At 40.2% G+C, this 141,596-nt stretch overlaps 11 protein-coding genes across 14 annotated transcripts; 2 read left to right on the forward strand and 9 right to left on the reverse strand.

Annotated features, from left to right (window-relative positions):
* Positions 1-5,197: 5,197 nt before the first annotated feature.
* On the forward strand, positions 5,198-11,871 carry acy3.2 (aspartoacylase (aminocyclase) 3, tandem duplicate 2). Of its 2 annotated transcripts, XM_080880541.1 has the most exons (9): positions 5,198-5,332; positions 5,718-5,920; positions 5,993-6,094; positions 6,961-7,187; positions 7,340-7,532; positions 8,668-8,761; positions 8,840-8,947; positions 9,764-9,876; positions 10,252-11,871. In XM_080880541.1, the coding sequence occupies exons 4-9, from the start codon at positions 6,961-6,963 to the stop codon at positions 10,441-10,443; spliced, it is 927 nt and encodes a 308-aa protein (XP_080736667.1). In that variant the 5' UTR covers positions 5,198-5,332; positions 5,718-5,920; positions 5,993-6,094; the 3' UTR covers positions 10,444-11,871. The 2 variants fall into 2 exon arrangements, with proteins under 2 accessions (XP_080736667.1, XP_080736666.1); XM_080880540.1 differs by having other exon boundaries at positions 5,718-6,094.
* Positions 11,872-12,014: 143 nt separating this feature from the next.
* On the reverse strand, positions 12,015-16,833 carry cldnd1b (claudin domain containing 1b). Its single transcript, XM_080880542.1, has 5 exons — positions 16,537-16,833; positions 15,769-16,223; positions 15,355-15,456; positions 14,992-15,129; positions 12,015-13,400 (listed from the first exon to the last, which is right to left on the reverse strand). Exons 2-5 carry the CDS (start codon positions 15,992-15,994, stop codon positions 13,180-13,182), a joined length of 687 nt encoding a protein of 228 aa, XP_080736668.1. The 5' UTR covers positions 15,995-16,223; positions 16,537-16,833; the 3' UTR covers positions 12,015-13,179.
* A 4,056-nt stretch (positions 16,834-20,889) lies between these two features.
* LOC308395268 (ecto-ADP-ribosyltransferase 5-like) lies at positions 20,890-22,419 on the reverse strand (the record flags this gene model as incomplete). The annotated part of the gene is made up of 4 exons (XM_080880058.1): positions 20,890-21,147; positions 21,385-22,103; positions 22,192-22,287; positions 22,390-22,419. 4 exons carry the CDS (start codon positions 22,417-22,419, stop codon positions 21,078-21,080), a joined length of 915 nt encoding a protein of 304 aa, XP_080736184.1. The 3' UTR covers positions 20,890-21,077.
* Positions 22,420-22,951: 532 nt separating this feature from the next.
* LOC308395269 (ecto-ADP-ribosyltransferase 4-like) lies at positions 22,952-25,724 on the reverse strand. Its single transcript, XM_080880059.1, has 5 exons — positions 25,573-25,724; positions 25,324-25,409; positions 24,511-25,229; positions 23,912-23,959; positions 22,952-23,796 (listed from the first exon to the last, which is right to left on the reverse strand). The coding sequence occupies exons 2-5, from the start codon at positions 25,381-25,383 to the stop codon at positions 23,718-23,720; spliced, it is 906 nt and encodes a 301-aa protein (XP_080736185.1). The 5' UTR covers positions 25,384-25,409; positions 25,573-25,724; the 3' UTR covers positions 22,952-23,717.
* A 1,122-nt stretch (positions 25,725-26,846) lies between these two features.
* On the reverse strand, positions 26,847-31,072 carry LOC308395817 (ecto-ADP-ribosyltransferase 5-like). Its single transcript, XM_080880809.1, has 4 exons — positions 30,979-31,072; positions 29,736-29,821; positions 28,918-29,642; positions 26,847-28,640 (listed from the first exon to the last, which is right to left on the reverse strand). The coding sequence occupies exons 2-4, from the start codon at positions 29,793-29,795 to the stop codon at positions 28,559-28,561; spliced, it is 867 nt and encodes a 288-aa protein (XP_080736935.1). The 5' UTR covers positions 29,796-29,821; positions 30,979-31,072; the 3' UTR covers positions 26,847-28,558.
* Positions 31,073-34,080: 3,008 nt separating this feature from the next.
* Positions 34,081-37,609, reverse strand: LOC308395666 (ecto-ADP-ribosyltransferase 5-like). The gene is made up of 7 exons (XM_080880578.1): positions 37,533-37,609; positions 36,660-36,736; positions 35,848-36,566; positions 35,524-35,571; positions 35,219-35,266; positions 34,911-34,958; positions 34,081-34,791 (listed from the first exon to the last, which is right to left on the reverse strand). Exons 2-7 carry the CDS (start codon positions 36,717-36,719, stop codon positions 34,713-34,715), a joined length of 1,002 nt encoding a protein of 333 aa, XP_080736704.1. The 5' UTR covers positions 36,720-36,736; positions 37,533-37,609; the 3' UTR covers positions 34,081-34,712.
* Positions 37,610-38,827: 1,218 nt separating this feature from the next.
* On the reverse strand, positions 38,828-55,095 carry LOC308395293 (ecto-ADP-ribosyltransferase 5-like). Of its 2 annotated transcripts, none has more exons than XM_080880082.1 (5): positions 54,730-54,825; positions 53,914-54,632; positions 40,149-40,196; positions 40,023-40,052; positions 38,828-39,909 (listed from the first exon to the last, which is right to left on the reverse strand). In XM_080880082.1, the coding sequence occupies exons 1-5, from the start codon at positions 54,787-54,789 to the stop codon at positions 39,831-39,833; spliced, it is 936 nt and encodes a 311-aa protein (XP_080736208.1). In that variant the 5' UTR covers positions 54,790-54,825; the 3' UTR covers positions 38,828-39,830. The 2 variants fall into 2 exon arrangements, with proteins under 2 accessions (XP_080736208.1, XP_080736209.1); XM_080880083.1 differs by lacking the exons at positions 38,828-39,909; positions 40,023-40,052; positions 40,149-40,196 and adding exons at positions 52,228-53,303; positions 53,403-53,450; positions 54,983-55,095.
* On the reverse strand, positions 40,254-42,258 carry LOC308395294 (ecto-ADP-ribosyltransferase 5-like). 2 transcript variants are annotated; one of them, XM_080880085.1, is made up of 3 exons: positions 42,110-42,189; positions 41,897-41,982; positions 40,254-41,773 (listed from the first exon to the last, which is right to left on the reverse strand). In XM_080880085.1, exons 2-3 carry the CDS (start codon positions 41,957-41,959, stop codon positions 41,051-41,053), a joined length of 786 nt encoding a protein of 261 aa, XP_080736211.1. In that variant the 5' UTR covers positions 41,960-41,982; positions 42,110-42,189; the 3' UTR covers positions 40,254-41,050. The 2 variants fall into 2 exon arrangements, with proteins under 2 accessions (XP_080736211.1, XP_080736210.1); XM_080880084.1 differs by having other exon boundaries at positions 40,261-41,773; positions 41,897-41,995; positions 42,110-42,258.
* A 2,827-nt stretch (positions 55,096-57,922) lies between the features above and the next one.
* glb1 (galactosidase, beta 1) lies at positions 57,923-72,923 on the reverse strand. The gene is made up of 16 exons (XM_080880298.1): positions 72,708-72,923; positions 69,187-69,356; positions 68,695-68,845; positions 66,750-66,810; positions 66,570-66,664; positions 66,298-66,478; positions 66,078-66,136; positions 65,876-65,997; positions 64,980-65,020; positions 64,766-64,878; positions 64,513-64,587; positions 62,394-62,483; positions 62,196-62,309; positions 59,201-59,332; positions 58,656-58,895; positions 57,923-58,293 (listed from the first exon to the last, which is right to left on the reverse strand). The coding sequence occupies exons 1-16, from the start codon at positions 72,762-72,764 to the stop codon at positions 58,063-58,065; spliced, it is 1,932 nt and encodes a 643-aa protein (XP_080736424.1). The 5' UTR covers positions 72,765-72,923; the 3' UTR covers positions 57,923-58,062.
* A 3,182-nt stretch (positions 72,924-76,105) lies between these two features.
* ccdc86 (coiled-coil domain containing 86) lies at positions 76,106-77,545 on the forward strand. The gene is made up of 4 exons (XM_080881405.1): positions 76,106-76,742; positions 76,931-77,060; positions 77,161-77,235; positions 77,368-77,545. Exons 1-4 carry the CDS (start codon positions 76,213-76,215, stop codon positions 77,515-77,517), a joined length of 885 nt encoding a protein of 294 aa, XP_080737531.1. The 5' UTR covers positions 76,106-76,212; the 3' UTR covers positions 77,518-77,545.
* Positions 77,546-85,455: 7,910 nt separating this feature from the next.
* Positions 85,456-114,441, reverse strand: rnf24 (ring finger protein 24). The gene is made up of 6 exons (XM_080879971.1): positions 113,972-114,441; positions 101,088-101,237; positions 94,687-94,729; positions 94,077-94,118; positions 88,875-88,954; positions 85,456-86,188 (listed from the first exon to the last, which is right to left on the reverse strand). Exons 2-6 carry the CDS (start codon positions 101,228-101,230, stop codon positions 86,047-86,049), a joined length of 450 nt encoding a protein of 149 aa, XP_080736097.1. The 5' UTR covers positions 101,231-101,237; positions 113,972-114,441; the 3' UTR covers positions 85,456-86,046.
* Between the last annotated feature and the right edge of the window lie 27,155 nt (positions 114,442-141,596).

Raw genomic sequence — 141,596 nt, forward strand, 5'->3', positions numbered from 1 at the left:
TGTCTCTTACGGTGAAAGAATGATATCGATACTCCAAATAGATTTCGAGTTAGAAAGCGTTGTTTGAGGGCAAGTCAAGGCAGTTTTTGCTTCGCTCTACTCCGTTATGGTGCATTACAAGTCAAATATCTTTAATAATTCATATTTTAATGATAAATTGTAAACACTGGAAGATCCCCCCATCTCTTCTGAACAAAACGGTGTAAGAATGACCGCTCTAGCCCCTACGGTTTGGAAATTATGGTCATTTGTTTGAGGGGAGTCCTCACTATGAGAAATAGGCTGCAATAATCCTGTGCCTCTCTGTGCTGCGTGTGTAAAAAGAGGCACATGTTTTGGCGGGAAAAAGTACACAGGCTCTCTGATTGGTGGATTCAAATTCAGCAGCTCCCAGGCTGACCTAGAAACTTACTTCTCTCTCCCTGTGCATTTTTTTGCTGATTTTTTCATTTAACAAGTATATTTGAGGGACCCTCAGCATGTTCAGCATTTTTTCAGCTGTCCATTTTGCTTTTCCAATTTTTCTGTTTAACTTATTACTATTGTGCTAAATAATACTATTTCTGCTATTTTATAAGATTTGTGCCTAATATAGTATTTCTGCTAAATTACAATATTTCTGCTTTTTATACTATTTGTGCTAAAACATAGTATTTCTACTAAATGTAGTATTTATGCTTAATCATACTATTTCTGCTTTTTATGGGATTTGTGCCTAATATAGTATTTCTGCTTTTTATAGGATTTTTGCTCAAACATAGTATTTCTACTAAATGTAGTGTTTATGCTTAATCATCCTATTTCTGCTTTTTATAGGATTTGTGCTTAATATAGTATTTCTGCTAAATTATAGTATTTCTGCTTTTTATAGTATTTGTGCTAAAACATAGTATTTCTACTAAATGTAGTATTTATGCTTAATCATAGTATTTCTATATATTTCTGCCAGGTCCCCAGGCAGCCAATCCTCTGTGAGGACTGAGAAATTCAAATTTTCAAATCAGGGCCTGCACGGCTTCCCAGCCAATCATATATGTGTCCTGAGGCATTCAAATTTGCATATTGGGGCCTTCATGGCTTCTAAGCCAGCCAATCATATCTGAGGGCTGAAGAATTCAAATCCACAAATCAGGAACTGCACAGCTTCCCAGCCAGCCAATCATGTATGTGGGCTCCAGGTATTCAAATTTGCATATTGGGGAATTCGTGGTTTCTAAGTCAACAAGTCATCCATGTCATATATCTCTAAAAATTCATATTTTAATGATAAATTGTCAACACTTGAAGATTCCCCCATCTCTTCTGAACAAAACGGTGTAAGAATGACCGCTCTAGCCCCTATGGTTAGGAAATTATGGTCATTTGTTTGAGGGGAATCCTCACTATGTGAAATAAACTGAAAGAAGCAGGTCTATGTCTCTGTGCTGCGTGTGTAAAAAGAGGCACCTGTTTTGGCGGGAAAACGTAAACAGCCTCTCTGATTGGTGGATTCAAATTCAGCAGCTCCCAGGCTGACCTAGAAACTTAGTCCTCTCTCCCTGTGTGTGTGTGTGTGTGTGTGTGTGTGTGTGTGTGTGTGTGTGTGTGTGTGTGTGTTTAGTGGGAGAGAGAGGATCCTGCCCTTATTTGACAGCATGTCATTGTAGGATTTAAATTGAACATAGTTAGACTGGTTGACTGGATTAGAGCCTGTGTTTGTGTGTCCCTCTGTGCATTTGTGTTTCAATAAGTTATTACTATTCTGCTAAATCATAGTATTTCTGGTACTTTTCGGTACTTGTGCTAAATACAGTATTTCTGCTAAATCATACTATTTCTGCTTTTCATAGGATTTATGCCTAATATAGTATTTCTGCTAAATTATAGTATTTCTGCTTTTTATAGGATTTGTGCCTAACATAGTATTTCTGCTAAATTATAGTATTTCTGCTTTTTATACTATTTGTTATAAATTATAGTATTTCTGCTTTTTATAGGATTTGTGCTTAATATAGTATTTCTGCTAAATTATAGTTTTTCTTCTTTTTATAATATTTGTGCTAAAACATAGTATTTCTACTAAATGTAGTATTTATGCTTAATAATAGTATTTCTATATATTTCTGCCAGGTCCCCAGGCAGCCAATCCTCTGTGAGGACTGAGACATTCAAATTTTCAAATCAGGGCCTGCACAGTTTCCCAGCCAATCAAATAAGTGTCCTGAGGCATTCAAATTTGCATATTGGGGCCTTCGTGGCTTCTAAGCCAGCCAATCATATCTGAGGGCTGAGGAATTCAAATCCACAAATCAGGGCCTGCACGGCTTCCCAGCCAGCCAATCACATATGTGGTCTCAGGCATTCAAATTTGCATATTGGGGAATTCGTGGCTTCTAAGTCAACAAGTCATCCATGTCATATATCTCTAAAAATTCATATTTTAATATTAAATTGTCAACACTTGAAGATTCCCCCATCTCTTCTGAACAAAACGGTGTAAGAATGACCGTTCTAGCCCCTACGGTTAGGAAATTACGGTCATTTGTTTGAGGGGAGTCGTCACTATGAGAAATAGACTGCAAAAATCCTGTGTCTCTCTGTGCTGCTGCGTGTGTAAACAGATGCACCTGTTTTGGTGGGGAAAAGTGCACAGCCTCTCTGATTGGTGGATTCAAATTCACCAGCTCCCAGGCTGACCTAGAAACTTACTTCTCTCTCCCTGTGTGTGTGTGTGTGTGTGTGTGTGTGTGTGTGTGTGTGTGTGTGTGTGTGTGTGTGTGTGTGTGTGTGTGTGTGACAGAGAGAGAGAGAGAGAGAGAGAGAAAGGCTTTTAATGGGATGATCTCATTCTAAGATTTAAATTCAATATATTTAGACTGGTTGACTGAATTGGATCTTGTGTGTGGGTCTCTCTGTGCATGTGTGTTTCCTCATGTGTACATATTTGTGATTGTGTGGCTGTAATAAATTTTTTTGCAGATTTTTGTCATTTAACAAGTATATTTGAGGGACCCTCAGCATGTTCAGCATTTTTTCAGCTGTCCATTTTGCTTTTCCAATTTTTCTGTTTAACTTATTACTATTGTGCTAAATCATACTATTTCTGCTATTTTATAAGATTTGTGCTTAATATACTATTTCTGCTTTTATAGGATTTGTGCTTAATATAGTATTTCTGCTAAATGTAGTATTTATGCTTAATCATACTATTTCTGCTTTTCATAGTATTTGTGCTTAATATAGTATTTCTGCTAAATTTAGTATTTCTGATTAATTATAGTTTTTCTACTAAATCATAGTACAGTATTTCTGCTTTTTATGGGATTTGTGCTTAATATAGTATTTCTGCTAAATTATAGTATTTCTGCCAAATTATAATATTTGTGCTAAAACATAGTCTCAATTTAAAATTACAATATTCATAGTTCATCACAGTGTCTCTGGTAAATCACAATATTTCTGCTCTGTTGTACTATTTTTCTAAATCATAGTGTTTCTGTAATGTTTAAGTATTTTTGGCTAAATATATTCTTTCTGTTATCTTATACTATTTCTCCTAAATTCTTGTATTTTTGAGAAGTTATCATGTTTCTGGTAAGTTACAATATTTCTGCTAAATTCTGCTATGCTATTGTATTTCTGCCAAGTATTATGTTTCCTCTAAGATATTGCAGTTCTGCTAAGTTATTCCATTTTAGCAAACTTCTTTTGCTTCTGCAAAGTTTTTACAATTTCTGCAACTTTTCAGCTTTTTCAGCTACTTTTTGCATACAGCTTCAGCTTTAAGCATCCACACTGCATTTTCGCAGGAAATGCAAATTTTTCTAGTTTACTTTAAGTTAAGAGAAAAAACTTTTAGTGTTCTTGGAAAGTAATATTGTTAATTTTTATTCTGACCTCGTTCATCAGAGATTAACTTTTGCCCTTTGGACCAAATCTGAAGTGTCTCCTTTTTCAGAGACACTGACACAGCATGAATTTGGCCTATATCTCCTTTACTTTAAAACAGCAAACACACTGTACAACATTTGAAAAGCTTTTGCTTTAATATCTATGCATATCTACACAATGCCTGGTTTATTATTGTTGAAGCATTGTCAGCATGCACTTCACAGAGGCTAGAGCTCAAAGGACCTGCACCATACACAGGGTCCTAAAGGGCAAGGCCTCATTGGTAGCAACAAGAGCAACATTACTATTTATTCACTTAGCTGATTTAAATATACATTTTGTACTTCTGGCAACACTTCCAGCCATGTTTAGATCACTCCCATATTGACTTGCATTTGCTCATCTACATGTAGGGTGACTCTCCAGCTTTAGTTTTAGTTTGCGTCTCCACAAAATGTCATGTGATGGGACAGTTGCAGACACCAAAGTACAGGTTGTGTTTGCCAGATTTCACAGTATACACAGATGCACAGTTTTACCACAGAACATACCTTAATATGGTGTGTCTAATTCAGACATATAGATCTTCTTTCAGCTGTTTTCTTATCAACAAGACAGGTAGTTCTGCATATTTTATTTATTTATTTATTTGTTTTCCAGATGCCCTTCCTGACCCAAAGAGACTTGTGTCTGCTCCTGGAATCAAACCAGGGATCTTTCACTTATTAAATGTATTTGTATACATATATGTACAGTATTTGTATAGCGCTTTTCTAGTCCCTAAGGACCCCAAAGCGCTTCACATCCAGTCATCCACCCATTCACACACTGGTGATGGCAAGCTACATTGTAGCCACAGCCACCCTGGGGCGCACTGACAGAGGCGAGGCTGCCGGACACTGGGCCCTCTGACCACCACCAGTAGGCAACGGGTGAAGCGTCTTGCCCAAGGACACAACGACCGAGACTGTCCAAGCCGGGGCTCGAACCGTCAACCTTCCGATTACAAGGCGAACTCCCAACTCTTGAGCCACAATATTAGAAAAATGAGTAAACCACTATTCAATGGAGCCACTTTGTGAGCTACTTCCTGACAAATAGATATAAAAATTAAAAAAGAAAGCACACATTCACACAACCAAAAACAACCAACAACATAAAAACAAGGAAAAAAGGAAGAAATATCTTCATAAATACAGGAAATCAGAGCACCATTAGCCAGCAAAGCCTGCGGGGTAAAAGCAAAAGATAAAATCAAGTGAATTGAATTGAACTGACAGACAGAGGCGGAGAACGAGAAAGAGAGAGCGACAGAGTGAACGAGTGAGAGGAAGCAGCTTATCATCAAGCGACGGATCAAAGAGGATTACATGTCTAAATGGAGCTTAGGTCTTCTTTCGAGAGTTGCAGGGTGTGAGAAAACGTACGGTGGTATGGAGAAGAAAGATTGCAAAGTTGTGAGGTAATTAACATTTTTAGACTACAGATTCATCAACTAGATTCATTCATTTGAATGATTCGTATGATATTGATGAAATAGATGTCCAAGAACTGCTGCTGCTAGAAAACTACTGTAATTAAATCCTACCTATATCACTTTAGACTGCTTCACCTTTCTTTAGGCAATAAACTAAAAAATTAAGCAGACTTTTTCCCAAAAGCACCCATGCTTTTACTGTTTGTTTACTAATAAATTATCAGATATATATATTTATTTATAGTTAGCAGTGGTGGTGGAAATGCTTGGAGTGTTTTGATACAGCTGCAATAAAGCATCTGCCGAGGTTTGGGTTCCTCTGAAGTGAAACATCTTATGTGCCATTTACTTGTTGTTGTTGTTGTTGCAGCACCTCAAAGTTGCACCACAGGCCAAAGAGCAATGAGAGCGGCTCCTGCTGGTTTAGCAGAAAACAACCGAGTGACTTCCTGTTACATCACAAAAATGAAATTTGAGCTGAAGAAACAGATAGAGGAGGGCAGCTGTAAGAAGGTACAAACATAAGGAAGCTTGAAGGCGGGCGCAGTCAATCGAAGCAGTCTCTACTTGCATGTGGGTTGGTTTGTACTGTGTGAATTGTGAATAGCTAAGCAGCTGCTGTGGGCTGAAAAGTGTTTTTTTTAGGTTATGAAATAGCACACTTCTGCCCCGACACAACTTCCCCTCTGGGTTCAAAGGTTGATGAATCCAGTGAATGCTAAACAAGGTTGAATTTTGACGTGAAAGGTAAGACGTGGAGTCAATTTAATGTAGTTTTATGCTTATTTTATTGGCTGTATTGACAGAGGCAAGCTGCCAAAGTCTTAAAAACCAGTTTCTCAGATTTTACTACTTTATTTTTCTCATTTACTGCTGCTGCTGTTGTAGTAGATGTAACTATGCACTTACTAGTGCTTACAGTCACATTGTAATATGATTGTATGACAGCACAGTGTGCTCCTATTTATATTTCTGCCATCACTTACATTGTAAATAGCAGATCCAGTTCTTCAGCTGGGATCATATCTGTGATCCAAAACCTGGAGTATAATGAGTATAATGACACTGCAGCATTGAGATGGCATAAATATCATAAAGAGTAGGTGTGGCCTTGTGCTATATCCCCACTTACTATAGCAACAGATGCCAGGATCTCTAAAACTAATATAGATAATGATGTGAAAGTAAAACTGTAGTTTCCTATGAACTGAGTGTTGTCACCTATTTATCACTTATGCTGCTAAATATTTTATTTTTTTTATTATTATAAACTGATTTACCTATAAATGGTAAAGGAGAGAGCCATCAATTGGAAAACTGTCTTTTGGAGAGTTGCCTCTCCAGCGCACCTATTGTCTGCTTTCCCCCCCAAAGCAGTAAAACTGGATTCATGGTGGTTCATTCTTCTTAAAGGGGTAGCTGCATATTCCTGAAGTTTGTTTTACACTGTAAGAATTAAGTGTTTGCCCTAATTTTATGAGAAGTGTATTTAGTCAATGAATGACTGCCAGGACATCATCGGTACTTTTTTTTGGTTTGTTTGTTTGTTTATACAACAGAAAAAGAGAATCCAACATTAACCTAGCACCCTCTTTTTTTTCTCGTGGAAACAGATGGAGTCTGTGTCTTTCCCACCGCTGTCCAGTGTTGCCGTTTGTGGTGGCACTCATGGAAATGAGATGACAGGGGTTTACATGGTGAGACATTTGCAGAAAGAGAAGATAGATAAAATTGGATCTGTTTCTGTCTCCACTGTCCTGACAAACCCACGGGCTGTGGAGATTTGCAGGAGATACGTAGAAACCGACCTTAACCGCTGTTTCACAGAAGCCTTGCTAAAGTAAGTTCAAAAACGAAACTGATGCCAAAGCTTTATGTAGGTAATGAAGTTTTAAAGGTTTTGGCTAACTGCGCTACACTGTGAGAGCAAAGTAAAACTTTTCAAATCTGCCATGTGTGAGAGACGTCTTTGTTTTATTTTCCCGATTCTAGTTCCCCTGTAACAGATTCATCACCCTATGAACTGAGGCGAGCTCAGGAGCTGAACGCTCAAATTGGGCCCAAAGGAAGCAAAGAGGCCATGGACCTGATCATAGACATCCACAACACCACTTCCAACATGGGCCTCTGCTTCATCTTTTACTCCATAGACTGGTTCACCCTGCACATTCTCAAGTACCTACAGGTACAAGAGTACTACAAACAGATATTTCGAGTCATGCACTTGGAATTTGCACCTATAATGTTTCTGATAAAGAAAATATGCATAAACTGTGAACTACTAGAGGTCTCATATCTTCAAGTTCAAATAACTTAAATTTTGCTAAAAGTCAGGTTAATCTTCGCAGTGATGGTATGGTGAGATAGCAGCAGCTGTTTTCAAAAGCAAGAATGCACAAGGCAAGGTGGATCCATGCCTTTATGTTGTTTGAACCAAAGTCTGACCCTACTATCAATATGTTGCATCAGAAATCAAGACTCATCAGACCAGACAACATTTTTTTAAATCTTCTGTTGTGCAATTTTGGTAAACCCATATGAATTGTAGCCGCAGTTTTCCAGTCTTAGCTGATGGCAGCAGAAGACCACACTGCAGAGATGCTGTTCTGCATACCTTGGTTGTAACACATAGTTATTTGGGTAACTGTAGCCATCTTGTCAAATTGAAGAAGTCTGGTTATTCTCTGCTGACCTCTAGCATCAACAAGACATTTCCATCCAGTAAAATGCTGCTCACTGGATATTTTCTCTCATTCAGGCCATTCTCTGTAAACCTTAGAGATGACTGTATGAGAAATTCTCACTAGATCAGCAGTTTCTGAAATATTCAGATAAGCCTGTCTGGCGCCAACAACCATAATATATTCAAAGTCATTACCCTATTCTGATGCTCAATTTGAACTTGACATCTCTACGTGCCTAAATGTGTATTGTTGCCATGTGTTATCATGTCATTAATAGCACAGACAATAACAGATACAAATACAATCCTGTCAGTAATCCTCCCAAACACCAAAGTTAACCCCATTAAGCTGTATAATGTGTTGTCTTCAAGCACCAATTTTAACTAAACTGTCTGAGGAATTTTTCTTAGTCTTTGTTTTAATGTTTCTACTGGGTAGTAGTATTTTCCAATCAAAAAAATTAAAAGTATGTCTGTGTTGCTTGTACATCACTCATGCAATTATGTTCTTAACTCAATAAAATCAGGTTATAAAGCTATAATCAAAATCCGGGATAAACATGTAGTTTATTTTAAAGCTCAGCCTATCGTACCTAAGCACAGTGTGCAGTCGACAGTAAACATATTTGATTTTCAGAGTAAAATGGCTTCTGTGGAAGTTAGAGCAATCCAGCTGGACATACCGATCGCTGAGGCTTATTCTTTAGAATCGGTCGGCAAGCATGGCTTTGGTAAGTGTGTCTGTGTGCATCTTTTGCAAAGCTGAGCTTATTAAATATTTAGATGATTGTTCCCCTTGTTCTTTGCAGCAATAGAGGCCGGCCCACAGCCCAATGGTGTGGTCAGAGCAGATATCCATAACATGGTGAAAGAGGCAGTGGATCATATATTCAGTTGGCTTCAGGAATTTAATTCTGGTAAGATGCTACCGCTTTTAAAATGCCCCTTCTTATAAGCTTTGGTTGAAATATTTATTTAAATAATTTTGTAGTCTGCAGTTGTTCAGTTAGCTGCATTTTTTTACAATTGCCATGGCAATATCTTCAGCTGTGGCCAAGCTTTTAATTGCTGCATGCAGGAGAGCTATCACGTATCACACAGAGATTCATATAGTCAGCAGATAACATAGTTGAGCAGGCTACACCAGGTCACAAATCTAAATATGAGAATAAACAAGAATGTTTCCCATTACACAAACAAACAAAATAACGAGGTGAAACATATCGGATGCATATGCTTCCCCACATGTGTAATGTACTGTGTAATTAACCAATTAATTATAGAATACATCCTGTGGCTGGAGCTTCACCTCACCTGATGTTTCAATGGGAGCAGGGCCTAAAGTGGCCTCTGCAATTTGCTATATATAAATATTTGGTTAATGGCACATGTTTTTTGTCATTTTGCTGCTGTATGCTACAACAGTTGGTTCAAACAGTCATCACATGAATAAAGTGCAGACTTTTTACTTTTATTGAAGAAGTTTATCAAAAGCATTGCATTAACTTTTGAGGTATTACAGTCGTTTTTCAACACAGTTCCCTCATTTTCAGAGGGGTAGCTTCACTGGAGAAGCTTTAAGTCATCACAAATCAGTAAATCAGACAGTGGGGTTAACCGTGAACAATTATGCAATGGCAAACAACAACATCAGGTGGACCTACAGTGGCAAAATCAAACCATAGCTCTTTGTGAAATGACTCCATTAACTCTGCAACTTTTATCCTCATCAGGAAGCACATTTGAAGGGGGTGAAGTGGAAGCATACACCTTGGTGAAAAGCATAGATTACCCGAGGAATCCAGTTACTGGGGAAATCACTGCTGCCATACACTCCCAGTTACAGGTACAGTACAAGATGGGTGCACGTTTTATAGTCTAAGCTTTCACACTTTTCATTATCTGAGTCTAGGTCACAGTTGCAGCAGTTTTAGAAGCACCTAGGTGCTTCCAAGCTAGCTGAGAGACTTAAAACCTCTCCAGTCTATCCGTCTAGCTTATCCTTATCCTCGGGTCTCCTGCCCATTAGACATGTCCAGTGTCCACAAAATAAATACTGAGTCCTTTGGCAGAATCCCTCACACCCTCAAGTATCCTTGAGAGGTTGTCTAAAGGTTTGGCCTTAAACAAGCCTTCCTAACCTGGTTTCATCTGAACATTTACATTCATGAATTCAAAGACTGTCAAGCAGTAAATGTCGTATTTGCATGTCTTTCTCCAGGATAATGACTTCAAGCTTCTGCAGCGGGGCAATCCGATATTCATGTCATTTTCCGGGGAGACAGTGAAGTATGATGGCGAGGACCTCTACCCTTTCTTTGTCAATGAGTGCGCCTACTACGAGAAGAAGATCGCTTTTCATTTAGCTCGAAAGATAAAGTTGACACTCCCACCCATAAAAGTGACAGGCTGAGAGTGCTAAATTTAAATATCCCAATTTTAAATTATAATAAAGTAGGAAATGAGAATTATTCTGATCATTTGAAATATGCAAATGAACAAACGTGATGTCATGACTGACAAATATAAGGTGTCTAAAACATAACTCCATCCTCCAGTGCAGTACAGGAGCTCTGCTAGTCCCTCTGTTAATATGTAAAATGAAGCTTATTCGAGCTTTATCTGAGTGGTGTGTTGCACAGGCTCTAGAGTTGGAGTCCACGCATTTTATGTTTTTTAAAGCTAAATTTAACGTGCAGAAATCCTTTTTGAATGAATGACTGAATAAATGAACATGAATGAATTTTAACTATAATCTTCTTAGCATTGTGTATTTGATTTGGGTTTACATAAAATAAATGGATCAGCTCAATTATCAGCAGGAATATGCTCATCGGTCAGAGCAACTACATGCTCCAGTGTGTTTATCAAGTACACTTTACAACATTGGTTTGTCCTAACGTTACACTGTGAGTGATGAAATGATCAATGAAAGATGCAAAAGAAATCTATCATATTTATCTACTGTGCTTAAAAAAGACTTTGATGATTTCAGTTGTCTCTGTATACCTTACACACGTTTTTAAATCTTTCAACAGACACTTTATAACTGTGTTAATGAAAATTTGTTATAAATAAAGTTAATTGTATAATACAAGCATGTAGTAAGTGGTTCTTAACACAGTGCACAGCTGCAATTGAGAAGCCTTTGTTTTAAAGTAATGATCAAAAAAGCCCATAAAACAAAGAATTTTACTTTGACCTTGAGCACAGTTCAGATGAAGACCCATTAAGTGGTCACGGTGTACAACTTTGAGTGAAATCTTACTAAAACTCTGGGATGAGAAGTGATTCTTGTCAACTGTGGACGAAACAGATGACCGACACCTCTCAGATCATCAGCAATATCTTAAATATTTCTACAATCAGTTCCAAATGTGCAAACACTTTTTTAACTACTTACACTAAAATCTGACACTGCAGGATTAGCTGTAGGTCCTGTTCTTTGGAGCAAGCTGCCTGCTGACCTGAGATCAATTGGATCTTGAACAACCCTTCTTTTTCACACTCTATAGGAGTGCATTTTTCTTTTTCAAATTTTCTTTTGTTGTTTTCACAAAATATATCAAATTGCCATTGTTCTTCCTGAAGATGTGTAAGACAAGACAAGACATTGTAAGCTTGTAAGTAAGAACTCATCATCTTTACTCGTCTCCTTTAACCTCCTAAGACCCAAACTCTTTCATGGCATGCATTTTTAATTTCTGTTTGCTGATTGGGATCTGATGAATGTAAAAACAGAATTACCTGATCTTTTTTTTTTTCTTTTACCTGATTTTTGTTTGAGAAAAATTAGATCCACATAAGAGGTCATTCATTTTAAATTTCGATAGAACAGTGGCAGTATGTCCTCGTAAGTGGATATCAGGCCCTTGTAGAGCAAAATTTAGTATTTTGGTCTAGACAACCCAAAATGTGATGACCACATATGTGAACGCCAGGTCCTAGGAGGTTAAAAGGGATTACATGAAACAAAGATAAAAGTCAGCAAATGCCAAATTTATTAAGACATAATCAGTACAGTGTGCTTCTGGATACATAAAAACATTTACAAAAAGCCAGAGTGTATACACGTCAGACATGTAACAAATCATTCTGACACAAAACATTACAGTTTGTTTTGTTCAGTGCTGACATATTACTCATTTTGGACTTTTGTACACACAAAAATGTGTAAGTGGTCACAGATTCAAGAGGATTTGAACTTTTTGGAAAATATGATTTTTTATTTTAAAAAGTCACACTGAAACGCTGACATACTGTATCAACAGTAAACATCTGAAAGCTTACCAAAGCCGTCAGACAAGTAACTGTTTGAAAGGATGGGAGAACCGACTTAAACTCCAGCCTGCAAACATTTAGGTGGTGTTGAGCAGCAAACCCTGTGTAAAATGGCAGTATAGCAGATCATTTGGGGCTTAAGGTCACAGGTTTGTGTGGCATCACTTTAGCTTTTTTGTTTGTCTTTTTAAATATTCAAACTAACTAAATTAATACATCTACAAACACAGGCGACAGATGAGTGGTCACATTTGTGATGACACTTAGAAAATACCACAGGCTGAAATGAACAATCACCACAGACGATGATGAAAAGGCATGCACAGGCTGGATATTTTAAATTATGTAAAAACAGAACTGCAGAAAAAAAAAAAAAGTAAAACAAATAAAATAAAATAAACTCTTGTTTAATATTTTTTCATGCACAGAGAAAGCTACCATGTCCTGGATAACTCCAGGTGTGAAGTTAAGGGCAATGTGGTGAGCAGCTTCAGAAGAAAATGGCAACCAAAAAGAAGGCAATAAAATAATGCACAAAAAAACATGGTTTACACCAGAAATAGTAAGTGATCTGCAACCCTTAAAGATTAAAACCATTAAGAACATGCTTTGGGTAAAACACAGGTTAGAAATGCAAGAAAAAGCACTGGTTAAATAACTCAAATGGTATTAAACCAACACTCCTTTCTACAGGTCTGAGATACTGTAAAAAAAATTTTTTCCTTTTTTTAAGTATGAAAATTCTGTTACAGATGAAGTGAAAAGCACCCTTTATCCTAGTTACATCCTCTCCTAACAGGAAACCATTTTCTGAGGATGTAATGAAACCCGTAAGCTGTCTTAAACTGTATGATTGTCAGTCTCTCTTTTACGCTACCCTGTAAGCGGTCATGCGAGTGTAATTTTTGCGGTGACTTTTGGCCGCCCACAGGAACAGAGCAGCTGCCATCATCTGCAGAGGGAAGGATATGAGGGCAAGGTAAAGAGACCAGCCCAAAGTGCCCTCCACCCCATCAGGCAGAGGGAAATTCTGGTGGACCAAATCCACCCCGGCCAGGAAACAGCAGACGGTGCCCAGAGAACACAGACCTGAGGAGTCAAAAGCAGTGATGAAGGAACGGGATGAGATCATGTAAACGTTTATGTTTGTGGTCATTTGGAAAAAGGACTAAGCTTCTAATGCAAAGCAGAAACAAATCTAGCAGATGAACTCCACCTTCGTTGTACTCTGGCTAAGACCAAAGTAAATGAATGAAAGCAGAGGGAAGTTTTTTGTTGAACAAATGTTCTGTGCAGTGGTTTTCAAAGTGGGTTCTGGGGACCCTCAAAGGTCGTCAGTCTCAAAGCCTCAGGAATAAGCACCGCTGGTTTTGGATGATTTGCATACATTTTGACTTCTGTTGTGAATCTTTGTAGAGACTGCGATGTAACCTGGCTGACATTGGTGCTGACATTTATCTCGGGGCAAGTGCATTATTTGTTAATTGCCGTGTGGTCGTGTCCGAGGGTTTTACACGCACTGCCAGCCAAGAGCAAAACAAACAGAATTCTGAGACTTTTTTTCCCCTCCTGGGTCCCCACTCGTTGTTATGGTCAGTTTTTTATGGGGCAAACATATTTGTCCCTCAACTTTTTCCACTTCTCCCCTCATGTCAATTCCAATAGTTTCAACAAACTCCCTCCAGGAACTTGGTGACAATCATACCGATGCTATGATTGTTTTCTCTCACTGATAAATTAAGTAAATAAGTAGCTGGAAATTCACAGGAGGAATCGATGGCACTAAACAGGACAATCACAGTGGTTGCAGGCTGTGTGAACCAGGCGTGTAGTTACATTTCTAGGAAGGTGCACATCAGGTTAAGCTGTACGTTATGGTGTAGGATTTTATAGGGTTCTGGGTATCTATAGCCCTGGTAAGCCATGCACAGCTGAAGCCGAAAGTCACTACAGAGGGGTGTACTACCAAGTATGTTCATAGCCAGGATTACTTTGTGTAAGCTAGCTTCACAAAAGTTAAAGGTCCACTCAGAGATAATAGGTATCACACTGGTGGGCATTGACCATCTTTGTTCAACCGGGCTTTGTGCTTCAGGTTCTCACATAAAAAAGGTCATTTGACACATCATTGGACTCCTCTTCAAAATGGATTGGCTGAATCAATCGGAGATGTTATCAGAGAAACGGGTAACAGGGACGTAAATGTAACAATATGGTGGGGAAAAGAGGATATTAACACTTGCTGCTCTGTGTTTATTTCTACCTTATAGCTCCAACTCTAAAACTTTAAACTGGATGCAGTGAAACATTAAAGGTTTCTCACTATGGTCAGTTAAAACACTGTCTCAAAGTCATGTGGAGTCATGTGTATAAAGGGCATTTGGAAATCACCTTTTAATCACTTTTTGTTGCCTGATCAAAGAGACACTAATTGTATTGAATGCACCTGTAACTTGTAAGTTCAAAACTGCATGCCAGTAGCTGCAAGTCCAGCTGTGTAAATGACATTCAGCAGCAGATAAGGACCAACCATTCAGTCTGCTTGACCTAGAACTGATTGTGCCACTCGTTTTTGTCAACATTACTCATGCAGTAAAAATAGTAAGAAATTAAACTGTCAGTTCAGAAAAATGCAAGATATTATAGTTTTTATGCTCATAAATGTGTGTGTTTCTTTCACCTGCAAGAAGATGGAGCACTCCCACACAGAAGGTCGGGGTAAAGCTGCGGCACAAGCAGGCACAGACCCCAACGAGGACACTGAGGAACACCAGTGCCAGAGACACCAAGGGCAGCAGAAACTGGCACCTCCACAAGTCTGCACAACAATCATTGCAGGTTAAACTCAAACTCTGTCAATAATTTCTAATGTTTAACAAATGATGTGCGAGTAAAGACAGTGAAGGGAGCAGATGTGACCAAGATGGGTTAAAAAAAATGTAAGAATCGTTTAGTAAAATGAAAAAACAAAAACAAAACAAAACATATTTTATGAACTACAGGTCTCCCTGGATAGATTGAGGGAGAGTAAGGATACACTCACATGTTCTTAGCAGGTCTTCTTCTTCCTCATTTCCAGGTTTATACTTTGTACCTAACTGATCAGAAAGACTAAAGCTTGAACAGCGGGTTTCCATCTTTCGATCTAAAGCCAAAAAAGTCAGAGAACACAAATCCAACTAAGTCTTCTCATTAATTAACAATGTAAAGCATTTAACATGGGACTGGGCATTATAACAATCAAGTGCACTGGTTAAACCAATGCTGAGTGCAGAACAGTCAGTGACGTAAATCAATGTGCAGAATTAATCTAAATAAAATTCCTTAAAGTTAAAAATAGAGTTTAACAGACAAATCTTGTTCCAGATTTTCTTCTTAAATTTAGAAGGCAGCACTATCATCAAACAAAGTATTGGTCAGTGAGGACGCTGAACAGGTGTGCCACTGTGAGTAATACCTGGAGATTTGAACCAGTATGAGGGGCTGGCTACCAGGATACACCTCCACCATAGTGCCCGAGTGCCGTTGGGGTATACGGGTTCGCTGTGCGTTGTATTATTAACTTCTGGGGTATTGTACTCATACCAGTGCTGAGTCCCCACAGCCACGGAGAGGTACACTGTGGCCAGCAGGCTCAGCACGGAGCCGATAACCAGAGCTGTGGCGTACCGGTTATCCACCATGGTAGAGAAGAAGACAGCTCCTTAGGAGAACAAACACAGTCTGCAGTGTCAAATGAGGTTTGGCTTCCTGAGATGGAAGGCTAACAATTAGTTGTCGGCTTGTTGCTTTGGCTCCACGGCATGTGGTCAGTAGGCACTGGAAGTGTCACAGTATCCGAGCATTGTGCTTTCTTCAGTTAAGCTGCATGTTTGCTGCAGTTTCGATTAGGTCCACAGAAGCGTTCACAGCCTGCCGAGGAATCCAACATAAAAAATACATAAGCAACAAGTACGCAATACGAGGTGGTTAGCGTCGTTTGTAGCTTAATTAGCCAGTAATTAGTGATCATAACTGCTTTGTACCCATAATTAATGTTATTAACGTTAACTCTGCTTCACATTGCTAACAATAACAAAGTGTTATTGTCAGGAAGTTAGCATCCTACTTGCCAGCTAACGCTAAACATAGCTTCTTGCAGCAGAGTGCGACATTATCGAGTTATTTAACAGACACCTGAACGTTACAGATTTCACTCGAGCTCTTTTTTTTTTTTTTTTTTTACCTCATTATTGGCCAAAACTAGTGATGGCCCGCTTGAAGCTGACGCTCCGGAGCGTGTGTCGAAAAAAACAACACACTGGTTCAGAAGCACTGTGTCGAGGCTTGCTTCGTTTGGCAAAAGTCACGTGACCAGTGACGTCCGAAGCTTCATTACGCACGTAACTGCTTCGGTACCTGATTCAAACGGATATAAGGAAGTGAATCATCCACGGGATTCGTGGAGTGTGTTGATGGTGACAGAGAGCGAAGAGGTGATCATTCCACTGACAGATATGGAGCCAGCGAGGAAGAGAGGACGTTCTGGCATGTGGAGATATTTTGAGTTGATTTTGCTCAATTCATTTTATCTGCCGAAGTGAAAAACTTGAAATGTCCAAAATCATGTTTTCATAATGTAAATATCATTACAGCATATGACTTTAGGAACACTTCCATGTGAATTAAAGCTGATGAAGACTACAAAAATGTATTTGACACTATACGTACATTACATTGCTACACAGTTTAGAAAATCATTTTGTTTATTGTTTTTAGGTGATAGTCTGCAGGACCCAGGAATACCTGCATATCTACCAGCTTGCAGTGTGGTTCCTGCACTCCACAGCCTCTTCTGTTCCATGCAAGTGGATTTTCTCCAGGGCAGGAGAAACTATTTCTAAGAAAAGAAACAGACTCAGCCAGCGCACAGTAACACTAATCCTCTTTTTAAATGTAAATAACAAAAGGGCTACCTTACATAGATCATGTTTTTACTTTGCAAGTTCTTGATTAGGTTTGATTATCGCTTTTCTGATTACAATCCATGCTAAATTGAATAAAGTGATATTGATTCATTACAATCCTGTGTCGATTTGTAAATTAACGTTATTATGCCTGAAACGCCAGCATATCAGGTTAAACCTCACAACATGTCGTCAAACACCATACAGCTAAAACAGTAACTGGGAGCAGGTTTACGGATTCTGCATACAAACGTGAACACAGAGCGCGGACCCGACGCGTCAGAGTCAGATTTTGGTGTGTCGTCGGGTCCGCGCTGTGTTTGCCTCTGTTTTTGCGCTGGCTTCTGCAGCTGCAGGTTTCATAACTCTCTGTTTACATCTCTAATTAAGTCTCACATGTGTCAGCTTTCTTTTAATAGATACGAAATTATGGATATATACTGATACATGACCAGAATTGTAATATTTCTGACTGAGGCAAAACTTTCCAGATTCCAATCAAATTGAATCGGATCCTGTATCGAATCACAATGATTCTACAAATCAGTAACGATGCAGCCGTACTCAGCCCCCTAAGCATTTTCCCTTTCCAGTTCACAATCAATCCCACCCCTAGGTCAAAAATATGTATAGGACAATTGGCCTCATCTAATATTTTGTATGAACCTGTCCAGCTGTCCAGTGATTAAATGACAAGTAGATGGAGGCAGGACTCCACAGCAGGGGCATACTCCATAATGTGCTGTGCATTCTCATATGTATATTATATATATTGCTCACTTATTGTATTTACCAACATCAAGGAGTTATGAGCAGAGAAAGGCCACACCATAGTGCATGTTTAAATAGGGAAAGTTTATTGATCAAAATGTATTACGCAAATACGCATTACATTTTTTCAGCCCCCCAATCGAGAAAACAAAACCAATTACATGTTCAAAGCAACGGAACGGTGGCCCAATATCGGAGAGAACTCCACTCTTGAGTGAGCAGCGATGATTGAGCAGTCCGTTTTATTTTGCAGATTCAAGCTGCTCTTCAAAATATTCGCCACCAGATGTCACCGGAGAGGACTGTGTTGAAAAGCTTCGAGTAATGAACCATTTTTCAATACAAGCTTCAGTGCTTTGGAAAGCTTCATTTGGCCATCACTAGCCAAAACCTTCCAGTTATAGCCTTATCTTATCTTCTCTGCTCTATCAATTTGTAGCTGACCACCGCCTTCTTCTTCGCCTGTTTTTTCTTCTTCGTTTGATGGAATGAGTTTGTGCATTATGGCCACCTTCTGCTTCGGAGGAGAGGTGTCGCGAAATCTGATGATAATCCCAGGTAAGAGAGTTCGCAATAACAGTATTGTCGCGATATCTGTGGAAAGGGTGACGCTTTAATAGTAATCAGCCAGATTCCGTCATAATTTAAAAAAAAAAATCATAATTCATAGTATAAAATATGTTTTAATTATGAATGAATCTGACTAACGCAAGATAGAGCGTTGGAAACTGAATGTAGAAACCATAACCAAGCGAAGTGCCTACAAACTATAACAATTATAAATATTACATAATACATTTGAAACTACACTTATTTATAAATGTAATCTTTTAATTGTCGTGGTTATGGTAGATATTGCATCACATATAGGAGACCAGACATTATTCAATTTATGCTTAGTTCAATTAAATGTGATTTGTATGGCACCAAGTCACAAGAACAGTCATCTCAAGGTGCTCCCAACCAACACTGCCTTGACACAAACTGTTTAGGTTCAGGAATAGTCACAGATATGTATGCAGTTGGTAAAACCTCAATTTTACTCCTAAAAAACTTTAACACACACACAAAACCTTTTCTAGTCTTGCTTCAACATGCTGAACAGAAAATAGTGTGTTTGTGTGTTATTTAACCCAACATGTAACTGGTGCTGGCAGACCCTTTGTACATATGAATAGTAAATCACTTTTTCCTCCATCATCTGACCTGCTGCCAGACCAAACCACTGGCTCAGTCTTAGCTGTTCCTAATCCCATAGTCCTGACATGAGCCAGCCCCACTGATACCTAAAGTAGGGGAGTTGTCTTTTGTAATAATAATACATTGTCATTATAAGCCACATAAAAAGAGCAGTGTAAGTGCAACTGCATATATTTTGCACACTGTGACTGTTGCAGGTGGTGAGATCTTTCAGTAAGCTAAATCAGTTTAAAAGCTATTTGAGCTTCACTAGGTCTCAAATCAGAAACATATTTTATTTTGCTAGACTTTGTTAGAAAATTAATATCCAAATGATTATTTAAGTTATATTTGCCAATACTTTATATAAAAATACAAGTTTTTCTTTTCTTTTACACCATTTAATAGATGAGAATTTAAATTTACTTACCAAAAAGTATACACATATGTACCAGTCAATGTAAAAAGAAAATCTAATAACACTATAAATGGATAACACATATCTCATCAATCTTCTAAACATCTTCTCATCTTCTTTCTAAACAGAAAATTGATCCATGTTTGCAGTATTAAAGTGGCGGGGTCGAAAGTGATATATTTTTCATGGGACTCCAGATCCCTGGTGGCAAAAGAGGTAAAATCAGTCGAAAAGTCCAAGGTGCTTGTCTCAAGGAGGGCTATCATTTAAAACAGGCTACATCAAAACACATGCGTGCAGCCTGGGACAAGCGGCCTGATAACAAGCAAGGAGCCTCATGGGAGATATTTTTCCTGCTTTACCAAACTGCTTTAAGTTACCTGGTTGAAGATTAAGTTTGCACTCTAACATGTAGTGGTGGTGTCTTTATGAACTTCTAACAGGAATGACGCATAATGCCTTCTCCTAAAGATTAAACGTGACCCTTCACATCAAGCTGCACAGAGACCCAATAAAAGGCATCATTTTTTATCGGGTTATATCTAACACATTATATTTTTACATTAATGCTTTCTGAGAGTTTTAAATGTTTTCTTAAAACACCAAAAGTCTGAATATTTGCAACAAATTGTACAAAGTTTATATCCTAGTTGTTTTGTTTAGTAACTTGAAACTAGTGAGCTTATTTGTGTAAACAAAAAAACGATGTGATCCTGTGAGAGGTTTGAACTAAAAATTATTTCAACTAACCAGTGAGAGCAGATTCTTTAATACTCAGTATATGTGGAACTTTACCAATGGTATTTATTTTACTGATATTTGGGCACAATTACATGCAAAAACAAATAAGCCACCTTTAGCAGTAATAACTTGAAGTAATTATTTTCTGTATGATGTTATCTGTCTGTCACATCATTGTGTTGATCTGTGGAACCCAGTACTTAAAATCTGGACTGGCTCTCTGTTTAAAAAGTCTAGTCTCTGATCCCATCGATACTACCCAGAAGGCAGTGCAGAGCTAGGATGGAGCCAAAGGGTGAAAGTATTCACCCAGTTCTGCCTATCTATCCTGCCTACTCTGATAAAGTATCTGGCGCTAGGTAGCCTTGCAGGTCTGGTATCCTACTTTACTTATCTTTACTTTAAAAAAAAAAAAAAAAGAATGTCCACAATTTAGACTTTTTGAATGCTGGATATTTTATTAGAGCAATTTAACAGGAGAAAAGCTCGCTTTTCATACTCATTTACCCATTTGCATCTCCCCTCTTTCACTTTTATCTTTAGACATCCAATCACCATTGTTGACATACAATCACATGACTTCATAATACAACAGAACCAGGAAACAATATTTGATTATATTTCACAGATACCACATTCTGCCATATAAACTATGCAAAACAATTACACAAATAAGCAAAGCAGTATTGTAGAAAACAATAACTGTTTTTACTAAACAGATAAGGATAAGGCTGCAAACACTAATACAAGCCACAAGGTGGAGACAACAGCTTGAGGAGACCTGAAGACATGGAAGCAAAGCAGAGAGACAGATTACTACTACTACTAATAATAATAATTTACTTTTTTGTGTGTGAAGTATTTTTATTATATTTTTATTATATCGAATTGGCACATGTGACATGTTTGTATCTCCTTTAAATATTTAAATACTAGTTGAACTAACAGTTCTAAGCTTAATATTTGAAGAATGAATATACAAAAAAACTCACTTTAATTGAGAGAATATGAATCTTACCGTGAAAACATGTAACAGTTGTGTGAGCTGTTCAGTCCTGAGTGGTTTAAAACAATCTCAAGGTATTCGTCATCATCCCATGTAGTTTTTGTCTCTACTCGTTGCACAGTGAAAACTTCTGCTGGAGATAAGAGTATTTCATCCTGTTCTTGACCGCACACATAGTCTTTCAGGTTGACAAAGAAACAAGAAGTGAGATGTAAAATAGTATTCTCATTGACATCTTCAAGTCTCTTTAGCTCTTCATAGTTTGAATAAGCTAAAGTGAAACTTGGAAATCTCACTGTGGAGCCTTTCTGTGGTTTGTTTTTACCATCTTGAAAAACATAAAAGTTCTTGCACTCCTTTGGCTTCAGCAGCCTCATGGAGTCCATCAGCAGGAAATGAAGAGACTTGAAGTGGAAGCGGTTTTCATAGATGCTAACATTTCCACCCATTGTCTCTATTGCTTTGTTCAGTGTTAGTATGAAAGGCCGGTCTCCTTTAAGATAGACTGAAAGTGCAGCAGTATGCTCTTTTCTTCCTCCAGGGATCTGCTTTGAACACTCGTTACTTTTATTCCACGCTTTCTGAAATCCTTCACTGTTGCTTAGTTCTTGTTTTAACACGTCTGACTCGATGAACTTCTTCATGGCCTCTTCACGACATCCTTTGTACTGATCATCTACAACATCTGTGGTCTCTTGGACATCCAGTAATCTTGTATCCTTTGCGGCCACCTTTAATTGATATATCACATTTAAAAACCCATTTTTAAATTTATAATTTTTCTTACTTTCTAATATTTGTTTGAATCATGATTCTTACTTTGCTGCAGGCAGCTGTGAAAATTATTGCAGCAAGCACTTTTCTTCTGTTCTCCATTTTTTGGCCTCTTTGTCTTCTACAGAGTGCAAGAAAGCCCTGAAACATCAAATATGGATAGAGAAAGTTCGGTAACACTTTACATGGTCCAGAAACTTGGAAGTGACAAAATCTAAAAGACTGAAAAGACTAAAAACTTACCTGAAGCAGGGAGAACAGCAAGGGGCCCATCAAACTGCAGGAAAGCGAAAGCGAGGGTTTGAGGAACTGGAACAAGTTATCATACAGCGCAGCCCTTTAGTCTTTCCTGTGTAAGAAAGTAACTTTTTCTGCTTTCTGCTTTAGTGAGGAACATTACTGTGTTCCTGTAAGCTGGTTCAGGTTTAGCCCCTTTAAGCTCGACCATAAATTACCTTTATAGCTCTGATCTAGCATGGCTTCAGTATAGCTCATGGGGGCAAATACCTCAGTACCTCTTCAATGCAGACTTTATAAAAAATGAACTGGAGCCTCACAGATGAATATAAATAACATTTAGCCTTTACAGCGAATGTGTGTGTGTACGCAATCAGCTTTTATTTCATTGATGTGTAGCTTAATGATGAGTCTTACATTTAGACAGTAGTTATCGCCCTGCTGCTGGACCAACGATGTAATATGTTTTCAAATGTAACATAAGAAAAAAAACTTACTGATGTCTGAAATGTCTGTGTGATAAGATTAAATTCATTGCAAAGCATTTTACATTTTATATGCTCTTTATTTGTCAGAGAAATGGAAAGATACATCAAGGTGTGGTTTCTTTAGAAGCAGGAAGATAATCACTAACTCAGGAAACACACTGACGGCATGTTTATCGTAAAAATCCGCTCCCTGAAAAATCGTCACTGAGGAAAATGTAAAAAGTGAAGAAGTTCACTAATGTTGAGAGAAAGTTCAATAAAGAAATTGATGTTGAATTTAGTTTTATGGATAGAAAATTTCAGTTTTTCTATCACAGTCACAGTTCATTGATAGGCGGCATTGGCTATGCTCAGGAGCCTGAAAATTGAACCCAGTGTATTTTATGCCAATTTTCTGCACCCCTTTATAAATTTTTAATAAACGTTCTGATTTTCTATGTGCCACTCTGCCTTGTTCTTGGTCTTCTAGTGCCAGCCCATTGACAAAATCCTGGAAACACTCCGGCTGTGGGAGTTAAAGGTGCCACCATAAACTCCAGAATACCCAGTCTGAATCCAGCTGGGAAAAGCTGCAAGTTATTCCCATCTCTCGTTTCTTATCATCCTTTTAAAGGCACACAATGCTTAACAAGAATCATTGAAATTATAACGCATATTATCCATGAATTCAGCCTATAATTTTAACATATGACAGAAAAAGAAAACAATATTTGATTATATTTTGGTAGCCTAATGCAACACCTTATTTGGCAGATAGCACAATCTGCCAGACAAAGTACCAACAAACTGGAAGAATAAACCAAGCAGCATTGTAGATGATAAAATTCTGAATGATAACTGTTTTTGCTAAACAGTTAAAGAAAACAAAGATAAGGCCGCAAGCACTGACGCAAGCCACAGGGTGGAGACAACAGCTGGAGGAGACCTGAAGACATGGAAACAAAGTAGAGAAAGAGATTATTGTAACAGCCATCCATCCATTTTCTGCCACTTGTCCGGCCTGTAGATATGGAAATAAAACTGTAATAATAATAATTTACCTATCTCTCTCTGTGACAGTTATGAAAGGTTCCAGTTCTCCTGAGACCCTGAATTATAAGCAGAATATAATACTTTAAGCGATGTGCTGATGTGTGCGTTCGTTTACTAATGCTGTCAGCATTATCAGGCCAAACTATTCAAACCACATCCAAAACCCTACCAGGGTTTCATAATCCTGTTTGGGTTTTTTCACTTTTTATGTCACCTCATGCTTTCCAGCTGGGAAATCTTTAAGTTTATCAAAACCTCGAGTATAATCCAGTCATTTCTTTGTATTTCCAGCATTTGTTACATCCTGTAACGGAGCAACAGGCTGTTTTATACAACACCAATTATTTTCCCCGCTTGTTAGAAGTGTTCAGCTACATTTAAAAAAAAAAAAAATTAAATACCTATTGAGACAAATAGGTATATTTTACAATTTTCTTGTGTGTCTTGTGAAGTATTTTTCTTATATGTACTTTGGACAAGTTAAATGTTTGTATCTCCTTTGTGTGTTTAACACCACAATGAAAATTATTTAAGCGCTTCAAAGTTTAATGTTTGGGAAATGAACCTACAAAATATTTCACTTTAATTGAGATAATATGTGTCTTACCTCGGAAAGATAAAACAGTTGTGTGAGCTTTTCAGTCCTGAATGTTTCAAAACAATCTCAACATATTCTTCACCATCCTCCACAGTTTTGCTATTTACACCATCCACAGTGAAAACCTCTGCTGGAGATAAGAGAAATGTATCCCCTGCTTTAGTGCAAGTGTGTTCTTCCAGACTGACAAAGAAACAAGATTTGATATTTAAAATGATGTCCTCAAACAGATCATAATAATTGTTTGGCTCTTCATAGTTTGAATGAGCTAAGGTGAAACTTGGAAATCTCACTGTGGAGCCTTTCTGTGGTTGGTTTTGACCACTTAGCAGAACATAAAAGTTCTTGCACTCCTTTGGCTTCAGCAGCCTCATGGAGTCCATCAGCAGGAAATGAAGAGACTTGAAGTGGAAGTGGTTTTCATAGATGCTAACATTTCCACCCATTGTCTCTATTGCTTTGTTCAGTGTGTTTATGAAAGGCCGATCTCCTTTAAGATAGACTGAAAGTGCAGCACTATGCTCTTTTCTTCCTCCTGGAATCGGTTTTGAACACTCAATACTTTTATTCCACGCTTTCTGAAATCCTTCACTGTTGTTTAGTTCTTGTTTTAACACGTCTGACTCAATGAACTTCTTCATGGCCTCATCACGGCATCCTTTGTACTGGTCATCCACAACATCTATGGTCTTTTGGACATCCAGTACTCTTGTATCCTGTGCGGTCACCTTTAATTGAGGTGTATCACATTAAAAACTCATTATTTAGTGAATAATTTTTCTAACCTTCTAAAAAAAAATTTGTATGAAACACATTTCTTACTTTGTAGCAGACAGCTCTGAAAATTATTGTAGCAAGAAGCACTTTTCTTCTGTACTCCATTTTTTATCCACTTCTTTTTCTAGAGACTAAAAGAAAGCATTGCAGGATCAAATGTGGGTAGAAAAGAGTTCAACACTTTTCACAGTCAACTTGGATTTGGAAAGATGTAAATAATCTAATATTTGTTTGGTTTTCTTGGAATATGTCAACTTAAAAATGTAAATGTTGAAAAGACAGAAAATCACATACCTGGAGCAAGAACCAAAAAAAAAAAAACTTGTCTTAGCAACTCACAGAAAAGAGTCTATCCAATTTCTGAGCAGCGATGAGCACAACACACTCTGGGGAGTAAAATAAGTTATCCTACAATGCAGCTCTACAGTTTTTCCTGTAGAAGATTGTAACTTGTCACTGTGGGAAATGGTGTCCCCTTATTGGCTCTGCCTCAGATACTGAGTTCCTGTAAGCTCCTTTTTTTTTTTTTTTTTGGCGTAACTGGTGAGGCCAAGTCCCACAGTACTTCTTCAATGTAGACTTTTTCTAAAATTGAAAAAAAAAAACTCAAGCAGTTCCATGCCCACTTTTAAATTTTGTACTTTTTCCCAAAGAAAGGGGTTAACTACAAAATTGCATTTGTTACTGTTTGCTAAAGCTAAAGCTCAGGTCGGCAGAGCACTTTGACAGCACTTTTTATTACTAAACTCTACAATTTGGGCTACTATTAGGTAGATTCACGCAATGTCAGGTTTAGAAGACAGTCAGTGAATGGTAATTTTGTTGAATAATAGTATTAGTAATGATGAAAAGATGATAACTAAATTAAAACTAATTCACGAGGACAAAAACTATGATGAAATGTAATGACACTTAAAAATTAAATAAAATTGTTCTGGAGAGATAAGATCCTATTATAACTAATGAAGTTGTGTAGAAAGGCAGGATGAGTTTGGAAGTCCTTGTGTAGTAAATTTAGACAAAAACATTTTGATCCACCCAGGGTGGGGAGGGAGGTTCAGCTGACTAAACCTACTGTAATCTTAGTAAACTAAAATTAGACTAAAGCTAAAAAAAAAAAAAAAAAAAAAAGCTGTTTCTATAGCTATAATAAAACAAAGTAAAGTGATTTCAGGATTGGTGGTCCAGACAGGACTTCAATTCAGATGTTTAAAGTTGTGAATAAGCAAACAAAGACATGTTTGGTGTACTCGATTTAACATGCCTCCAGAGCTTTTAAAAAGGTCCCAACAAGTGATAATCAAACAGTTGCTCCCCGCATGAGGTGGAAACCTGTGTCTGTCTCTGTGTGTTGTGTGTCTGTGAGAGAGAGGCTTTTGTATCACTTAATTATAAGTGTTACATTTAGGCAGTCATTACTGCCCTGCTACAAACCTGTTGGACTTTGTAAATGTAACACAAGGAAAAACAAATGTATTTGTCTATTTGTGTGATCAGATTATATTAATTGCAAAGCTATTTCAATTTTCCATGTTGTTTATTTGACCGGGAAACAGAAATTCCTGGTGTCTTTAGAAGCAGGAACATTTGCTGCAAGTTATTCCCATCTCTCATTTCTTATCATCCTTTTAAAGGCGCACAATACTTGACAAGAAATAAAGTTTGCAATATATTTTTCTAACATGCATAAAAACAAGATGTAAATTGAGTCTATAATTCATAACATATGATAGAAGCAAAAAACAAAATTGCACAATACTTTGGCAGCCTGTTGTAACACCATATTTGGCACATACCACAATTTGGCAAATAAAGTGCCAAACAATTATATGAATAATCAAAGTAGAATTGTAAATACACTCAACAAAAATATAAACGCAACACCTTTGTTACTGCTCCCATTCCCCATGGGATGGACGTAGAGACCTAAAATTCATTCCAGATACACAATATAACCATCCCTCCCAAACAGTGGTCACAAATCAGTCCAAATGTGTGGTAGTGGGCACATCTGCTATATTGAGATAATCCATCCCACCTCACAGGTGTGCCACATCAGGATGCTGATCTGACATCATGAGTAGTGCACAGGTGTACCTCAGACTGCCCACAACAAAAGGCCACCCTGGAATGTGCAGTTTTGTCTCACAGCAAAATGCCACAAGCAATGAGGGAGCGTGCAATTGGCATGCTGACAGCAGGAATGTCAACCAGATCTGTCGCCCGTGCATTGAATGTTCATTTCTCAACCATAAGCCGTCTCCACAGGCGTTTCAGAGAATATGGCAGCACATCCAACCGGCCTCACAACCGCAGACCTCGTGTAACCACACCAGCCCAGGACCTCCACATCCAGTCTCTGACCTGATGACCTTAGAGATCGGGAACCGGAATGTGGTTTCAGCAGGTCAAATATGTACTGGGGCTCTTGAACATGTAGGGCCCTAAAGGTTAGAACTAAAATTTTTAAAAGAAATGTAAACCTTACAGGCAATCAGTGAAGGGAGGCTAAAACTGGAGTAATATGAGATCTTTTGTTGGTGCCTGTTAAGAGTCTTCCTGCAGCATTCTTCACAGTCTGAAGACTATTTAAAGCTGATTTCTTAAAACAAGTAAAAAGACCACTGCAATAATCCAAATGGGAAGGGGGAAAAAAGCATGAATAATCATCTCAAGTTCAGCCTTTGACACCATTAGTCTGAGTTTTGAAACATTCCTTGGATGATAAAAACAGTTCTGGACCCGCTGTTTGGAATGTTGCTCAAGGGAAATGGAGCTGTCAAATATGGCACCAAGGTTTCTAAGGCTCAATTTAGCAGAAGGCTCTAAGCTGATATGCTGCCTAATTTCTGAAATCATATTGTTTGGAGCAATAATTAAAGTTTGTTTTATCACAGTTTAGCCGGAGTAAGTTGTCGTTTAACCATTGCTTGATTTCTGTCAGGCAATTACTTAAACTAGACAAATTATAAAGCTCAGAGACTTTAAAAGAACAGTATAACTGAATGTAATCTGCGTAGAGATGATAGGACATATTATTGCAGCTCCAATTTAATTTGGCCTAGGTGGAATAGATATAAAGCAAAAAGAGAATTGGACCCAGGACAGATCCCTGAGGCACCCCACAAAACAAAACTGTTGATTTGGATCACTTGATTCATACAAACAGTAAAAGATCTTTCAGATAAGTATGACGTGAATCATTTTGACATTGTATGAATAATTGCAGCAATATTATAGATGATAAAACCCAGAAAACTCTGAATGATAACTGTTTTTGCTAAACAGCTAAAAAACAAAACAAAGATAAGGCCAAAAGCACTGATACAAGCCACAGGGTGGAGACAACAGCCGGAGGAGACCTAAGGACATGGAAACAAAGCAGAGAGGGGAATTATTGTAATATTCATACATGCACACATTTTCTGTGTGTACGTATGAATATTACAAGCACAAGTTATAACAGATGCGACAAACATTTTATTATATGCACTTACATCTAAAATTAAATTTTTTTTAAATATTTATATCTTTAAAAATATTTTGGAGTTTGACTTTGCATTTCGATACTAAACATTTGTAAAACTAACATGGAAATTGTCAAACTTTTTCCACTTTAATTGAGAGACTGACTCTTACCGTGAAAAGATGTAGCAGTTGTGAGAGCTTTTAAGCCCCGAATGTTTCAAAACAATTTCTACATATTGAGAATCATCATCTGCCTCCACAACTTTGCTATTTATGTCCTCCACAGTGAAAACTTCTGCTGGAGATAAGAGTATTTCATCCTGTTCTAGACCGCACACATAGTCTTTCAGGTTGACAAAGAAGCAAGAAGTGAGATTTAAAACGACCTCCTCATACAGATCAGTTTCACTTTTTAGCTCTTCATAATCTGAATAAGCTGAGGTGAAACTTGGAAATCTCACTGTGGAGCCTTTCTGTGGTTGGTTTTGACCACTTAGCAGAACATAAAAGTTCTTGCACTCCTTTGGCTTCAGCAGCCTCATGGAGTCCATCAGCAGGAAATGAAGAGACTTGAAGTGGAAGTGGTTTTCATAGATGCTAACATTTCCACCCATTGTCTCTATTGCTTTGTTCAGTCTTTGTAATAAATTGTGATCCTCATTAACATAGAGTGAAAGTGCAGCACTATGCTCTTTTCTTCCTCCAGGAATCCTCTTTGAACACTCGATACTTTTATTCCACGCTTTCTGAAATCCTTCACTGTTATTTAGCTCTCGTTTTAACACATCTGACTCGATGAACCTCTTCATGGCCTCTTCACCACATCCTTTGTACTGGTCATCTACAACATCTGTGCTATTTAGAAAATCCAGTAGCCTTGTTTCCTGTGCGGTCACCTTTAATTGAGATTTATCACATTTAAAAACACATTTTTAAGTGAAGAATGTTTTAACCTTCTAATATTTGTTTGTACAAAACTTAATTCTTACTTTGTTGCAGGCAACTGTGAAAATTATTGCAACAACAAGCACTTTTCTTCTGTTCTCCATTTTTTGTCTTCTTGTTCTTCTACCAACTGAAAGAAAGCACTGCAGGATCAAATGTGGTCAAAAAACAGCTCTGTGACATTTTACATACGAAGGACATACACCAAGTCTGGACTGGATACTACAGTTCTCTGTATTTGGGTCTTGAACACTCATCTCTCCATTGCATTCAAAATTCAAAATGTTGCTGCAAGTCATTTAACAGGTATTAAAGGGACGATTACGTCACTCATGTACGTAGTCTTGATTACATAGCTTAATTTTTTACCTTGGCTTTTAAGTTCAGTTTGAGTCCCATCGGGGGTTATTTTATGTTGTGATGCCTTAGTTTTACTTTGTTTTGAGTTTTAATTCATTGTCTTCATTTTATTGGTTTTACTATTGAAATGTGCCATCCAAATAATATTAAAATTGACATTGACACAGTCCAGTAAATTTGAATCTGGCAAGATTTAAATTAACAATTTCTTTTCTACCTCCTGGAATTCAGCAAGTTAAAAAATTTAAATGTTGAAAAGACTGGGTACATACTTGAAGCAAGGAGATTGAACTCATATTAGCAACTGCTGGGAACCAATAAGAACAACAGCCTGGGAAGTGAGACATGTTATTTTACAATGAATTCCTTAGTCTCAGTCTAGTTCCCAAAAGCTTGTTCAGATTTGTTGCACAATGATTTATAACCAGAGTAACACTTAGATAATTTAGCCACTTTAAGCCCAGCCCAGTGATAGCATATCTTTGTATCTCTGTTCTAACATGATTTTAAATACCTCAGTGCTTCTTCAGTGCAGTTTTTGCCTAAAGTAAACAGGAGGCACCAGCAATCATAGTTGGAAAATCTGGGTATCTTGAAATTGAAGGAATGAAAATGCACCAAACAATGTGAATAATCTGGTCTCACAGAACTGTTCACCCCACTGGGCAGTAACAAATTAACTTAACTGAAAACACTCTGATGTTGAAATATCTGTCCACTTCTACATTTTTCTGTTTTGCCCACCTGAAGAGCTAAACTAGAAACTTGGAAATGTTGAAACATGCCCTGATTCAGCTTGGATGAAACATGCCCACTGACACTTTTTCAGTGCACTTTATATTTCACCCTGCTCCACCCTGACCTTGAAAAATGACTGACAGTCAAGCACCAAATCTTGATTTAATTTCTTTAGTGGAGAGTACTCACAGACATCCAGCAGAGGTCTATACTCCGATTGCAGCTGATTTTCTGGAACTACCAGTTGTTTCACACTTCTGTCTGTAGCATTACAAAGGCTGGTACACATTCAAATCCTACTCTGCCTCTCCACTCACTCTCCGGTGTCTCCCAGTGTCTCTCATCCCGCCCACTAAACCCTTTTTAGTCCTCTGGCTGATAGACGTCTGTCCTGATTGGTTGATGCCAGTGTCCTTCAAGGCCATGAGCTCACACAGGTGTGAGCACTAAAAAATCAACAAATTTGCAATGAAAGCATGCAATAAAATTCACAACAGTTAAAGATGAACTCATGCAATACAAAAAACAAACAAACAATAAATCAATAAGAAGACTTCCCCGACAGTGCTGTTGTTGGCAATATCATCATCTGCTGGCTCAGCTACAGGTTACAAACCAGTCTATCCTACAGCCTTACCAACACATTTGAAGACATTTGATACTTTATATTTAGACATTAAATGCTATTTTGTAGAGTTTTATTTGTTTATCATTAGATCAAGATAAGGATGTTTCTGGTCATAAGTCTGAATATTTGTAAGAAATTGTGCAAGCGTTATAAGTTGTCTTTTTTTAGTAGCACATAGGTAGTGGGCTTTTATTACGCAGCATATATGGTGCTTTAAAATGGGACTTTGTTAAAGACTTCATTACAATAGTCACAGTCTAATGGAAAAAATGTCTTTGCATAAATGTTTTTAAAGGTGTTTACTGTATTTTATAGGAGAATTGTTGCACATTGTCAGGTGTGTCTGTCTGTCACAAAAGTATCCTATAAACATTCATTATTATTTTTACTTTAACCATAAGGAATAAAACCTTGAAGTCATATGCAAGCTCGTATGCTGACAGCATTTAGCTCTACTGTTAAACTTTTCGAACTGTGGACTCGTAGCTTCTTTTTAAACTGTAATAAACTGTGTTTTTGTCTTTTGGATGCTCACCTGTCCTTCATCTTTCCTCATGTTTGGTGTCTCACTCTTAATTCTAGTCTGCACTATTAATCTCCTGTGCTCTCTCCCATCTTGGTAGTAAAAAGAAAGCAGTTGTTTTGTGAAGACTGTCTTTTCCCAACTGTTGTGAGTACAATAGATTTTTCAGAATTGTATATAAAAGATTATACACATATTTGCAGTATTGAATAAAGTAAACAGGCAGCTCTTGCACAAAGCATCAGGGATATTAAATTTCATCAGTTTATTCTGGCTCTACTTGTAAATTTTGTAGTGCTGTCAAAATGAATGCGTTAACGCAAATTAAGCCACCATCGCAGTAAACGCGATTAAGATTTTTAACGCAATTAACGCATCTGGAGTGAAGAATGACTCAAAATCCCTGAAATTTCTCTTTCAACGCATTTCGGGCAGTTTGTCCAAGTAGAGTTACCTTCGCACATGCGCAAATGGGCAGTTGATCTGGTAGTGACGGGCAGCTGAACAAATCAACTCAATATGGAAGATGATAAACGCACATTGGCCCTCTTGATGGGAAATTTGTGTGTTAAAAACAATAACAAGGCGGAACAGTCGACAGACAAAGTATTATGCACATTGTGCAAGAAGGATTTTCCTTTTCACTGAAGCACTTTCAGCTGAAAATATCACATTGCCGCGAAGCATACGTTAGTCGGGGATGCTGCAACACGTTGACTGACACAATTGTCAAGTGGATTGCAACAAACTGCAATGCTATTAATATCGTTGAGAACACGCGCTTGACGCAGCTTTGGTTCCTCTTTTCAAGGACTTGAAGTGCCTCCCCAAGAATGACAGAGAGAGAGTCGATAAATGTTTCAGTTTTTTTGTTAACATGAATGTTCAAGATGTTCAATAAACATGTTAAGTGTGTATATTTTCCCTTTTTCTCGAGTCTGTTTGCTCATGCAAAATGAAATGCGATTAATGTAGAATAGAAATTAATGGTATTTAATCGTGATTAATCAAAATTAATCCACAGTAACCCTGTGATGAACCTGATTAAACACTTTAATTGTTTGACAGCACTAATATATATGATATACTTACCTATTAGTATATAGGTTTTTTTTATGTTTTATTTCACTGGAAAGAACCTGTGTTAAAAGACTGAAGAAAACTATTCAAATTCTCTTTGAATGTAAGCATACATTCTTTGTGTTTATTCTGCATTTACTCCATTATATTGCATGAATGTCAGTTACAAGCTTAAATATAAAGTTGAAAAAAAAAGTAATTGCAACCAGGATATTGATCAAGTAATTGTGATTAATCAAAATTAATTACAGAAAATTGTGCGATTAATTAGTTATTCTTTTAATCTATTGACAGGACTAAAATGTTCATGTCTTTGTTTACTCACACAAACACGCTCTATATGTAGTGAGGTTCACTGTTTCTCAGGGGCTGTGATTAACTTCAGTGTCAAAAGTAATTTACTGATTTTAATGTCTTTAAATGACATTTTAGTGACACTGTTGTTGAAGGTGTTAATATGTTACCTGTGTTTCATGTTTGTACATGTAAATTCAAGTGTGCTTGCTGATGTAGTTACTGTTAGCTGCATGTACCGTGTGAACTGTGTGATTTTTTTTCTGTATATTTGTGTATTAACAGTATTTAGGTATTATATTTAAAAAATTTGTTGCTGTCTCGCAGACAAATACAAATGTCATTTAGCCTTTACAGTGAATGTTGGTGTGTGTGTGTGTGTGTGTGTGTGTGTGTGTGTGTGTGTGTGTGTGTGTGTGTGTGTGTGTGTGTGTGTGTGTGAGATCATCTTTAATACCAATAATGTGAAGTCTAGTGATGAGTGTTAGTAATTATCGCCCTGCTACGGGACCAGTGATGTATTCTGTTATTTAGTTTGGAGAATCTGTTGGAATTTTTAAATGTAACATTAGAAAAAGGAAAAAAAAAACATATTTGTGGGTAAAATGTTTGTGTGATCAGATTAAATTCATTGCAAAGCCTTTTATATTTTGCATGTTTTTTATTTGACAGGGAAACAGAAGCAGTTTGGCAGGAAGAGCATCAGCGACTGTTTAGGACAGAGCGCTGTTGTAGGTCCTTCAAATCAGTCAAACTGTCAGTCAAGTGTAGTTTACTGTAGCAACATATATAGTAAAAAAAAAACAGGCAAAATAAAAACCATATATAGTAAAAAATACTTTTCTATAGTATTTTCGTTTTTGAATTGTACACTAAAGACTGTAGCTGCACGTGAGCCTGAAACGCAGTGTATTTCACACTAACCGGCTCGGACAGTCTCAGTCGTTGTGTCCGTGGGCAAGACACTTCACCCGTTGCCTACTGGTGGTGGTTAGAGGGCCCGGTGGCGCCAGTGTTCGGCAGCCTCGCCTCTGTCAGTGCGCCCCAGGGCGCAGGGCGGCTTTGGCTACAATGTAGCTTGCCATCACCAGTGTGTGAATGTTTGTGTGGATGGGTGGATTACTAAACGTGTAAAGCGCTTTGGGGTCCTTAGGGACTAGAAAAAGTGCTATACAAATACAGGCCATTTACTAACATTCTGCATCCCTTTAAAATCTTTATCAAATATTCTGAAGTCATGGAGTCTATAATTCATAACATATGACAGAAGCAGAAAATTGCTGCTAAGACAACTAATTCAACACAGTGTGTCAGATAACATGTAAAACAATTGTATGAAGAATCACAGCAATATTGTAGATGATAAAACTCTGAAACTCTGAATGAAAACTGTTTTTGCTAAACAGCTAAAGAAAACAAAGATAAGGCCGCAAGCACTGATACAAGCCACAGGGTGGAGACAACAGCTGGAGGAGACCTGAAGACATGGAAACAACGCAGAGAGACAGGAAGAGATTACTGTTGTTGTTGTTGTTGTTGTTGTTGTTGTTTGTTGTAATAATAATAATAATAATAATAATAATAATAATAATTTACCTGTTTCGGTCTGTGACAACTGTGGTAGTCTCATGCACTCCTGGAACACTGAATTAGAAAAGACGAAATAAATCAACTGATGATGATGATAATAATAATAATAATAATAATAATAATAATAATAATAATAATAATAATAATAATAATAATAATAATAATAATAATAATAATAATTTACCTGTTTCGGTCTGTGGCAACTGTGGTAGTCTCATGCACTCCTGGAACACTGAATTAGAAAAGACGAAATAAATCAACTGATGATGATGATAATAATAATAATAATAATAATAATAATAATAATAATTTACCTGTTTCGGTCTGTGACAACTGTGGTAGTCTCATGCACTCCTGGAACACTGAATTAGAAAAGACGAAATAAATCAACTGATGATAATAATAATAATAATAATAATAATAATAATAATAATAATAATAATAATAATAATAATAATAATAATAATAATAATAATAATAATAATTTACCTGACTTGCTGTGTGACAGTTGTGGTAGTTTTCTGCCCTCCTGGAAGACTACATTGGAAAAGAAGAAATAAATCAACGGATAATAACAGCAATCATAATAATAACAACAACAATAATAATAGTAGTTTACCTGAATTGCTCTGTGACAGCTGTGGTAGTCTCTTGCCCTCCTGACCTCCTGAATTGGATAAGCAGAAGAAAATACTTTAAGTAAAATGTGCTGACACATTATCAGGCCAAACTATTCAAACCACACCCAACTCCACTGGAGAAGTATCGTCCCTGTTTTTGCCACTTTTCCCCCAGTTATTACTGTGTACTTACTCCATAAAAACCAACATAAAAAACATATTTATATATTTAACATTACATTGAAAGTTAACTTTGCAGTTTCAAGTTTAATATTTGTAAGATAAAAAAAATTTCACTTTAATTGAGACAATATGAATCTTACCGTGGAAAGATGTAACAGTTGTGTGAGCTGTTCAGTCCCGAGTGGCTTAAATCAATCTCAAGGTATTCGTCACCATCCGATGTAGTTTTTGTTTTCACTCGTTGCACAGTGAAAACTTCTGCTGGAGATAAGAGTATTTCATCCTGTTCTTGACCGCACACGTAGTCTTTCAGGTTGACAAAGAAACAAGAAGTGAGATGTAAAATAGTATTCTCATTGACATCTTCAAGACTCTTTAGCTCTTCATAGTCTGAATAAGCTAAAGTGAAACTTGTAAATCTCACTGTGGAGCCTTTCTGTGGTTGGTTTTGACCATCTTGAAAAACATAAAAGTTCTTGCACTCCTTTGGCTTCAGCAGCCTCATGGAGTCCATCAGCAGGAAATGAAGAGACTTGAAGTTGAAGTGGTTTTCATAGATGCTAACATTTCCACCCATTGTCTCTATTGCTTTGTTCAGTGTTTGTATGAAAGGCCGGTCTCCTCTAAAATAGGCTGAAAGTGCAGCACTATGCTCTTTTCTTCCTCCAGGAATCTTCTTTGAACACTCGATACTTTTATTCCACGCTTTCTGAAATCCTTCACTGTTATTTAGCTCTCGTTTTAACACATCTGACTCGATGAACCTCTTCATGGCCTCTTCACCACATCCTTTGTACTGGTCATCTACAACATCTGTGCTATTTAGAAAATCCAGTAGCCTTGTTTCCTGTGCGGTCACCTTTAATTGAGATTTATCACATTTAAAAACACATTTTTAAGTGAAGAATGTTTTAACCTTCTAATATTTGTTTGTACAAAACTTAATTCTTACTTTGTTGCAGGCAACTGTGAAAATTATTGCAGCAAGAAGGACTTTTCTTCTGCACTCCATTTTTTGTCTTCTACAGGCTGAAAGAAAGCAGTGCAGAATCAAATGTAGTCAAAAAACAGCTCTGTGACATTTTACATACGAAGGACATACACTAAGTCTGGACTGGATACTACAGTTCTCTGTATTTGGGTCTTGAACACTCATCTCTCCATTGCATTCAAAATTCAAAATGTTGCTGCAAGTCATTTAACCGATATTAAAGGGACGATTACGTCACTCCAGTTTTTAGCAAGTTTACATTGGATGCTTGTCCATTTTTATATTGATTTGAAGATTCTTTTACTTGCTTTCAAATCTTCAAATGTTATGGTGCCAACTTTTAAACCAAACTGCTAAACTTACATGATCCGAGAAGAGCACCAAGATCATCTGCCCAGATGTTTTAGTGCAGCCGAGATCTCGATTTAAGCATAGAGAGTTGAATCCACTAGACTCTCATATAACAGGTCATTTGATATTCCTACTGCAGAGTCTATGTAGTCTTTAAATCCTGTCTTAAAACCACATTTTTTTTACCTTGGCTTTGAATCTAAGTTCATGTTGAGTCTTATCAAGGGTTTTTTATGTTGTGGTCTCTTTATTTCAGTTTGTTTTTAGTCACATAATATTGTAATTGTTTGCATATATAATATATTGTATTGTCTTTATTGATTTTGCTATAGAAATATGCCATATAAATAACATTAAAATTAACATTGACATTGAAATTGAAATTTGAATCTGGCAAGATTTAAAATAACAATTATCTTTTCTACTTCTTGGAATTTGGCAAGTTAAAAAATTTAAATGTTGAAAAGACCAAAAGGTACATACCTGAAGCAAGGAGATTGAACTTGTATTAACAACTTAGCGAAAAGAGTCAATTAAACTGCTGGGAAGCAATGAGAACAACAGTCTCTGGGAAGTGAAACAAGATATTTTACAATGAACTCCTTAGTCTTAGTCTAGTTCTCGAAAGCTTGCTCAGATTTGTTGCACAATGATGAGTAATACTTACATCATTAAGCCCATTTTAAGCCCAGCCCAGAGATAACTTATCCTTGTATCTCTGTTCTAACATGATTTATGTATGTATTTATTTAGTATGATCGTGGCTCAAGAGTTGGGAGTCAGAAGGTTGCCGGTTCGAGCCCCAGCTTGGACAGTATCAGTCGTTGTGTCCTTGGCAAGACACTTCACCTACCGCCTGGTGTTGGCCAGAAGGGCCGATGGTGCGATATGGCAGCCTCGCTTCTGTCAGTCTGCCCCAGGGCAGCTCTGGCTACAACTGTAGCTGCCTCCACCAGTGTGTGAATGTGTGTGTGAATGGGTGGATGACTAGATGTGTAAAGCGCTTTGGGGTCTCTAGGGGGGACTAGTAAAAGCGCTATACAAATATAGGCCATTTACCATTTCAAATACCTCAGTGCTTCTCTTTACTAAAGTTAACCGGATGCATCGTAGTTGGAAAATCTGGGTATCTTAAAATTTAAGGAATGAAAAGTCACCAAACAATGTGAATAATCTGGTCTCACAGAACAGTTCACCACACTAGGCAGTAACAAATTAACTCAGCTGACAACACTTTCATATTGAGAGATGTCATGATCTATCCACTTTTGAAGTTCTCATTTTTGGGAAACTTGGAAATGTTGAATCATGCCCTGATTCAGCTTGGAGGAAACGTGCCTCCTAACGTAGGTTTCCAGTGAACTTGTGTGACGGTACTTTTTATTTCAAAACTTTTCAGCTTGAGTATGAGGAAGTGGGTACTACTGGGAAGATTCAAGGCATTCGTAAAAAATCATATACTTATATTTCTGTGGAAACAACATCCTTCATATTTCCATGAAGCCTGTTCTTTAAAGTGTTTTGAGTGCTCATGTACAGTAGAAACACACCACTCTACTTGCCACCTCGCCAAGTGCTGCACCCCCAACCTTGGAAAACAACTGACAGTCACTTGATTTACTTTAGTGGAGCAGTACTCGCTGGAACTGCCAGCTGTTTCACACTTCCGTCTATAGCATTACAAAGGCTGGGACACAGGCATAGCCTGCCCTGCCTCTCCACTCTCTCTCCAGCAGCTCCCTTTGTCTCTCATCCCTCCCACCAAACCCCTTTTAGTCCTCTGGCTGAAAGAGGCCTGTCCTAATTGTCTGATGCCAGTGTCCTTCATGGCCATAAACTCCACAGGTGTGAGCACTAAAAAAACATACAAATGTAACAATAAAAATCAAACAATACAAAAAAGAAATAAATCAATAAATCAATAAAAAGAAAAACAATATTCCCCGGGATGACTGAGCAGATGAAATGACATGATGTAAGAAGGGGAAAAAAACATATTTGTGGGTAAAATGTTTGTGTGATCAGGCTAAATTCATTGCAAAGCCTTTTATATTTTGCATGTTGTTTATTTGACAGGGAAACAGAAGCAGTTTGGCAGGAAGAGCATCAGCGACTGTTTAGGACAGAGCGCTGTCGTAAGTCCTTCAAATCAGTCAGACAGTACAATGCGCACACATCACAGATACCTACTAAAATACATACGTGTATATGTTATCGGTCCCACTGCACTTTATATACATATAACATAATCTCTGTGACATGTCTTGCAGTGTATTTTACTACAGTAACATACACTTTTCTATAGTATTTTGTTGTTTTTTTAATCTGTATACATTTTTTCTTATTTCTTTTCTAATCTATATCAAATTCACCTTTTTTCTTGCTGACCCCTGTGCCGCTAGAACAAATGAACTGTGCAGGCTTAATAAAGTCTATAAAACCTATCAATATATATCTATCGATCTATGTGACCATAAGAACAAATAAAAGCATCTCATGATTGCAGATTATTTCTAGTTGGTCTTGACAGCAGCTGCACATGAGCCTGAAATTTGAACCCACTGTGTTTTACACCAATTTTCTGCATCCCTTTAAAATCTTTATCAAATATTCTGAAGTCATGAAGTCTATAATTCATAACATATGACAGAAACAGAAAATTGCTGCTAAGACAACTAATTCAACACAATCAGTCAGATAACATGTAAAACAATTGTATGAAGAATCACAGCAATACTGTAGATGATAAAACTCTGAAACTCTGAATGAAAACTGTTTTTGCTAAACAGCTAAAGAAAACAAAGATAAGGCCGCAAGCACTGATACAAGCCACAGGGTGGAGACAACAGCTGGAGGAGACCTGAAGACATGGAAACAAAGCAGAGAGACAGGAAGAGATTACTGTTGTTGTTGTTGTTGTTGTTGTTGTTGTTGTTTGTTGTAATAATAATAATAATAATAATAATAATTTACCTGTTTCGGTCTGTGACAACTCCTGGAACACTGAATTAGAAAAGACGAAATAAATTAACGGATAATAATAATAATAATAATAATAATAATAGTAATGATAACAATAAAAATAGCAATAATAGTCACCTGGATCGCTCTATGACAGCTGTGGTAGTCTCATGCCCTCTTGAAGTGCTGAATTGGATAAGCCAAAAACAGTAATTGAAGTAAATGTGCTGACACATTTTCAAACCACACCCAACCTCAACACTGGACATGTGGAGAGATAAACCTCACTTTTAAAATCCCGTTTTTGCCACTTTTCATGCCACTTCCACTCACTTCATGCTTTCCTGACAACACCTATGATTTTTCTTAGTAGTTTTCATTGTTTAGGTGTATGCACATTTATTGAGATAAATAAATATGTGTTACTAATATTTTTGTTATATTATATATATATATATTAGGGGTGCAACGATACACAAAGTTCACGGTTCAGTTCACTTCACATGAAAACCAAGATAGTTCCAAACGCCAGATCTGAATGAGGGTGGGGGAGGTTCAATTTCGGGTAGCATTGAGGAAGTTGCCATGTTGCAACGAGCTTAGCTTCTGTCTTGCTAGCTTGCGCTGCGCTCAGTGGATCTGCGCTCGACAGTGCAGCCTAGGCGGAGTAGTCGAACGCAGATCCACTGAGCGCTCAACACAGACAGCATCGTCAGAAGAAAAGTTGATGAAATAAATAAAAAATGTTGTATTGTTCGATACATATGCGCACTGAACCGAAAGCACTGTATCGAACGGTTCAATATCGATAGGAGTATCGTTGCGCCCCTAATATATATATGTTATATAGAAATACAGAATGTATGGGGCTTATGAAGTATTTTTATCATATTTTTATTATATGCACTTAGACTACGTAAAATGTTTGTATCTCCTTCGAATATGTTAACACTCACATGATAAACATCACATTAAAAGTTAACTTTGCAGTTCCAAGTTTAATAGAAAAATATTTCACTTTAATTGAGAGAATATGAATCTTACCGTGAAAACATGTAACAGTTGTGTGAGCTGTTCAGTCCTGAGTGGTTTAAAACAATCTCAAGGTATTTGTCATCATCCGATGTAGTTTTTGTTTCCACTTGTTCCACAGTGAAAACTTCTGCTGGAGATAAGAGTATTTCATCCTGTTCTTGACCGCACACATAGTCTTTCAGGTTGACAAAGAAGCATGAAGTGAGATTTAAAATAGTATTCTCATTGACATCTTCAAGTCTCTTTAGCTCTTCATAGTCTGAATAAGCTAAAGTGAAACTTGTAAATCTCACTCTGGAGCCTTTCTGTGGTTGGTTTTGACCATCTTGAAAAACATAAACGTTCTTGCACTCCTTTGGCTTCAGCAGCCTCATGGAGTCCATCAGCAGGAAATGAAGAGACTTGAAGTTGAAGTGGTTTTCATAGATGCTAACATTTCCACCCATTGTCTCTATTTCTTTGTTCAGTGTTTGTATGAACGATTTATCCGCTTTAAGATAGACTGAAAGTGCAGCAGTGTGCTCTTTTCGTCCTTGAGGGATCTGCTTTGAACACTCGTTACTTTTATTCCACGCTTTCTGAAATCCTTCACTGTTATTTAGTTCTCGTTTTAACACATCTGACTCGATGAACTTCTTCATGGCCTCTTCACGACATCCTTTGTACTGGTCATCTACAACATTTGTGCTATTTAGAAAATCCAGTAGCCTTGTTTCCTGTGCGGTCACCTTTAATTGAGATTTATCACATTTAAAAACACATTAATAGAGATATATCATTTTTAAAAGCATTTTTAGGAGGATAATTTTTCAAATCTTCTTATATTTGTTTGTATGAAACATAATTCTTACTTTGTAGCAGACAGCTGTGAAAAAAAATATTGTAGCAAGAAGCACTCTTTTTTTGTACTCCATTTTTTTTCCTCTTCTTCTACAGACTGAAAGAAAGCACTGCAGGATCACATGTGGATAGAAAAAAGTTCTTTAACACTTTACATGGTCCAGAAACTTTGATGTGGAAAAAATATATAAGTAGAAGACTAAAAAAAACTAAAAGGCACTTACCAGAAGCAAGGAAAGTAAACTTGTGCTAGCAACTCACAGCAAAGGGTCCATCAAACAGCCGGGACACCCAATAGGGTCTGGAGAAGTGAAGCAAGTTATCTTACCATAGAACTTCTTAGTCTTTCCTGTGGAGGAAGTAACATGGCACCGGGGGATTTGTTTTCCACTGATTTTTCCTGTTATTTGTCCTTCTGGAGCTACTGAGTTTCTGTAACCTTGTTTAGATTTGTCAAGTAATGTCTACATAACTTAGCTCTTTTAAGCCCAACCAAAGCACCAAATTGCCTTTACATCCCTGTTCTCACATTATTTCAGTATAACTGATGGGACCAAATACCACAGTCCTTGTTCCATGCAGATTTTATCTAAAGTAAACAAGAGACTCTAGCAGCCCTACTTGGACAAATGAGGGCATATTAAAGTTACAGGAATGAAACTGTATGAAAACAAGCTGTTGTATAACAGAACTGCTGTCCACACTGGGGTGCACCTTAACTTTATGTACGTAATGTAGGAAGGAGTAAGAGCAGCACATTTAAAAAAAAGTTCATTTTGAGATTAAAGTTGAAATGGGCAGATTACAGTTATTGTTTCAATTCAAACAACTGACACAATTCCTATACCCTCAACAAATTTCCTTGTGTAGATCAGTTAGTGAAACAACTTGATCAGCTGTGTTATTGTGTATTCAGATACAACATACATCGTCCTTATTGCACAAGGGTGTAAACATCAGTATTCTTGCATCTGTTCATTGCACAATTTCCTGGATGCCCTTATACTCATTACCACACTGTGTTTACGCGTTATAAGAGCAATAACTTCCTTGCTACTAAAACTGATTCTGAAGTATGATTTCACTAACTCATGTTGTATAATAGATTACTATTTTGAGTAATGACCCCAACACTGAATACAACCTTTGCCATTGTCTGCCATCTTTGCTCTACACCTAATTTCCCAGTACTCCTGTCTACTTTCTTCATCTCCCTCACTATCCCGCTTTTTCTTTGTTAACCTTTGTTCTTTGAATATTTTTCTTTGTAGAGCACCAAACATCTTGCTGCCAGTTTCCCTCAGCCCTGCAGCTGTCATCTGCTAACTCTTCGCTACTCCTCAGAGGCTGTCGCAACTCCTTCATGAACTCTGTGTGACATTCTTACTTCCTCAACATTCACCATTTAATCCTTGGCTCAGCCTTCACTTGTTTCCATTTCTTGATTTCTAAAGCCATGTGACAGCCTACCATCCACAGCCTAGCCACATTCTCCCCCGACACCACCTTCCAGTCTCCTCTGCCTTTCAGGTTGCACCTTCTGCAACAGATATATGGTGCTATGCATTTACTGCCTTCCTGATTTCTATTTTTTTTAAACCAAGGAGATTCTGTTTTTAGTATTGGGTTTGCATACTCTGTTTTCTTCCCATCTACTGGAGAGAGAGAGAGAGAGAGAGAGAGAGAGAGAGAGAGAGAGAGAGAGAGAGAGAGAGGAAGTGCAGTTGCAAAGGTCTTAAGCAAACCCTCAAATCTTTATAAAACAGAAAGTTGACACAGTGGTTTAGTGAAATATGTTTAAACAGCCACACTACAGTCAGTGACCAGAGCTGTGGTCCACCATTGCAGAGAAGAAGACAGGACAAACACATCCTGCAGTGTTAAATGAAAAAGAATGAGGTCTGGCTTCCTGTCAGGCTCAGGAAGTCTCACAATATCCGAGCATTGTCTTTTATTCAGTTCAGCAGCTTCTTTGTTGCATGTTTTTCAATGACGTCCACAGAAATGTTCACAACCTGCTCAAGAATCAAACATGCACAGGTTTCGTGTTAGCCTAGATTCTCTCGGTTAAGTGATGTCTGGCTGGGTGGTTGGCATCAATCGATATTTAATTAGCAAGTAATTAATTATCAAAAAAAGCAAGAATGACCCTACCAATTAATCCAGATTGTCTAATAAATCAAAAAAGCTATGGCAAGTACAATTTTCTGTCAATATTACTGTCTTAATTAGGGATGGAAATCGAGAACCAGTTCTTCTAGAAAACTGGTTCCCAGTAGTCCAATTCCTTGGAATTGTTCACCTGCCTATCGATCAGGCTTATTGGTTCTTGCGCTCGCACTACAATCAACCGATATCAGTTCACGTGTCAGAGGAAGAAAAAAGTAACACCGTCTAGTGTGGGCATGGACATTTAATTTATTTTTATTGCACAAAAAGACAAGATAAATGGCAAAGTGCAAAACTGCATCCAGGACAGAAATAACCGCATTATGCTGCTGACACTAACTTCAGTACTTTGCAAGCATCAGCCAAGATAGCATGCTAATGCTAAGCTAGCCAAGAACCCAGAGTGAAAGCTGAGTGAATGCCGACCCCAGCTGCCAGACCCTGAACCTTGACAGGTAACAAGAAGATGAGCAGTTAAGCTGCAGCTTCACTTTCTACCTGTTTATGTTTCTAATCAAAATCCCTGTGGCCCTTTTTGGTGTTGGTCTTCTTTTTCTTTTGGTGTGTGGTCAGCTTTGTATTCTACTACGAGAAAGATGTTAGAGACGTGTGTCCTCATTAGGTATTTGTGTTGGTGTGTATAACCTTAGCCTCAGGTTATATTGTTAAATGGTGATTATGAGTCAGTGGGTTTCAGCTGTTTTACAGAGTAACAGGAAAGTAACGTAATGAGTAGTAAAATGAATTACTTTTTCCTGGCAGTAATTAAGTAACGTACAGCTTTAGTTTTGAGAAAAGTGTTCTGGGTAATATGTGCAGTAATTACTTTTTTGAGTAACACTGATCACAGCAAAGTGAGGAAATACCTCAACAAACATGCACAAATATTTGACCCACAGCAACAATTAATTTGCATGAATGTAATTTAAGTTTATAAGTCTGAATATTTGTAACAAATTATACATAATTATTATTTTTAGTTATTCGGTTTAGTAACATGAACGAAGTGGGCTTATTTGTGTAAACAAACAAAATGATCACGTGAGAAGTTTCAGTTTTGTAAAATCTCCAGTGAAAGCGAATTTATTAACACAGGATATATATGAAACTTTAACAATGGCAGTTCATTCATACACTGGGACACACGAAAAACGAATTCAGTTTGAATAAAATGTTATTTATATGGCACCAAACCACAACACGTTGCTTTATATTGTAAGAAAAATCCCTACAATAATACCAATTAATAAAGACTAAACAAAACCAAAAACCTAAGTATGCCCATGATTCAGTAGCTTGTACAAACCCCTTTAGCAGCAGTAGCTTGATATAATCATTCTCTGTATGACTTTGTCAGTCTGTCACATCATTGTGGAGAAATTTTGGAAGTTGCTTCAGTTTCTTGAGGTTTGCAAAAATTTGTTCATGCACAGCTCTCTTAACAGCTCAGCATTTCAGGTAGATTGTGGTCTGGACTTTGACTGGTCTCAGTGCAACACCTTCATTCCTTTCTTACTCAGCCATTATGTTGCAGATTTGCTGCTGTGCTTGAGATCGTTGTCCTGTTGCATGAGCAAGTTTGAGTCAAACTTTAAATGTCAGGCAGATGGCCTCACATTTGACTCTGGAATATTTTAGTATACAGATGAGTTCAAAGTGGTGGGGTGACCTCTACTGGCCACTCTAAAAACTACAGGTGAACTAACAACTGAACAGAATAAAACCATAACTACGGGGCCTTTTGTACAGCCGCCCCCAAATGTATGAAGTACATTTGCTCACAACAAAAGGCAATTTTACAAACAAAGTCACGGTGATTGTCCTTTGTCTTCGTCCGGGAGGGCAGGCAGCACCACCAGCCTCGCCACAGGTCGGGTGAAGGTCCGGTCCTTCACCTTGATGTCAGCAGACCTGATGTGCCCGTCGGGACTGGGGTGGACTTTGGAGATGCAGCCCACGAGCCAGGAAGCACGAGGCAGCTGAGGATCTACGATCATCACCACTGAACCTTCTGTGACATCTGCGGGGGATGACCGCCATTTCTGCCGAAGCTGCAGGCTTGGAAGGTACAGCCGGATGAATCGAGACCAGAAGTGGTCAGCCAGCACCTGGGAGTGCTTCCACCTCCGGCGACTCAGGAGCTCTTCTCTGGGGTAAGCCACTTGAGGAAGTGCTCCGTCAGGCCGCCCCATCAGAAAGCAGTTGGGGGTCACTGGATCAGGATCACTGATGTCAGACGGGACATAACCTAGTGGTTTGGAGTTCAAGATGCCCTCCACCTCCACAAGGACCGTGCGGAGGACCTCTTCTTGAAGGGGTTGGGGTCCTACTGTAGTGTAGAGTGCCGTCTTGACAGACCTAATCTCCCGCTCCCACACTCCCCCGAAATGAGGAGCCGCTGGTGGATTGAAGTGGAAGACAATCTTATGGGGAGCCAGGAGCTTCTGCAGGTCAGAGGTCATGGCTGCAAAAGCTGCTTGGAGTTCCCTTTCTCCCCCACGGAAGTTGGTCCCTTGGTCTGAGTACAGCTCAGCTGGAGTTCCTCTCCTGGCAATGAAACGTCGAAGTGCCATTAGGAAGGCATCTGTATCGATGGAGGTTAGGACATCAAGGTGGACCGCTCTGATAGTTAGGCACTTAAAGATGATGCCCCACCTCTTCTCCACACGGCGCCCGATTTTGACCTCAAAGGGTCCAAAACAGTCCACGCCTGTCGAATAAAAGGCAGGTTTGTAAAGGTGGAGGCGCGCAACTGGCAGGTCCGCCATCTTGGGAACCGTCGGTCGGGCTCTCCATCTGCGGCACTCAAGACAGGTCCTTTGAAAACGCCTAACTGCTTCCCGGCCTCTCAGGATCCAATGAGTGCGCCGAATCTCCGCGAAGACCCTCTCTGGCCCTGGATGGCGCAGGCGACTGTCGACGTCCTGGATGAACAGGCGGGTGACTGGATGTGTCGGATCCAAAACTAAAGGATGGGAGCTGGTAAATGCGAGATCTTCAGAGCGGCGAAGACGTCCACCTACACGGATGACCTCATTCTCGTGGTCGAACTCAGGGGATAGTGCGAGGACACGACTGCTGCGACTGATGGATTTCCCCTGCTTAAGAAGTCGATACTCCTCAGGGAAGCTCTCCTGTTGAGCTTCTCTCAGGACGTTCATCTCTGCTCGAACGTAGTCATAAGCCGATGAAGTTCCACCGCCTTTGGCCGCCCCATGCAACTGCGTAATAGCAGCTTCCAGCAGCTGTGTCCAGGTGTCATATTTGCTGAAGTTCGAAGTGGCGGGGTCGAAGGTGGTAGAAAATCCACAAAAGGTCTCTTTACGGAGCTCAGATGGGCCTGGAGGCTCAGCCAGGGTGCCACTTGGCTCTGGAGGCCACTGTTCTGGACCTAGGAGCAGGAAAGGAGGCCCTTGACTCCATCTATTGGGTCTGGTCAGCTCGAGAAGGGACTTCCCCCGGGTTATATCATCTGCGGGGTTCTGGGCTGAGTCCACATAGCGCCAGGTGTGCGAGTGAGTTAATTCCTGGATCTCAGCCACGCGGGTGCCGACGAAGACCTTGAAGTGGCATGACTGGGACCTCAACCAGGTGAGTACAGTTGTGGAGTCAGACCACAGCACTATTCTCTTTATGTCCAGAGTGAGCTCATTTCTCAGGAGACGGGAAAGATGAGCTCCGGAGAGGGCACCACACAGCTCAAGTCTAGGCATGGAGAGAATGCGTTTAGGGGCAACACGGGAGCGAGCCATCAGGAAGGCTAGATGTGAGCTGCCATCACCTGTCACTGTTCTCATGTAGGCCACTGCGCCATAAGCCTGCTCTGATGCATCACAGAATATGTGAATCTCTCTCTCACTAACTGCCTCCATGATGTGCTTTGGGAGATACGGGCGAGGAAGCAGGACTTGTGCAAGGAACAGCAATTCCTCTTCCCAGGTTTTCCACTGCTGGAGTAGTTCTGGTGGAAGCTGCGGGTCATCCCATCCCCTCTGTTGATCCCAAAGGCGCCTCACCAGCATCTTGGCTCGGGTGGTGTACGGTAGGATAAAGCCAAGTGGGTCGTATTGGCTTGCGAGAACTTTATAAATATTCCGCATGGTGGGGGCGCCATAACTGATTTTGCGGTGTCTGTAACCCAAGGTGTCCGTGGGGAAGTGCCAGCTAAGGCCCAGAGTTGGCTCAGAGGTGTCTGATTTGTCTTGAGTGAGCCAAAGTTCTGCACTTGTGGATCTGAGGTCTTCAGGTAGGTGGCCAATGGTGCTGGGTTCATTACTGGCCCACTGGCGAAGGACAAATCCAGCAGAAGACAGGAGGGCTCTTAGCCTGTCCACTAGGTCCCGGGCTTCTTCAGGGGTCGGCACGCTCTGGAGAAGGTTATCAACATAGAAGCACTGTCCCACAGAGTGACGTAGCGGATCATCTCCTTCCGTGTGGTCCCTGGCGTGGCGCTGCAGAGCGAAGGTTGCACAGCATGGGCTGCAGGTTGTACCGAAGGGGAGGACCTGCCATTCGTAAACGGCCACCGGTTCCTCGGGGTGCAGATCCCGCCACACAAACCGCAGGAGGGAACGATCCTCGGGAAGAAGGCAAATCTGGTGGAACATACCTTTAATGTCACCACTAATGGCTACGGCATGCTCTCGAAAGCGAAGGAGGACACCAAGGAGCGATGCGCTCAGGGTAGGCCCAGGTAGAAGATGTTCGTTGAGGGCTTGGCCTTGGAACTGGAACGAACAGTTAAACACAAGGCGATCTTTGCCATTGTGGCTAACAAGGTGGTGAGGGATGTACCATGACTCATCTGCTTGAGCAACCTCAGAGGGGGACACCTTAACCACCGAACCGGCCTGGACCAACTTCTCTATCTCCGCCCGGTAGATCTTAGCTCGTTCTGGATCTTTCTGGAGCCTTCTCTCCACACTTCTCAAACTGGGAACGACAGCGTTAGGGCTAGCTTTAAGGTGTGGCATGTTCTCGCGGCGAAGGAGGGGGGTGGCATAGCGTTGGATGCCCTCGACATCTACACGAACTGTCTTCTGCTCTAGCAGGCTAACTGCATAGTTATCTTCTCTTGAACGGGTAACCACCTTGCCTTCTGGCACCGGGACAACATCTACCTGCCATAACTTCTCTACATGTTTGAGTAGCTCACTCACCTGGGGAGGAAGGGCAGTCGTGAAGAGGCACTGTTGTGGCAGCGAAGAGGAACCTATAAGGCTGGAGGGACCCTGTAGTGTCCACCCTAACCTGGTGCGCATAGCAGCAGGACCACCCGGTGGACCAAGACGGACAGCTTCAGTTGGAGTGATGAGCTGTGGGTGGTCACTGCCAATAAGAAGGAGAGGTTTGACCTTCTTGAAGGACTGGAGAGGCAGGCCTCGGAGGTGTCTGTACTTCCGCTGCAAGGACTCCACTGGGTAGCTGTGCTCGGCTAGGTCGATACGGGTGGTGGTGAAGGCGTTGCGGACTTTGTACTTCAGCTTAGGTTTGCCACCAGGGGAGATCTCAAATGAGACACATGATCCATGCAGAGTTTGCACATCTTGCCTGATAGTGCGCAATGGAAGTGTCTCTGGGATGCCTTGAAGGTCAAGCTTCTGGGCAGCGGTGGGTAGCAGCATAGTCCTCTCTGACCCATCATCCAAAACTGCGTGAGTGCTCAAAGTCTTGCCATTATGGTGAAGGATGACTGGGACAACCTTTAACAGGACTTGGCCGCTCTCTGTAGGACGATCGAGGTACAGGACGCCCGTAGGATTCTCACCTTCTCGTGGGGGAGCAGACACTGGGCCATGTGGCTTCAAGGACTTCGAATTCACGTCGTGAAGGACCTGCAGATGACGACCCTGACACAGGCTGCAGGGTTTCTTGAGGGTACACTGTGCTGCCTGATGGGAGCGTGCGCAACGCCAGCACCTCTTGTTAGTCTTTATCCAGTCTGTGAGTTGTTCGCGACTCAGCTTGATGACCTCCTGACACTGACTCAGGTGATGGGCACGGTTATCGCAAAAGGCGCAGTAGGGTTGCTGCCTAGCTTTGTTTGGAGTGGTACCTAGTGACCTGGGTGAGCTCTCTCCACTGTGAAGAACCGCAACAGAGCGTCTGCTTGGTCTGACATCAGGCTTCTCTCTGGTGATCGCTGGAGTGGGCAGGCCGTCATAGTCCTGACACCAGGATTCGTACTTTAACCAGGTAGCTAGGTCGTCCAGGGTGTAAGCCTGACCAGAATGGTTGTACATGCACCGACGGAAATCAGCTCTTTGCTCTGAAGGAAGCTTACTAAGGAGTCGAGCCACATGGGAGCCACACTGGAGTTCGACCTCCCCATCAGGGCCTAAAGTCTTCAGCATGCCCACGAGCAACTGGATGTGGAGAGAGAATCGCTCAAATGCGGCTGCATCCCCTCGGCGGATGTCAGGTGAGTCCATGACAGCAGCAATTCTTCTCAGGGCAAGCTGGTGGGGCTGCCCAAGCCTGTCGTTAAGAGCGTTCATAGTGTCACTGAAGGGCGTGGCAGAATGGAGGTAAGCGTCCGCTATCAACTTTGCTTCCTCCAGGTGTAGGTGATCTAACAAGACTTGGTACCTGAAGAGCTCTGAACTCTCCGGGGGCAATAAGTTCTCTAGCGCCATCTTTAGACGAGCAAATTCCCCAGGATCACGGCGTGAGAGCTTGGGAATGCTTGGACGAGGCCCCCTGTAGGTCAAGAAAGGAGTAGATGAGGACGGGGGTGGAGCTGGCAGTGGTTGCAATGGAGGGGGGTGTGCTCTCGGAGGTGGCGCTGGAGGGTAGGTGATCCTTGGCTGAGGAGAAGTGAACCCTGGCCTAGATTCATGTGGGGGGATGATCTGACTCTCCTGTGCAGCCATAGACTCCCTCTTCAGATCCTGGAGCTCTTTCATCATCATATCGATGCGGTCCGCCACTGGACCCTGGCTGGAGACAGACTCCTCCTTGAACACAACAGGAGGAGGTGGTGGAGGCCAGTTCTCTTTCTCTTCCTCTTCAGCAGGGGGTGGCTGGAGATGAACAGCAGGGGCTCTGGGCGGTGGACTGAGCTGCAGACTCTCTGCACGGTCCAGCAACTGCAGCAAACTAGCATGAAGGGCCTGGAAATTAGCCAGCCCGGCTCTCATCTTGTCATGCAACTGCTGGAACAGGAACCTTTCACGCTGTATATCTTCTAACTCTGCTCTCAATGGTGTGACATGGCCGTGTGAGCCGTCATCAGAGGGATCAGACGGAGGATGGTGGGAAGAACGGTTGTCGCCTCCTGTCCCACTTTCCTCCTGGTAACCTGTACCAAGCCCGGGGAAGTCAGTCCCATAAGCTTCATAGCGGAGGGGACGACGTACATTACGCCGTGGGCGCGCACCAAGAGCTGAGAAGTTCTGAATATCATCCATCTTGTTAGGGTAGAAGCAGCTTACATCCGGCTCGAAGGACCATTAATGTTGGGTAGATAGCTTGTACTGGAAGGACTGTAAGGTGCTTGTTCAGGTTTGCAGCTACCACTCCCCGGAGTGTCAGCCAGAACACTGCTCAAGGCCCGGATGAATGTTCAGAAGGGAGACAATGAAGATACCGAGGATAGTGCAGACTCTTGTATTGACTTCACACAGTTGAAGGTAACAGGGATTGTCAGAGGAGCAGGTATTGCATACAGGTTTAGGTGCGTGGGCATGGGTGTGTGTGTGTGTGTGGTCTGTTGCTCATTAACGCACACTTCTCACGGAATAACCAATTCTCTGCCGGTAATCTGGAGCAGAAAAGCTCAGGTGCTTTGCCCACGTTTCTCCCTGGACATAGTCTCTCATACAAAGCGGTGGGGTGACCTCTACTGGCCACTCTAAAAACTACAGGTGAACTAACAACTGAACAGAATAAAACCATAACTACGGGGCCTTTTGTACAGCAAGGTTCCCAGGTCCTGTGACTACAAAACAAGCCAAAGCAGCTTTACAAATCTAAGCTGTGCTTCATGATGTTTTTAGATAGAAGAAGCTTTATCCTGGCAAAACCTTCAAACAACCTTCATACCTGTTCAGAGTTTTTCTAATTGTCCTAAAGTTTAATACAGTGGAACCCTGACTTACGAATACCCCGTTTCACGAAAAATTCAAGTTACGAAGGCACTGAACGGCAATATTTTTGCCTGCCTGCCGCCAAGATGCGGTTTGTGATACATGTGGCAAGAAAGTGAGGTGTTGTGGCGACACCATTTACCTCGTCAAACACCTCAGAGTAAATCATATCACAGAATATGACAAGCGTATGTTGAGGCGAACTAAAGACGAGGAGGGGGACAGGTGCTGCTAGGGCGAGACAGACGACTCTCGAGGAGTCCTTTAGTGCTGCAGGCAGGCAACATGCTCAAATGGCGCACAACTTCAGTTTTCTGTATGATAATTCTGCATTATTAAGTGATAAGAACAAGTAATCTGACGTCCTGTAATCATTATGAAGCTATAATTTGAGATACAATAAAAGATACAGTAAAAAAAAAAAGTTTTTGTACAGAGTATCGGTATCGGATCAGTATCGCCGATACCACCCTGAATTATACTTGGTATCGGGTCGGAAAGAAAATCAGTGGTATCGCACATCACTACTGAATGCCACTTACCCTAATCAGTAAGGGCGTATTTAGTTTAGTCCTGTGAATCATACATTAAAGTTTTCCTGAAAGTCGTTTATGTTGTAATATACATATATTAAATATAATATACAATCATTTTCCAGAATTGCATTAAAGAATTATTGTATTTCCATTGTTGAATACTTGGAGGTACACCAGAAGCAACTGTACCAAACCTTTATTCTGACCTTATCGACACATATCGGCTTTTTTCATTCCCATCACTCATTTCCTATAATCATTTTAAAGGCATGCAAACCCTAACAAGAAATAATAAACACATACTGTATATATATTTCAAGTATGCTGTACATTTTTCTAGCGTGCATAAAGAAAATAAAAACTGAGTTTATAATTCACAATATATGACAGAAGCAGAAAACTGTATTTGACTATATTTTGACACAATACTGCAATACTGCAATTCACCACAATCTGCCAAATAAAGACCTAAAAAAAGGTGTATGAATAATCAAAGCAATATTGCAGATTATAAAACCCAGAAAACTCTGAATGATAACTGTTTTTGCTAAACAGCTAAAGAAACAGAAGATAAGGCTGCAAGCACTGATACAAGCCACAGGGTGGCGACAACAGCTGGAGGAGACCTGAAGACATGGGAAAAAAGCATATTATTATTATTATTATTATTATTATTATTATTATTATTATTATTACAAAAATAATCATTAATAATAATAGTTTACCTGTCTCGCTCTGCAACAGCTGTGGTAGTCTCCTGACCTACTGACATCCTGGATTGATAAAGGAGAGAAAATACTTTAAGTAAAATCTACTGACACGTGGTTTTATTTAAACCACACTCAACCCCAGTGGAGATGTGGAGAGCAATCCTCACATTTTAAAATCCTCTTTTTGCTACTTTTCACATCACTTAATTTTACATCATGCTTTCCAGAGTTTATAAAAGCTTTGATAAGCTGAGTATTCCCCAGTTATTACTGTGTACTTACAGCAATAACAACCACTAAGTTATAACAGAGTAACAGACTGTTTCAGACACCAATATTTCCCTCTTTTGATTTATGGGGCTTAAGTATTTTAGTATATGCAACTAGAACTTTTTTTTTTCAAATACATAAAAAACATATTTATATATTTAACATCACACTGAAAGATACATTTGTAGTTCTAAGTTTAATTTCTGTAGAACTAATAAAAAAAAATTCACTTTACTTGAGAGAATATGAATCTTACCGTGAAAAGATGTAACAGTTGTGTGAGCTTTTCAGTCCCGACTGTTTCAAATCAATCTCAAGGTATTCGTCACCATCCGATGTAGTTTTTGTTTTCACTTGTTCCACAGTGAAAACTTCTGCTGGAGATAAGAGTATTTCATCCTGTTCTTGACCGCACACATAGTCTTTCAGGTTGACAAAGAAGCAAGAAGTGAGATGTAAAATAGTACTCTCATTGACATGTTTAGGTCTCTTTAGCTCTTCATAGTCTGAATAAGCTAAAGTGAAACTTGTAAATCTCACTGTGGAGCCTTTCTGTGGTTGGTTTTTACCATCTTGAAAAACATAAAAGTTCTTGCACTCCTTTGGCTTCAGCAGCCTCATGGAGTCCATCAGCAGGAAATGAAGAGACTTGAGGTTGAAGTGGTCTTCATAGATGCTAACATTTCCACCCATTGTCTCTATTGCTTTGTTCAGTGTTTGTATGAACGATTTATCCTCATTAATATAGACTGAAAGTGCAGCACTATGCTCTTTTCGTCCTTGAGGGATCTGCTTTGAACACTCAATACTTTTATTCCACGCTTTCTGAAATCCTTCACTGTTATTTAGTTCTTGTTTTAACACATCTGACTCGATGAACTTCTTCATGGCCTCTTCACGGCATCCATAGTACAGATCATCCACAACATTTGTGGTCTTTTGGACATCCAGTAGTCTTGTTTCCTTCGCGGTCACCTAATTGATATATCACATTTAAAAAGACATTTAAAAAGACATTTTTAAATGTATTATTTTTTAACCTTCTAATATTTGTTTGAATTATGATTCTTACTTTGTAATAGACAGCTATAAAAATTATTGCAGCAAGAAGCATTCTTCTTTTCTGCCCCATTTTTCTGCCTCTTCGTCTACAGACTGCAAGAAAGCACTGCAGGATCAAATGCGGATAGAAAAAAGTTCTTTAACACTTTACACAGTCCAGAAACATGGAACTGACAAGATGTGAATGATCAATTATTTGTTTAGTTTCCTTTGAATATGACAACTTCAAAGTGTTAATGTTGAAAAGGCTGAAAGGCACATACCTGAAACAAGGAGAGTAAACTTGCCTTAGCACCTCACAAAAAAGGGTGCAACAAACTGCAGGGAAGCCACAAGCACAGCAGGCTCCAGGAAATTTGGAAAATATATATTATGCAGCAGTAAGTGTCATAGTAATCCAGAAGTTAATAAATTGCTTGTAACTGCATACGGTAAAGTTTGAACAGGATGTGAAACTCATGATCATGGGCCTCATAACGAGAGCAACAGGAAACAAAACAGAGTGAAAGAGCGTTGAGACTGTAAGTGAGGTGTGAACATTACTGCCTTAGAGGGGGATGAAGTTAACTGTCACTGTTGCATGATAACATACTTTGCTTATGCAGACAGTGCGTGTTCAGCCCTTTAAAATAGTGAAGCCTGTGTGCTTCCAATTTGAGATCTACCGGACTGCGCTTTGGGTGGTGTCGTGTGGATCTACCACATATATGTGCTTAATAAATAATTGTTGTTGACCGGACCTGCTCTGAGTATTTGTTGTTTATTCTCAGCCCATCATAAAAGAATCGGGACAGAAATGAAATACATTATCTTACTATGCAGTTCTTTAGTCTTTCCTGTGTTAGGAAGTAACTTCTCACTGGAATACCTGATATCCAGTCATCCTGCTTTATCCACTGAGTTCCTGTAACCTTGTTCAGATTTGTTTTATAACCAGAGAAATCGCCACAGCGCTGTGAAAAAGTATCTTCCCTTTCCTGAGTTTTTCTTCTGTGTGTGTGTGTCTTTTTCTCACACTTACATGTTTCAGATCATCAAATAACTTTTAACAATTCTGTTTTCAAGGATTCAAGGAAGCTTTATTGTCATTCTCATCGCATGTTTACATGAGATGGAACGAAATTACATACCCACAGGTTTTCCACAGGTTTTCCATAAAAACAACAGAATGACAGGTAATAAAATAGTACCAAATAGTAATAAAATAATACAAATAAGTAATAAATAATACAGATAAGTAATAGAATAATACAAATTAAGTAAAGTGCAACAACCTGAGTAACAGTATAAAGTATAGAAGTGTAGGTATAAGTATTTTAGCAGCAAAGTATCTGTAGTGATTACACCACAGTAGCAGTTTCTTGTCCATTATGTATTGAGATGTCTCACAGCTTCTGGAATGAAGCCGTTTCTCAGTCTGGGGGTTTTGCATTTAATGGTGGTTTTGTTTTGAAACAATGATTCCATATAAAAGAAAAGAAAAGCAAAGTTATCCAGCCTACTGTGTAAAAAAGGTTATTGCTCCCTAAAGCTAATAACTGGTTGTGACACCCCTGGCAGCAAGAGCTGCACACAAGCATTTGGCAATGAGGCCTTCACATCTTTATGGATGAATTTTATCCCACTCTTTTTTGCAAAATTGTTTTAATTCAGTCACATTTGACAATTTCAAATCATGAACAGACTTTTTAGGACGTTCCAAAGTGTCTCGGCTTATTTCAAGTCCAGATATTGACTTGGCCACTCCAAACCCTGTTTTGATGAGCCATTCAGAGATGGACTTGCTAGTATGTTTCCAATCATTGCACTGCTGCATAACCTGAGCTCTTGAACGTCAGGGCATAAACTGATGGCCGGTCATGCTTCTTCAGAATTTTTTGGTAGAGAGCAGAATTCATTCATCCATCAAGTCGTGCAGGTCCTGCATCCTGACACAAGGATGGATGAATCCATTGTTTTATATCCAATTCTGACCCTAGCATCCAAATGTTGCACCAGAAATCAAGATTTGTTAGAGCAGGCAATGTTTTTCAATTCAATTCAATTTTATACAGCGCCGAATCACAACAACAGCCACCTCAAGATGATTTATATTGTAAGTTAGACCCTACAATAATACATACAGACAAAATCCCAACAATCATATGACCCCTATGATTAAGCACTTTGGCGACAGTGAGAAGGAAAAACTCCCTTTTTAACAGGAAGAAACCTCCAGCAGAACCAGTCTCAGGGAGGGACGGCCATCTACCGCGACTGGATGGGGTCAGAGAAGGAAGACAGGACAAAGTCATGCTGTGGAAGAGAGCCAGAGATTGTAAAATACTACCCAATCTACTTATTGTTGCCTTCCTATCAGCTGGAGACAGTCTGGCTATTCTCATCTGACCTCAAAACACTTTCACTCAGAGAACCGCTGCTCACTGGGTTACACAGTTTTGTGCAGGAAAATCCCAGCAGACCAGCACTATCTGCAATATTCAGACCACGTTCAGTCACTTGGACTTTATCAGGTTGTTTTCACCATGACTACATATCTAAATGCTTTGAGTTGGTGCCATGTGATTGGATTATTAGACATTTGTATTAACAAGCTAAGTATATCTAATAAAGTGGCCATAATGGCTTTGTTCGCCTTATGGTGATGGATACATCACACCCAGTATTTCCCACCACAAACAACGCTTACCTTTTATAGAGAGGACTACATGTTTTTGTGCACTTAAGTGCAGCCTCACCCAAGGCCACTTCAGAAGAACCTACAGCCATGTTTTTGGACACAGACAAGCCTCGGCAGCAGATCCCAACCCTTCCAACCACTGTACCACCACAGCAGCCAGGCGGACTGGTATCTTTTCATACAAAGACAAGACAAAGGGGATTTCTGAAATTCCAAATTATTTGGTTTTTATTTGAAAGGTGTATAAAGGTAAATCAAACTCAGAGTGCATGTAATGTAATGTAAAAGAATAAAAGCAGCAATTCCCTGATCTGAGTTTTGAACAACAAAGAAAAAAAAAAAAAAACAGCTTTCAGTGGCTTTCACTTCATTCCCTTTTTGAAGAGGAAAAAAAGTCTGTGAATTTGGAATCATGTGGAATCAGTGAGGTAGAGAAACCCGAAGTTAATGTGCTGATAAAAAACAGGCTAAAATAATTCAGCAAAATGCACAAAAATACACATCATTGATATTATTTCCCAAATTTAACCACTTTTCATAGTTTAAAAAAAAAAAGAAAGATTGTTGAGGTGACCCAACAAGTGCTAAATCAATGAGTCTAAATGTGCAAATAGATCCCTTTTGTGCAGCGGAGAGTTTTCTTATCGTCACAGTAAATCCTCTTTAACAACTGTGCTGTTTGTAGTCAGACTGGACTGTTGCATTGAGGATGGGGGTGTTGGTGAACTCCACAGTGCACGCTTTAGAGCCGCAGAGAGCCCCTTCAAGCTCCAGGACGGTCACATTGTTTGGTGCAGCTGTACTGAGGATGTTAGCAGGGACAAAAAGTGTCATCTGAGGCCCTCGAGTCGGCCAGTAACGTCCTACATTAAAGCCGTTTATCCAGATCTGTCCCTGAAAAACACAAAATCACAAAGACAAGCTACTTAGCCCATTTTTCATCAAAATAAAATTAAATAATTAACAAAAATTAAAAATATCTTGTGTATCTATCTAGATGTCAAAGGTCTAATACACCACCTGGTCCTAAAAAATTGTACACAATAATTTCATTTACCAGGATGCAACTAAAAATGAATATTCAGTCTGTATACAGTCACATAAACACATGTACTTTGAGGTCAAACTGTCACCTTCTATCCAGCAGACCCTCTAAAACCAAAAATATTAAATGCATAAGAACATTCAGCAGAGAAAAGCAAAACCTGTCTTTTGACAAGTTAGCACCAGTGCGTGCTATAAAACATGTCACATGCCTTTCTCCAACTGCTCAGCTTGATGTAGGTGTCCTGAGGGAGGTCTGGGATGCCGTCGGGTATCACGAAGCTTCCCCCGTAGAAAGCTGGAGGGGAGAGATCAGCTGGCTGAGGTGGATCAAAAAGTGCAGGCTCTTTTTCTCCGAGGAGGCCCTTCATGACTGCTTCATCAATACTGAGACTGTACATGGTCCAGTCGGTGAGAAGGTCCGCCCCCAGGGTCAGATTAGACACCAAGCCCTGTGATAAGAGAAGAGAAGATCTCACGGGACTGTTTTTTTAAACAGCTAACAATAATAATAATAATAATAATAATAATAGATAAACAGAAAATAGTTTTGTTTGTGTGTCAATTATTATGTTTTATTATCTGATCTCTGATTGATGAAACTCTGAAGAACCAAAAAAAACCCTACATGAACCTCTGGACAATTTTTACAAAAGTGACCAAATTCCGCATGACCATAGACCTGGGATACTTACACAAACACTAAAATGTCCAAAGGACAAACATCAGCACGACATGTTGTAGCACAGAAACAAACCTTGAAATCGTTGATCTGTTTTCCGTAGTTTACTCGGCCCATGTTCTCCACCAGTATGTCCACCTGACTTCGAGCCTTCCCGGTTACATTGATGCTTAAGACTTTATCCCTTTCAAGAATTCCTACAGCCAGCTTGAGAAGAAATAAAAAAAAATCTGTAAAAAAAATCCAGATTATAGCAGAAATAATCACATTTTCTTGATCAGTGCAAAGCAGTTTTTGGGGAAAAAGTGGAGATTATATCAAGTTTAAAAGCTTAACCTGTTTTGTTTACTAATCTATCTTATTATACTACCTGTAGTTTTAGACTTAAATGAAAATGTAAGAAAGATTAAGAACCACGAGGAGGTAACGGAAATGGCACTTTTAAAATATTATTTTCAAAATAATAATAACAAAAAACCCCACACCAAGTATCACATCTGAAAAAGATTTTAAAGGAAATTTGAGGGAAAACTAAACATCTAGAGCTCCTTTTTCTTTTCTTTTAATTTCAGTTCTTTTGAGATGAAGGAAGAAGAATCCAGATGCAAAAAAAATAAATAAAAAAATAAAACCTACTCAGTGAAAAAGGAGAGAATGATTTAAAGGTCTAATATATATATTAGGGGTGCAACGATATTCGTATCGATATTGAACCGTTCGATACAGTGCTTTCGGTTCGGTACGCATATGTATCGAACAATACAAAATTTTTGATTTATTTTATCAACTTTCCTTCTGACGATGCTGTCTGTGTTGAGCGCTCAGTGAATCTGCGTTCGACTACTCCGCCTAGGCTCGACAGTGCAGCCTAGGCGGAGTAGTCGAACGCAGATTCACTGAGCGCTCAACACAGACAGCATCGTCAGAAGGAAGAGCGCAGGGCATTCAGATCTGGCGTTTGGAATTATTTTGGTTTTCATGTGACGTATGACCCTGAAGGTAAGCGAGTCATGGACTAAAGTAAAACAGTATGTTTGCCATGCAATGCTCAATTACATGGGTGGGAGCTAGTGTGTTAGCGCAGTTAGCTCGTTAACATGTTGGCCATCTAGCCCCATGCACGGGGCGATCGGCGGTAGCTCGTTAACGGAGATTTGCCGTGTTGTGGCGTTAAGGTCATTTCAACGAGATTAACCTGAAAGCACTAGTGGGAACACAACGAATATGACTCGACATTTACGCCGACATCATCCTAGTGCAAAGACAAAAACAACAAGCATGCTACTAACTTTAGCCGAGTCATTTAGACAGCTGTTGGCACATGATTCTCCTTATGTGTTTAATATGCTGCTGAGAATATAGCCCAGAAGAAGCGGATAGTATAGCTTTTATTTTGGAAAGAGCCATTTCTCTGTAATAAACTCTCTTTTCCAAAGATGAGTGATTCCTCAATCAGATACAGGGCTTGCAATATCGCTAGCCCAACGTCCCGGAGCTAGCGATCTTTTCAGTCGGGCTACCAAAATCTATCTCTTCCCTGCCCGTCGGGCTATTGTAGGAAAAATATATGTCAATGCTTTTGCATTCTTTCAGAAATGTAGCTGGATGATACAGCAGAGGATTGGGAGAATGTCATGTGGTCAGATGAAACCAAAGTAGAACTTTTTGGTATAAACTCAACTCGTCGTGTTTGGAGGAAGAAGAACACTGAGTTGCATCCCAAGAACACCATACCTACTGTGAAGCATGGGGGTGGAAACATCATGCTATAGGGCTGTTTTTCTGCCAAGGGGACAGGACGACTGATCCGTGTTAAGGACAGAATGAATGGAGCCATGTATCGTGAGATTTTGAGCCAAAACCTCCTTCCATCAGTGAGAACTTTGAAGATGAAACGAGGCTGGGTCTTCCAACATGACAATGATCCAAAACACACCGCCCGGGCAACAAAGGAGTGGCTCCGTAAGAAGCATTTGAAAGTCCTGGAGTGGCCTAGCCAGTCTCCAGACCTCAACCCCATAGAAAATCTGTGGCGGGAGTTGAAAGTCCGTGTTGCTCGGCGACAGCCCCAAAACATCACTGCTCTCGAGAAGATCTGCATGGAGGAATGGGCCAAAATACCAGCTACTGTGTGTGCAAACCTGGTAAAGACCTATAGTAAACGTTTGACCTCTGTTATTGCCAACAAAGGTTATGTTACAAAGTATTGAGTTGTATTTGTGTTATTGACCAAATACTTATTTTCCACCCTGATTTACGAATAAATTCTTTACAAATCCTACCATGTGAATTCATGGATTTTTTTTCCCACATTCTGTCTCTCACAGTTGAAGTGTACCTCTGGTGCAAATTACTGACCTCTGTCATCATTTTAGGTGGGGGAACTTGCACAATCGGTGGCTGACTAAATACTTTTTTGCCCCACTGTGTGTGTGTGTGTTATATATATATATATATATATATATATATATATATATATATATATATATATATATATATATATATATATATATATATATATATAAAGTTCAGTTAATAAACTGAACTAATAAAGACGAAATGACTTTATTAGTTCTACCTTAATTGTGGAATATCTCTTTTTTATTTATCCTGCTGTTGTTTGGCAGTAAAGTGTGCCGTCCTTGTCGTGTCATTGTATGCGGTTGTACTTTGTGCTTATTGCAGATCAGTTCTTTTCAGTGTTTCATTTCTGTTTTCATCTTTTGTAACATATCCAGCTGCATCTTTAATGATTTTATTATGATTTTTTTTCTTGTTTTATCCACAGCGGTTACTGCAAAAAAAATTATGGGTTTTGATGCAAAAGACATCGAAGTTTGTTAATGAATAAATAAGTGACTTACTAAACATGAACACAGGAGCCTAATCAAAAAAAACAAGACAACAACTTAATGAAAGCAAAAGTTGTGTAAGTTTAATGATGCATACGTTTGGCTTCCACCGAAATATTTAAGAACAACAGCTAGTCTAAACTTGAACTGACTGAGCGAACTGTGATAAAGTCTGGCTTCATATGAAGAAGAACCTCCACCTAACATCTGATACTCACCCCGTCCACTGACACGTATGCTCTGTCATGGACCCCATTCAGTGGAGATGACAGTGGAGTTGGTGTGGTGCAGTCCATGGGCAGGATGGTCCTATAGAGCATAAAACCAAAAGCCTAGAGGAGCATAAGAGACTCGTTAATGACAGTACAAAGTTATTATTGCTGATAAAACGGGAAAAACGGAACAATTACTGGTACCTGATTCAAGTCGATGAAAGTCTGAGGATGGATGCTTCTGACAGGGCCAGAGAGAGACAGTACGTCTAGGGCATCCGACACGGTCTGGAGCTGCAGGTGGCACAAGGTCAAACTTTAATCTTTAATTTTCATCAGTCCATAAGCTTCATTATCCATTTTTTAATAAAGCAATGTGAAAATCATTATTAAAGTGCTAAAAAAGTAGCTGTTTGTCAGAGATTTACAGTTAACAAACAGTCAGGTGAATAAACAACACTGAGACACTCGAGATAGTTAACGTGCTGCACAGGTGAATCTCAGACAGAGCGACACCACGAACTGCAGCATTCGTTTATTTTTATAGGTTACATCGTCAATATGCAAATATAATCACATTTCCTGTTACGCAGGTCCTGATGCTGTCTGTGTGTAAGCTGTGTGTGTGTGTGTGTGTGTGTGTCACAAAGTGTGTGTGCTAATAATGTCACAGGGTGAGCTTCCTGTTTCTGCAGAGTTGGTACATTGTGTCTGGTGAAATATGTGAACATAAGTATAACATAACATTTGAAGCATAATCCAATAAAACAGTAAAAACTAGGGCTGAACGATTATGGAAAATAATCTAATTGCGATTTTTTGCCCCAATATTGCGATTGCGATGCGATATGCGATTATTTTTTAAGGTCTTTGTCTTCTGTATTATTAAACAAAGACAAGCAATACATCATATAGTATGGCCAATACTATATTACATTAATTTTAAACTGTTCTTTCCTGGAAGACAGACCTCTGTTATGATGACATGAGGTGATGCATGAATTGATGACTGACATTTTTATTTAACTTCTTCAATCACAACAGTATATTTGAACATACACAATAGTTTATTTTTAGCTTACAAACATCTGAGCATAAAGTGCTGACAAGGAACCCTGGTGTAAACATTAAAATGAAAGTCAGTACAATGTGCAGATTGCAGAAATATACATAAACAAAATCAGTGGCTTTACCACACTCAGTTTTTCGACATCTGTGAACTACTAGACAGTCATTCAATTAAAAAATAATATTAAATAAATAAAACTAATAAATAAAAAATACACACATCTTACTGATCTCTGCAGTCAGTAACATTACACATAAAGTGCAAACATAATAGCAATTGTATAAACACACACACAAACACGCCTTTAAAATTTAAAGGCGTGAAATTGGACGGTCTAGCCTTCTGAATCAGAAGGCTAGTTCTGATTAGCGTCACCGCTGTCTCGGTGGAGTTTAATAAACTCGGCCGTCTGCTTCTTGCTATCTAAAATATAACCAGACACTGGTGTAAATTCTCGACTGTCTCATACTTCTGTTTAATAAGTTTTCTGTTTGACGTTTAGTCAGCTGTGTGAAAACCAAGGAGGAACCCACCCGGGGGATTAATAAAGTTTTATTTTATCTAATCTAATAACTTTAATCTCAGCCAAACCGATTTACTCACGAACAAACAAAACACTGAAAAAAGCCCAACAATAACATTTTTAGGTTGTCTAAGTGACTTATATATTACGTTTAACCCGAGCAGCGACACTCCGCGGTGATCTGAAAATGATGTGCCGGGAGTTGTGCCGTTCTCGGCCGCATCAGTAACCCTCGAGCTCCCGGCTAGCTGTCGAGCTGGTGGGTAGCAGACGCCTCTGAAAACGTCGAAGCACTTTTGCAAATATGGGATATCTTGATAAACCGAGCAGATATTTGATGTTTACACAACTACTTTCTCGCCTGAAAATATGTTAAAAGTTTATTTTGTGACCCAGAAAGATTAGTATGAGTAATTTTAAAACTTAGTAGCGGCCGCCATTGCTGGAAACTGGAGTTTGGCTGGGCCGCGCTATGAATTCTGGGATATGGTAGTAATTTGGACAGCCTTCGGCGCGTCGCTGTGACGTAATCGGTCTACAAATGCGGCCTCAGGAGGATGCAGCCCATGAATTGTATAATATAATCGCAGTATAATCGCAGCCTTTGCGGTTAGAAAATTGCACTTGATCATGTCGCGATATTATCGCAAATGCGATATATCGTTCAGCCCTAGTAAAAACTCTATAACACTGTTTTAATGACTTTATTAAAGGTGATGAGTATCACCCACCTTCTTCATTGTTACGGCACCATACGCATACTTTGGAGTTGTTGGTGGTATCGGCCCTTCTGGTACCTTACTGTACTGTTGGAAAAATGCAAGTTTGTCAAAATGGCTTATACAAGAAAACCATACTCAAAAGAAACAATGAATTACTTATTGTAACTACAGTTAGCGTATGCTAATGAAATGCTGCCACAGTGTTTTATTACCTTCACAGATATTAGACACTGTAAAAGTAGAAGCTTACGCTTGTTCGTACCATTTTGATCACCTCTCGGATGGCAAAATATTTCTCTGTGAGGTCTCCGGCTTCTGTGAGCGGAGCATCGTAGTCATAGCTTGTAGGCTGTGCAGCGTATGGCATATTGGCCCCTGAGGGTATTAAGTGACAGTCAGACAAAAGGCAGTGTTTTGTCAGAAGTCATGTGAAACAATCATCATCTCAGCAGATCAGTTTGTCAAAGTGGACTCACCATTCCAGTATCCAAAGTTGGTTCCTCCTATGAACATGTACCTGTGTGAGGAGGAAGGAAGGTGAGTACCGGTATATAAGCTAAAATATGCACCTGCTGTATTTGCAAATGTAGAGCAATTAGCTAGTATCCAATTATTTTACATAGCAATGTGTATATTCTTACAATAATTTAGCCCATTTCAATCACTGTTTGCCATAGTTGCAAACTCAAGATGGAAATGTTCAAGTGTGGATTTAAGATCAGACTCATTATTAATCACACACTACACAGAGTAATAATGTTTTACAGATCTGCTTCTTTTCACCTGCTCCCTGTAGATGTCACCTAAGAAGCTCATATGCCTCTTTGTTACCGTTATTCACAACTGTGTTGTCAAAGGAGATGTCTTTTTTTTTTTTATTGTAGAAGAAACATTTGGCTGAAACTTTTTGATCACACCACCCTGACACACTGTGGAAATGTAGAATGGTGTATAAACACAAGAGAATGAAAAAGGTAAATGAAGGAGAAATGCAAAGTGCATTATGGGATGGGGTGGTAGATCGGTACCAAAGATTTTTGTCACTTAAGCCTGTTGCAAGGTTGTTGCTAGGAACAGCTAATTTAATGTTTGTGTGGCAGTTGTAAAATTAAAATGATACAATACCAGTGCATAAATCATTTTAGCATCTTGCTAAGTGGCTGCTAAGCAACATGATGCTGCCATAATGTCTGATAGATAAGAACCTTCTATCATTTACCTGTGCACCATGTTTGGCCAATCACTGTATTAGGTGGCAGTTGTAGCAGTGGATTGATCCCTGGAGGCATCACTTCACCAATACATTTCTAGCTTTAGATGATACAGCCCTTCACTGTCTCTAACAATCAGTCTCTGAGATCCATAAACTCACAAGTTGACGTTTGCTCCCATGAGCAGCATCTCGCTGAGGACCTTAGCCACTCGAGTGGGCGACACAACCGAGTGATGTGATCCCCAGTGGTCCAGCCATCCAGTGTAAAATTCAGAGTTCACCTGTGAATTAAAAACAGCACCGTGAGCACCTAAAGAGAAAACGTACCATGCTGTGAGAACATTGTGAGGGCGACCCTTACCAAAGGCCCGTGAGGTTGAACTTGTCTCTGTGCTTTAAAGGCAGCAGTAACATTAGCACCTAGCAAAAGGAAGAGACAATAATAATCATGCATTTGTTTTTGCTACTTCCCTGTGAATGACTAATGAAATGTGACAAGGAGTCAGTGCAGAAAAAAAACAAGAAGTTTTCAGCTTAGAGTGTTCACCTCACTCTGCATTTTACCGTTGACAGATACCTACCCGGCCCAAAATCCACAGTGGCATAGAGGTCTTGTATTGAGCCACACTTGAGGTAGCCCAGCCCAGCCCCATCTGTAGTGAACAGCACCACCTCATCACCCAGGTAAGAGCGGAACAGCTTGGACAGGTGACGCATGTAGTTGTAGTCACAGGCAAAGTAACTGCCGTATTCATTCTCCACCTATCAAACAGGTATGTAATGATGATGTAAAACATAACAACAGCAGCTAAAGCAGGTACAAATCCAAACACCAGGAAAGTACTGGACTCACCTGAACAGTGATGATCGGACCACCATTCTGATAGAGATACGGCTTTATCATAGGCAGCAACTTCCCCATCCATTTATCCACTGCTGCGATGTAGTCTGGAATACACAAATGACTCTGTTGCGAATTGTGCTGTATATACAATTTCTACTGGTTACATTACCATTTGCTTTTGTTTCTCACCTGAATCTGTAGAGCGCAGTACGATGTCTTTCTTTTTGAGAAGCCAGGCAGGCAGACCACCCTGGTTGGCAGAAATACACAAAAATAGATAACGTGAAATAAAGTCCAGTGAAACTTAAACAGCAGAAATATAACTTGCAATTCATACTAATATTAAGAAATTTTTGCTAAATGCATGTTTAAAGCTTTGAGGCATGGCATAGCATAGAAACTCAGTTTCTATTCGTTGCTAAAAAAGACAATTACTATGGGGACCACAGAGTATGTATTGCAGTAGAGGTTAATTATGAGGCGTGATGGGTTTCTGGGAATGTTATGATGCTTTGCACCAAAGGTTGGGAAGCTTTGCAATTCGGTTCATCCAGAGGGAAATATAAAATTTTACAGCGGTGTTCCGGGTCCCGAGAGGATCAACTCAACACTTGAAATTTGTTACTTATCCTTTTGTCCATCAATTATTCATCAACAGTTTCTGACCAAACATTTAAATAAAAAGAAAATCACTGCTATCTGATTCATAAATTTCTGCAGATTTCAGATGAAGATGATACTAAACTGCACAGTGCTTCTGTTATAACAGCATGACTTTGCAGCCTGGATGATGAATAGGCTTGACTGCCTTCCAGACTTCTCACCATCTAAAAGCATTTAGCTTTAGTAAACCAAAAATACTGCAAAGAAGACCCCCAGGGCTGTTGAGCAGCTAGATCTGATATGAAACAAGAGCAGGACAATAGTCCTCTCCCTAAAGTTGGTCACATCAGTTCCCACATGTTTAGAGACTGTAGTTAAAAGAACAAGGGATGCTACAGAGTGGTAAACATGGCCCATCCACAACCTTTTTGAGGCATATTGATAACCTTCAAATCCAAAATTACCTTTTTTGTGCTCAACTGTGAATAAAAACATCACCAAATCACTGCACTATCCGGTTGTTAAGTCTGACGTCACTAGCAGTGTCTGGACCTAAACTCCGCTGCAGGTCCATATATCAAACGATCACTATGGCATTACTGAGAGTTGAAAAACTGTCTAAAGTCTTTCATCTTTAATAAAATGATCAGCGTTCTGCTCTACCAGGTGTAACAATTGAGTTTAACATCCAGGCATCCATGAAAACGGAATTTATGACATTTAACGGAGTTAGAAGTTAGCAGGGAGTTAGCTCGCTAGCTTCTATCTAAATACAATATAGCATGTCCTGACTGCAGGGTTTTGGAAACAAATTAAAACGTACAGCTCTGTTATCACTTCCAACATAAATGAAGACAGAAAACTAAACAGCAGTGACGTTTGTAGGGTTACTGAAGTTGGGCTAGCTGGTATATAATGATGTGCTACGTGACCGCTAGCGACACAGCTATGTTAGCATAATATAAACAAGCTAACTTTTTTTCCACTCGATAAAAGTTAACGTGAGTGTTCACGGTGGTCAGGAACAAATGTAATCGCATGGCAGGATGCTGTAAAAGGACCAAACTTCAGCCAGGAGAACAACTGAGATAATCCATCCACAATACGAGGTTAGTCATTCATATACTGCTGCATGGGCTGGGCTGTAGTTACATCCTAAGGTTTTAAAAACTGAGCTTAAATAAATGATTAGTGGTAATAAAAGCCGAGGGAGGTCAACAGTGATCACTGACTGTTTTTTGAGATTAAATAGAAGAAAATACATAACATTAAACATGTTAACAACACAAAAGGCATATTAAACGCAGACTACTTTAGGCCCGGAAGTAGGATTCGTCACGTCATCACTTAACGACCGGATACACGGCGTCCCAGCTTTTTTGGAAACGACTGTGTAGATGACCAGGTAAGAAGCGGTTAAGGCTGATGGAGGGATTAGACTCTCCACATTATTAATAAAAGGCAAGTGCATGTTTTAAGTGTCCTGTAATAGTTTATTATAAAAACACAGTCAACAAACACTTTCACTCACCATGTCCCACTCTGCACATATGTACGGTCCTGGCCGGAGGATGACCAGCAAACCGATGTCCTGCGCCAGCTTAAGGAAATGCTCCAAATCTCTGTCTCCACTGAAGTTGTACAAGCCTGGAAGCGCTTCATGGTAGTTCCAGGGAATGTACCTGCAAAGTGACTGAAACGTCAGTGTCATCCAAACAAACAGGAAACCTGTCAGATGTGTTTGTGCTTTCATTAACATGAAGCTTTAAATCAAATCATACATCCTTAGTTCTATAACTATTTTGTCATGATTGCGCCATAAATTAATTTGGATTCACTAACATGTAATCTATTTACAGTTTAGTTTATAGAGCATCATAGTGCTAAGATTATGTGTTTGTTTGCATCAACAGAGCAAAACTGCCACAGTTATTAACTTATAAGCTGAGTTCATTCGCTTCAGTTTCCACATCAGTTCCACAGATATGTGAAGATTACAGAGAGTGAGAGGAAGTAAGCCTACGTCTGGATGGCGTTCAGGCCTGCCATGTACATCTTGAGCAGCCGATCTTTCCAGTAGACTCTGGGTATCCTGTTATAATGGATACTTCCTGATATGTATTGAAACTTCTCCCCATCTTTACGGAAGCAGTCATGCTGGTAGTCCACAGTGAATGAAGGAGATTCCCCAAGCTGCAGACAGATCACAACACAACAGATTCACATCTGAATCTTTTTTCCCCTTTTTTTTTTCATATTTGTCACACTTAGATGTTTCATATCATTTTACAATTAGACATGGATAACCCAGCCACATACAAAATATTCATTTTAAATGATCATTTAATTTCTTAAGGGAAAAAAGTCATCTAAACTAGTGATGGGCAGATGAAGCCCCATGAAGCACTGAAGCTTTTCATCCAATTGGTTCACCCCAACGCGAAGCTTCATGAAGCTTCATTTGCTCTAGCAGGACACCTACTGGACGTAAAAATAATAGCTGGCATGAATTTGAAGAGTGTGGCATTTTGCACACAGCCTGTAAATGTCAACAACAAAAGGAGTGTGTAAAACATGTATATTGTAGTGATGGCAGTATACTGTGTATATTTATAGTGGCAGTATGGGAAATGATTATTTGGAAATGCTTGAAATGGAAATGATCATTTACTGTGAGGTGAGGTGTGGTTGGGGTGTGGACAGTGGTTGTGCTTTTGTAACGTTGAGGTATGGACAGCTACACACTGAGGCTTTGAGCCTCAGTCCTGCCTGTTCACATTTTATTCTGTAAAAACTAAATTTTCACTGCTTTTATGACCTTTTTAGTGGGGAGAACATAGCTAGGATTGAATGATTTAACAAATCTTTTAAATCCTTTGTCCTCCACAATGCTAAATGGCTGGGAGTCCTCAATCACCATGCTAACCAGGTCTTCATCTATTTGAGATTGTTCTCCTGAGGAAAGACAATAAAGATAAAGCACAAATATAAATAGCACACACGTAACTTATAACAGTTGTATAATATTGTTATATCATTTAGTAACATTACTGCATCCTATATTATCATTGCATTTGATGGCTCACCTGGTCTTGCTCCACGATCGGTGTCCCCCTTATTCTCATGCAAAGCTCTGTAGTGCCTAAGCATGGATGTTGTTGTTATATCCCAGCTCCCTGGCACATAGCAAACACTTCACCTTGTACAAAAGTCAAGACAGCTCAACATAAATTGTATTGCACCATCAGTATCATGAAAATACATCTTCTGTAGAAATACCTTGTTGGGAGGAATAAGATCAAAATGTTCCCACACAGGGGAGGACATCCTCCTCTCCTTAGCTGGCTCCATTCTCTCCTGACTTTCTCTCCTCACTCTCATAAACCTCCAAACTGTCTCCAAACTCTCACTAACCGCAACTCTCCATCAAACACCCACATTTTTGAATGAAGTCTGAGGGGTTTATATCGCTGTCATATCTCGCGGCAAAGTTCGAACCACTTCATGAACCAGTCACGTGGTACAGCCGGGCAGCGAGGCTTCGGACGTCATCATTTTCAGCTCCTCCCATAAATGAAGCAAGCCTCGATACGCGCTTCGCGGAAACGCCCCCTCCATTACTCGACACACGCTCCGAAGCCTCGATACAGAACGTCCCATCACTAATCTAAACCTACCTGGCGCTGTGTGAAAAAAGCTATTGCTCCCTAAACATAACTGGTTGGGCCAATCTTAGCACTAACAGCTATAATCAAGCATTTGCGATACCTGGCAACATCACTGTGGAGGAATTCGGCCCGCTCTCCTTTACAAAATTGTTTTAAATCACACACATTGGAGGATTTTCGAGCATGAACAGCCTGTTTAGGGTTGTGCCAAAGACTCTCAGTCGGACTGAAGTCCAAACTTTGACTTAGCTCAACAAAAGAAACCTTCATTTCTTTTTGTTGAGCCATTCAGAATTACTGGTGTGTTTCAGATCACTGTTCTGCTATGTAACTCCGGTGAGCTCGAGCTTCAGATATTCTCCTTCAGAATTTGCTGGTTGAGAGCAGAATTCATGTTTCTGTCAATTACAGCAAGTTGTTCAGGGTCTGAAGCAGCAAATCAGCCCCAGAACATAACAATAACACCACCATGTTTGACTGCTGGTATTATGTTCTTTTTATGCAGACCTTCCAAAAAGTTCAGATTTTGTGTCATCAATCCACAGAATATTTCCCCCAAAGTCTCGGGGATCATCAACATGGTTTTTCAAATGTGTGCCTTTGTGTTCTATGTGTTGGTGGTTTTCTCCTTGAACTCTCCCATGGATGCCATTTTTGCCCAGTCTCTTTCTTATTTATGGGGCGATCGTGGCTCAAGAGTTGGGAGTTCGCCTTGTAATCGGAAGGTTGTCAGTTCGAGCCCCGGCTTGGACAGTCTTGGTCGTTGTGTCCTTGGGCAAGACACTTCACCCGTTGCTTACTGGTGGTGCTCAGTGGCGCCAGTGTTCGGCAGCCTCGCCTCTGTCAGTGCACCCCAGGGTGGCTGTGTAGCTTGCCATCACCAGTGCGTGAATGTGTGGATGATTGGATGTGTAAAGCACTTTGGGGTCCTTAGGGACTATTAAAGCGCCATACAAATACAGGCCATTTTATTTCTTATTCTTGAATCATGAACTTCACTGAGGAAAGTGAGACCTGCAGTTCATTTGATCTTGTTCTGGGTTCTTCTGCGACCCCCTTCATGAGCTGCTGATGCGAGGCCGTACACTCCTGGGAAAGTTCACCACTGTTCCACGTTTTCTCCTTTTGTGAATAAAGGCTCTCACAGTGCTTCACTGGAGTTTATGTGTTTCTTTAGATTGTCCCATGATGTGTTACTTTTGGAGATTGTCAGACTGGTTCTGTTTAAGTGATTTCTTGAATCAGCAGGCCTGGCAGTAATCAGGCTTAAGTGTGGCTAATGAGTCTGTGTATATTCATAATTTGAGAACGAAGGACATTAACTTTTTCACATAGTGCCAGGTACATGTGGATAACTTTTGTTTGTTTGTTAAAAAATGAAATGATCAGTTAAAAACTACATTTTGTATTTACTCAGCTTATCTTTGTCTAACATTACAAATGTGTTTAATGATCTGAAACATGTACGTGTGACAAATATGCCAAAATATAAGCAAACCAGGAAGCGCTGTTTCTTAGCACTGTATATTGCAGTGGTCATAATTTAGCAAGTTCGTGTTTTTATGGCACAGGGCTGACATCTCAGGTGATCTCAGGATGTCTCAGTAAAAGATGTCTCATTAAGATCCTGTAGTTATCCCAACATGGTTTTAAATGTTTCAGCTCTGCTAGACATTCCAGTGTAACCTATCGACCATTCATCTTTATAGTCTAAAACTCTGACAAACAACAACCGATACATGAGCCTGACACTACTGATGTTAAAAACCTTTATGATCTCACATCACAGCACCCAATTTCATGTTCGTGTAATGAGGCTGCAGAGTATGCACCAGACAAGTTTAAAACTTTATCTTTAAAAGCGTAGTCTACTCACTGATCGTCCAAAGAGCATCAGCAGAAGCAGCACGCTGCCAGTTTTGAGCACCAACATGATTACGAGTCTTCTCAGGAGTCCTGCTGCTCTGTTTCAGGCTCGGAGCGCATCCAAAGTTACCAAAACATGCAGAATTTATCTGAACACGGTCGGCGACAGACCTTACGTCCCTGGATCTACTGCGCGTGAGTCGTTTCATTTGGGCTCGCGGAAGTGAAATCATGTGATATGCTGGTGGAGTGTGGACGCTTTTACATCAGCAGAGGGCAGTGTTGAGCTTTTTATTCAAAGGGTTTGAAATAATGACAGTCACTGTTTTGAACTATGGGATAGAAGCCTTTTTTTTAAATGTACAATCTGACAGTATAGAGTAAAAATACAATATACAGCAGAAGGAAATATGGGTAAGAGAACGACAATGTATTAAATCCGCAATATTTTTATGTCTGGAAATCATGAGAGAGGTGAGGAACAGATGGTCTGGACCTGTGCGGAGGAGGGACAATGAATATACTGGATGAAGGATGTTGAATAAGGAGCTGCCAGGCAGGAGGAAAAGAGGACGTCCTAGTTTTATTTATTTATTTTTATTATTATTTTTTAAAATATTATTATTATTGTGCCGTATGGTGGCGTATGGACGCTTTTAAGCCAGCAGGTGGCAGTGTTGGGCCTTTTATTTAAGGCACTGAAGACGTTTTTTTTTTTTTTTTTTTAAATATTCACAATGTAACATTTTACTTTAAAAGGTGTGTCAAGTAAGCTGTTTCATTTGGACTGTGTGTGTGTGTGTGTGTGTGTGTGTGTGTGTGTGTGTGTGTGTGTGTGTGTGTGTGTGTGTGTGTGTGTGTGTGTGTGTGTGTGTGTGTGTGTGTGTGTGTGTGTGTGTCTTTTAGTTACCTGCATTTTTCTCTACTAAGTAAAACCCAAGCAGATGAACCTATGAGGGACACTGTGGGGTGGCCTACAGATACTTGGCCTTGTCCTCGGTGTGAGCAGGGACACTGTGTGAGAAAACTGTTTGGATGTGGTTTAACTAGAGATAAGAATGTGGAGATAAAGACTTTGTGCAAGTTTTTGAGAATTTTGTTAAAAAATAAAAACAGTGGAGGTTCACCTCTGACAGGTGAGATCCCACCCTGAAAAACTTTAGAACAAAGTCAGGCAGTACAGTCACGAGTTCTTGGCCCTAAAGTTTTTACACCAATTGGTCAGGCACAGTCTAATTCTACTTAAAGCTTCGATCTTATCGCAGTTAAAACAAAATATTGAATTCTTTATAAGCAATATAATTATACAGAAGGCTGATGAGCCTATGAGCGGTGGGATGGCCATGTGTGTGGAGGGAAAACAAGTTCAGGTTCCCCTGTGATGGGCAAGATTCCCCTACAAAACAACACCCATGAACACTTGAAAACACTTGGCCTGTTTTCTGCTGTGAGCAGTAACATGTGCAACAGTCTATCTTCTGGGACCTTGCAAAAAAAAAATAAAAAATAAAAAGCTTTCAAATTTACAGCAGATAGAAGTGAGAGGGGGCAGAGCTGTGCTATTTAAGAAGGCTTTGGTACGCTTTGACGTGGATTGACTTTATTGATGCCCGGGGCTTGGAGTGGCAACTTCTAATATGCTTTTTTCAGGTGATGCATCCTTATGCTGAAAAATACTGACAGTTAGTGTACCAGAGACTTGGATCAAATACAATTATTAAATTAAATTACAATTACAACAGCAAATTAAATTACAACAAGCAAACCTGTCTCAGTGTTCCTGTCAGTACCTGGTTAATAATCGATTAACATGCCCTTTATGGTTGGATTAGACAGAAAGGAAGCTTTGGGAAGGTCTAAAAAGGTGAAAGGTCAAATCATGTCATAGTTTCCTGTCCTCCAGGTGCAGTTCTGTTGTCTAGCTCTATAAGTTGCATGCATGTTCTTTTCCAGGAGTCGGTGTGGTCGAGGGAAGACTCAAGCAGGCAAACCTGTTTCGCATATCCACTTACTGACAGCACTTTCCTGTCCCAATTCCTCAGTCTCATCGGAGACTCCTCTGTTCTGGAAGGTTAACTGCAAGCCTTACCCTCCCAGTTCCTATGGAAATACTTGTCTGAATCCATGTTTTGGTAACACTTACCTGAGGGAAGTCCTGGTCCTTGGAAAACTGCTTGTGAACATTGTGTGCTGTTGCACATTCCTGAAACTGTTCACTGAAACCTGTTAAATGGTTCAGCTGTCTCCCGTCACTGTGGATCTTGGGTAACACCTAAACACTAACACACTTTGCCAGGATAGTGATGAAGTCACTCTGGCATTAAAGTCAGACTCTTCCATCAGGGTCTGAAGGGTGACTAAATGTAATCACATCAATGAAGGAAGAGGATTTTTAGTTAAGAAAAAATGTTTTCACATCTCCCACAGTTAAGGCTCGGCTAAGGTTAAATGGCATGACTGAGGTCTCAGTTTTAATATCTGCTTCTAATAACTTCTGGTATTTATACCTGTCATAACTGCACTATGAAATATAAAAATACAACAAATCAAAAAAGGGGGTTGCAAGCTTTACTGCTTGCATGGGTGTGATGTGATGAATCCAAACAAAGCCCTATTCCTTCTTTTTAAACTAAATTTGCTGCCCTTAAGGAAAAAAAAGTGTAAAATTGTTAGCTTATTTAACTTATTCAGTTGCATTTCTGAAAATTAAATCAGTAATAAGTTTGTAAATCGGGATCAGGTTGAGATCAGTGAAGCGCAAACTGATTCTGAGGGTTCAAATCTTTAAGGACCTCTACTGGTCTTTTTGGCCTCAACCCAAAAAGCTCAAAAAGGCCTCACAGCAGCTACTTACATTACTGAGGTTTACATGACATTTGATTTGAAATCCCCCTGTTTTAAATTTAGTAAAATATGAAACAAATTAAAGTTTACATATGAAGTCGGCCTATGAGGTTCTTCAGCCTTCATCAAATACTTTGACCACTTTCCTCTTGTTTGTATTTTAGCGTCATTTCAGGATCTTTCTCTCTGTGTTCTGTGGTTCACTTCCAGCAACCTCGCCTTAATAAGACATGCAACCAAAGACACTGACTTCTCAAATTTGATTGTGGCTGTAAAGAAAGAAGACACCCAAAATCCAAGTGTGTTTAATTAGTGTATATGTGAACTGTGACAAGCTAAATTCACTCACTATCTAACTCTAGAGGTATCTCTGAGACTGACTCACTGATGGAGCTAACTAAGCTACACATTGATGGTGTCACATTTATATGAGCATTATTACAAAGAGCAAACACCACAGTTTTCATGATAAAAGCTAAAGCCAAACAATGGCGCTCCTTAGAGGAAGTTCAAATTTGTAGTTTGCCCTCCAGAACTGGAGGTGGCGGTAATGTGAAGCCATGTTGTTTATCGTCGACACCGGAAATAACGCGACGTACACAACGCTGGGAGAGCTCACACGTGGAAACAGAAGTACGGTTTAGTAATGAGCTGTTACTTTATTTAAAAATATGCCAAAAAGAGGAAAACCCGTGTCAGAAGAGAAAGCCGCCGATGAGGCGGAACCGGGAGCGGAGCAGGTCCAGGAACCACCGGCGGAGGGCAGACGGACCCGCAGCGGCCGCACGTTCCGGACTCCAGCACCGGTGCTCGGCTCTGAAGCCCCGGTGAGGACTCCCAGCCGGAGGAGCAGGAGGTCAGTCCTCCAGGAGCTACCGGTAGAGGTGGAGGAAACAAATACAGAGGAGAAACCTGTGAGTCCGGCCGAGGACAGGTCCAGCATGCCAGCGGAACCAGAGCCCTGTCCCGGGGCAGAGCAGCCGACACCGGAACCAGCTGAGCCACAGACAGTGACTCCAGCGGCGGATACAGAAAACAAATCCACAGTTAACGGCAGCGGAGACGCTCCTCTGTCCAGACCTGTTCCAGCAGAGCCGGTCCCGAAGAAGCCTCACCTAGCTCCCAGTGAGAAGCCCCGCCCGGCCATTCCTCTGGGAAAACCGAAATCTGGAAGAGTGTGGAAGGACCGGAGCAAGGCGAGGTGAGGACGATTATTATTATTATTATTATAAAGTACTGTATGTGAATGAAAAGTACGTACATGGCAGTTAATGAGGATGGTGATGAGAGTTCTTGGTAATAAGGTTTCGTTTATAATGAGATGTCTTGTACAGATCGCCCTAAAGTTTGTTGGTAAAACTTTAGTGTGAACCTTTTTTGTCTTCTAAGGTTTTCAGCTTTAGTGAGAGACAAACAATTGTGCTCCTCTTGGGAAAAGAAGATGGAGGCCAAGCGGGAGAAGGCACTGGTGAAGCAGTATTCTTTGCAGCTTAAGGATGAGAAAGCTCGGCAGAAGGAGGTAAGGAGGCAGGCTGTGTGAGTGATGCAGGTCTGCTTGACCATTGTGTTGTCAACGCTTTGCACCTCACTTGTTTTTGTGTTTTTGCCTGTTTTAATAGGAAAAGAGGAAAAGAAGAGAAGAAAACTTAAAACGTCGAGAAGAGAACGAACGCAAAGCTGAGATTGTTCAAGTGGTATGTCGACTTGTCTCCAGCTAAAAGAAATACTGGCATATTCTTCAGTCCCTCGTGTGTCAATGCTTTCTCGGTTTATTGTAATATTCCAATCAGCTCATATTTGACTTTTATGTCTCATTTGTTTCTCAGATCCGGAATACGTCAAAGATCAAGAGGATGAAGAAGAAACATCTCAGAAAGATTGAGAAGCGAGACACGCTGGCTCTGCTGCAGAAGTCACAGAAGCAGAGCGGCAAACCCACAAAGAAACAGAAGAACTCTGACCAAGATTTAACTTAAAGTCCAGAAATAAATGTGATAAAATTTATCTGTTCTGGATTTTGACTCATTCTTGTCTTCCACTCATTTATTTATTAAAACTTCACTGAGGCTGAGGGGGAGCACTGGTGGCTGACAGTATTTTTATATCACTACAAACTCATTTCAGTGCAACTATAATAATGCTGGTTTTATATTTGTGAAACTGTGTTTGATGATTAATGGGCTGTGAACTGATGGTTTATTCAGAACTTCAGAAATGGGAGTCTGAGATCATTTATGAGCAGATTGTCCTCCAAAAGTACATTTTTGAACTATAAAAGCATCGCGTTCTTAAGATTTAAAGTCTTGCTAGTACTGAGTTTGACCCCCTTTTTGCCTTCAGAGCTGTTTTAATTCATGGCGTAGATTCAACAAGCTGCTTGAAACATTTCGTCAGAGATTTTGGTCCATATCACTGTCATGTCCTGTGGGACGCAGCCATCTGAAGATAGGTGCACTGTAGTTTTTTTTATTTTTTTTTAAAAGAGTCCAATTCAATCAAAAGATTTTTCTTTGTGTCTGGAGTTTTTGTTCTGGAGGAAGAAGATCTAACATGTTTTTCTCCAGACAGCCTAAGAAAAATAGAAGTTGTTTAAGTGCAGTTAAAAAATGATTATATGAATAAAGCAGAATCATCCTGCTGTAAGAGATGATGTCCACTGGATGAGTCTGTGGGACTTTTCTTCTAACCTTGGTCGTGACACGTTAACGTCACCAGTAAGTATGCATACACAAGACATGGCTTTAGCATGTTGAACACACGCCCTGCTTCTCTTCACCTGCGACCAACCCGATTCCTTTGTAATCTGTCAATAATCTCACAATCCTGGAGATGCACGCATGAACAAAGCAGTTTGTTAAACTTAGGTGACTGCTGTGAAAGGAATGGCCATCCTTCAAAGGTGTCTCTTTCATGTCATTCCTCATGTCTGCCATTCACAGTATAAAAGACGGGAAGAACTCACAGCTTGAGGCGAAGTTGCTCATCTGAGGTGCAAGAAGACTCGGCACTGAGACAAGTTCGCAACTGAGCTGAGAGAAATTAAAATACAGGAGTGTTGTAAGTAACACACTTTTAATAGGTTGTTCAGCTTTCTCTTTTAGACCGTTTGCTTGTTAGACAGTAATGTTTAAAGTCAAAATATTACAATTTTCCTTTTGGTTTTCAGGCATTACAGAGATCAAAAATGCTTCTGACCATTCTGATACAGATCCTGATCATCGGCGAGTAAAACACAGTTTCTCATTTATTCTCTTTCTGTCTCATACGGATGTTTTACTCATCAATCAGCAGCATCAGCAAATGCCCAGACAAATTCCACTGTAAATTCAACCGCTCCCACCTTTGCCACTGCCACGACTGCAACAAACATGACAAGCACAATCAGCACCGCTACTGCGAACAACACTGCAACAACATCTAACAGCACTTCAAGCAACGCCGCGGTGGCCTCTCCCACTGGGATCATGTTCATGAGCAGTCTGGCTGTGTGCTACTTCACTGTCTCACTCTTTAAGCGCCTCCTTCCTGTTTAGCTTCTTCTTGTGTTGCCTTCATCTGATCTTTGTTATTCACAGAGAGGCATCGCACACAGTGTATCCTTAAATATCAAACAGTGTAATCATGACATGAAGCACTTCTGTTGACAGGTTTTAAGATCTAGGTGATGCAAAGTGGTCACGTTTTAATAAAAGTGATCAAACCGAAAGTTTGTTGTTCTTTTCTCTTCCTTACTTTAAATATATGTTGAAATGACCTTTTTGATCACTTTGACTCAGATGGAGTTATAACACTGTAATAAAAAATCTTATTATTTCCTGAAATAATTCTGAAAATCGATTTTTATGTAATTGACATAAAGTAAGGAAGTCTACCTTCGATTATCTGAATTCAAGAAGAAAATAAATCAGATCATGGAGTCTTTTGAAGCAGATTTTAAAAACAGGATAGACAGTGGAAGACCGATCAATAGTGTGATCCCAACAAAACCGGGACATGAGGTAAAGTGGGCCATCTTATCGCTTTAAAATTCAACAGAGAGTAATTGCAAACCATTTCAAACTGTTGCCAAAGCAACACTGGATGTTCAGCATTTAATTGATTTTGGTCTGAGGTGGCTGAGAGGACCAGGCCTAGTCCTCGATTTCACATGAGTGGGCTGATGTATCTATGCTAACTTGTCAGTTTTAGGGTTGATAATTAAAAAAGACAAACAAACATCTATCTATCAAGTAATACATCATAATCTATGTCAGGACAGCCCCTTGTTAAATAAAATACTGATATTATACTGATAAACTGCCTTTTACGAAAAAGCATTTTTAGACACTGGACCAGTTTCCCATCATGGGTCAGATCAAATGAGTCGTCTATTGGAGTTTTCACAGATATTCTGATGGTTTCTCTTCTTAAAAACAATATAAAATATTTGCTAGCACTTTATAATAATGTCACACTATTAAGTATTAAATAAGGTATTAGCAAGTGCTTAGTTCATCTTTTACAGAGCATTACTCCTCCTTAGTGTGTCATTTATAAATATATAATCATAATGATGTATCTGTATTTATAAATGTCATCATAAATGATGAATGAAGCTCTTACTAGCACTTTACTAATATATTACTAGTGCTTAATAGCGTGACATCATTATAAAGTGCTAACTAATATTTATAGATTTTAAGTTTGTGGGTGCTAGTTTGTATGTCGTATGACACAAATTCAAACGCTCACTAAAATGTGCACACAAGACATGAGTTCACAGTCAGATAAAAGGGAGAGGCTGAAATAGGAATGCTGACATAAAAGTGATTGGTGTTGAAGTAAAGTAGCATTACACTAGCATTAGGATAACAATGTCCTCAAACTTGAAACTTTTACAGGGTGACAAAAACAAGCCACACCAGTACTTTCTCAGCCTGTTCTCTCTGTCAGTTATTAACATGTGTATGAGCCACTGTTTACTGAAACAGACACAAAACAGACTGAGTGTGCTGTGCCCTGATGAAGGGTTTCTAACATGAGTTAAAACCAGCTGCTGTGTCGAAATGCCGTGTGGCCAGATGTTACTGAGTGCTACCATTTGTTTAAGTAGAAACAACCTTATAGTAGCCACGACAACAGTGGATGAGTCCTGAGGACGAGAGGCTGGGGACAGGTTAATTGAATTTTGACATCATCCCTTGATGCAATAAATGCATATATTCTTACTGACAGGTAAAAATATTCAATTTAAAGCACAAAGTGAGACTGTTAGAGTGTCCCTGGCTGTAACAGTGGTTGGGAACATTTTCCACTGTATTTCAAATAAAAGGACACCTACGAAGGGTACTGTAAGTCCAAGTCTTATGCACTCAAACCACTTTTAAAAACCATGCAAATCAATATTGAAATTAATATTTTAGATAGACTGAAGGCCACTATATTAGGTAAACCTGTTCAGCTGCTCATAAACCCAAATATCTCATCAGCCAGTCATGTGGCAGTGACTCCGTGCATTTAGGCATATAGACATGGTCTAGGTGACCTGCTGATGTTCAATCTGAGCATGAGAATGAGGAAGAAAGGGGATTTAAGTGACCTTGAATGTGGCATAATGCTGGGGCCAGAGTATTTGTAGTCTGATTATTGTAGTAATCTGAGTATTTCAGAAACCAATGATGTGCTGGGATTTTCCTGCACAACCATCTCTAGGATTCACAGAGAAGATTCTCACAAGCAACAGTAACTCCAATAACTTAATTGGATATGCCTAGAAGCATCTCTGAATGCAAAACACGTTGATCCTTGAAGCAGATGGACATACCGGGTGCCACAACTAAGGACAGGAAACTGAAGCTACCATTCACACGGGCTCACCAAAATTGGGCAACAGAAAATTGGAAAAATGTTGTCTGGTCTGATGACTCTCGATAACTGCTGAAACATTTGGATGGCAGGGTTAGAATTTGGTGTAAACAACATAAAAGCATGGATCCAGCTTACCTTGTGTCAATGGTTCAGGCTGGTGTTGGTTTAGTGATGCGGGGGATATTTTCTTGGCACCAGCTGAGCATCATTTAAACACCACAGACTACCTGAGTATTGACCATGTCCATCCCTTTGTGGCCCGGTGTGTAGTACCCATGTGTGTGGAAGAAAAATGTTTGCAGCTACATCAAAAAAATGTATCAATTTTGTCAAAACTTGTTATTAAAATTGTCCTGCTTCCTTTCATATGCAGGAAGAATCCTACTGGGCATGCCCAGTGTCATGATTCTAGTTTATTTCTTTTTGGAGAAAATAAAAGTGTTACAGTTGCCTCTCGTCTGTCCTGCTCAACAACCAGGACCGCATCCACCTGCAATACCAGGAAGTATGCAGTCAGCAAAAAATTATTATATTGTAACTGAAAATGCAGTTTAAACATTTGAGTATTTAACCAGAAGGTGGCGCTGGTGCATCATATTTACTGGCAAACAGTCCCAACAAGGAGTAAATGATATCAGTGAAGAAAAAAAAAACCCAAAGACTTAAGCAGAGGTGGCCTTAATTTTCTGAAGCCATTGTCAGTCACCAGGATAACAGTGGAACATAATTTTTATTTATATGTATAATTTTGATTTAATTCAAATCAGGTTTATTTATATAGCATCAAATCACAATAACAGTCGCTTCAAGGTGGTTTAAACTGTGGGGTAAAAATCTCTAAAATATTCTGGAGAAAAATTTAGACAACTAAGCATGAGCAAGTTTGTGGATTTAACAGGAAGCCAATACAGAGAATTTCTAGTGTCACAGTATAGTTTTGGATCAACAGAAGGCTTTCAGGGAACTTTTAGAACACCCTGCTAATACTGAGTTACATCAGTCCAGCCAAGAGGTACTGAATGCATCTTGAGACAGGACATACAAACATTATTTTTCCTGAGTTGTCAATTTAGTGATACATTTTGACTACATCTGGAAGAGAAAAAGACAAAACACAACAAACATCCTTCCAAAACTTGGAAACTTTATTTACAGTTCAACTCAAGTCACATGCAACATTTTCTTGAAATGAATACCCATGAAATTAGCAAAAAACAAGAAAAAAAAAGCATATTATTTTCTCCAAAATAACAATATACAAAAATAGAGCTTACAAATACTGACTGTCTCCAAAAATATTCTGGCTGCAGAATTCTTAGTTTTACAAACAAATGTCTGTGAAAGTCCACAAACGTAATCAGTGTTAACAAAAAAGAGGCAAGAGGGTGTGTTCAGGTACGCTGCTCAAGCTGGGAGGTGGGAGGATTTGTTTGGACATTTAAAATAAAAACGGGGGGAGGGGGGGAGTATTGGTGGGTAAGGAGGTCACTACTGGAGCAGTGGTGAAATAAATAGCACACCATACAAACAAGAAGAAAGTTCACTTCAGGGCGTCAGTGATAGAGATTTCAAAATAAAATTAAATGGTCTGGTCGCTAAAATCAACCACGGAAATGTAACGCAACCCTCATCTGAAAGGAAAAGGTAACAACTTGACTCTTTTATGAATAAAACTGAGTCTGTTACATTCCCCCATCAAACGCCTTGCCCTAAAGGGACAATAATAAAAGTGGCTTGTGAGGCCGTCATTCGGAAGCTCTCCACTCACAATACGAGTAGATTCTCGGTGTAAAACTGTGCTCCTGACTGTCGTCTATTTATAGCCCGAGGTAACTCAGGAGCGGCGCTGACGTCAACGGTGATTTCAGCGGTGGGAAGTCGTTCATTACTATATTCATGACTGGCTCAGCTTCCAGCCTCTTCTGCTCACAGCCTCACAGAAACTCCCTCGCATCTCTTTGCTCGATCAATCTGATTCACCGTGGGTTGGCGCGCTCTCTTTTAGCGGGATCGGGACGGCACGCGGGAAGGAAAAAAAAAATCAGGTGGAAGGTGTTTTACAATCGAGCAACATTTAAGATAGAGCAGACTGCGGGGAAGTGTCAGCTGCCGTTCAGTTTACAGGAAGGAGCTTTTTCTTCTTTGTGCACCGTGTGTAAATACACTATTTACGTTACTAGCATCTACATACATCTAACAGTGGTGAAACAAAGTGGCAACTTGACTACGCAAAATAGCACATTTTCACATTAAATCTCTCCTTTTTCTCCTGAAACATACATTCAAAGACAAATCCACTAGCAGGAACAAAGCATTAAGACTTGTGTTATTACCAGCGTCTATCGGGGGACAATGGAAGAAAGATAAAGTGAAGATCTGGGATTAATAGAAGTGCAGAAAAACAGTCACAGCCTTTTTGTAACCGAAACCGAGAAGAGAGAAGGCAACAAATTCTGCCCGTCACACGCTGCAGGATTTGATGCTGCTTCATTTGTTCAACATAAAACTCTTTTGAAGTGGAGATGTTGTCTGATACACGCCCTGCTCACCTAGTGTCCTAATAAGTCTGTTTGGGATTGGCCAATACGTTTCAATCAGCCTTAACATTTTTATGTAGCACCGTGCTGCTTCCATGCAGGAGGAGTGACCGTCACACAAGACAGAAAAATAACCCTGTTTTTGTTCTTATTTAATGTCCACAGAGGTCAACACTGCGGTGTGTGTGGCCTGACATTCAGATCAAAGCAACAATGGAAGAAGCATCGTCCACGTATTGTGAACCTCAACCTTTGTGTAATAATTGAGAAAGAAAGCAGCCAGAAAACAGAACAATCAGTTAGCATGTTAGCCCTGACAGAAAGCTCACTTTTTGTAGTGGGGGCTCATTTTTTGTTGCTGTTGTTTGTGCTTCTAAAAAAGGTAACACACAGCTGTTACTGAATATCACACATCATTGATAAAATGACTATCTCTAATTCATCTCAGAGTGATGAAGCTTTTTTCTTTTAGCCCAACAAGATATTAACAGGAGACAAAAACAAAAACACAAAGGTCAGGGGTTCAGGGTTAATGTATGTGTGGCACGAAACAAAAGCACCCTGTACTATACAGAGAGAGGCGAGGGGCGAAAGCGCCAGAATACCACGGCCAAAAAGCTGAACCTGTGTGCGCGTGTGTGAATGAAACTGCTGCTTCATTACAACCTGCTGACTGCTACCTCTGTGGGTGGGGGCCAGAGGGGGGTTCGCGGCTCGAGCCCCTCCCAATGTATGTGTGGAAATGTTGCCTGAAAGCTATGCTGAGTCCACTAACTCGTTCTCTCTATGAAGCTGTACCGAGATATCACAATAAATATATATATATATATATATCTATTTTAAAAAAGCATAAATACTAGAGCGGAAGCAAAAACAAATTCAGCGGTAAAAGCAGCGTGCTTAAACTCAGAAGTCATTCAGATTCAGATTCAGAGGGACGTGCGGTGATATTTCGAGTGACGCCGACTCGACCGTATGACACTTTGTTTCTGTGAAATGTTTGCGAAGACGAGTCTCTGCGGCACCCGCGCAGCTCGGCTTCAATGAAATAAAAACGCTGCGAAGCAAAGCGCAACATCTGTGTTAGTTGGGAAACGTCTGAGTGCTTGATTACTTGGGTCTGTTTAACTGTTTAAAGATTAAGCATCAGTGCATACACACCAACACAATTTGAGGTTAAAACAGTGGGCACTGTGAAATGTTGATTTCCTGTGACTGATCCCAACTGTGAGTAATGCCTGGATTGTGGAGGGCTGACAGTATCCACACATGGCTGATGCTATAATTTGTTCACTGCATCATCTTTATGTGTTTGAATCCTTACAAAAAAGGAGAACTGTAACATTATGAATGAGTAATGATGTGGGAACAAATTCTTCATGTTTCATCTGAATTGTGTGCATGTGGGTTGTGTGCGTGTAAAAACCTTTCACATTCAGTCAGACATAAAGTCGAGGATACTTTGACTTCGGTTTCTTGTGTGTGTGTGCAGCACAAACTAAACAAACTTTCCAAATTTTCCCTTTCTGATGTGTATGTACATTTTGTTTGTTAACAAAAAAAAAATCCAAAATGACCTAACCCTGGTTTATTTGTACTGTACATGGAAATGAGCGTTAATGATAAAATATATTGACCTTGGGACTACGAGCCACATGCAAATTCAGGTTTGCCTTTCTCATAAAGTGCTTGTTAAATAAAAGAAAAACTATTGAGATTTTAGTGTACTGTAGTTCTTTTGTCTTTTCCTTCTTCCTCCTGGTCTTTCGCTGGTGTCCCCAGAAAAGTGCTTTGGTTGTGAAAAAGTTATCGACCGTCTCGGTCGAAAAGGAAAACTTCTTCGTTATCAGCTCTTCTTCATTGTCCGTGAAAATAAAAATACATGAAAACACATGACTCTCAGTTAGAGCAGATGTCAGGAAATCCTTTTGTGAACCGATGCAAAAAGATACGAGAGGTGGCGATGGCGGCAGATTCGCAGCTTTTGTGTAGATCTGAGCATTAGCTCCAGTTTCTCCAGTCTGTCCACGCACTCATACCAAAAGTGTACCTGTACAGGTAAGAGCATGAGTGTCGGGATGCGTGTGTTTGTAGTGTACTGTGAAGGAGGCCGTCAGTCTGCTACACCAAGTTCTCAATACCAGGCAAAGGCTGCTCTATCTGCACAGGAGGGTCTGTGCTGCCGGCCTGCTGGGCGAGCTGCAAGACGGGCATGTTGCACAGCGGGCACACTTTCCTCACCTCCAGCCACTTAATGAGGCACCTGAAGGAAAGAAAAAGCACAGCGCTTATAGTTAAAGGCAGGGATGAAAGAAGTGAGTGATTCAGAGGGTACAGGAAATATAGGATAGCAGCTTGTAAGCAGGAAAAAGCATCAAAATCAGAATCAGCTTTATTGATTATTATGGGTTCACATACACGGAGATGGGCTCCGGTTAGCTCTTAGCTCTCAATGTACGTAACGGAATTGATAACTGACAACAGCAATACGTATGGCATATTTATATTTACATGTGCAGTGGTGCCACAATGTTGTAATAAATTATGGAATAAACAAAATGTGGTATGTTTAAATCAATTTAGAGAATGTGCCATGACAGTTTTTCCACCAGTGGGCGCTAATAAATCGCATGATGTAGCCGTTAAAACATTCGCTTTACGGCAGCGGTCCCCAACCTTTTTTGCGCCACGGACTGGTTTATGCCCGACAATATTTTCACGGACAGGCCTTTAAGGTGTCACGGATAAATACAACAAAATAAAACTAGAACCGGTACCGAAAAAAAGAAGATTTATTCATAACACACATGAAAAGATCCAGGAAAACAGAGTTAACGATAAAAACGATAACAAAATAACGCTGAAAACCGATAAAAACCCTGAAAACCACACATTTCACACCTGAGCCTCAACTCTCGCGGCCCGGTACCGGTCCGAGGCCTGGGGGTTGGGGACCGCTGCTTTACGGGGGTTACACTTCTTTATTAAATCTACCCCATAGGGTACGTCATAACCACAGACCCCTTTGATGGAAACGAGATGGTAACGAAGTATGAAGAACTATGAAGAAATGCACTGACACTTTTGTAAACAAATAAAAACAAGACAAAATTTCTCTGGAGAGACGAGATCCAATCAGAATTAATCTCCTGCAGTAAGGTTAGACGCACACGTTTGATCAGCCCCCCCATTTTTTAAAACCTAAAACTAGACCAAAACTACAAGAATTTAGATGCCTAAATTATGACTAAAACTAAGTATGAATTAAAGACTTGCACATGAGTCTCAGGAGGGGTCACAAGTTAGTGATGTTTTACATGATAAATTACATCTGGAAGACCATCTGGTATAAAATCTATCCCAAATTTAAAAAAAACAAACAAACAAACAAAAAAAACCCACGCAGAGTGGAAAATAAAGGGGGCAAATAAATATAAACCTCATATACCAAAGACAACTTTTTTTTCTGGGTTTATCCTAAAATATTTGTGTCTGCATGTTCTCCACATGCTTGCGCGGCTTTCTATCCGGTTGTTCAGTCTGACGTCACTAGCAGTGTCTGGACCTAAACTCCGCTGCAGGTCCATATATCAAACGATCACTGTGGCATTACTGAGAGTTGAAAAACTGTCTAAAGTCTTTCATCTTTAATAAAATGATCAGCGTTCTGCTCTACCAGGTGTAACAATTGAGTTTAACATCCAGGCATCCATGAAAACGGAATTTATGACATTTAACGGAGTTAGAAGTTAGCAGGGAGTTAGCTCGCTAGCTTCTATCTAAATACAATATAGCATGTCCTGACTGCGGGGTTTTGGAAACAAATTAAAACGTAAAGCGTTCTTTGCCACAAGTTTCATCTCATAAGTAAATACGTGTTTTGTTTCTCAGTCTTTTGGTCATTACCCAGAGCTCATAATAATAATTAAGTGGTCAAATGTAGATCACCAGAGGTTTGGCTTTCTGTCTTCCAGTGGCTGTGTTCAAGAGGAAAATATGAAACATATATCAGCTCATTAACCAGCAAAAAAAACAACACATACATTTGCAAACCGTCACACATCTATTCCTAGAGCCGCTCAGACCCAAGTGTAGCCAAAATCCTCATAAAGAGACAGCCAGGTGAGAGGAGATTTATTTCCAGCTCTCAGAGTGCAACACTTTAAGCCGTTAATAACCACAAACAACATCTACAACTGTATGTACACATCCACAAATCTTGATACAGATTTTGATTACATGCAAGGATCAAGACAAACATATCTCTAAATTCACAAATAATTCTGCACTTGCATGACTCACTAGCACTTCTTTTATTTTATTTCTTTTTCATTAACCAAACATTCACTGGAACCCTATTTTTCTTGTATAATTTGCCTCTCTTCTCATCATTTGTAAAAAGATCTACCCAGCAATACCCTCCTCAATAAACCTTTTCCTCTGCACAGCGGCATGCCTTTCCTTACCTTGCACTAGAGCAGAGCAGTGTGTATATATAGAGGTGAGAGGTCACTACTCTTGCAGCAACTGCAGAGAAAAACTAGGCCAAGGGAGGCATCGTGCTGTTATAATGAACTCAGTTGAAGTAGGAGGCCATGGAGGGAGGTGTGGGACAAACAGGCTGAAGCAATCCAACATGTCATCTGCAGTTCCCAATTCATAAACACTGGGCTTTAGTTTAGTGTCCCAAAAACATGCAACTCTGAGGCATTTGTTATTGTTGGCTTCCACACAAACGCAACAAGCTTGACAATAATTGTTCACCCTAAGTCTCTGAAATTGCAGAACATCTAGCGATTTGTATTTACTATACCTAAAAAGTGGGAAAATCAATGGAAATACACCATCCAGATAAAGAAATCTTTAATGACTTGTTTGTCCTTGACTGGATGTGTACAAACGTGTGTGTCTGTGTGTGCTTGTGCATGTCAATAAGACCGTGTACTTACTTCCTATGAAAGGCGTGTTTGCATGGACAAATCCCCAGCTCATCTTTCTGTTTGAACTCCTCCAAGCACACTGCACAAATCTGAAAGAGATCGGGGGAGTTAGGAGGTGCTTTCTGTATAAAGCCATGCATCATTTTAGCTTTGTGTTAGTGAAAAGAACAAACACACACACACAAAAAAAAACTTTTACCAACAACACCAAAAACTTAACAAAAACCCACCCCAGAACAGCCTGAAAAAAACCCCAAAACCACGGAAAAAAGTCCAAGTGACCAACTATGCCTGTTGTATAACTCTGATGCAACACTCATGGGGACTTGTTCCATTCGCGGCCAAGAGGCCACACATTACAGTAGTTTTGGTTTTCCCCTTTTCAACAGGAAAGCAATCAACACTGTAATGCAGATGGTGAGAGATTATCAGTTCATTTCTGGAGTCGTAAGTTAGAAAAGCTGAGAGATCTTCAGATCTGGTTTGAATGAAACAAGAAAGCATACTAAAGCCCACACTATGACTACAATTCAAGACTTTAAACTCGATTGTAAGACAGTAACCATTTCTGGGCAGTTCAGCTCAAGTTCCCTGAAAAAAAAGTCCTTGTCAGGGTCATTAAGAAATTCCCGATGAGCAGGATGTGGATGCCATTTTGGTTTAAACAAAAACACTTTCAACTAGCGTAACAGGTCACCTTATAGTTTTAGCTAACTGTTGTGGTTGTGTGGAATTCTTGGAAATTAGGAAGTGAAACATGTGGGGATGGAAAAAATAATATTCCACTGATCCGTTCACCCCTCCACCGCCTGCAAATTCTATTTTGGTGGCTTTAGATGAGCGTGATGATGAGCCCTTGGCCTTTAACTGGGTTAAGAATAGATCCTGGGTTCGTAATGTTGTCACAATCGATTGCAGTAATATTATGATAGCCTATTATGAGCAACACTGGCTCAATCATCCCCTTCCCCCTGACTTTGAGTAACTGCAGGCCTTTCATCAAAGAAACAATGCAGCCCTTTCATGTAGTCGCTGGAATTCAGCGCTCATCAAAATTCCCCTATGAGAGACCCAGCAGAGAACGTTATTTCTAAAACTCCTACACTGTAGGAGTTTTAGAAATAACGTTCTCTGCTGGACCTACAGCATCCATCCATCTATACATTTTCTTCCACCAATCCGATTCAAAGTTGCAGAGTTACTATAGCCTATCCCATCTGTCATAGGGTGGAAGGCAGGCAATTAGTTTTCCCCCATACAATACTGAGTTTAAATTAACTGGCAACTCAAGAAAGCATTGTTAAACCCAGATTTATCTTCATTACAACTGCTTGGGAAGGCTAGGAGAGCTTCCTAGCCTTCTTGGTAGTCTTGGTAATGTGGCCAGACTAATTTAAAAACGGTTGCCATTACTCCCCAACTGTTTTACATGGATTACGACTTTTCTGCACTTAGAGTAACAGGTTTTCTTCACTTCACCCATCTCTTTTTTGCTTCATTTCATACATATGGAAGGGAACAGACATAAGTATATTACTCCAGAAATAGAAAACTAGACTCTGAAATCACATTAGCTTCTGTCTATTTTCTCTCTTTTTTGTGTTTGATCAATGTAGCTGACTGACACGCACGCTCATTTTAAATTTGTGCTGAAGTGCAAGCATTGAGCGATGCCTGTGCATGACCGTCGGTGACGCAGGTCTTATTATGATGGAGATGCTGACGCGAATCTATGGTGGGGCAAATTATACAGTTCACAAACACCCAAGAACCACACGGCACACTAAGCGCTATTTGACGTGCTACTTATTTCAGGCATGCTGGCTACATTTGATCAATTCAGATGCAGATGGATTTCTCTTCCAGTAAGAAGAGTGCTCTCTCAATTTAATGTTGCTTGAAACAAATTAAAATGAGAAGTATCCTGCAAGAGTCATCGTTCCCAACCGTTCCTATAACTTGCAGCAAATCTTACTACCTATCCATGCCATCAATGGCCAGCTGGGATGATTTCACAGTGGAGGTAAAGTCTAGGGAAGTATTGTGAACTCTGAAATAGATAAACTGTTGGTCAATTTTCATACAGCCTTTACAGTAGAAGCTTTTAATGAGGGGCTCACTGGCTATTCAAACTCGACGACATTTTCTCTCTAACTTCTATTTTACAAGTGCTGAATGGATGACTGTGGATGAAAAGAACAGTATGGGGGGCTTTAGCTTCCACTCCTGAGGAGTTTTGGACACACAACACTTCTCTGTTAAGATGTCTGCTTTGGTCTCTTGATTGGTGAATAGATCAGTGTTCTTGTTTTTCTCAGTGCCTTTTTCTGTGGCGTCACCCTCACGGCTTAGATGTGACACTGTCGGCCAACTTTTGACAGAACCTATTTTTTCACTGTTAAGTGGATTAATCCTGCAAGCTTCCAAAAACTGTACAAAAAAACCCCAAAAGACACTCTACCCTCTTGTTGATTTTATTGAAGCAAGAACAGTACATGAATGCCAAGCAATGCTCTGCACGTACAAATTTACCAGACAAAGAGCGTTCTTCATTCAACTCAGCCAAGCAACAGAAAGAGATCAAATTAACAGGTAGAGAAAAAGACCATCCGAGGATCAGCGTAATGCTTAAAACGAAATTGTGAGAAAGAGCAGACGTGTGAAGGACTCCGATCTCCTCATCTCTAGTGATGAGAACATGTTGCCTAGCACGCTGGGACCACAAACTGTAATTACCACCCACAGTCTTACCACTTTCTACTGTGTAAAGAGGTACTAAGAGGAACATTAATACCAAGAGTTTCACAGTTTCCCCATCTGCAGACGTTTACTTTCATTTCAATCTCTGCATGTACACTTTTTAAAATTAAAAGTTTAGAGGAAGCTGAAGTTTATGATGATGCACTTACATTAAAATCAGGTTACTAACCTTTAGCCATCATTTTTTAACAGGAACACACAACATGTAACATACAGTTAAAAAAGATTTTTTTAAAAAAGCTCCACCAATGTGTAAAAGAAACAAAACACTCGCCAAAACCCATCAGTGACAAACAAAATGACGCTATAATGTATTAGATGTATTCTTTGAATTTAATGCAGCAAACATCTCTAAAAGAAAAGAAAAAAAAAAAGCAAAATAAACTCCTCACAAAGCAAAACGAACCCTTACAATGCCAAATATTTGCTACATGAGTTTATGATACCTCCATATTATCAATCTAATTCTATTTTTTTAAAGATACAATGTAAACAATAACTTGCCCAAATTCCAAATAACACAAATTAATTAATTTCGTATTTGTCAGAAACTTCAATAAACACTCTAGTTTCAAATAATTTTACTTTTCTGGGCTTTTACACGGTTAAAACAACTGAATGTTTACAATAGGCAGTTGCTGCCACTTGCTAACTGTATTCTTGCATACATATTCCCAGGCTATTCATCCAGCTCAACATCAATAACTCTCAACATATGACCAACAACCATATCAAACTGATAAAGCAAATTACACAGCACTAGATAAGATGAATGAAAGATAAAGATATGAAATCATTACCTCTGCCCTACATAGATAGGAAAATGCAACCACAGCAAATAGACACAGTGTTATGTATTGCACTGCTGGAACATGACAGGCATATTTCATGCAGGTCTCAAAGCGTGACTTTTAGTTTTTTTTTAATCAAAGTCATTCAGCACTGATGTGTTTGTGCAGCTTTTCCTATTTTAAAAACGTCCCAAAAACAACACGATACACTTGGGAGTTGGGGGGAGGGTTTCCAAGCATCTGGTATATTTTTAGATGTGTGCACTTGTTTATAACTACAAATACACACACACACAAAAAAAAAAGTCTGAGAAGACACAGAAGCATGAACTTCATGTGATGCTATTACGACAGCCACTCTTTACATAAAACCGACATAACATGTAAGACTGGGATCAAAGCCATGCTAAAAACAGCACCAGCTTAGGATGGTGCTGTTCAAGTTACAGACTTATATAAACACTCAGTGGGTTCCATATTACACTGCTATGCTATATATATAAAAGACCAAATCCACGTAGCTTAGGCTGTGCTCATTTCCACCGGGTAATCCTGTGAGCCTGGAACTGGGTCAGCCTTGTGTGCATATATATTATTGTCCTTAAACACAGCTTGGTTACTCTGTCACGCGCTTCATTCACACGACACTTTGTGATGCTTTCTCCCTCGATTCCTAATAACATAAATAAAACCCCGAAGCCTGATGGGACAGCAGGAAATTCCAGCACGGCTGATGAGAAAATATGGCCATGCCTGTGCCAAAGCACACACGAAGATGCTATTTGTTGACATTTCATTTTCGCTGCTCTGTTAAAAGGCTGTCCGCAAGAAGCGATGCAGCTTTACTTCTGCGTTTGTAATTTTCCAACCACACTGAGCTGACACCGAGCATTACGTAATAATAACAGGGAGGACGTTAATGCCTTAACTACACCTTTTCACATGACAATGAGTGAAGACACATGTTGAATGTTGGATGACAAACAGTGCGTATCAGTCATCACTGTTGTCAAACCAAATCTTAACAAACCCTGTTCAAACACGGTGAACGTCTGTTCGCGATGTTTATTGCATAACATCTTTGCGGACGTCGCACTCGTTTTACATTGTGGGCCACATAGGGATCACTTTGATGTTAATCCCAGAGATATCTTAATATAAAAAAGACATGCAATTCCAACAGCATGTGTCAGTTTCTCTACACGATAAAAAAATAAATGTTTGAAATTACAGATAAAGTTTTAGTTAAAAGACTAAAATCTCTGCCCTCCTTCACTTGTTCCAAAGCCATCCAGTTGGCCAGATTGGAGTCTTTGCCAGGCCAATTCTAGCCCCTGGATCTTATGTTTGATACCTCTGCTCTAAACTTTTTTTGTAACATTAAATTGTTGCTTCACAGGCCCAGAGCTCTGGACTTTGTTTTAAATTAAATGACGACCCAGGACATCTCCTATGCAAGTACAAAACTAAGAGGATGAGATTTAAAAACCTGAATAAAAACACACGGTGGGGCTACAGCTAAGACGTTTGTGACTGACAGGTTTAAAATTGACAGAGAAAAGTGTCTGCTGCTGATACTGCGTGACAAACTGTTGCAGTAGACGCAGCAAGCCTTGACAGTGATGCCTGATATTAGCCAACGAAACAGAAAAGCACTTACCTCATGCAAATTTAGCTCTTTGACTTTTTCCTTCTGAATGACCTAAAGGTGCAACAACAGAAGAAGAACCATTAGTTAGATTAACACTGTATGAGAATAATTATAACCAGTTCCTGAACAGAAACATCACAATATTATACACTAAAATGTGTGATTAACAATCAGAGAGACACAACGCACAAAACATGTGTTTATATTCTGTGATGCCATGTTTGGATGCTTTTTGCATGCTGGTAATACGCAGTATTACATAATGTAAGTTTGTTAACACCTTCCATCTCTCTTTCTTTCTTTACACGCTATTATCTGCTCACATCTTTCACATAACCGTGACTTTTCCGGAAGTGCTGGACGTGCACGCGTGCTTACAAAAAACACAAACCCTTTAAAATTCTTGCTGCTGCCTAAGGAGTCAGCAATGGGAATTTTAAATGATGGCCAATGCACAGCTGATATAAACTAGACACTGCAATGATACTTCATTTCTGCGATGCATTCTCTGAAGTGTGTGTGTGTGTGTGTGTGTGTGTGTGTGTGTGTGTGTGTGTGTGTGTGTGTGTGTGTGTGTGTGTGTGTGTGTGTGTGTGTGTGTGCGCGCGCTTTTTCTTACTTGTTTGTAAGCATATAGTTCTTTGTGCGCCTGGTGCCGTAACCTGGGGAGAAGTAAAGACAAAACACCTTTTTGATTAATAATTGGCCTCCTTCACTTGACTCTATAACACAGAAACAATCCACATGTCCTGAAAAATTTTTTTCCTAGAGTCAGTCTACTCTAGTTTATCAGCAGGGGTGCTTTAATTAAAATGATAAACACTGTCATAACTTGGTGTACATAACTAGTTCAGAAATTATTTCGCTAAGAGACAGAGCAGTGCGCAACCATGAGATATGTTTGGGTTGTGCATTTTTCTCGTGAGTGCACGAGTCCTGCTTCTGGCAAGCTTCACCCCCTCACACAGGGTAAGTAAAATATTTCTAAAGCAACATGTTTTTAAATCTTTTTGACTAGCAATGCAGAAGCTGAGACCAGGGAAGAGAGCCTGGAGAGCTGGAGGTATGCAATGGAGAGGAGAAAGAGTAAAGGCAGCAGAAGCGAGACAGAATACACGTGTGTGAATGAGAGGGCAAGTGCAGGAAAGGAGACCATGCAAGGATGAAAGGCAGTGAAGGTCGATGAGTTTAAATACATGGGGTCAACCATCCAAAGAAACAGACAATGGATAAGAGAGGTGAAGAAGAGAGTGCAGACACGGAGATGTAGTGAGACCTACTATGATGTATGATTTAGAGACGGTGGCACGGACAAAAAGACAGGAGGCTAAGCTGAAGATGCTAAGTAATTCACTGGGAATGACCAGCAGGGATTAGAAACGGGTACATCAGAGTTTGGACACAAAGTTGAAGCAGCAAAGCCGAGATGGTTTGTTGCAAAGGAGGGCTAATGGATATATTCATAAAAGGGTGTTGAAGATGGAGCTGCCAGGCAGGAGGAAAAGAGGAAGATCACAGAAGTTCATGGATGAGCAACAGAAGACATGCAGAGGGTTGATGGAGGCAGACGAGTCGCTGTGGCGACCCCTAAAGGGAGCAGCCGAAAGGAAAGAAAGAAGACGATGAAGGAGAACGCAGTAGTAAGCAAATTACATATTAACAGATACTCTTGGTTTCCTGTCAAAACAAGCACTGAACCTAAGGTAAAATATCAACTCACATCACCAAAAACACAGCGGATCATACATTAAAAGCATTACTGCAGGTTCCTGAGGCACTCTATAAAAGCACAACAAGAGTACCGGTCGATACAACCCGAGTTTAAGCTACAAAAAACATTCAGACAACAGGAAGAACACTGGATAAGAGGTTCTAGGTACTGAGAGGCAGAATAGCATATGCAAAAACAAACAAACAAATAAATAAATGAAATAAAAAATTAGGGAAGGAAAAAAAGAGCAAAAGAGATAGGAAAAATTCATAGGTTTGTAAGATTTACCTCCATTACAAGTAACCTTAACCTCTCGCAGCAGAGTGAGAGGGATCTGTAAAACAAGCAGCACAGTCTAGGAGAGAAACTGACATTTTGAAAGAGGTCAGCAGGTAAAGGTGCAGAGACTCCCAGGGGTAGGGGACAAGATCATGGGAGGGTGGGTCATAGGTGACTGATGGGGGGGAGGGAGGGGGGGGGTGCTCATTAGCCCACAAGTACAATGTAAAAGTGGGCAAAAGTGGGAGAATACTTAATATGAGAACCAGGTGCCAAATAGGATAGAATTACGCTGCAGTCAGTGCCACCTACATAAAAACATGTATCATCTGCCCTGTGGTATCATGAGCACGTAATGAATATTATAAACTGCAGTGATGACTAACAGATTCAAATATACTTGCCGCATTTGTTCAGTGCTCCTTTTCCACGTTACAGAAACACCCAATACTTAAGACTCTTTGAATGTTTGTGCAAACTGAACTGCATATTTTGCACCTGTGTGTGTATGGATTAGAGACTCGCTGAGAGATGTGGTTGCGTTTCTCTGTGAGAGTCTGCCTTCTGTCAAAATGTATCTGCGAGTATATGTCTGCTGGAATCTTGCGAGTGAACTCTAACGTGTTACTTCATCTCTCCTTTCTCGCCCCTGCCGGTGATGCTTTACTGCACAGAAACCTTAAGATTCCCCCTTCATGGTGGTGTGAGCCGTGTCCACAGAGCTCCACAAAGTATTTCCCAAATATGGAGCAATCGTGTCATTTTTTTTAAATTATCGGACACCATGAGAAAATTTATACATATACTCATAACTGATTCACCCTTTGGGAGACTGCATCTTTAGAAGTCTTTTTATGGAGCCAAAATCGCTCATTTGCATTTAGAGAGTGAACCTGGCAATGTCAGCTTTTAGTACTGAATCATGGGACTGCATCAAAGTCATTAAGTGTCTCTTTACAGTTAGATGAGGAATTGTAAGGACACAAGAGGAGTTAATCTACTTACCATTTGCCCTGCAAGACAGGACATGACAAGACGGCGAGGGGAGAAATTTTTGAGCAACTGCTGCTTCTCACTGTTTTAGATAAAAAACGCTGGGCATTATTTGTGTTCAGTCTGCTGCTGCTAGGATAAAACCCGTGTTGCAACAGCAGCCGGGACAATTTGATTAGGCCAGTCGGCTTACAAAAGGAGCTAGCAAGGGAATGAAATCATGTCCACACTAATACGTTTTCATTTTAAAAAGCAAAACTTTCTGGATGTTTATAGCTAGTGTCCACATGGCCCTGACTCCTACAGAAAAGTTCTGAAAATGCTGCTGGACACATCTTAGCTTGTGCTTTTTTATTATTCAAACTAGGAGCGCCGCAGATCAAACACAGTTTAATGTCAAGTCCAGCTAATTAGGATCTTTTAGCTAACGGCCCTGCTAGGTCATTCCTAGAATAGCTTAGTGTGTGGGATAGGGCTGTTCGATATAACGATATATATCGGATGACGATATAAAAACGTCTATCGTTTCATTTTACGCTATCGTTTGTTTCGTGGTGTCGCAAAATAAACTGTTTATGGCAATATTTTTTTATCGTTTTGATGGTCACTGTAGTGGCTATATTAATTTCTTAAAGTTCTCTCTTTCTCTTATATTTTATATAACCAGTGTTGGGGAGTAACGGAATAAATGTACCGCCATTACGTATTTAAAATACAGAATATGAGTAACTGTATTCCGTTACAGTTACCGTTTAAAAAGGTGGTATTCAGAATACAGTTACTTTGTTGAAATAAATGGATTACACGGCGGTACTTTCCTGTTTCATATTGTGGCGGGTCCGGACTGTTTGGGTTTTGTTTGACAGCTACGTTCTGTTGTTCCAGGCGGCAGCGTTACGGTTGCCATGGTGATGCAGTCTCTCTGCAACTGTGTGTTTCCTGGGTGAGAGAGCGCTTTTTTGTTGTTGTTGTTGTTGTGCTAAGCTAATAGGCCTAATGAATGTAGCCTTATGGCAGTGTAGTCCGTGCTGCAGGGAGAATGGACTGCCATACCAGTTATGTGTCTGTGAGCGCGAGGAGGGAGAAAAATGTGAGTGGAAAAGTACGAGCTGTCACCGAGCAGAAACAATAATAACCACTTCAGCCAAGAAGAGTGCCTGATGAGCCCAGTTGTAAGTTAACTATTAAGACTCGACTGTACACTGTGTTCGTGTTTTCCTCCGAAACAATAAGTTCCGTTGGAGCAGCCTTTCAACGCCTCTCTCTGTCTCTATTTTTCAGCTACGAGCCCGACACGGAACCAACGTATTAGCCAGAGGTCCCTTTACTACGGTTCGGAGCCACGGACCTTCAGTAATAGTAATAAATCACACAGCAACAGTACATTCATGCAGTTGTAAAAAGCATGATAATATATCCAAAGTAATCCTAAGTATGCAGAATACGTTACTCTCATTGAGTAACGTAACGGAATACATTACAAAATACATTTTGGGGCATGTATTCTGTAATCTGTAGTGGAATACATTTTAAAAGTAACCTTCCCAACACTGTATATAACCACACTACGGACGGACAAGCGCCTGTTTTTATGCGTTGTCGTTAGCAACAACGACGGTAAAACCATCGCGTGTCCGCTTGTTTATGTTCCACATAAACCTTTCACAATAAAGCTCAAGATCCTGTTGAGACTTTTCAAAATAAACTGAATCACGTGAAAGAGCAGATTATTTACGGATGAGAAGTAAAAAAGAGCCAGCAGGTGCTAAAAAAATAAACCTTAGACTCAAACGTTAGAACAGGCAACCCGCAGCACGCCGTGTAATAAATACAAAGAAAACGGCGGCCGGTACAACTTATGTCTAAAAATGTATCGTTTCATGCATCGGTTAAAACACTCGACTCCGGGTAAAGGACGCGCAGCTGGAAACACTTCCCGCAAGTCGAGCTGCCCGAGATTCACAGAATTTACAGAAAATGTTACATTTTTGTGATTTATATCGTTATCTGGACGATAAAATTCTTATATATCGGGATATGAGATTTTGGTCATATCGCACAGCCCTTGCTGGGGATGTTTTAAACTCCCCAAAAGAAACATCCTGTTTTGTTCTTCTGTTAAATGAACATTACGCTGTCTCTTCACATTACAGACAAGCGGGACTTGCCATGCTCCAACATTACTGCTATCTTTCTATTAACTAGCTACAGCCGCTAACTCAATGATAACTTAACGGAAAAGACATGTGGCTGTGTGGTAACATTTAACTGTGTGCACTGGCCTGGTTAATATGTACGTTAACAGTTGGATACTTGTCAGTGTCTCAGCTGCTTTGCCAAGTCTGTTGCGTTGCTGTGGCTGCGTGTCCGTGAAGATCGCACCATTAGGATGATTGCAAACGAGTATCTAAATTTTGGTACTAAATGCTATAGTAAGAATTGGCCTCATCTGGACAGCCAGACACGCATTTGGAAGCAGTTAGTATTTGCTGTCCTCTACCTCATGACCTTCTCTAGAGAACAAAAAGACATCAGCCCTGGCTAACTGGACACTTCAACATGGATTATGAATCACAACACGTTCACGCCACTTCTGTCAACACAAACAGTTATGCGATGTACGCTTTTAACCATTTCAGTAAGTCCAGAGATGGTTTTCGTAACGTTACTAAACAGATGAGTGTTCATCTGTTTAGGGATGGTTTTTTGTCAAAAGCAGCGTATCAAAATGAAAACGTATTAGTGTAGATGTAGCTGGTAAGTAGCAATCTCTGAATTTTCCTTTAAAGGAAATAATTACACTAAAGATGCTGTGCTTACAAAGGGGCTTAAAAAAAAGATTAGTTACAAGCAACATGTTTAAACACCAGTGGAAGTTTAATGCATATCCTAAAGGTTTAGGTTAGGTTAAGTGGCAATAAAGCAGCAAATAAATAAATGAATAAAAAAAGTTATTACTAGTTTCTTTGACATGTAGTGCCATGATCATCATAATGTATCAAAAAACCACTTTGGATATCAGCCATTTTTAAATATTTTTTAAGATATCAAATTGTTATATATGTATATCAGAGAAACTTTCTCCAAACTGTGCTGTTGAAACATTTTTCCCCACTTGTGAGAAAACTATTAGCAAATGCTTATTAACACACATTTCTCAAAAAAAGGAAGAAAACAAGAGCTTTTTTCTTTCCCCACAAAATCTCAGCCTAAAGCGGCAGTGACAAGTGCCATACAGTATGTTGTTAAAGGCTACAAGGTCATGTTATGTAACCAGCTCGCACGTATGCACAAGCATTTCCATGTTTCTGAATTACTAGTTATAAAGAACTCATTAACATTAAGCCATTTTCAGTACTCAACATCTCCTCACATTATGCAAAAATATGGACAGAGCTAAAGTGAAACAGTACAAGGGGAATTCTGAATGAATGTGAGGCAAACAGACCTAGAGAAAGAGCTATCGTGCCGTTGCATAATGACAGTTTTCAAGTGTCAGATGAGCACTGGCGCTGATGGTTTGGTGGTCAAGTGGTACGCTGTGTTCTAAATCACCATCGTCTTCGAAAACAAGCTTCACACAACCTCTTCTGGACAGAGCTGTGTGAATTACAAATGTGCGCGCAAATTCCAAGCCTGCTGGGGCTGATTTACAGGAATGGGAGAGTAATGATTGGAATTTGCTTCCTAATTTGCACATGTAAATGAATTTGTATAGGCAAATCTGGGAGCCTTCTCAGGTTAACTGATTTACAAATACCAACACAAAAATCAATAAATAATGAATGTATTAAAAAAAATACAACAATGTGTCTCTTTAAATGATTAATAAATGTTTGTATCTTCCATCCTAGCTTTTCAGAGACCACATGCGGTACTAGCACCAGATTAATCTTATGCACACACTAATGTTGCCTGTATGACACTTTATGCCACAAACCCGCATGGCAAAGCAACCATTTCTCTCTCACACACAGACACATTATAAAAATTCCAATCCTCCGCTGATCCCAAGCTAAAGTCTGCATGACTCTTACCTTATTAAGTAGCAGCAGAAGAGGAGGCTGAGGATGAAGACAAAGATGGCTGTCCCAAACACCACAATGTAGATGTTAAGGGGAAGGTTCTGGAACCCTATATTTGGCATCCTGAAACTGTAGTGTGGGAAATCGGAGCTCATGGATAGCCTGGATGGAAAGACACAAATGGACATAAGTACTTCCAGACACCAACACAGTCCACAGAAAGAAAACCCCTTTGTACCAGTAAGAAAACTAAATGACTCTAAGGAGCTGGAGCTGAGGGCATGTCATCATTTTAGAAGTGCTGCTTAACTGTAATACCATATATCTACAAGTGTTACAATTAGTTAACCTTGATGAAGTGATGTAAAATACAATGTAATGATAAAACACGGGTTAACTGGGACTTGTTGTCCAAAGACAAAAACCATCCTGCATGAAGGTAAACTTAAACCTCAGAATCTGCAATGAAAACAAACAGCAGGGCAATGATGCAACGAGTAATAAAGGGCAACTCAGAAAGCACAACTGTGACATTATAGCATTCACGACCTCTTGGTATCGAACCACTAAAGCTTTGTTTCTACCAAAACAAGGCAAGAGAACAGAGAAAATTGTTTATTTATGTAATTTATATCATTTAAAAAGAGTGTAAACACATGTGCAGGCAACTTTTGTTTAATATTTTCTTCCATGTTTGTACTTCTGATAAACTTAATCCATCAAATCCAAGGAACACTAACAAGGATAAACTGGCCAAGTGCTCTTACTCAACTTATGAAAAAGGACAAGACTGGGCATGTCTGAGCCTACCCACAGAAGATGAGGAGGGGGGACCGGAATAACTTTTGCTCCTTTTGGACCCGTGTCTTGTGCTCCTCCCTCTTCCCTAAAGGCTTCATTCCTGTACACTTCCCAAGTGGAAAGTTTTGGAGGTTTTACTGAGGCCATTAACAATCCCCTGCTCACTGTATAACTGTCCACCCCCCTCCCCCAAAAAAAGCTTTCTATTACATAACAGAGTCACCTCCATATGGTGGGCACTTTCTTAGCTTTATTTCGAGGCGCTTCTACATGACATTACTCCAGCTGGTATTAGCAATCATGATAGCTGCCTTGCTCCAGAGCTGCAAGTCATCCATACATAAACGTGGTTGGCACAGCGTCTCTTTCTAGCTTTACACAAGAGCAATGCAAGGCACATGGTTTATGATACAGGAGAAGTAAAGGACCTGATGTTCTCCTAACAAATGTTTCAGTGGCTCAGCATGACTTTGAAACTGTCAGATTACAAAAAGACTGTAAAAGCTACGAGGACCGAGATTTATCCCTTAAATATAAAGAGCTCTGAGTGAACTGAGCACATGGAGTCACCAGTTTAAAGGGGGGTGAAACGGGAAAAATGTCCCAAATATTAGGCACAACAGCCAGGTCAAGCTTGAGTAGTATCTCAGAGGAAACTGAGCCCAAATTGTATGTGTAAGTATCACATCCCAGAGGATGGAATCCGGCGTTTAAGATAAGCATAGCTTAGATAAGGAATGAAGCTAGCGTGCTGTCTTCAGAAGAGAGGCTATTGAACTCAAAAGCTAACTGAGTTTTTTGTTTGTTTTTTCCTCCAAAGACACTTTGAAAAGACAATTGCTGACTCAGAATAGAAATGAAATTCTTGTGACTTTAACAACAGTTTCCTCTGCTGGCCTGCAAAACATTGTGGTGCATGTAGAGATCAGAGTATTACATGAACATCAGGGAAAGTCTATTATATTCAATTTCAAATATCCTAAACTCATAGGGCTCCCAGTGGCCCCGTGAGTTTAATCATTCATGAACGAGCAGCAAAAAAGACATTTCAGTTTAGAATTTTGCCAGCTAACTGAAGCTTGGTAGCCTCGCATGTGCAAAACTCAAGCCCCAAGCTCAACTGTCTTCTTCACAAACAAAGTCCAGGCAACTATGCTCTTGTTATCCGATAACAAACATGCCTCTGTGCTGCGTACCTTTGACACAATGTGAGAAGCACCTCCAGAAACACCTCCAAAACTTGAAAACAAAACACACACTTTCATTTACAAGATTAGTCCTCTGTTGCAATCTTGCGTCAGTTCACACAGTTAGAATAATTTCTTCGAGTAGTTCAAGCTACCAAGTTACACAACTACATGTTAATGAAATTATCTCCAGACTGCATCACTTATATTTTTGTTAAATATAGAATAAAGAAACTCACATATACATACCCTATTGGTGCTTTCATGCTGAAGAGCAGAAAAGTGTGCATCTATCTGTAACACAGGCCTTTACAAAGTGCCATGCTGTGTCCTTGAGAGCCTTTTCACTGAGTGCATCTGTTTGGATCATATCTGCGCCCTGTTCATAAAGGCTCCCTGCCAAACTCGAGCCCCTCTCTGCTCTCCGACTCTTTTTGGCTTCTCTGTATTAACAAGAGCTGAGCCGAAACTGAAGTTTTGGGGCCAATTCCGACTTACAAACTGTAGAGATGGAAGGTTGGAGACACGGCTCAACTCCAAACCGCATTGTGACGCATGCTCTGTTATTTGTGAGACTCTTGTAAACAAAGGAGCCAAAGTTGGCAAACTACTGTAACTACTGTAAGACACAGTTCCTTTATCTGCATTCAAGTTCAAAGAAAAAAAAAAGCTTCTGTCTGACATATCAGGCCAATATTGGTCAACATTGTCCAACCAACACAGCCGCAGCATCATACCCGAGCTTAACTAACCACAGAAACATGCTGCGCAAACACCTCTGGAGAAATCTGAGTGCGACACACTGACAAACCTGTTCCTCATAGTAGATAATTAGGACAGAGGTCTTCAGCACAATCTGGAAAAACAGACGCTGGAAAATTGGAATAAAACTAAAACACTACAGTTTGGAAAACTAGTATTTAGTCGTATTATATATTTTTATATGTCTAGTATTATTTTTTATTATTAAGTTTTTAAATGTCATTCATAAAGAGTGGCATTTTGTCAATGGGGAACAGTTTAAATACAATAATGAGTTTCCACAGTTCCACAGTTCTTAAATATCGCAAAGTAAACAAAAGCACATAAACTGACATGTGACCCAAGCGCTGAACTTTAACTCTGTTTCTCTGAAATCCAGCACAGATATGGTTTTATTGCTTGCTATATGAGAGACACGTAGGTCAGGGATCTGGTTACTGGGATGTGTCTATTAGGTATGCTGGTCACGGCTAATACGATCACACTGAAAGATAGGTTTAAGAAGTCTTTTGCCCTAAACCATGAGGCTGTGTCTTTCACTCTGTGCAGCATCCCTTCAGTATCAAGATTCGCTGACTGACAGGGTCGTGGGTACATCAAGATCTTGAAATATAACCCCCTTGCAGTCAACAACTTACATACCTCCAATTTTGTTTGTGTGTGTGTGTGTGTGCGCGCGCGTGAGGGGGAGCGGCATCACGTTGTCAAACACAGGAGAGTATTAGAAAAGGAGCCAGTGTGAACTGGGTGATATAAATTATTCTTTTTGTATTAAATGTATCTGCTCTCCTCATTCCTCCCTTTCTTTCACCACCTGCCTGTCTCCCTCAGACATTTTTACACGGCCTCACCCTATTACGTAACCAGCAACAAGGCTATGCACACTGCAGATGCATTGGAAATGAAGATGAGTGGGAAAATCTTCACATTCCTTGTGCATGGCTTTGTGAGACATGATTGAAGAAAAACAAAGCAAAAGTAATTATTCTATTTTCATCAAGAGTAAAATAGAAAGGAATTCGTGCAAAGTACAAATGAGGAAAACATGACTTTTGATGTTCACCTTTTGTCTGACCTCTGATATTTTATTGTCCAGATTCATGTGCGATGGGACTAGAAAGAGTTACTCCACACTGAGCTCCTATATGTGGGTTTCCTAATGATAACAGCATATTCTTGCACAGAGTTTATTTCAAGAAGTTGCATGATCCACACGACCAACCACAATTCTTCAGTTTAATGTCACATCTTGGGGATGAATACACACAGGAAGAGGCATGACAAGCAAAGGAATTCCTCATAAAATGTTCACAACTGAACACTGAAATGTCCAGTATTTTGCGTTAATGCTGAACACACGTAAGCTTGTGACGCGTGTCACAAGCAGCAGAATCACGCATCGCTATCGTCAAGCGGTTACATACACGACTATTTTAGCGTAACTGACTGCACAATGCCCAAAGTACAGTGCCGCAGCACAATGACTAAAGGACACAAAGGATACATTTTGCCTGCCGAATCATGGGATTAAAAAAACAAACAAAACAACAACATTATCGGGGTGTATCTGCAGAATTTGTTGTTTTTGTGTCAGCAGGATGTACTTAAACACAATACACAGGGCACATAACATCACGAATGTCAGCAGCAGACTGTAAAAACAACAACCATGTAATACGTGACAAGAGGAACAATAGCTAGGTTTCATTTGACGTAGACGTGACGTCGACGTAAAGCGCGAAATTTGACTGGCGGTCGGAAGTGAAAAAGATAAGCGCAAAATCACAGACAGACAGTACGCAAAATGCCTATGTCCTGTTGTGTTTACGGATGCTCCAGTAGGTCGACCAGAGAAACTGATAAACGGTATTTTAGGGTACCAAAAATAGCCCAACGAAGAGGAGAAAAATGGAAAATTCTAACCGAAAAACGTAGGAAAAAATGGATTTTAAATTTACGTTTACAGTCGGGAGGAGCAGAGTCTGCCAATGCCCGTGTCTGCAGCGACCACTTCGTCAGAGGTAATGTTATGTTTGCAAACGAACTTATTAGCATTAGGTTGTCGTTAAATTCTCGTTTACTTAGTGCTTTTAAGTTAGTAGTCTAATATTGACTTGATTGGGACTATAGGCTGCCCAAGTGCTTTGGATGACGAAGAGTCGGAGGACTGGGCTCCGACGGTCAATCTCGGCTACGAACGAAAACCCAGATCGGAATCAGTTCTCAAACGAGAGAAAAGAATGAAGCTTAAGGCAGAACAGCATCGATGTGCAGAGGCGATTTTGGATATGCAACAGACGGCTGAGAGCCCGGATTTGAGCCTAGTGACAGTGGAGAACAGGCTACTAACCCTGCCATACAATTGCAATGAGCTGCAATCACTTCTCCATCCTCCTTTGCAATTACCCAAGTCTTCAGAGGTGTCTCGTTAGACCGCTGAGAATGGTTTACCTTGAAACAAACAACTGTCACTCTAACGAAGTCCTAAGGATGTGGCATGTTTGTTGACGTTAAAGCCGCTACCGCTAACTGTTAGCGTGTTTAAGATAAAGCAATATAAGAACAAACACTCACCCTTGCAAACACCAAACTGTATCCATCACGGAGACGTTCTGTTCCAAGGTTGTGGACCCACCCGCTGACAAAAACATTGTACGCCTCCAGACTCTTGAAAGCTTTCATTTGCTGCCTAGTGTAGTAAGAAGTCTGGAGGACCAAGTAGTTGGTGATATCCACAGCCTCGATAGTAGGCAAATCCTTTACTTCTGTGGTGTATTCGGACATTTTCAAAGAATACGGATCACGTCCGATATATTTTTTAACTATCTGTTTATATCTCTCCCGAGAAACGGGGTCTAAAGTTGCACAATAGCTGCTCTCCTGACTCTCCACAGTGTCCTCCATGTTTACTTCCGCCCTCCACTCAAAAATCGCGCTGCCTCCGCACGTCATCAGAACCACGTGACCGCAACCCAACTATTACACGCAAATTAAACTTGTGCGTCAGATCTACGTCGTAACTTACACCATAAGTGCAACCCCACCTAACCCTACGCCGCAACCTTCTACGTAACCTGGTGTGCACCTCCCAATAAATGTAACTACAATCGAGTCCATGGTTTGTTTGTTTTTTACATTGTGTTATGGTTATACAAACATAGTAAAATTATAAAGCGAGCACTGATAAAGCCAGCCAGCACGTGCAGAACATTTCCCTAACCAGAGAAAACTGAAAAACGTAACTCAGATTGTTTCCACAGTTTTATATAATGAAGATAAACATGTGTTGCCTAACTTACTGGGAAGTCTCCAATCAATTTTCTACAAAAGCAAGTCATCATAAGGACACGTGAAAAAAAAAAAAAAAAATCAATGAAACTTCAGATATTTGTGTACATTTGTAGTCTGTGTTTGTTTTGTTCCTACCTACAACTGAGCCTGATTCTGATTTGATCACAAACTTTCAACTCCGTTTAATTTGAAGCAACAGCTCTCCTTAGACCCGAGACAAAAACAAGCCGGAAAAAATAATGGGAGAGCTGTTGCTTCCCATTTGTCGGAACACTGTGCTTCTCCTGGGGATAACATCAACTTCCTAACTAAGAGAGGAGCAAAGACAATGTCTCAGACTGCACTTTTTCATCTCTGCTGGCAGGCAGTTTCAACTTTTAAACTATTTCATAACTTTTTTGGGATTTTTTTTAACTGACTGCAGCCCATGAAGAAACTTTTCCAGTAAGCCAGTGACTCATGATTTATCTGTGCAACAGACTGAAAGCAAAACAATGTTATGCAGTTGTTTCACACTGTAAAACATTCACATCTACTTGAGTCTGATAGGTCAGCCTGATAGAAAAATCTACACGTACGTTAAACCCACTAAAACAAACCAGATGACAATGTAGCCACTACAGAATAAAGTCCTTATAAGAACGTTAAAAAGGGTCACCCTTGGATACAGACCTAATGTTTTCAATGAACAACCCAGGATAGGAACCTTCCCTTTCCATTCGCTCATTACCACACCTCCTGATGAGCATTGTGTAACTTATTAATGATATAACTCACTGTTTGTAAACCTTAAACGTAAAGGACACACCCCGCCTCCACCACCCACAATCCTGCCTTGAACTTCTGATCAATAGAAGCTGAACCTTTTTGAACGAGTACCACATGATCCCTCTATGTTTCTACTTTCTTTTGTCCAGCAGCTGGTGAGTTTTACTGCTACTGGGTTCCAAAGAGGAAGAAGTAGTTAAAACCTTAACAAATTAAAAAAAAAATGTTACCTATATAAATAAACACCAAACTGCTTTTAAAACAACGCCTAAACTTTTAAATCTGTTGTACAGTTTCTTATTATCAGCCCTCAGCATTATAATACACAAGATGCTGTATGAAGAGAAGTGGAAATTTCCACTAGCAGCCATGAACGGCCATGAGGTTTGCACATCTGAAACTTAATATGCCAAAGGGCAGCAACAAACACCAGGGCCTCACAGGCAGAGTAAGGGGCTCTTTAAAATGTGCTGGCAGCGAAAAGTGAAATGTCTGCACTCACATGACACTTCACTTACATATCATATTTTCAGCAGTTTAATGTTCAGATAACTGAATCTAAACACAGCTGATCCTTATGCCTTAAGACAAGAGTATGATACAAGCCTCAGCGTGAGAGAAGAAAGCTTTTAAACAGTAATTCAATGAAAAAGATGGATTATGTTTTGCATGCAGCAGATAAAGACATGGTTGTGCATCTCACTATTTACTTTTGGCTAGCAGTGCCCACAAACGCTTGCTTTTCCAAAGTTGGACCAGGTTCTACAATAAGTAGGTCACTGTAGCTGTAAATCTAGTTATGGAGACGTGGGAGACAGGGTTGTCAACGGGGGCGAGCTCATAGCAACTGATGACACCTAACAGAACTGCATGCGCACTTATACATTCAGAAACATGCATGAAATCCACACATATAACAAGCAGTCTTCGTCATCATTAAGTTTCCCTAGAAAGTGTTAACTGTAAGGCTCCTTTTCTAGTGCCGGAAATGTTGAGTATACTTTGTCACTAGCAAAGACGCCGCCCCTCATTTGCTGATCGGCTGTTCGATACGGTGTTAGCCTTACTTTTTAATCTACTTGTGCATATTTACCGACTCAACACATGTGAATCAGTGAGGAGGGCGTTTTTACAATAGGTAACCAGTCATTTGTAGACTCCTCAAAATAAATCACTCTTTATTAATTTTATCTCCCTGCAACAGAGACAGAAAGCCAGGAACAGTTTTATAAAAGGAAGTCATTAAAGAGACACTGGGGACTGGTGTGATTACTTAATAATAACAGATGAAACATGAATGCAGTAGTACAGGATTTTGAGGATTTTCTGGCATGTCCCAGTTCAAAAGCCAAAACGTTTACAAACCACAACTTTTAACCATCATTAACCAAAAAGAAAAAAAGTCTCCAGCATCAACAACCTCGTATTCACTCGACTTTCATATTCATATTTTTTCCCTGCTTGTCTGTACTCTACCTGCCTTGCCTCCACACCACAGCTTTAGAACCACTGGTGTAGTATACGGAAGGGCTGTATTTGCAGTAGGCTAATTAGAGTTTTATGATGTCAGTACAGCCTGTTCCCATCCCGCCAGCATTAATTACTGCATATTTGTCAAAGCTAGTGGCTCAGTCAGGTACAAGGTGGCCTTGGAAATCTTTGCTCCTGAAACACTGGGTCAAAGCACGAGTGAATCAGAGTGGTCACTCCCACCTCATCGTTTGTCACATCTTAAACTGAACCAAGCGGCTGTCAGTGCTGAAATATAAACAGCAAAATTAAAAGGCCTTGACAATTTGTTACAAGAAAACCAAATTTAACTATAACTTCAAGCCACAAGTGAGACAAAGGCTCATAGTAGAGGTGTCATGAGCGGGGAAATAACCTACAGAGAGCAAAACCACTTGTGTACCAGGCTGTACATGGGCGTCTGTAGTCTATAGGGATTGACTCCCTTTTGGCACCAGCAACAAATGGCCATTTGAAGCTTGGCATGTTTTGGCACTTGTGCTTTGGCTTAATGTTCAAACCCCAAAGGCTCACTTGTTTACAAGTTTCTTTGAGCGTTCTTTCACTTTCACTAGTCTACCACGCTGTAATTCACTCCTGTAATCGCAAAGATTAGAGTTTACCTTTATGGTTTTTTTCTCTATGGTGTTTTGCGTGCGGTGATAAGTTGTTATTTTTCACTCGGTTTAGTCTCGATAGTGTTGCTTCTAAATGAGAAAATCTGCTGCCTACTTCATGCTAACTTTTAGAGTATGTTTTTTGAGGCTATATTCAAGCCATACTTGAACATTTGATTGATTTCTCTTCCTTTTTAACCATTTTTGTCTGTCTCCGTCTCCATGAGCTCATCATCGTTCCTCAGTGGACTTTCACAGTAACACAAGACGACACAAATACGAGAAAACTGACACACACAGCTGCCTCATAGCACTCTTGCCCCTGTGCTTCTCTGCAGTTTCTTTTTTCACCCTCCTTTCAGCACTCCCTGCCACCTCATTAACCAGTTTCCATTTGACTGTCAAAGTTTTACTTTCTTTTCTGCTCTTCATTTTATTTGCAACTTCTCGGCTGTTTATTTGCCTTCTAAAAAGCAGCATGATCGCTGAACAGGCTCGTGGTTAAATTGTAGCAAGCAGCGTCCTTTTACAACTACCTACTTTAGGGAAATGGGACCCTTGGATGTGCAAAGTGCAGGGTCACAGCTAGTATAAATAACCTGTAGTCATGTGAGGGTGAGTAAGTCAAGTAGAAACATGAAAACAAGCTGAAGTCATATCAATTCTTAGCGTTATCTGCTATTGACCCACAGGGAATCAACAACCAGCCTATGTCAAGTGCAACTTTTGTAAAGAAAACAAGCTGTAAAACTAGTCAGTTAACCCATAGTTAGTATCAGTGAGTCCATACATAAGTGAATTTAGTACTTAGCACTTAAGTACTTAGTTGAGGCCAAGAGCCACAAGTGAATGATCAGTGGGTGAAATCTAAGCATTAGATGATTTTCAAAGGGGATCATAAGTATCTCTCTTCACCATATACTCACTAATAGAAACCCTATATTTTGGTTTATTTACTATAATTAAATTGGTTATCATTTGTGAAGGCTTATTGTGATACAGATACATATGAGCACAGGAGCGTACACAAGGATTTGTGGATCAATTACATCTCAAGTGCTGCAGCCATCAAGCTTGTATTTCCAGATCAGAGAATATTTGGAACATGTTGGACAGGCTTTAAGCATACACCATGAATTTGTTAAGTCACTAGTCTATTTAACCTTTCCCTTAAGCATTAGAGCACTTGTGGGATGTGTGTGTGTGTGTGGGGGGGGGGGGGGGGGGGGGCTTCCCAGCTTAATATGACAATGCTCATTTCCTGTGAAACAGGACAATTACACAAGAAGCATTAACACACTGTAAGGAAGCATTTAGCAAGTTGACTGGAGTATAACTACTTGCTTCAATTCAATTCAATTCTATTTGTATAGCACCATGTCACCCCAACAGTTGCTTCAAAGTGCTTTGTATTTTGAGGTAGAGACTCTACAAAAATACAAAGAAAACCCCAACAATCATATGACTCCCTACAAGCAAGTGCTTTGGTGAAAGTGGGATGGAAAAACTCCCCTTTAACAGGAAGAAACCTCGAGCAAAACCAGGCTCAGGAAGAGGCGCCATCTGCCGCTACCGGTCGAGGATGAGCGGATGAAGACAGGACAAAGGCATGGAAGAAAGGCAGAGATTAATATTAACAAACAATTAAATGCAGATGTGTGTAGACACATAGTAGGTGAAAAAGGTGACTGAAGAAGAAGTACTAAAGGCATCATGGGAATCCTCCAGCAGCCTAGACCTATTGCAGCGTAACTAAGAGATCACAGGTGGATGTTTTTGTATCTGTGACACAGCTTTGCCTAGTTTTTCTGAGTATCTAACAAGTCTTCAAAGAAGGCATTAAAAAAGCAGAACGGCCATTATTGATGCTCTGTCAGACAGTGAAGTAAGAGGAAGCCCAACCCCTTACTGTTACAGACATCCAGTGTTGCATCACCAGGTGCCCTTGAGGAAAAAAAACAGCCCACTTTTTAAGTAAACAGGCATGGACTTCACTCCTTCCCTCATGGAAAATTTCTGTGTAATCGGTTGCACCATCAATTCATTTCCTCTAACTAACACTATTTTTCATAGACTTACAAGCTATTACCATCATGGACTGTTCGCTGCCTGCTCTCACTGAATATTCACTTACATTTTTTGGTAGTAAACTTTTGTTACAATGTTTTCTTTTCTTTTTGATGGCTGAAACTGCACAGAATCAAACATGCTACTTCGAATGCTTGAAGGCTGTTAAAATAAGCTTTATTAAATGGATTTCACATTTATGAGCAGGTTAGTGTTAATGTACAACCAATCCACTTGAAGACTGAGTGATTGCTAATGCTACTATCTTTATCAATACGCTAGATATAGGCATTATACATACGTAACCCAATTATTACATTGTACAAATTAAATATCCCTGCTTGCCTTACTTGTAGAGGAAAGAAAAAATTTGGGGGGGGGGGGGACTGCCAAGCCATTTTTACTCAGTTTTGTACGTATCATTCAGTCACATGCACCAACCTGTCATTAGTACTGGTGGATAACGTCTAAACTTTTGGAACAAGCCATTTAATTACTTCATAGCCCAAAGTCACAAAGCAACAGTTCATACAGCGTGCACAAGGACTCTATTCTTAGACCCCTGAACGTCAGGGAACAGTTGAAATATAAACTGTTCAATGCTGCGACTGCATGTTTTCTTTTCCTAGAATGAGTGGGTGATTGAATGTGTGATTACACTTTACATTGTCTCGAATTGTCTACTTCACAGCTGAGACCACAGCTGCAAGTCAGGTTTGCAAGAGTCAGTGCAATACTGCAACATTGCATCTAGAGTTCACAAACGAGTTCAGCACAAAGACAGCATAACACTTTTTTTTTGGCCACAATCACCTATGAGATGCGGAACCATTTACGTAACCCATGTTAAACACACTGTAATAGCAGAAAAAAGTTAAAAATATTGTTTAATATTAAAATAAAGTATAATATATTGCTCATTAATCTTTTTGGAATATGTAGATAAACAAATCATTGCCTTAACGTCTTGGAAATTCACACTATTTTTCCTCAGTTATAATCAAAATGTAGAGTCATATGTGGGTGACCAGATACCAAAAAAATTTGTGTTTGTGTGGGGCCGTGCTGCCAGGTAGACTGATATTTTCATACTGAACTTAAAAATAAAAATACATATACTCTGCAGGATGCCAGATATGCACCTAAAGGCAAAATAAATTACATCTGAAAGCTACTTATCCAACTCTCTTGATGAGTAAAAACAATAAAAGGGGGAGTTGAAGTTTGCTCTTATTGTCTCATACTCTTTATATTATGTGCATTGTCTGTATTTTCAGCTGCTTTTCTGTCTGCTGATCATCACTGGAGCTCAGCAGGGATGCACCCATCAATCGTTGTGCTTTTTTAAAGCCATATCTGATGATTTTGATCATTTATGTGTCACTTCAGGCCACATTTTCCTCTGTGTGAAATTGAAGAAAAACTGTATTTCCCACTGTCGTTTCATTTTCTTTGAAGTAGTTTCTGTTACATCTCTGTGGTGTAACTGAGCCATTCATGATATGGTTGTTGCTCATTAAAGAACAGGAGACCAGTTGGGCGTGGGCTCCCAAGCTAGTAGCCGTCAGGCTAACCTTAGCTTCAAATGACATAGCATTACTTAACGTGAGCAGCCCCCCTCCACCCCCTTTCTTTTACTACTGAAAAACCATTTAAGTTCACTTACACAAATTCATGAACATTCAGTCATTTCCCTGAAACATTTTAAGTTGTTTTATAATAACTTGAAGAGTAATTTAGTGCAATACTGTTAGTTTTGGCTGGTTTTGAACTTAAATTGGGAGCATCAGTGCTTTTTACCAAGTTGGGCTCATTGGATGTTAACAGTTGACAGTAAGCTAGCAGCTACAGATAACAGGTTAATTAAAATAAAAAGAAAGTACTATCAACTCACCAGCGATCCCCCCAGCAGCCCCAGTAGTAGCCGTGCTTTTCTACAACGTGCTTCTTCTAATAGGCTTTAAAGAAAAGGCGACAAGTCGATCCAAACCGAAACTCGTCCTGGCAGCAAAGAGCCGTCTTATCTCTGCGTTACCAAATCCCCGCTGTAGGGCGACGATCTCATCACACAACCCCCCCGGCCTGCGGTGTTCACGACTCCTGGCTGTTGTGGTTATCACGATTCTTGATTCATTTGATTCAAAATCAGCGATGAGTAAGAGAGCAGCTTGCAGTGGCGAATAACTGTCTCAGAGGCGGGCGGTCTTAGTTTTTTTCCAGAGAAAAAGAGCGCTTATGGGAGTGGTAACCGAGCTTGGCAGTCTGCACGGTTCGCACGTAGTCGTTTGTTAGCCCACTACCACAACTAGCATATAGATCCCACCTCCTCCTGCTAGTCGGATCAGTGTGCACAGACCGAGACGGGCAACGCCACTGGAGGTTTTGAGGACAGCCTGTACGAGGGGAGTGATGCTAGGGATGGAGGGAGGGGGGATGCTGCACATGATGGTCACGTAGCTGATTGCAAAGCTGCACTCACAAATAATGGTTGGAGTCAGAACCGATGCTAGTTCTCTAAATGTTCATAGGTTTCATAGAAGTGCAGTCATTTCCTGATTTATCGACATAAATATCTTCTGAATTAACTAGGTTTTATGTTTTCTAAATATTTTCTTGTAAAAACAGAATATCGTCTCCAACTAAGTTCTGTTTTAATGTTTTAAAGTATTTCTATTCCCAAAGAGCAAACAATTACTTGAAAACTTTAATACAGTTTTTCTTGGTTCTCTCGGTGTTCTTGGTGAATTACTAAATTCAGTTGTAATAACAACACTTTGAGTTTTGTAACAAAACTTGTAATGGTTGAGTAAACTTCAAATACATATTACAAAATTGTTTTAGCTCCGGTCAAGCAATAATATCTCCATTTCTGTACATTCTGTAACCATAATGACAAAAAAGTAAACCTACACTTATTTTAAATTATTATTTATTGGCTTTGGTTTATTTTATACTGAGTATTATATGCATTGTAGTTCATTATATACTGCATGTAACAACTTTCAAAGCTTACTAGGTCACAAAACATTGGAAAGACCTTACATGAATTATATATCTCTTTACATGTTAGCCTGAATTTTAAATAACTAATGAACCGTATTATAGTGCACATTTGCTTTTAGCTACAACATATTTATTTCCTTTTGCTGTTTTAGTGCCCACAGGTGATATTATTATGTGTGTTTTACTTTGATTTGGTTGTGGAGGTTGTGCTCAGATCCTCAAGGTAGGGTTAGACTTAAAAGAATTTAAAGTAAAAATGTCCACATGGCCTCATATGATCAGTCTTTATAATCTGATCGTTGATTAGTTCTTTCAGCGTTTTACTCTTACAGGGATGAAACTGAAGCTTACTAGCCTGCATTTTATTTACTGAGCACAGCTGGCTCACAGATTTTTGAAGTATTTAAGTACCTTAAAGTGAGAGCTAAATAAATGCTCATCACTACAGATGAGGGTATGAGTCATAGCGTATATACTTAACATATTTCATTAAAAGCATACAAAGTTACTGAGTGAAAATCCATTAATTTACATGCTACTAACATGTTTAACTATAGTGACTCAACTGTTACCATGTTAAAGAAGCAGACACCCTTCAGTATTATTTAATGTTATTCAAACCTACAATTGTTTGTAATCTATCTCTAAATATCTAAAAGAAACAACTATTATTAGTCATCATGTCTGCAGTAGTGAACTGCATGCTCGGGTTTTTCTCAGATTTAAAAATAAATGTGGTTCTTGTCCTATTTTTTTAGTGAGGGCAGAGAAGCAGAGCCGTAACTGGCAGTAATATCTTAAAATCACCTAATTTGGAGATCAGTGCCTAATTTTAGGTTCATTTTTACCGCACAGAAAGGCAAGTGGGGATTTTCTCTGAAATCAGTTTTATTTTAATGAAATCTAAAATGATAATAATACATGACAGAGCTTTAGAGACATTTTGGTAGGTGATTCATGCTTCATCAGATTACTAACCTCTTGATTTCCTTTGCTGCTAAAGCACTGACAAGCAAAACTTGTTGCAAGGGCTCTTCTTTCTTTGTTCATTTATTTTTATAGCAAGTCTCATCCTTTCTTATCAGCCAATGTTCGGCCTGAGGTCCTCAGATAAGATCATCTTTGAAAACTACTTTTTAAAAGATTCTTTTTAGCAGTTAGTCTATGTTTGTGTTTCCTTCTATATTTAGCATATTGCAGATGTTCAGTTTTTATCTTGTTCCTCTTACCCTGGTTTATGAAGTCAGTTTATGAGTTTTATCTACATATCTCTGTTCTGTTTGTTCAAATTGATTTTTTTTTTTCATTTTATGGCAAATACCAGATTTGATTATTAAACTTGAGCACATAAAACTAAACAAAATATGTCAAATTTAAGGTTTGTTTGTTTGTTTTTTACATATAAAAGTATATGTATTTGCAGGCTAAGAATTATTTATCCACCCACAGGTGACAAAATGCTGTCATTGGCAGAAAAATGAAATTTAAACACAGCAAAAGAAAATTTGTTACTTTGAAAACTTTAACTGTAACTCATTCTACACTCTTATGGTATTAACAAGACTATCGTTATCGTCATTGCAATTTGCCATTCATTCACAGTAGTAACGGAGTTAAAGGTTGTGGGAGGTTGGCATGTTACTTCTGCTGAAACTCGTTGCCAGCTCCTGACACACATTTCAGCACTTCCTTCCAAGAAATATGAACACCGTATCCAGGAAGCCACACTTTGGCCACCCAGCCCGGCACTTCATTTCCTTTGAAACTAGTGGAAGAGCACGACCATTCCCCGATGCACATCACCATGAGCGCATGTCAATGAGGTGCCAATGACAGGGCCGCATTGTGAGATAGGAGCAGAGTGGGAGTGCCATGTGACACTCCTGAATGGGCTGCCGGGGGTTGGCTGGGGGAGGAGGATGGCAGCATCCACAAAAGCCCATTGAAGGATTGCAGACTAGGTACAAGTCTGGCACTGGTCCTCCTTCCCTTCCATGGGACAGCAGGAGGAGGCTGCTGCTTGGTACTGCCTGAATGGTGGGATTATTTCGGAAGAATTGGAGAGAGGAGGTTTATTATCACCGTATTACACTTCCTCCAGTATGTCGATGACCATTATGCCCAGATCTGCATATACACTACTGTCTTGTGTGCTTCACCAGCATAGAAAAGACTGTTGTGTTAACGTATTTTCAGCAGTAAATGGCCCATAATGTGAGCCATGCACACACACTTGCATACATCCACCCTGTACCAAGGGCTTAAGTAACTGTGACACTCCTGTAAGTCTACTTTTAGCCATAAAATCACTTTGTTCAATCACCATAAACTGATATGTATGTTTAATGACTTGTAAAACATGCCTGAAGTTTGATATATTTTTTGTGAAAAAGTACATTTACCATGGTTTACTATGTCTAATGATCCTGGTAGTGTTTGTAAAACGAAAGCTTGCATAGAGGAAATAATAGTATAGTAAATAATATAGTAACTAATGGTTAATGGTCTGCCATTTATATAGTGCCTTTCTAGTCAAACTGAGCACTCAAAGTACTTTTTACTACAAGTGTCATTCACCCAGCCACACGCATGTTTCATGCAGCACTTTTATATGTGCCTAAGCACTTTGTCTAACATTCACACTCTCACTCCGATGGATTCAGTATCTTCAGGTCTACTTGGTGTGCAGAAAATCATAGCAAATCTCAAATCTACTGTAGCAGCGGGAACTATGACATATTATGGAGTTTGCAGATTGCCACAGCTTTTTGGATAATTAAGAATGAAAACCAGAGTTAAGTATCAACAAAAAACAAAACAGATTTATTACAGTACGTGAAGCCTTTATATATTTTTCAAAGGTTTTCATCCTGTTTTATTTCTTGAGGTTACAGGAATCTATCACAATCCACAAGTCCAGTCCAGGGCAGAGAAACATACCTTTGCTTGGTGTAACTTGTGACTGGTCCTCATGGCAGTCTTATTAATGCATATTTGCTTCCCTCCAGTGGAGATGATGGTGAATTACACAGGACCCAACATATTTCACATGTGAAGACGCTGTACATCCACTGCACAGAAAGACTGTCATGCTGACTGTACGTGAGAAAAATACAAACAGGAAAACACCAATTATTATCTGACATAATACCACCTTTCAGAAAGGGATCAAGACAAACTGTAAAAACACAGGCTAATTAAATTTCAAGGGTTTATCATATAGCATATATGATATATGATAAAAAAAAAAGACCGTTTAAAGTAAGGCAGCACTGGTTGATAGCGGATTAAAAGCAACAGTAAACAGATAAGCCGTAAGGCCCAGTTGTATCCCAGATACAGTGCATTAAAAACTTAATGTGTAGTTTTGACTCTTAGAGAAAGTAAGCAGACCCGTCCACATGTTATGCTTCATAACAGATCAGCACGATTGGTGCTGTGCTTTACTGTATAAACCAAAAACATTTAAGACATTTAAAGTCAATGTGAGAAAAGAATGGGGCAAACTAACTGTGTTAAATTAATAAAAAGCCAAAGTTCAGTATGATGTCACTTCATTGTGCTTTTATTCTTACCAGCAATTACAGTGCCAGTGACACTTTAACACAAGGGAAGCTGGGACTTTTACACAGAGAAAGTCATCTCAAACATACCAGAAGGAAGGTTAGAAAACATCAGTAGGAAACATGAAAGAAATGTTAAAGTTATTGGACGGATTTATCCACAGCAATGCTGAACTTTGCCTGTAGAGGGCAGAGTTGTGGTTTTTAGGCTGTGCTGCACTCAAAAAATGGGAAACCTGAAGGATTTAGTTTATGTTGGATCTAAAATATTTTTGAGAACATTAATGCAGTATTTCTATATTTCTGTGTTTGAGGACAGACCATATTTTCTGTCCTCAAACTGAAATACTAATAAAAAAAATATAATTTTTGTGTCCTAAAATGCTTCAGTTAAAACAGCCACGTGTTATATGTTACATACTGTTGCCCTTGCCCTCTGACATTATAACTTGCTGCATGTATCCTTTTAGAGGATGAAAGTGGGTGTGATGTATTCATTCAAAGGTGCTGCTGTCACTCCGTGTTTACATTTCAGAGACAAGTTGTTCTTGTACTTGTGCAAGTACAGTTGCCCTGCCCGCTTGGGTGTGTTAGCACTATACAGTCTTGTCGTTTACATGCGTAGATATTAAAATGCAAAACTTAGAGCAGCAATAAAATAGTTAATTTATACATGCAGTTTAAAAAATGTGCAGAATATAAACAGATGCCTGTATTTATGTAGCATATTGTCCATGGTAGCAACAGGAAAATGAATGTTGCTGTATTTTAATGGGATATAGTCTCAAGATGTTAATAATAATACTTTGGTATTTCTTAAGCAAAACAAACATAATTCATTTGAACTCAGAATTTCACCAAAAAAAATTGCATTCCTGCTACTTTGATGTAAATAAATATGGTAAAAATTTGATATCTTCTTTCCATAAATGATTTATCTAGTGAAAATAGACGGTTTGTAGTTGTATTAAAGGTTTTCAGCAGTGTCAGTTGTGCTTTACCATCACTGGCATCATTGATAGTATACTGTATGTTAGTTGCTGGGCTGTCAGCTACCTCACAAAACAAGTGAATCGAGTCTCACCAGCTGTCATTAAGGATGCCTGAGGCTAGGGTGGGGGGATTCCCATTCCTGCCACTCCCCACTGGCCGTAAATAAATAAAATAGAAAAGATTAACAAGAGGAGCCCACAGAGAGTGTATAGTGCTCCTATTGGGAAAACCAATGTGTTTGGCACAGCAACGCATTTTGCTGTGCCAGCAAGCAGGACGGTGTTTAAAAAAATGAAATAAAATAAAGGATGCCTGGGGAGCAACTGAACTTAAACTATGATAGGATGAAAACTGTGCCTTCTTTTTCAGCATCCCAAACTTGCCCTAATGGACTGTGATTTGGTGACAGTGGAGGACATCTGAGTACTTATCATACTGGAAGCAGCCAGCAGAAGATGGGTAAACTGTGGTCCTGAAGGGATGGACGTGATCAGCTCCAAGCAGTTGACCATTCACATTTGACCTCTGGCATCGATGAGGCATTTTTACCCATTAGAACTGCGGCTCACTGGATAATTTCTATTTTTTTCCAGGCTATTCCGTGTAAACCATAGAGATGGTTGTGTGGGAAAATCCTAGTAGACCAGCAGTTTCTGAAATGGTGTGTTTACACCATACACCATGCCACATTCAAAGTCACTTAAATCACCTTTGTTTCTCATTCTCATGCTCAGTTTGAACATCAGCAGGTTGCCTTGACTACGTCTACATGGTCAAATGCATTGAGATACCGCTATATAATCCTATTTTATATGAGGTTTTAAAATGTGTTGTGGCTCTTTAATAACGCTGTTATTGTCCAACTTTAACCTCTTAGGAGTCCACCTTCTTTTCATTAAAAGTTTGTGCTGCTGTGCAGATCACCCATGTTCAAGACTTTGTTTACAAAGCCGACGAGCTGTGATTAAAAACTTGAAGAACATGCAGCATGTGAGAGAGTCAGCATCTCCTGCAGTTTCTGTGACATTTAGAATCAGCAAGGTTGTTCAGCTGCAGTGCGTGTTTTGTAACAAGAGAGGCCTACAGTCAAATAACTGTGTCTCCCAGTGGGATACACATAGCAGAGTGGCTTGTAACGAGGCAGCATATCCAGTGACAAACACAGCAAACACAGCCCAGATGAAAACAACAGTGTGTTTGTTGACCTCACGTGGATCAAAGAATGAAGGAGGGCGAGTACTAGCGATGCACAACTGTAGCTGTAATCCTTCTGTCCATTTTCTCTTGCTTAACCAATTCAGGCTCGGGAGGGGGGCTGAAGACTATCCCAGCTGTCATAGGACGAAAGACAGGGTACAGAACAGCCTGTAGCAGGGCTAACAGATAGAGACAGGCAATCATTCACACCTACGGCCAATTTAGAATTGCCAGTTAACTCATGCATGGATTGTGGGAGGAAGCCAGAAAGCCCAGAGAGAGCCCACACAGGCATGGAGAGAACATGCAGCCTCCACACAGAAAAGCCCCAGCTGGCCATGGATTCAAACGCAGCACCTTCTTGCTGTGAGGCGACAATGCTAACCGGCATTTGTAGCTATGAGTTAAATCTAATTCAGAGCCTGCAATCTATTTTTTGCATGGCTTCATTTTGAACATGTTAAAATACAATAACAACAACAATAATTACAATAATAAATTTAATAAGTTCAAAAAGGAGTAGGAAGCAACATGTGCTTATTTAATCCCACCAACTTTCTACAATTCAGTAACTACTAATCATTACATTTGTTTCCTTGTTTATGCCCTATCCTATCACAAATCCTTCTTTTCAATTTGTTACATTTATTTGGCTTTAATTCCAAGTAACATGCCAAGAGATAAACAAATATATAATCACATACAAAAGTATGCACACACATATACATACACATACATGTCCATACACACACATATGTCAGAACACTCAGTTTCCTCACTGAGCCTGTTCCTTGGCTTCATTTAACTTTTGAGTGTGGTAAATTTAATTCCCCCCTTAAATTGTATCCACCATCTCTTTTGGACAACAAAAGGATGACATTATGAGGAAGTAGGTTGTTTACTGTTCCATAAATAATTTGTGTCATAATTTTAGATGCAGCACATCATACCACTTTTTTAGGCTTTATAGCAATTGTTCTGTTTCACTGGATTCCAAATGCAGCAGGTCACTGCTTCTTCAGATAAACTCTACATTTAATCACTTCCAGTCAGAGACATGCTGGCAGGATGGAAAATGAAGACATTATTCTTCTAGACATTGTCGTAAGTTGAGCTGCAAAAAAGAAAAAATGAGTTAGTTAATTAGCTCTATACACTCTTGTCTTTTACATGGGTAGAGATATAGATATATTCAAAAGGTTAAACATGGAAGTTTTCCCCGCTACTGAGCATTGTAGGTTCACATATAGTTTATTACCTCGGTATTTTTCCATGACAGAGCACCAAAAATAACTGCTTTAAGGGGAAAAATACAGTAATTATATTTTAAATCCTTCTTATTTGTAATATACTGCCCTCCCAAACTTTTTGTCTGAGGTGTTGCTTCTGTTCTTAGCTGATGATTGGAAATGGGTTCACAGCTGCACTTCAGTGAAACACTGCATCTGGGTGTTGGTCACTCATCCTTTTCCTGGACTTCTAAAATAACCTCAACATGTGTACATGCCAGGTCAGCAGGTTACCGCTAGCTTCCCCCTGCCCTGTAGGAGCACCGGATGACTGACTGCAAAGAGCCTGGATGCTAATGTGATTATCATGCGTCATTTTTTTGTTCTTCAGGCTAAAGATAAAGCAGGAAATTGTATTCACTATCATTCCCGTCACTCTACATGTCTATCTTTGTCTACTTCCTACCTCCTGAAACTCAACATCCATCTTAGTGCTTATTTTATCTTTATGTAGCGACCCATTGAAGTGATTGTATCAGGAACCGCTTTTTTCACCTTGATTTATGCTGTTTTTTTCTACTGATTAAGTAAACAAGAGCTATTGTTTTAATAAATTAATTTATAGAGGTGTTAGCAGAAGGATGCAGCAATAATCTTTGGACTACCTAGTGCCAGTTGCTTTATATTTAGAGTACAAATAAATTTGTACAACATTACTCAAAAAGCAAGCCTTATAGCACGATCTTAGTTTCTTCAGTTTGCTGTATTTGCTATAATGTAGATGTTTTGATTTTATAAGCCATGCCAACTTCATAGGCTGCAAGCCCTGTTGTTTGACAACAGGGGTGTCAAACATAAAGCCCAGGGGCTAGAATCGGCCCAGCAAAAAGTCCAATCTGCCCCGCTGGGTGTCTTTGGAAATTGTGAAGGTACAGATTTTTTTACTTTTAACTGTATTTTGATAAATTTTACAGCTTTTCCTACTATTAAAGACCTCTCCTGTTATTCATACCACACCAAAGAAATTAGAAGTCTTTCTGGCATCTCTTCATTGGCACCCTGTTTAATTTAAATGTTGGGAGGAATTATTATATAGCATTTTTCTACTCTCCCAGAGGATTCAAAACATCATGTATATATTAACATTTTTCTATGCTTAAGAGCTTTTATCTAACAGTCACACCTGTTCATATTCCAATGGGTGTCAGTATCTTGCCCAAGGCATCCATACTGGAGCCAGGAATCAATCCACTACCTGATTAGTAGATGCTTTAGGTTAGGCTGACTGGTTTGTGAGAGCAATATGACAGCTGTGAAGTTGAGAACGACGCTGTGAGCAGGATTTGAACCTGCGCAGGGAATCCCCATTGGATTTCGAGTCCAACGCCTTAACCACTCGGCCATCACAGCTGCAAGCCAGCACCCTTCCCCTCACATACAAGGTCTTAAATAATGAGGTTTTAAATAATAAGGCCAAATCTTGTCTTGAAGCGCTCATAGTGCCATATCACTACAATAAAGTACTGTTGGGGCTTCCCATGATGCACCGAGTGTTTCCTGTTCACTCACCTTTTTTCATTCACTATGCGCTTACAAACCTCTTCATTTAATCAGTAGTTTTTATTTCTATCTGGCTCTCTTCCACAACATGTTTTTTGCCCTGTCTTTGCTCCCATCATCCCCATCTGCTTGCAGGTGGCTGCCCTGCCCCGAGCCTGGTTCTGATGGAGGTTTCTTCCTGTTAAGAGGGAGTTTTTCCTTTCCACGGCCGCCAAAGCTGTTTCTCAAAGGGGGTAATTTCATTGTTCAATTTATGTAGACTGTCTGGGTAATTTACAATACAAAATGTTGCAGAACATTTTCTGTAACTTTACATGTGTTTATTCATAGATACAGCACCTGCTTTTCTTTTACTTTTTTTTTTTTCCCCCTGTCCCATACCCAATGGATTTACTTTGCCAAATGGATCATCGTGGCATTGCCGTATTGGTCCATTTGGTCGATCTTTGTTTTTATTATTTATTATATTTTATTTTCAGATGTTACAGACGGGACAGACATGAGTGAGAGATAGGAAAGGGAGAAAGAAAGAGGAAAGAAAGGAAAAACAGAAGGGGAGAGGGACAGTGAGAAAGGGGGGGAGAAAAAAAAATCTCCTGGATCACCTGTTGAGAGAAGAATAGAAAACAAGCAAAAAAAGACAAAAAAAAAACAAAGCAACATACTAAACACAACACCATCGCATTAATCTAGCTAAGTGTAAACAGCAGTAAATACTAAATATTCAATGTTGTTGTGCAGCACGCAGGACAGATGTGCTTCGAAGTAGCAGCCAAGAAAGGTGTAATTTGGGTCTGCGAGCAGTGAACACCCGTGTGCATACCTGTGTGGATCAGCGCGCTTGTATTCCAAAGGTTTCTCCATGTAACGATCTGCTAGGGAGTGTGGGGGGGCCACAGCCCCGTCCTCCAGGGTGTGAAGCAGGTATGGAGGAGATCAAAACTCCAGACATCCAGAGGCCCCCAGAACACAAGAGACCAAGGAAGACCAACAGAGGGGCAGCCGCGCCACTGTTCCAGTAAGAGCTGAGGAGAGTCCCAGATGAGGGCTCACTCAGCAGCCGCGGAGCAGAAGTCAGGGGGAGTTGCAGTGACGCGCCCGTGAGCTCCGCCGGCCGCCAGCTGTGCCTGAGTGACCGAGCCCCAGGCCGAGAGGCCGGGGGCACCCCACCCCCGAAGGGGCCCGAGCGAGCCCCAGGCTCCAGGCCCCGATAAGCGGCCCCCAAGGAGTGAGCCGGTGTGTACCTGGACGCCCACCCCCAGACACAAAGAACCACCAACGCACCGACACCTGAGGGAGTCCGCCACCGGCAGGGGAAGTGGTGGTGGGTGGAGATAGGCCTCCAAACCTTGGAGGGCCTGAGATGTCCCCAGAGAGGTGGCGTCTGATACCCAGCCTGACATATAGACACAGAAATACAGGCACACACAGACACAAACATCCATTCCCACCCTCATGCTCTCATATGCACTCACTCCACACTCAACCAACGTGGAGACAGACATAAAGAGACGCTGTACACACAATCACACTCCCCAAGCGTACTCTACAAACCGGGTCTAGGTACCCTTGCCCCTGGAAGGGGGAACTGCACCCAGACCCAGGTGGTGTTACCCTTTTCCCTGCGGTGGGGAGAAGCAGACCACCCCGACTCCGTAGCAGCAGGGAAGCCCCACACTCCAGACCGCAGTCGGACGGCCAACTCCACCCAGCCCTCCCGCTCCAGCAGGCCGCAGAGAATGGGGGTGGGAGAAGACTCCAAACCTCCCTCCACCCGCTCATTGTAGTGTTGATGCATGTGTGTTCTAAGGTGCAATTAAAACCCAGGAGGGCATGGAGCTACCTGCCAGAGAGCAGCAGGTAAGCGCATGGTCCCTCCTGCTAGCCCTCAATGTCTAAGTGTATTTAAAATTGAGAGGTGGGCAACGACGCCAGGGGTGAGGTATACACCCTGATGGTAATTTGGACTCCGTGATTGTGCCCACCCCCAAGATCCTATATGTATGTGTAATGAGAGTGTGAATAATGTGAATGTCTAAGTTGTGGGATAAAATTGAGGCAGAGGCAGCCAGAAGGGGACAGAGGGAGGGGGGGGGGGGGGGGGTAGCCTCCTCTGCACCCTGGTGACATACCCCTACTCCAAGGCCCTGCATGTGTGGGTGGTTGTGGTGGCTCCCCTGCTGACCCCAGTAGGCACTCCCACACTCCGCGACCCGCTAGGGAAAGGGGGCCCAGGCCCATCCAGACCGGGGCCCAGTGCAGCAGCGCCTTCCGGCCCCACAGAGCCCGGGACAGTCCACCCAACCCCACCACAGAGAAAACTGCACCCACCCCACCATCCACTCATCTTCCAGACTACAAAAGACAGTAAACGCCCAGGCTGAGATCTTCCTCCACCTCTCCTGTATCTCCCCCTCCTGCTTTTCTTTTACTAACTGCAATTGAATGTGTAATTAAACATCTTTACACCACAGAAAGGGAGTTTCGCTGGTTGCGCCCACTTAGGTTTAGACGGGGTTTAATATGGCCCTCGATGTAAAATGAGTTTGACATCTCTGCTCTAGAATTTCTTTTTCAGAGATTCAAAGAGATAAAGAGTTACAGAAAGTTGTGGTTATAAGGTTAAGAAGCACAAAATAATAATTTTGTTCTTCACACTTCAGCAATTGCACCACCGGAACTCTTAAGGGATTTTACCTGCCAATACGTTGAGTAAGCTGCAGACATTTGAGTCCTTGCTGCCTAAAGGAGGGACTGGTCACCCTTATCATTCTGTCAAGCTGCTACGTGGGATCCCATAAAATCCGGCATAGACAGTCCAGTTGACTGAATAGTTCTTGCGTGGTTTAGATGTTTGCTTTGGGTCATTGGGTCAGTTATCAGGCTTTACTTTTGTCTCAAATCTTCTTTTTAGACAAATGCACCAAACTGTGACTGTTGTGAAAGCAACCCTGTTTTACCCTTCTTGTAAAGAAGACTTTTACAGCTCTGCAAAGAAGCAGCATCGTCTTTATTTCTAACATTGTCACCGGTGTGCTGCTATGGCTGTTATTAGGCTAATATTTGAGGAGCTCCAGAGTATTTGTTTCTCTATAGACTCTGACATATTGTCTCTGTTCTCAGATTTGTGCACCACCTCCCACTTTACTTTCTATTCTGGTTCGAGCCAGTTTGTGCTGTCCTGTGAAGAGAGTAGTACAAACTGTTCAATGAAGTGGAAATTCCTGGGAAGTTTTATCTTCTTTTTTTTCCATTTCGTGATCACATTCAAGCACACACCGTCTCTGAAAGCTATATCTTCCTTAATCAGTACAGCAGCTTTTAGCTGGGTTAACATAAATGGAAAAGTGCCTTTTGATTGGAGTAAAAATGTGACAAAATCATCCTCCAGAATACAGGAGTGATGCTAAAAACGGTCCCATTCATTAGATGTTTTATTTTTTTAAATAATTAGGAATTTATGATAAATGTTCTGTTTTGGTTTTGGCTTTTTTCCATTCCTAAAGCTAAAAGGAAGACACAAAGAAAGAAATGAATTACATGACAGCAGTTGGAATAATGGGAATGTAAAGAGAAAAGATTTCCACTCACAAACAATCCATTATAGGCACAAACCGAATGAACCATTCTGTTGTTTCAGATGAATAAAAAACAAAAAGCTAGGCTGGATGTGTTCCTCTTCCCTCAGCATTTTCCTTTATCCTGTTTGCTTTTTAGTTTGGGTCAACAGACATCTTTAGCTTAAAAAATGCATCATTGCAGCATGTTCCGCTGATTCAGCTGGAGAAGTAAAAATGGGCCAAGGAATTGAATATGCTGAGTAGAAACAAACATCCAAGTGAACAGACACTGACAAAGTGAGCAGCTCAGTGTTACCACAGTGCACGATGTATTTAGAGAAATCCATCCATGCTTCTATGCTTGATTTTCTGGAGCGCAAAAACAGAAGCCTTTAAAAAAGCCACCAGCTGTTAGACTGGAACTACCAGATTAGACCAAAGAGAAACAAACAAACAAAAAATAGAGTGAGACAAACCACATACAACACTGTATAAGAGATTGCAGCTGTTCATTTGGTGCAAATCTCTGCTGGCATTATATCAAAAATGTCAAAAATATCCTTATGTAGATGTAGATTTTTTTCACTATGCAATTTTTAAAAAAACGAGTGGTATTGTTATTATTTTATTGTAGGGGTGCACATAAATACTAAAGTATTGTTGGTAAGAAACACAAAGTAGCCATAATATCTGATATAGATAAAAACCTTCAGGGATTTTGTTTGCTAAACTCCTGATCATGTAGGATGAAGTTTGAAATTTCCCCTCATAAGAGCCATTTAGTTTTGTCTCTTATATTTTTGTTACATGTGTGTTCCCTCATATGTAATATGACATTGTCACTTTTCAACAATGCTTTCCTCCAAAACTCCTTTTGTTTTAATTGCAGGGGAGATCATTACTGGTTCAGTGTAGACTCCTTCAATCCTGCAGCTTCATAGATTCATAGGCTCTTTGTAAATGTATAGTTTTTAGTATTGTCGCATATACCGTCTTTATTCTATAATCAAACCTGCAATAACCTGAAGCTGTGATTCAGAGATGTTCATGGCTGCCATGCCTTTGTTTGTTTTTGGCCATGGTTTTCTTTGCTTGACAGCGACTTAAAATGGGAACACCGTGGCCTCTAAAGCTAAATTAAATTAGCACATCGAGATCATGCGGAGAAAATAATCTTAGCACAGACGTAGTTCAGAAAAGCAAAGCGGTACATCTAATGGGAAGTCTTTATTTCCAAAAGCATGGATCTGGAGACAGCCACAAACCTGATGAAAACAGGTTAACTGTAGAAGAAATAAAAAGAAATAAAAGAAACTGAGAAATAACAAATAAGAATCTCCCACCCTTTCACTCATAGTTTAGCTGATGTTTAGAAGCCCTGATGTGCATTTATTGAAAACACAGTTCTAAATTGGGTAATTTAATCACCCCTTTCGGATTCATGTTCACTATAAAGACTTCTTTTAGTAACACGTCTTTCACTTCCTATATCCTACTAAGCACATGTCCTTGCTTTATGTTTTTCTTATGAAATAAAAAGTAAGAGGGAGGGAGGCCAGGATAGATTTTTACAGCTCTGGTATAATAGTCTAAACTGAGCTGTGTTATTCTTTTGGACCTTCTCAACAGGCAGTTTAATAGTTAACATGTTTGATATAAGGCAACTTGAGACTAGAGAGAGCTGAGGAGGAGGGAAGCATCAGTTTCAGCGAGCAGGGAAAGATTTGGCCGAAACACTTCGTCACAGGGCTCCTTGTTACACTACAACAACAGAAAACTCAGACCTCTGGCCAAGACCTGTTGCATAACCGGTGGTGTGATAGTATACACAAAAGGGAGAGTAAGGGGAAGCAGGGATGAAAGGATACAAAGGAAAATGGAGCTGACAGTGAAGTCTCTGGAGAATTAACGCCTGCCGTGATTAGCACTTAAAACTTATACATTCCCATAGATGCTTTAACATGCTGTGGTGTGATTATACGATATTACTTAACTCAGCCTAGTCATGACATGAAAAATATCTATCTAAAATCTTCAGATGTCACTTTAAGTTGTGTAAATGTATGCAAAGAGGGTCATTCATTGTGTGAACGTGTCTAATTTTATACTGTGGTAAGACACAGCGGATGCTCTGCTTTGTTCTTGGACCACTCGTAAATGCAGCGGAAGCATAATCTGTGCAGGCAGCGGTCCACGTGGGAAATGTTGCTGAATGCTTCCAAACAGATGGGGCTACTTGGAGTCAGGTCACACCTCTGCAGATGTCATTTCAACTGTTTTTTTCTGCCATTCTTGGCTCGGATGCAGGCCGATCTTGAATGCTAATATGATCTGACGCGATAACACAAATGAAATATCAATTAATTAGTAATTTGGAAATACTTACATTTACCAAAAAAAGGCACTTTATTGAGTGGCTCACATTAAATTACACCCTAATGTTCTGTGACATTCATATTGTTATATATCATGCAACATAACGTTACAAAACTACACCATGCTAAGTGCTCTTTCAGAGAGAAGAGGTTTTCTCCTGGCAGTCCTTCCAAATAATCTACACTTGTTCCATTCTTTTCTAATTGTACTTGAACTTTAATGTTTGACACGCTAACTGAGGTCTGTAGAGTCTGAGATGTAGCTTATGGGGTTTTTACAGTTTCTCTGAGCATTGCTCAGTCTGATCTTGGGGTGAATTTGCTGGGACCTCCACTGTCAGGAAGACTGTGGCAATGTGATGACACACACCTGAATGCTCCAGACCAGCAAACTGACCATTCTTGGTCTTTTACAGACACACACTTGCTGATGATTTGTTAATAAAGTCTATTTTAGTAAGATCAGCTGTTATTTAGCTTCTTAACTCCTAATGGAAGCAATGAGAATCAGAATACTTCATTAATCCCTAAGGAAAATATGTAAGCATTTTCTTGCAAGAAATGTGTTGTCAGAAGGGGGTTTTGAACCCACACCTCTAGGGGAGACTGCAGGCTAAACGCAGCGCCTTAGACCTTGCAGCCAGAACTCTTTTAGGGGGCTTTAATAGCAAATGTGAGCTGGATATAGTGTCTTCAAGCTTATCTTACATATCTAATAAAAGCAACAGTAGTTGAGGTGGGTAGGGCTTGTGACAAAGTAAATTACAATTGGACCCGGAGAATCCTCAGCTACTGTCGTTATTACACTGTTGCCTATTAATGATCAATCTGAATGTTGAATTAAGTCTCCCAATGCTAATAAATGTGCTAATAAATAAAATACAGCTTTTATAAAGGCCGACTTTTCATTTATTCCAGAAAACATTCGGGCCTCTTACATAAGTAAGGAAACTTGCTTTTCAAAATGTTCTGCACTGAATGCCCCGAGACTCAGTAGCGAATGCTCGTTTGAACTCAAAGTAGACCTTGAAGTCTGACCAAAGAAAAGTTACACTACAGCAATAAAGCCTGCTAGTAAAGATTGCACTCTGATTGGTCTTTTGCACCCTGGTCACTGCTTCCTGGAGTCACTCTGTAGTGTTCATGCAAGTTGCTTGTTGCTGGGAAATGGCTCAAGATCATAAAAGGCAGTTGTAGCCAGCTGACTGGCTCCCCTCTTCATTGAGTTCCTGTGCATGCTCCAAGTTACCCATGAATGAAAAGCCACTTTCTTCCTCTTCTCTGGTGCGTGGCTACGCAGGAGAGAGAAAGGGAGGTGGAAAAGCAACGGACAATACAGTAACCCAGCGCTGGCCTGACACACAATGTGAGGTCTCTGTGCCCTGGTGGACCAACACACAGAGAGGCCTTTCTCGTGATCCAACTGCTTCTCCAATCCCACGCCAGCATTTCTGTGCACTTTGATTACGCAGCAAGCACATGCATATTCACGTGCTAATCACGTCACCTCAGCAGAGACACCCTGTAAAGTAATTAAGACAGCAGAGGAACATGTGATCAAAGCGGATCAGCACAAAGAAAGGACATTAATTGTTTGGCGCTTATATAATACTGTCAGTCAAAGCAGGCTGATTGTTCTGTGTTGATATGTTTTGCTGTGACCAAAGGGTTTCCTGCTGTGTCCTTCAATGAGCTAAAATAGCAAAACAGTGATCTCATCAGCCCCCGTATTCAAGAAAGTGTGCAACATAACGTCCATTTACCTAAACTGCTGTTTATTAAACTACAAATTATTTGCACTTTGCATTTATACTGTGAGTTTTGTGCGAAAAACCTAAATTTCAATAACGCTGGAAGATGCTGTACAGACAAATTAAGCAAAGGCTGCTTAGTATATTACACAGGAACATATGTATGCATGATACACACAGGGCATCCTTCCATATAATATTCCACTAGACTGATTTTCTTGCACAGGCTGCTATTTTCAGTAAAGTTAGAGGACAATTCAGTGAGATGCTTCTATTCTCCTTTCATACAATAGAATATAAAGCACCTTACTTTATAACTTAATGGTAAAACAGCTCATCATTGGTGTGGCATCTGTTAAGGTACTGCTTTTGAAGTTACTTGTGCCTTTGTGATCAGTGTAAGGATTTTTACAACAAATTAACCATTTAAAAACTTGGGCACCCATGAAACTTAAGACATACGTATGATCATTCTTCACTGTAACATAGAAATATGTTAAAATGATATAAATAAAAATTGAAGCACCGGTTTTGAAGTTTTGTTTGCCTTGATGTACAATAATTAGCCACAGAGAATAGATTATTGTCTGTAGGAACAGAAATGAACTTTTACTGCATCCCTCTGTCCAAGATGTTTGCTACATGACTGAAATAAATAATAACATAATAAAAATAAACGAACCCTTAGATTTGCTCATGCTCAAAAAACCCTGTTGGAACCCCAGCACACAGCAGCACAGAAAGGCTTGTTCAGCAGAAAAAGCAGAGTAGTGTTGTGGCTGATACTTGATCTTTTATTGGATTTTATTTTCTGGGCTCGCACCCAGTTAGAAAAACAAAGACAAAATGTTTTGTTAGCTTGATATTCTGCAGGATGACAGCATGAAGTAGCAACACTTTGCCCTGAAATTTAATAGTACCATTTATATGCAAAGCCTCTTAAATTGAAGGCATTCACACAGTGGAGCTCTTGAAGCTTTCTGCTTCACAAGTTTCTGAAGACTCAGCTGAGTTGCAGTGCTTTGTGGGAATATAGCTTTGATGGCACAAGCTGCATCATTCCAGTAGACTTCTAGTGGAAGAAATTGTTGCACAAGTTTTAATTTTGTAAAACTTCGGGGGGGGGGGGGGGGGGGGGTTCTCTTATCAACACAGGGTAAAAAAATATATGCCTATAATCCTATCTGCAAATATAAACATCCCCATTATTATTTGTTTTAATGTCCCTCAGAAAGTTGCACCTGAACCAGATGCTTCCTATAGGCATCAATGAGACTCCAGTATAATCGTGACTGGATATTTGAACACGCTTCTTGAAAGAATTTGTAAAGTTTCATTAAACTTGGTTGGCACAAACTCAGTCCTTAAGCATAGTCCACAAATTTTCAGTATTTTCAGGTCGGCGCTTTGGGAAGGCCATTCCAGAAGTTTGACGTTAGCCTGCTTTATCTTTCAAAAAGCAGTTTTGATTTTTTGTTTGGGATCATTTTGACCATCTGACCATTAAACCTTTCTCCAGAAGGCATTTGGCCTGTCCATGTGGACAACTCCGATTTTCAGTTGAGCTTGAAGATGTCGACTTTGGAGCAGGGGCTTCATTTTTGGGGCAGCTCTTGGTGGTTCCTGGGTCGTTCCTAACTCATGCCTTCTCAGGTGTCAGTCCGTTAGTACAATAACTTGTACTTATGTACATTTTTTGGAATCTGCAGTTGTTTAGAAATAGCTCCAAAAGACCTGAATTATAAATCTACACTTCTCCTTCTTAGATCTTCACTGAGTTCCTTGGACTTTCCCATTGCTCTGAGTATCGGTCAATCCAATGAGTGCTGGCACGAAAATTATTTTAATGCTATGAAAGAGAAAATACCAATTTCTACTAGTCAATCATGATCACCAATGAAATAAACAGGCCTCGACCTGGTTTAAAGATACTGTAAAACCTTCATCAGCGCTTATTTAAAGATTTAAGTCAGTGTATGCTTACACAATAACATTCATGCCCATGATGAGTGCATGTATATTTCCTTTATTACTTCACACTGTGACTGGTGAGCTATACAGAGTTTTCTGAACTCTAACAGTTAAAGAGAGCACAGGTCATATACTCACACATTTAACACAGAACATTGTTTGAAATATGTGAACAACAGCAGAGTTTTATCAATTTTAGGTGTACAAGAGGGAACACACACAAACAGTTTTGTCATTGCTGCTTCAATGTAAACCTTCAGTGAAAGGCTAGGCTGGGGTCGGGTGGTTTCTGGCATGATTCAGTCATTTCAGTTCTTCAGAAAAAGGAAATACCTAAAAGAAACTAAGGCAAGACTGTTGGAGGTGCCTGCTGATAATTCCACAAAGCATCTAAACTGAAGGTTTCAAGGTGAGATTCAGGGAACAAAGTAAAGTAAAGCCTTAAACCTCAACAGGAAAGAGCAAGTAAACCAATTTAATGATTAGCGCACAACTCCAGTCAGACTAGTTACACTTTCACCAAACTGTCACAAAAAATATTGCTGGAAACATTTCTGAGTCTGTGTAATCCATTTCAGACTTGGTAACTTGGAGCATTGTTAAGAGAAATACCTCGCTGTCATGCACAGAGAAGCAGTTTCCATTTTTTCAGCAGCATGATCATGCTTTATAGTTTATTTATTGAGGTTCTACTGAGCCATTTACTAATGGTGATTTACACACAGGAATTAGTCATGTGGTGTTAAACTATGTCAGATTTATTTACCAACATATTTTTGAATTATATCTCCACTTGTTTCAATAATGTCCTAAGAGTCAGCTGATATTTTTTTGGACTGGGACAATGTGCCTGAAATACTAAATCAGCACATTATGAATAATCTGCTGATTATTCAAAAGATTCAAACTTCCGTCTTTCGACTAAGCACCGAAAAAGCACAGCACAGGAAGGGTGGCATCGTGCAAGATCAACGTCTAAAATTATCAGCCTGAGAACAACATCCGAGAGGTGCACAACTGAATCATCAGGATAACTTCCTGTTGACTTTTGGGTTTGGACTTGTGGACAAAACAGTCAGGGGTGGTCTAGAAGTTAAACTAAGGGTCAATCCATTAAACAAACAGCTCCTGCTTCCCATGGAATTTCCTCCTCCACATGAAACAAGTCCACTGCGGGGACATTGATTTATATACTGTGTCTTGTCACGGAGAAGACAGTCTCCACTGTGTTTAACAGATGTCTGTAAACCTCTCTCTTCTCCCCCTTGTGTACGTACTGATAACAATTTGAGCCAAATTTTGGATTTATCACTCCATAACAAGTGTTTCTACTGATTTTCCACCCAGTTCTAGTGTAATTTGCTATACCTCAGCCTTTTCTCCCTGTTTCCTGTCCTTAAGAATGGCTTCTTGACAGCCAACCTTCCACTGAGACCATTTCTGATGAGGCTTCAGTGAACAGTAAATGGATCATCTGAAGGTTCAGATGCATCATCCAGGTCGTGTGTCAGGTCTTTGTTTGGATTTTTCCTATTTCTGAAGGACAGGACTTTCAGATACTGTTCATCTGCTGGATATAATTTTCTAGGCCTGCCACTTCTTTTTTTGTCCTGCACTTGTCCAGTTTCCTCAAATGTTTCTAAGGCCACGCTGTACACCACACACTGAGATATGCCAAATTTTGGTTATAGCTTATATTTCCACATCACTCTGATTGATACAAATACTTACTGACCTTGTATTGATTATTGACAAATACTACCCTGCTGCCCTTCAGTTCCTAAATTCTTTTTTGATCTCATCATTGTTTTATCACTGGTTCAATATTTCACCTCCCTACAAACAAGACGAACTGGTCCCTCTGTGGTATTTAAACCTCTGATATCTTTTAGTATTTACTCGTGGTAACTACAGTAAACTTCCCAGTTGTTATATAAACTTTGATTTTCTTTATGCAACTCAAACCCTGACCAAACTGGTTTTAGGTTCATTAAATCTTTCTTATGAAATGTAAGATGCTGTAGACTAGACTCAACCTGTGGGCATTGTGTAGATTTTTTAAAGGTTACATTAACCCCTTAACTGTGTTAAATCTGTTTGTTGTTTGATACTTTTTTCTTATTTTTAATGTTTTACATGCTCCTATTCACACCTTAAGAGGGAGTGCAATGGAAAAATGATGTTAAAGGGTAATAATGCACCTCTACTCTGCAGTTGTTTGTTTTGACTATTTTTATGACCAGTTCTTTGTGCACCACACATTATTGTGTACTTAATGATCCTGGTCCTATCAAAACAAATTAATCTATTTTAATTATAAAACCATGCTGGATAAACACCCTATTTATCTGTCTAATCTCCTATCATGTACCAACAGATGTTATAATTCACCCTCCTTAATAGCCACTTACCCTGGATTTACTCAGAACTATACAACATCTTTTTGTTTGCACACAGGTCAGGCAATAATCTTTAAAACACACACACACTGTAATGGAGGAGGTCACTGTAAGTGGGATGGACTTGACCTCCTGACTATGACTGATGTAGATGATAAGGTGCTGACTCTAAGAATCCACAATCTCAACAGGGTTGTCCGATAAGAACAGATGGCATATCCACAAAATCCACTGCCACTCAGGTATCTGTCGTTCACTCATTTATTTAGCAAGAATCCGAAGCACACATCCATAATGTGAGTGAGGGGATTTAACAGACTGTAAAATGCTATATGCCGTGTGATGAGTGATGGTGTGGTTTAGTCTCATGGACGCACACCGCTAACAGCATTAGAAGGAACGAAAATCCACACGGTGAGTAAACTCTGCTGACTCTTCCCACCTGCAGCTCCGACCGAACTCTCTGCGTCGACGTGTGCGTAGTGATGAGGTAGAATTGTGTCTTCTGATTGGCGAAGAGAATGGGTTGCCTCCAGAGGTGTGGACTCGAGTCACATGACTTGGACTCGAGTCAGACTCGAGTCATTAATTTTACGACTTTAGACTTGACTTGAAAAAATGTTCTAAGACTTGTGACTTGACTTGGACTTTTACACCAATGACTTGGGACTTGAATTGGACTTGAACCGGTTTACTTGAAAAGACTTGATATTTTACCCCAAATATAAAATTTAACACGCATATTATATAGAGATTGAAAATGTAACGTCATTCACGGGTAGAACCGCAAAGGATTCTGGGAACTCGTGGCAAGCGGTACTAGCGCACGCAGGCTTTCAATTAAAATCAGTTATACAGCGATAAAAAAAGAAACACAAAAATGTCAAGAAGCTGTTGTATTATTAACTGCAATAGCCGGTCGCATGACAGCCACGGGAAGCCGACGGGTAAAGAGATCGGTTGTTATCGGATTACGTCGTTGAAGAGAAATTGTTCAAACCATGTTTCCGAAGTAACAAAGACGCGACTGGATTGCAGCCATTCAAAGACCAAATATAACGTCCCAGAACACTCCAGCTCACAGGTTAGTCTGCTCCAAGCATTTCCACACAGGTCAGTCTGCTGTTGTAGTTAATGCGTCATTTTTCTTAACATAATTGGTGATATAGGTTACAAGCAAGTCTGGCGCTGAACAGAAATTGTCGCGCTATGCTCCTTTATTTATTGTGCATAAATAGTGAATTGTCCTGACACAATATTGCGTTTCGCTTCTGTTATTATGGTACATTGACAAAAACATATACTTTTATTCACAGGATAAAACTGTTGTTTTGTATCACTAATTGCCCAGTGCGATTACAGCATACAGTATTATTGTCACTGCTACATTTCTGTGATGCTACCAGAAATTATTTCCACTGCTAATTAATTACCGTTGAGCTCAAAGGTTATATTAATAAACGGTTAACGAATGTGTATTTATGACGACGATTTGTGAGACTGGTAAACTTATGATACATACGATGGTCTTTACTTTCTACACGGTGCATTTCAAGGTCCTGCACCCATCCGTCGGTAAACTGTACCTGGGCTTGTTGCAGTGACCGGAAGTTACTAAACTTCATGAGTGTATGCACTCACTCCAAGAACCGTATAATTATAAATATGCATATAAATATGCTACGATGAGATAGCTGACTTCATCTAACTAGCAAATGTTTTCCAGGCTACGTTGGTGATGCAGTTTTTTTTTTTAAATGATATTTTAAAAAAAATATCATTTATTTATGTATGATATTTTTGTCATGCGATTTTAAAGCCGGTCCTACAACCGCATCCAAGAATAACATGCAGCTTATCTCAGAACTGTCGGTGAAAATTATTCTTGGAGCTAGGTTTAATTGAGCTGCATTTTAAAGAGGTGCAATTTCACAATTTGTGTATATTTTCTAAGTTCACTATTTTGTCATGTGTTGAGAAAAACACAGATTTAAAAATTACATGGTCTAATATTTACATTTAGCATAACTGCAACATGCTTTTTTTCGTTTTGTTTTTTTTAAGACTCGAAAGGACTTGAAATTCAAAATTTCAGACTTGTGACTTTACTTGGACTTTTACACCAGTGACTTGAGACTCGACTCTGACTTGCCTGACATTACTTGAGACTTGACTTGAGACTTGAGGATAAAGACTTGAGACTTACTTGAGACTTGCAAAACAATGACTTGGTCCCACCTCTGGTTGCCTCACCGCTCATTGGCTAAACGGCAGCAGTATGCTGATATCTTACTCCGCAGATGTGGCTCCGTTCATGAGTTCTGCGAACTGGCTGGCCTTTTGTACAGCCGCCCCCAACTTTGCGGAGCAAAGGTGCACTTCACTAGGAAGGTCAGGCAGTAGACTCCGGTGGAAGAGCTGGAAGTCTGATAAGTCGTGCCACTGATCGTGTATATGTCTTGTCTCCAACCTTTATCTGAACGGTTCGAACCCTGCCATCTGCTCCAGGGATTACTTGGCTGACCTTACCAACTGGCCATAGGGCACGAGGGAGCTGCTGGTCCACAATGAGAACGATAGTGCCAACAGTCAACTCATCTCTTTCCTGCTGCCATTTGTGCCGCATCTGGAGTGAAGGTAGATAATTCCGGATGTAGTGGATCCAGAATTGATCCGCCAAGGCTTGACATTGTCTCCACCTACGACGGCTCAGGAGTTCTGCTTCTGGGTAGACGACCTGTGGCATACCGGAATCAGGCCGCCCCATCAACAACATGTTGGGAGTGATCGGATCAATGTCTGCTACGTCTGAGGAGACATAACCTAGCGGCTTAGAGTTGATGATGCTCTCTACCTCGCTGAGTATCGTCCTAAAGACTTCCTCGGTGACATGCTGCGAGCCGAGAATAGTATGCAGTGCAGACTTGATGGAACGAATCTCCCGTTCCCAGGAACCACCGAAATGTGGAGCCTTTGGAGGGTTGAAACGAAAATGAATCTGCTGGCTGGCCAACTGTGACTTCAGAGCTGGGCCGAGTGCGTTGAAAGCCTCCTGGAGTTCAGAGCTACCACCTCTGAAGTTGGTACCTTGATCCGACAGCAGTTCGAAGGGCTTCCCATGTCTCGAGATGAAACGACGCAGTCCCATCAGGAATGAGTCAGTGTCCATGCTGGCAAGCAGATCAAGGTAGACTGCGTGGGTCGTTAGGCATTTGAAGATGATCCCCCACCGTTTCTCTGTACGCCGCCCCATCTTGACAAGGTATGGGCCAAAGCAATCCACCCCAGTTGAATAGAAGTCTGGGCGATGAAGTCTTAAACTGGATAATGGAAGGTCAGCCATCTTGGGAATGACCGGCTGGCTGCGCCACCTCCTGCATTCAGGACAGTTGTACTGGTGCTTCCGGACGGCCTCTCGTCCTCGAAGTATCCAGAATCTGCGCCGGAGCTCAGCAAAGACCCTCTCGGAGCCCGGGTGAGCAAGCTGGCGATCGCAATCCTGGACGATGAGCTTTGTGATAGGATGCTGAGGGTCAAGAACGACAGGATGCAAGATGTCTTGACTGAGGGTTTCACATCTGCGAAGCCGCCCCCCTACCCGAATCAGTTGAGCCTCTGGGTCATACTCAGGAGCTAAGGCAAGTAGGCGACTGCTGGCAGCTACCGGTTTGTGAGATGACAGCCGAACAAAATCTTCAGGGAAACTGTCTTCCTGTACCTTCCGGAGGAGTGCTAACTCCGCTTGCCTGTAATCCTCTGCCGTGGGTGTCGAGTCAGCAGCTGTCCCATGGACAGCTCGAACGTAAGCTTCCAGCAAGGTCTGGTAGCCACTGAAAGAACCAACATCAGGTAGATGTGGATCAGGTATTCTGGTGATGTTCCCACAGAAGCTCTCCTTCCGCAGCTCTGATGAATCATCAAGGGAAACGTGGTTCGGGAGCTCCGGGCAGTATGATGCCGCCTGCCAGAGAAAAGGTGGGCCCCGGCGCCACCGATGATGAGAGGTGAGCTGTGAGAGCCGTAATCCTCGAGTGATGTCGTCGGCAGGATTGTCGCCTGATCTGACATATCTCCACAGGCTCCCTTCAGTTAGCTCTTGAATATCTGCAACTCTAGAGCCCACAAAGATCTTGTAGCGGCAGGATTGGGACTGGAGCCAGTTCAGGACTGTAGTGGAGTCGGTCCAATAGACAATGCTTGAGATATGAAGGGTGAGTTCCCTCTTGAGGACGGCAGCAAGCTGGGCTCCCACATGAGCAGCACAGAGCTCCAACCTCGGAATGGACTGTTGACGGACGGGAGCAACTCGAGATCGGGCAGCTAGGAAGGCTACCTGGATTCCCCCCATATGATCTTCTGTCTGAAGGTAGGCTACAGCTCCATATGCCTTCTCAGATGCATCGGAGAAGATGTGGATGCTCTGCTTGCAAAGGGATGGGTCTGTCTCTGGCTGCACGTAACAACGTGGCAGGGAGACATCAGGGAGCTGAATCAATTCACTTTCCCATGCATGCCACAGCTGCAGCAGGTCGATTGGCAGATTTGGATCATCCCAGTCTCTCCTTTTCCTCCAGAGATGCTGCACCAGGATTTTGGCCCGAGTGATGTAAGGAATGAGAAGGCCAAGCGGATCATACTGCTTGGCCAGAACCCGATAGATGTTGCGCATTGTGGGCTCCACCAACTGCTCAGTGTGCCGAATCTGATATCTGAGCTCGTCAGACTGACAGTGCCATTACAGGCCCAGAGTCCGCTCTGGTACATCAGTCCCATCGGGGGAAAACCACAGTTCACTGCTCTGTGAGACTGATCCAGGTGGCATATGACTGATGAGTTCTGGGTAGTTGGAAGCCCACTGTCGTAATTCGAAGCCACCGGTGAGCAGCAACTGCTGGATTTTGTTAACCAGTTGCTGGGCTTCGGGAAATGATGCGAAGCTCTGGAGGAGATTGTCAACATAGAAACATTTCTCCACTGTGTGACGGGTATCCTCGCTGGGGCTGCTGTGATCCAGAACGTGCCGCTGCAGAGCATAGGTGGCACAGCAGGGACTGCATGTCGTCCCGAAAGGCAACACTTGCCATTCGTAAACCTCTGGTTGCCTCGTGCGATCCATATCTCTCCAGAGGAACCGGAGGAAGGGCTTGTCCTGAGTCAAGAGGCGGACCTGATGAAACATCCCCTTGATGTCACTGCTCACTGCAATGGGATACTCCCGGAAGCGAAGTAACACACCCAGGAGCGTCGAGCCCAGGGTAGGACCAGGTAGGAGATGCTGATTCAGGCTGTTACCATTGTGCACGAAAGAACAGTTGAAGACAACGCGATCCTTGCCATTATGCTGAACCATGTGGTGTGGTATGTACCAGGTGCTACCATCCATCTCCATGTCTGCGATGGTCAGTTTACTCACATAGCTTGCATCCACCAGCTTCTGAATTTCCTGGTTATAGGTGGCTGCTTGTACAGGCGTCTTCAGGAGGCGCTTTTCCGTAGCTTGCAGGTGACCCAAGACAGAGTCCTTAGTGGAATGAAGCGGGACTGGTTCCTCTTTCCACAGCAACGGGGTGGCATACCGGTTGATACCATCCACCTCCACTCTAATGGTCTTCTCCTCTAGCATCTTGACAGCCATGGTATCCTGTTTTGAACGTGTGGCCACCTTCTCATTCTGGTATGGGAGAACATCCATCTGCCAGAGCTTGGCTACATTACTGAGAAGTTCAGCACTGGGAGTCAGGGTGCTTGTGAGTAGACACTGAGGAGTGGAGGCTTGATGTAGAAGAACCTTGGCTGGACCCTGCAGAGTCCAACCCAGCCGTGTCTTGAGTGCAGCTGGTCCTCCCCGTGGACCCAGATGGACAGGCTCTATTGGAGTCAGGAGATGTGGGTAGTCAGAGCCAATCAGCAATAATGGT

Source organism: Rhamphochromis sp. 'chilingali' (assembly GCF_963969265.1).
Source record: "Rhamphochromis sp. 'chilingali' genome assembly, chromosome: 4".
In the NCBI taxonomy this organism is placed as follows: Eukaryota; Metazoa; Chordata; class Actinopteri; order Cichliformes; family Cichlidae; genus Rhamphochromis; species Rhamphochromis sp. 'chilingali'.

Excerpts from the sequence above, each read along its gene's own strand:
- LOC308395817 (XM_080880809.1), bottom strand. The coding sequence starts at position 29,795 with ATGGAGAACAGAAGAAAAGTGCTTGTTGTTGCAATAATTTTCACAGTT. Across the intron at positions 29,643-29,735 it reads TCACAGTTGCCTGCAACAAA|GTGACCGCACAGGAAACAAG; the intron begins GTAAGAATTAAG and ends TCTCAATTAAAG. Across the intron at positions 28,641-28,917 it reads AACTGCTACATCTTTTCACG|GTCTCCTCCGGCTGTTGTCT; the intron begins GTAAGAGTCAGT and ends CCATGTCCTTAG.
- LOC308395666 (XM_080880578.1), bottom strand. The coding sequence starts at position 36,719 with ATGGAGTGCAGAAGAAAAGTCCTTCTTGCTGCAATAATTTTCACAGTT. Across the intron at positions 35,267-35,523 it reads GCTGTCACAGAGCAATTCAG|TGTTCCAGGAGTGCATGAGA; the intron begins GTAAACTACTAT and ends TTTCTAATTCAG. Across the intron at positions 34,792-34,910 it reads GTTGTCACAGACCGAAACAG|GTCTCCTCCAGCTGTTGTCT; the intron begins GTAAATTATTAT and ends CCATGTCTTCAG.
- cldnd1b (XM_080880542.1), bottom strand. The coding sequence starts at position 15,994 with ATGGTGGATAACCGGTACGCCACAGCTCTGGTTATCGGCTCCGTGCTG. Across the intron at positions 15,130-15,354 it reads AGAAGACCTGCTAAGAACAT|ACTTGTGGAGGTGCCAGTTT; the intron begins GTGAGTGTATCC and ends ATTGTTGTGCAG. Across the intron at positions 13,401-14,991 it reads AGTGCTCCATCTTCTTGCAG|GTCTGTGTTCTCTGGGCACC; the intron begins GTGAAAGAAACA and ends TTGACTCCTCAG.
- ccdc86 (XM_080881405.1), top strand. The coding sequence starts at position 76,213 with ATGCCAAAAAGAGGAAAACCCGTGTCAGAAGAGAAAGCCGCCGATGAG. Across the intron at positions 76,743-76,930 it reads AAGGACCGGAGCAAGGCGAG|GTTTTCAGCTTTAGTGAGAG; the intron begins GTGAGGACGATT and ends TTGTCTTCTAAG. Across the intron at positions 77,061-77,160 it reads AGAAAGCTCGGCAGAAGGAG|GAAAAGAGGAAAAGAAGAGA; the intron begins GTAAGGAGGCAG and ends CTGTTTTAATAG.
- LOC308395294 (XM_080880085.1), bottom strand. The coding sequence starts at position 41,959 with ATGGAGTACAAAAAAAGAGTGCTTCTTGCTACAATATTTTTTTTCACA. Across the intron at positions 41,774-41,896 it reads TCACAGCTGTCTGCTACAAA|GTGACCGCACAGGAAACAAG; the intron begins GTAAGAATTATG and ends TCTCAATTAAAG.
- rnf24 (XM_080879971.1), bottom strand. The coding sequence starts at position 101,230 with ATGAGCTCCGATTTCCCACACTACAGTTTCAGGATGCCAAATATAGGG. Across the intron at positions 94,119-94,686 it reads AACTATATGCTTACAAACAA|GTCATTCAGAAGGAAAAAGT; the intron begins GTAAGAAAAAGC and ends TTGCACCTTTAG. Across the intron at positions 88,955-94,076 it reads AAGAGCTAAATTTGCATGAG|ATTTGTGCAGTGTGCTTGGA; the intron begins GTAAGTGCTTTT and ends GATCTCTTTCAG.
- LOC308395293 (XM_080880082.1), bottom strand. The coding sequence starts at position 54,789 with ATGGGGCAGAAAAGAAGAATGCTTCTTGCTGCAATAATTTTTATAGCT. Across the intron at positions 40,197-53,913 it reads AACTGTTACATCTTTTCACG|CACTTCAAGAGGGCATGAGA; the intron begins GTAAGATTCATA and ends TATCCAATTCAG. Across the intron at positions 40,053-40,148 it reads GCTGTCATAGAGCGATCCAG|TGTTCCAGGAGTTGTCACAG; the intron begins GTGACTATTATT and ends TTTCTAATTCAG.
- glb1 (XM_080880298.1), bottom strand. The coding sequence starts at position 72,764 with ATGTTGGTGCTCAAAACTGGCAGCGTGCTGCTTCTGCTGATGCTCTTT. Across the intron at positions 69,357-72,707 it reads TGATGCTCTTTGGACGATCA|CTTGGGGAATCTCCTTCATT; the intron begins GTGAGTAGACTA and ends ATCTGTCTGCAG. Across the intron at positions 59,333-62,195 it reads CATACGTGTCAGTGGACGGG|CTGGCTGTAGGAATTCTTGA; the intron begins GTGAGTATCAGA and ends TTTCTTCTCAAG.
- LOC308395269 (XM_080880059.1), bottom strand. The coding sequence starts at position 25,383 with ATGGAGTACAGAAGAAAAGTGCTTCTTGCTACAATAATTTTCAGAGCT. Across the intron at positions 25,230-25,323 it reads TCAGAGCTGTCTGCTACAAA|GTGACCGCACAGGATACAAG; the intron begins GTAAGAAATGTG and ends CCTCAATTAAAG. Across the intron at positions 23,960-24,510 it reads AACTGTTTTATCTTTCCGAG|GGTCTCAGGAGAACTGGAAC; the intron begins GTAAGACACATA and ends CTTATAATTCAG.
- acy3.2 (XM_080880540.1), top strand. The coding sequence starts at position 6,961 with ATGGAGTCTGTGTCTTTCCCACCGCTGTCCAGTGTTGCCGTTTGTGGT. Across the intron at positions 7,533-8,667 it reads ACATTCTCAAGTACCTACAG|AGTAAAATGGCTTCTGTGGA; the intron begins GTACAAGAGTAC and ends TTTGATTTTCAG. Across the intron at positions 8,948-9,763 it reads GCTTCAGGAATTTAATTCTG|GAAGCACATTTGAAGGGGGT; the intron begins GTAAGATGCTAC and ends TATCCTCATCAG.